This window comes from Adiantum capillus-veneris, chromosome 5, assembly GCF_014529385.1.
Source record: "Adiantum capillus-veneris isolate H3 chromosome 5, ASM1452938v2, whole genome shotgun sequence".
Taxonomy (NCBI): domain Eukaryota; kingdom Viridiplantae; phylum Streptophyta; class Polypodiopsida; order Polypodiales; family Pteridaceae; genus Adiantum; species Adiantum capillus-veneris.
This window is the reverse complement of record NC_140935.1, coordinates 129,214,958-129,354,419: the sequence shown is the minus strand read 5'-3', so window position 1 is coordinate 129,354,419 and position 139,462 is coordinate 129,214,958. Positions and strand designations below refer to the sequence as shown.

At 42.8% G+C, this 139,462-nt stretch overlaps 2 protein-coding genes across 5 annotated transcripts; both read right to left on the bottom strand.

Annotated features, from left to right (window-relative positions):
- Window positions 1-13,473: 13,473 nt before the first annotated feature.
- Window positions 13,474-17,186, bottom strand: LOC147458099 (voltage-dependent chloride channel 1, chloroplastic-like). The gene is made up of 4 exons (XM_086512837.1): window positions 15,964-17,186; window positions 15,622-15,789; window positions 15,232-15,438; window positions 13,474-13,949 (listed from the first exon to the last, which is right to left on the bottom strand). The coding sequence occupies exons 1-4, from the start codon at window positions 16,876-16,878 to the stop codon at window positions 13,782-13,784; spliced, it is 1,458 nt and encodes a 485-aa protein (XP_086368963.1). The 5' UTR covers window positions 16,879-17,186; the 3' UTR covers window positions 13,474-13,781.
- A 1,637-nt stretch (window positions 17,187-18,823) lies between these two features.
- Window positions 18,824-98,633, bottom strand: LOC147458098 (Peptidase S41 family protein). Of its 4 annotated transcripts, none has more exons than XM_086512835.1 (14): window positions 98,352-98,633; window positions 93,436-93,482; window positions 92,708-93,050; window positions 92,460-92,609; window positions 91,801-91,883; window positions 88,029-88,231; window positions 87,551-87,625; window positions 87,357-87,475; window positions 61,780-61,855; window positions 59,831-59,872; window positions 59,473-59,581; window positions 59,280-59,377; window positions 59,060-59,153; window positions 18,824-19,025 (listed from the first exon to the last, which is right to left on the bottom strand). In XM_086512835.1, exons 1-14 carry the CDS (start codon window positions 98,524-98,526, stop codon window positions 19,014-19,016), a joined length of 1,626 nt encoding a protein of 541 aa, XP_086368961.1. In that variant the 5' UTR covers window positions 98,527-98,633; the 3' UTR covers window positions 18,824-19,013. The 4 variants fall into 4 exon arrangements, with proteins under 4 accessions (XP_086368961.1, XP_086368959.1, XP_086368962.1 ...); XM_086512833.1 differs by lacking the exon at window positions 18,824-19,025 and adding an exon at window positions 19,200-19,684 and having other exon boundaries at window positions 98,352-98,632; XM_086512836.1 differs by lacking the exons at window positions 18,824-19,025; window positions 93,436-93,482 and adding an exon at window positions 19,200-19,684 and having other exon boundaries at window positions 98,352-98,489.
- Between the last annotated feature and the right edge of the window lie 40,829 nt (window positions 98,634-139,462).

The following is a 139,462-nucleotide window of genomic DNA, read 5'->3' as shown; positions in this document are numbered from 1 at the left end:
GATGTTTTGCATTCAGAGTAATGCCTTTTGGGCTCACCAATGCTCCTAGCACCTTCATGAGATTCACAATATTTGTATTTCAGCCATTCTTTGGAAAATCTATAAGAGTCTTTATGGATGATTTCTGTATTTATAGTTGTAGATCACTTCACTGCCAAAAGGTTGAAGAGGGGTTTGAGAGGCTCCATCAATTTGGGGGACAACTCAACCCAGAGAAGTGTCATATCGGTGAATCTCAGGTGGTTTTGCTAGGCCATGTGGTTTCTTCACAAGGAATTCAAGTGGATCCCTCTAAAGTAGAGGCCCTTTTGTCATTATCTCCACCAACAACAACTAAGGAGCTAATGACCTTCAACCACAAAGTGAGGTACATGTCTCGCTTCATGCATCTCCTAGCAGAAGCCATCACCCCTTTGCATAGGTTGGCAAACCAATCTACATTTGAATGGGGGAGGGAACATGCAAAATGTTTTGAGGAAGTGAAGGGCATTCTTAGCTTTCTCCCAATCCTAATGCCACTAGATCCAAAGGAGACCTACTATGTCACTCCAAGTGTAGGTTTCGAAGCAATTGGTGTTGTTTTGATGCAAAAAGATCCTAAAACATCATACATGAGGCCAATCTATTTTGCAAGCAAGGTGATGACTCCGGCCAAGAAGGGATACACTGAAATGGAGAAAGTGGTCTTTGCAATCTTGTTTGCAGTAAGGAAGTTTCAATCGTATCTTCTTCCTGTGCCATTTGTTTTTCTCACCTTAGAGCACAATCTACCATATGTAGTACAACACATGAGCTTCTCATCTAGAATAGAAAAGTGGGTGCTTGAACTCCAAGAATTTGAATACACTTTCCTTGTAGAAGATAGCACAAGAGCAGGACTTGCAGACATTCTCACCTACAAAGTGAGAGAAAGGGAAGGATCACAACTATAAAGAGAGGAAGGCTCAAAACAGTTCAAAGTGAAGGAGATTGATAATGCCCACACTTTATGCTTTGACGGAGCTTATCAACGCCAACAAGACAAAGCAGCAGGGGGGATCATCATTTTGAACCCACAAAAGGAGGTAATGGTTAGAAAAGGTATCACTCTACTCAATGTTCACTCTAACAATGAGGCTGAGTATGTTGCTCTAACCCTTGGTTTAGAAGAATGCAAAGAATTAGGCATACAAAGACTTATTATAAAAGGTGATTCTTTGCTAGTGGTCAGGCAAATCCAAGGGACTTGGAGGTGCAAGAATCGTACATTGTTTGAGTGGCTTAGTAGTGTAAGAGCTTTGATGAAGGGTTTTAAAGCAACACAGGTACAACACATTGTGAGAACTCATAACAAGGAAGCAGACTTACACGCAAATGAAAAGCTTCAAATGGTGGTAGGAGGTGTGAAACTATATGAACCCAAATATCAAGGTCAAGAGGAGCTAAAAGACATTATTTTCTTTCTACAAGCAGGTGAGTGTCCCAAACACTTAGACAAGGTGCAAAGACATATACTGATTAAGAAGGCCACACCTTACCAGTTGATCGGGGATGATTTATATCACAAACGGAAAGATTTGGTCTTGAGGAGAGTACCAGGTGTGCAAGAGATAGAGAAAATTCTTCTTTCATGTCATGATGATGTCTGTGGTGGTCACTTTTCTCAAGATATTACAAGTAGGAAGATTTTACAAGCAGGGTTTATTTGGCCGAGCTTACATTGTGATGTCCAATATTGGTGTAAGGCATGTAAGCAATGCAAAATTGTTGGGGATAGACGACTAACATATGAGCCTCGAGTCCCAATAATATCTTATGGCCTTTTGAAAAGTGGGGTGTGGATGCAATAGGTCCCCTACCTCGTACTTCTACAGGGAAGGTTTTCATCATCATGGGTGTTGACTACATGACACGATGGGCGGAAGCAACAAGCACAACCCGAATCACAGCTGAAGAGGTATCAAAGTTTATTTTTGATCATATTTGTAGTAGGTTTGGAACACCCCTAGAAATCTTATCAGATCGAGGCCCGGGTTTTAGGGCTGACCTTCTGAATGATCTCTTGAGGAGGTTAAAAGTGAAACACCTGCATTCCACACCCTACTATCCTCAATGCAATGGATTGGTGGAAAAAGTGAATGGAATGATATGTAAGATCATTTCTAAGCAGGTTGTGGACCGGCCTAATGATTGGGATCACCATTTGACGGCTTCTCTTTGGGCGTATAGGATATCTTTCAAGGTATCTACCCAATTCACCCCTTTTCATTTAGTTTATGGACAGGAGGCACTTCTCTCCATTGAGGTAGAGCTCTCAAGCTTGCGCATTCTTGCAAGAGTGGCAAAAAAACCAAAAGAGGTTCTACATGAAAGGATCTTAGATCTCCAACGACTTGAGCTAGATAGAGAAGAGTCCATTGATCACTACATCACCAAAGCGACAAGCCAAAGGGACAAAATCAACAAGAAGCTCAAGGGGAAAGGATTGAAGGAAGGTATGTTGGTTCTTCGCTATGATAACCGACTTGATACTCAACTTGACAAAAAGTTTTTGCAAAGATGGGAGGGACCTTTCATGAAAAAAACAAAGTTTGGGAATGGTAGTTATAGATTAGCAGATTTATCAGAAAAACTCCAAAAGACCAAAGTCAATGGATGGAGATTAAAGCCCTACTTTCAACGTATCAATCCGTTGATAGGAAGTCATCTACCTACATCGTCTAAGCTCCAAATTGGCATGGCTCCCTTCGGCTTGGCAAATGCTCCACCTATTTTTAAAGCTTTGATGTGCAAAGAAGAACCAGCCTTGGAATCTGAACATACCCAAGGCAACCCTCCCATCTCCGATTTATGGGATTGAGGTAATGAAAAACAGGTCTAATGGAGTAAAAGAGTGCATGTCGCTCCTCCTATTTTATTAAAAAAAAAAAGAGGAAAAGGAAAAAAAAAGAAGAAGAAGAAGAAGAGAAAGAAGCAACACCGTCCTCCTAAAGATATGAATATCTCTAGGCTTGGGGGAGGGCTAATATGAGTGGCATAAAATGGTAACCATCTTTTTGCAACATTTTTCAGCCTACTCAACGTCCTCTTCCTCATATGTAGATATTTTTCTACGCTATTAAGTTATCTAGAGTAAATTCCCCCTCTTCGTTTAACCTTTGTGGCGATACATACATTGTACTCTTCCCAAAAATGTTACCTTAGTCATATATTTATATTACCACCCTTTTCTTTTTTGCTTTGTAAATAAAATTAAGCATACAATAACCAACTATCTACCCCCAAACTTTCTTACCTCTTGTAAATTAGTAGTAGAAAAATAATATATCCATCTTTCATCCCATATAGATAAATTACCAAGGAAAATCAACTCTCCACTTGTCTTTACCAAAGATTATGGTCCATCTCTATAAGTCTTCTATGCCCCCTACATAGGTGGCCCAATATCTCTTAAGAATATACATATAGTTTTTCTCCTTTCAAAAAGACTCAAATTGTATATTATTTTCACAAGAAAATAATATTTGGCCCTCCTCTATTTGTTTAAGCATCATACCCTTTTGAAAAAAGCATGATTCCCCTTGGATGCATACAAGCAAAGGGCCCATACAAGAAGACTTGGAAGCAAAAGGTTCCCTAGCCTAGTGTGGACCTTCCAAACCGAATTCCTTGGTGCATGGGCGTGAAGAATAGTCCAAATTCATATCAAACATGTTGAGAAGGTCAAATTTGCCTTTTGAAGCATGTCATTCCGAGCTACAAGTAAAAAGTTATGGTCAAAATAGTGTAAATCTGTCAGATTCGTAGCAAAAAGGAACTGTAAATCAAGTAAATCAAGAGGGTGAGATCTTATTTTGCCCCTACTCATCTTCTAGAAGAGCAATGAGTGTTCAAGGTCACTTGCATGTGATGGGACCAACCTAAAGATGCTTTCTAAATGCCAAGACAGACAAGTTGAGATACCCCGCAGGAGCCACTCGTAGGGCCTCATGGTGGGTCCCACCTACATTATGCACCCCTATGGAGCCTTCACGGTCTAAAATGATATTTTTGATGAATAAATAGTCCATTTTATGTCCAATATTCAATGAGTGGTCAAAGGACACTTAATTAGGGCTAATCACTCACCCTAATTAAGTGTAGCATAATCCCACTCCTACACAACTATAAATAGCCCCCTTGGAGAGACTCAAAGACACACACCTATATTTTCAACTTCATGTTGTTCTTGATCAATAGTAGAGAAAACCCCAACTCTCCCTCTTTCACATCCTCGCTCCTAACCCTCCTCTTTGGAGGAAGTGCAACTCTATCCTCCACTCTTTCTATTCTACAATCTCTTACTCCATCAACCCAATAAATCGTTTGTAGCACCTCAATAACTTGTAAATACATCATGATCTCTCTCATGGTTATGTTAATGATCATTAAATCATCTTCAAAACATTCAAGTGTCGCAATTCGTGATGGTTAATCAGCGTCTGTCTTCCCCTTAAAAGGTGTGCGAGAAATCAAGTAAGTGTTCTATTATCAATTTACCATTGGTTTGTTTCTCCACACTTATTCAATTGGTCTAAAGAAATTTCTCACTCCAACTCTCTTTTGCTTCATTACATATGCATGTGGCTACCTCTCATGGTGATTTTATTTGTGTCATGGCATTGCATAGATGGAGGTGAGCTCTCTATGCAAAGTGTGTTAGTTCGATGTAGGTGATTCTCTTGTGTGTTTGAGAGGCAAGACTTGTGCGCATGATTTTTTGATGAGTGCTTGAGAGAGGAGGAGTTTGGATGTATCATGGGTATTCTTATGGGGAGAAGGTGAATGCTATTCCACGAATTGCATATTTCATTTGATGCACGGCATTGGGTTGCATAATCGTTGATGGTGTCAAGTGTCCAAAGTGTATATAGAGTAAGGGGTTTTCAAAGTGTGTTGCTTGAGTGGGTGAGTGCAAGTGTTATTTTGATTGGTTTCCTTCTCCACTCCCAAAAGAAGGTGGTGCCCCATGTAGTGTGCGTACCTCTTTACGAACATTTTGTGAGGGTAGGCCCATTGGTTTGGGTTTAAAGGCCCCATTTTCAAAAATCTTGCCTTCACCATATATGGACTCGGATTACAATATGTGAGTAGTCAATCTTAATTTCTTTGGGCCACATCTGACACATCAGATTTGTGTAATTGTGCAGTCATAATTTTTGCAGCAACGAGCTAGCTAATTCTACATGAAAACATAAAATGGTTTATGTTTCTTCAGATTTATAAGCTACACGTGTTCTTCCCCAACATTGCCTTCATCAATACACATGTTATACATGCAAGGTAGGCTAGAATGAGAGTATAGTGACATGCCTCCATATGCACTGTGTTCCCAGGGTGGTCAGTCATCAAAAGGTACCTATATCACGTGCATTCAAGGGATGATTAATAATACCAATATACATACATACATATATATATATATAAGAAAATCACTATCCCCCTCTAATGTATACATAAAAGTATACATTCTGGAGTATTAATAATCCTGTTCAAATAATTCACATGATATGATACACATTTTGAAAAGTGATAGTCCTATAGGAATGTGATTTGTAAGAAATTTAATGTGATTGATTGTGGGTCAATTATGGATGAGTGCATATGATTGGGGACAATAATTGAGGCCGTTTTTAGATTCAACATCTTATGGTATAGGTATGGTTATTGAAGAACGTCTCCGAGAAATTTGTGAGAGTCAAGCATGGTTTTTTGAAGCCTTGCCTCGAGCGATTTGGTACTTTGATGAGGTGGACTATGTAGTGGAGCATGCCTCTAATTAGCCTTAATGACCTCATATGCCATTTAGGGCTATGGGATGGAAAATATATCATTGTGTGTTATAGGAGGATAGAGTATTGATTGCAATGCAGGTAGACCCAAGTTGGACTTTTATACAATGATTTTTGATGCCCAATTTGAGTGAGATTTATGTTGGGAGTGTTGATAGTGATCACCCATTTTAGTGTGAGAGTGGTTTTATCAATTCTTGAGCAATTTAATTAGGTTTTTGGACACTTTTTACTGTCAATTTTTTTCCGCATGGCTTTCTATACATTGCAAGTTGCACAAGTTGTTGGAGAGATGTTAATTATAGTGTATGGTCTTTATAAAATGGATAATTCCATTATGGACAAAGGTTCATGGGATTATGTTATAGTTGCACAAGTCTGCATTGAAGTTGGAATGGGCTAGATAGAGATGATGTTCAAGCACACACGGAATGGAAAACAGCCGTTAAGTAGATGTGCACAATAATTGGATGGAGATTTTAAAGGAAGTGATGCATCAAATTTCATTATGTTTCAATGATTTTTTCATATCACACCTAAAGAAGGCTCAATCACTAAAGGAGCCATGTGAGATCTTGCAAGAGTGGATAGCACAACTACATAGCCATGGAAAGTACACTTAAAATAGAGGTTACATTGTGTTTGGTGTGAAAATTGGTCTCTTTTTTACTATGTGACAGAGGTAAAGCAGATTATTGAAGGTCTAGCAAGAATAAAATGGTGAATTTTATTCTTACTATGTGACAGAGGTAAAGCAAATTATTGAAGGTCTAGCAAGAATAAAATGGTGAATTTTGAGACTATGGCTTGGTTTGAGTTACCCTGAATGGTTTGGGCCTAGAGTACAGGTCCTTAAATACCACTAGTTTTGTGAGAGGAAACTATTCAATCTTTGACGAGTTGGTGATCATTTATTCTTAGGAAGGAGTGAAGCTCAACAAGGGAATAGTTGTAGAGATCGAGATTACTCTAGAGGCCATGCAAACAATAGAGGTGGAAGAGGAAATGATTGTTGTAGAAACTATGGTGTAAGAGGTGATAATAGGAATGTGCCAACTAAAGGTTATAGTGACTACAATCATAGAGGAAGGGGGATAACCACACCATGTGGACATGGAAGGTTTACACATCCTAACAAAGATGGCTATTGAAGTCAATGTGGCATCTATGGTCAATTTGAAACAAAATCTTTTACAACCTACATGATGTTAACTTATATAATTGCTTAGAGAAAGTGGTTATTTATTTCCTATGGACCATGTAGTAGGCAGTATGTCAAAGGTGCATAATACAAATGATTAATACTTGGACAATGGAGCTACAAATCATATGACTTATCATGGAGAGTGTTTTGAAAAAAAAAGAAGCAATACAAGAGGATGAGTTTGTGGCTACATGCAATGACACCATGCATAAAATCAATCATGATGTCTCCTTCCATTGTTAGACAAAGATGGGACATATAATCCACTTGAAGAAGTATCTACGTACCTACAATCGTAGAGAGTTAGCATCGGTTAATAGATCAAGGCTACAAGTGCGGTTCAATTGCTATGGATGCTTCATAGAAGAGTTCTAGAATGGAAGGCATGGAAAGTTACTCACACGAGGCCACAAGGAAGGTCACCTATTCTCTTTAGAGAATTAAGACAACAATTTCCTACATGAGGGATTTTGGGTGAGTTTGCCATGTTCTTGCGTTAGATGAGACAAAGAAAAAAATGAGTCGAAGGAAGTGAATTGCATATTTTTAGCATATCTAGCTAAGCAGAGATGCTACAAATGTTATAATCCTAACATGAGGCAAGTGTATGTGAGAAGAGCTGCCAAATTTAGTGAGAATATTGGATCCAAGGGCGTGTAAAATTGATGTTGAGCCAAAGTCAGAATCATTAGCAAGCTCCATTTTTTCTTTGCCCTTTTCTTTGCATGTGGCGTTGATAATAGTAGGAAGGTGATGGAGCTTGTGGTTGTGAAGATGTTGAGGCTACCATTGGCTCTACTTGTCCCACCAATGATCCTTCAATTCACAACTTTGTTTTTCTAGAGGAGACAAGAAGACTATGCAAATTCCTCTCAAGCATCACAAGGTGCCATCCAATGTTAACAAAGAAATACTTCTTACCACATCTTAGCTTGGTTTATCACTTTGAGTTCCACCTTCTTAGGGTGATTTTGTATGCTTAATGTAGTAGACATGACATGTGTCTTTCCTTGAAGCAAAGGCTTGCGAAGTATGCTCCAAATTTTGGCTACACATCATGTAGTACTTTGCTTTTCAATGACGTAGGTGGTACTATAGTAGGGTGAGGGGTTTGGAAGATAGCTTTACCTTTAGGCTTATCCACTAAAGTAGCTTCTTGTTGACTTTCATCTAGGATGATTGTTAGTGTAATTTCATGAACTGTTGAGGATTTGAAGTTTTTTAAATCACTTCTTTATTACTGCGTTTTTCTTTTGTAATTCTATATTGGATGCTTACATTTTACTTGCATTTTCTTTGATGAATCTTAAGGCAAAGAGGACTTAACCATGGGGGAAGCAACGACTTTGAGACATGACTTTCTCACTACTTGTAGTTGCCAACTTTAAACTTTGAGCTTTAAATGCTATACATCACCATCTTTAGCACTGTGATAAGTCACTTCTACTCAAACATCTTTTGGTCGGCTACTTGGACTTGATTGCATCGTTGGTTTGATACTCTTTGGGGAGGTTATGCAACATTGAGGTAGTGCTTATTTTGGACGTTGTTCCTATTTGTCCATTACACTAGGAGATTCAAGTGGCATTGGTAACTTTTGCTTCATTAGCTCATTTGGAAGTGGTTTAGAGAGAAGATTACAGAATCTTTCAAGAAGGCTCATGTGATCTTCTATCCAATGGCTTCCTAGATCATATCTTTTTGTAGACAACTTAGGGCTATAACAAAAAACCTCCACCTATATTGTGAAACCCAATGAAGATCTTCCAAGCTAATGATGGGCCATTCAAGCATAGAAGCTCTTTGCAATGGACACAAGCCCAACCAAGCTTTAAAAAATCTCGTATCAATTAAAGTACGCTTACGAGAGCTTGTGTGCGTACATGAGAGGAGATGAGAAAAAGAGAGAGGGAGAGACCTTGTTTTGTTGGAGTTCTTATGCCCTATCTTACGCACACACACACACACACACACACACACACACACACACACACACATTATACGCACAATGTAGTGGCCATGAACGAATCTGCATAGGGCAATGTGCATGCATCCATGTTGAGCTTTGTCATTATCATTATGTAGCGGATGCTTATGTGAGGTCGCCGTGTGCAATAGAGAATAATGGTGAGGATGAAGGGCATCATATGTTATGGGGTGGATATCGAGTTACCCACCATGTTTGCTACTTCTTTGAGGGCAGGACTTAGGACATCACTTGACATCCCACACAAGGAAGAGGAAGACCACACCAAAAGACAACCAAGACAAAATCTTTGAGAGTGTGCACCTCAAGAGAAACTTGTGTGCAATGTTGAGTTCAACCTTGTGTCTACAAGGTGTTGTGCCCACAGGCCCCCACTTTACGTTTTCCTTCAAAGCTCCTTGGCGACACACCTCCTTGCATGCATGCAAAGTTCCCTATTCTAGGAAAGCTCGCGTCCCCTTCTCTCTTAGATTTTCTTGGTTTCGATGCTCGTAGAGGGTATGACTATTCCATGCTCGCTTTAGGATGGATGATTGTGATCCTATCTCTACTACAATGGCTTTAAACATCAAGTTGCATGGTATGACTATTCAATGGTAGTTGATGTTGCCAATCCCAACAAATGCACCATACATAATCTACCTATATACAATGTGCATTCAAGTGGTCATTAGAAAACCCATTATCGATGAATTTCACGTGCATTAAAATTGACCTTTTCCTTAAAAAATATTTCCAAAACTAGATTTAAATACCCCTTAAAACATAATGTTTTGTACATTTTTCTCTTACTGATGAATTTCAAATGAATAATCTTGCGCCCTTTTCTTTATGACTTTTTCTCCGAACTAGATTTAAAATACCCCTCATGTAAATGAATTTCTATAAACTTATGTACCTTGTTTGTATTTAAATACCCCTCATGTAAATGAATTTCTATAAACTTATGTACTTTTTTAATATTGAAAACCCCATGCCGATGAAAACTAATGTACACAATTGGGTGGACTCAATGAGCTACCAAGCATAATAATTTGGTTATTGTATCGATGGTTTTGGCCTTTAATGTATCCAAACACCAAGTTATCACGGTATGCCCCTACAATAAAATGCTAAGGAAATGCTACCAAGTATCAAAAACTGTTTGATTCTCTCATTTATTCGCCACCATTTTGACCTTAATTTTTTTATGGGACTTTTTAGCTCCTTGTTGTAGAAGACCACAAAGTTATGCTCGAAAGAAATCTAGGTTTGGAAAAATCCAACCTATAAATTTAGAGATTGTCCTCTAAATAATAAATTTCTAGGTAAGAAAACCTATGAATGTTAGGGAAATTTAGGGTAAAAACCTTCGAATGAAGTCAATTCACCTCTATAATTTCTCATATGTAGGTTTTTCAAGTATTTGGGAATTTTCTTTTCTCAAGCATGGCGGGCAAAGATGTGTATGGTGCCAAGCTTGACGGATGTTTGCAATAGCCAATTTTACTGTCAAATTTATTGAGCTGTTAAGTATGGAGCCTGATTTACCCCTTGTAATTTTCTGTATTAAAAATGCACATTTGTAAAGCCCCCATTATGAGGAGAAGCCATCGTACGTGAAGGAAAATCACTCGTCGAAAACCAAAATTTTCATCGTCGAAATATTCTTTCTTGCCAGAATATTATGGCCAGACGGTGGTCGATCGCTTGGCCGGTTGGCCAGTGCATGGCCGGTAGCCAATGGCTGGTGGCCGATTTCAAAGGCGAACTTGTCTTGTCAAGGGCGGCCACACATGGGCGGATTGGAGGGTCCAATTTGGACTTGTCAACACATGGGCGGCTACACACGCCTACCTTTCATGAGAGAGGGTAACCCTTTTGGCCTATAAAAGGAGGCCTCTTCTACACACAAAAACGGATTTGAGGATTGTGAAGCATTGTGGTGCATTGTGAAGTTGATGTGAGGTGGTGAGAGTGAAGCAAAGCGGGAGCTCCAAAAGGGTATAATCCCTTTGTAATTTACTTATCGTTTTGAAGTACTAAAGCCATTGAGTGGCTGTTTTCCCATGGACGTAGCCCACATTCGGTGAACCACGTAAATTGTGTGCTCTCTCTCTCTCTCTCTCTCTCTATAATCTCTCGTGTGAAAATTCTCTCTCTGAACTACTCAATTATCTACTTAGCTACGTCATATTTCCTAGCATGAGCGACGTGTCATCAATAGTTATGACTTTTGAAAAGATAAGTAGGAGATCGGCTACGACTTCTTCAAGAAAGAGTCCATCCAACCTCCTTCAAGATAAAGGAATGGAAAATCAACAAGTGATCTCCACTTTGTCGATGCCACCCGGGCAATTGATCCTCAAACAAGAGGCTCCAAACTTGTGCATAATAATCACATTGACAACAAACCAACCCATCAACCTTCTCCTGCTCACACCAAGAAAACTCCAAAATACAAGCTCCAAGAATGCATACCCATTGGAGCTTTGATACCGTACCAAAAGAGGAAATGGAAGATGCAATGGTACTATTGCCAAAAATTGTAGCAATAAGTGCACAAAACCTGGTCTCTAATGGTGAAAAACACTATCATACTAAAAATTGGGCATCTAGCGAAGCTACCATCAAGTGCCACCATTATCATATGTGTATGTAAGTATCATTTATATCACGAGCATGTGCATGCAAGCACGCACACACATACACACACACCATTTATTTCAAGTGAAGCTTTGAGGATAGAAGAGAAATCTCTCACAAAAGCAAAATCAACCATGGAAAAGGCTATCCACTACGGAACTAAAAACGCAAAATATAAGGTCAAAAGTAATAGCAAGACTTATTTCAAACTAAGGATCATAAAACACAATCACGCATAAGGTGTATATTTTGTGGCAAATTGAAACAGACAAAAAGGAGTGCTTTTAAAAGAAAAGACCCAAAGCTCTTCTCACCCAAGAACATGAATAATAAGAGGAAAAATTAGCAATGGTTGAGTAGGACCTGGCCTCTATTGAAAATGAGTGGGCATTCTCTAAACTCGGGGATTTCACCGTTCAGTACCTTTATATATAACGTGTGTTCATGGGGTATTAAAAAAACTCTTCAATCTTTTGACATGTTGGAATGAATAAAACAGCCCTGTATTTTAAGAAATTCTTTCAAAATTGAATATCAAAACCCTTTATTTTAATGTATGTATGTTAAATTGTCTAATTTTTTTGCATTTTAAAACCTCTCCTTTTGAACTCACGTTATATATTAACATGATTGCATAGTGCCCCCCCCCCCCCCCCAAAAAAAAAAACATCAAAACAATTTAAAGGGTGATAGGCATATGACAACCACCATCCCCACATTCCAAAACCTAGAATATTTGTACTCAATGTAGTCTTTGCTTTGTGAAACATGCTTGATGTATCCACTCTGAACCAGGGTGATATTTGCAAATCTTGAGATTTTCCCAATTGAAATGCATATGAAGTCTATGATGAAGCCCATGGATAAAGACTTCAATTCAACAACCCTCTTTGTGTCATTTCTACCAAGCCTAGGATAAGGATTTCAATTCAACACAATCCTTTGTGGATTATGTTTACAAGCTATATGGGTTTCCAAGAAATTTCGTAAGTCATCAACGTTTACTAAGCATGGTTGGGGAGAAGTATTAAAAGGTTGAGTGCAAGGCTCAATTTGAGTACCACACATCCTCCCCACATGGGTGGCCTATTGGAGTTAAAATTTTAACTATAATATTTGATTAAAAAGAGGCTCAACACCATAATGATGCCGTTGCCCATTTGCCTATGTGACCACAATAAATTCTTTTATGGGTATTATCTATGGATTTCAACTAGGGTACTTGTAACTTGGGATATATAAGGTAATACATGAGTCTAAGGTGGGGACATGGCGCCGAGGAGGGGGGGAGGGGGGAGGTTGGTAAAGACGGTTTATATGAAGGGGTTATTGACTTGTTAAAACATGGCATAGAGGAGAAGGGAGAAAGGCATACAAATTTATTTTGTGCATTTATTTAGTTAGAGATGGGTAAACTTCATTAAAGGGCCATGTTGACTTCCTTTACACTTATTTTAGGGTTGTTTCCATATATTACACAAATATAGATAACATCCTCCTCTCCTCGGTACTACTAGTGAATCTCCTTGAGATCTGCTAGAAAATCCACAAAAAACAAGGATTTTGGAAAGATCATGTACATATATTCAAATTTACTTTCCAATAATTTCAACCACAAAATCTCCTTAGGAACTATTAGAAAATCCACAAAAAACACCGATTTTGGAAAGATCATTTACATATATCAAATTTACTTTCCAATATTTTCAACCAACTTAAGACTATAAAGCAAATAAGTGATATATGTTCACTCTTAAGGATATGATTAAGTTTACCTCCAGGTTTAACATAAAAACATTTCAGAATTCCTATATCTCATGAGTGTGGATCATTTAATCAGTGTTTAAATACCCAATTGAGCTTAATAGAGGTAATCACAACAATGTTTTTCTCAAGAGAAATTATTTCTCGCAGCAAGATGTTGATCTGTGCTTGAATTAAGAAGACAAGTTCTAAAAAGCATGTTCTACATCTTTTATCTGCAAGAGAGCCTTGGTATCCTTATATTCATATGCTTTATTCTCCTACATTAACATATGCCATGCTATTTACAATTTAAGAGCCTTTATAGACTTCACTCTTACCTATCAAAGCTTCTATTCTATCTCTAGAGCTTATAAACATGTGTCGCCTCTATTCTTTAACATTAACTAGCTTATCCTCTCCAAAATGAGACACTCCTATCCTTTGTTGTTCTTTTGTTACAAACATAATCCTTTGCTCTCTGATGTGATCTTAACATGTCCCATATGTTTTCTTGTACAAGGCCAATCATTTTATCCAAAGCAAGCATTGGAAATGGCTCTTCAATTATAACCCCAACCTGTACACAAAAATAAATCAATCAATCTTTAGATCAAAAACCTTAATCACATAAAACGTGTTTTTACCAAGTTGATCAATGCACTAGAAGGTTGCAAGAAATAGCTAGTTTGCATGTTTAATACCATGCTTGAAACAATTTAATCATCTACCACATCTAGTTCCATCTTTAGCTCAAAATTCTCTTTTAGAATGGTGCATAGATCAAAAGTTGTCAGTTCAAAAATGTATACCTCTCTAGCCACACCTTTTTTGTATGTCTATTGGTAGAAGAATGGAATGACCAGTATACCTAGCAACTAGCTGAAGATGATCTCTTGGTGAAATTAATGTGAACGAAGTGCTTCAATGCTAGGTGAAAAGGTAGGTATCCTAAAAGGAAGAAAATATGTATGTGGAGTAGGTGTAACCATGGGTCCATATCTCTTGGAGTTAGCTAGTAGCTTGTAGAAACATTGATAGATCTCAACAAAGTATATATTTACATTCAAAAGTATTGATAGGAAGGTGGGTAGAAGGATATATATGCAACTAGCTCGCTAGATAAGTAGACGCATACCATAAATAGATACATATGTGACTAAATAACTAGTAAATAAGTAGTTCAAAGATAGGCAACTACCTAAGCACATGCAGATGTAAGTGGATAAAGAAAATATACTAGTAGCAACAAATATAACATTAATCTACATGTTCAATATTAAGAAAAAGAAGCCTACAAATATACATGGACCCAATCTTAAACCCTAGTAAGTTCACTATATTTTTCCATTATAGAACTTACCCTTTCTCTAATCAATTGTGAATACTCCCTTTACAGGAGCACACCCTTGTGTATGTTAACAAAAGTATTGAAAAATAGGGCTGATAAATACACCTTGTCCTACTGTCTATAGTACCATAGGTAGTTAATTGCTGGATTGCGAAATCGTTTGTTTTGTAAATAGGACATTGTTGTATAAATAATTTGGATCCATACATAGACAACAGTTTGATCAATTTAGAGGAATAGATAAAAATATTGATAAGCAAATTTGAAAGACTTATCGGTGAGCAGATCAGGATTAAAGAAGGTCCAAGTTCACAAGAAAAAGATAAATAGAGAGCCATATCCTCTATTGTTCTGTTAATGTGTCTAATTTATGCCGTGCCGGGAATTTTCATGTTTGCAATATAATGTACCATATGCAAAAGTTTCCCTTTCCTCTTGAAAATTGCCTACATGCATTAGTTATATTGTGTTCATTTTAGTCCCAAAATCAAATTCAGATAAATTAGCTCACCTCCTCAATGCAGAACAATGTGGCTGCATTGAAAAATGTTGCTGGGACCACCAACCAGTCACAGGAATCCCACAGGATGATGGGCAGAGTTAAGTGCCACAATACGAGAAACCGTGAGGTGAGGCGGGTGTAAGACAACGGGATAGGAGTTCTGATGAGCCTCTCACAGATGCTGATGCTCGCTATGAATTGTGAGATGCTCTCATCCTGCCATCCACCCCATGCCCACATATCATACAGGTGTGAAACTTGTTGCACTAGTTAAGTGAAAATATATGTATGTATAGATGTCTTCACTTAACTCTATATACATACACATACATACATATTCTACATAAAGATAACATATCACCTGTTATTAATATTTAATGCTCCTCACTGCTTACTTACTAGTTGTTCTTTTTCTGTATAATCGAGCTTCAACAGGCACAACGTCTGAGACATGAGCTGAATCAAGCAATGCGGTCGGTGCTGTGATTCTAGGACGAATTTGAGATCATCCTCTCCAAGTAGATGCTGCAGGTCTTTCCTTTCGTCCGCACCATACGTGAGATGGCACTACTAGTTAAGGCACATGGAAGTGTCAAAAGAGATATTACTTCATACATGCAGCATTCATGTATGCATGGGGGGATCATGGTTACATGCATGTATATACAGATGTGAATGCCTAAATGCATGCTCATCATGTATGTTGTAAGCACATTTGCGCATGCAGGGAGAGAGAGGTACCTTGAGTGATACAGGAAAAGCCATAATGTAAGCAAGAAGTGAGACTTGCAGGTCCCTGTCTTGAGGGTTCTGGATGAACTGCAATGATAGTCGCACGAAGTCCTCTGTTGTACTCAGCACTTTGTTCCATGTCCTCCTTGCTTCATCGTACCGTGAGTATGAGGCATCGGTTCTGAAAACCAGCATCAAGGCGATGGCCGGGGCCGTAAGCTCATACGGTAGCGATGCTGCATGCAGAAGAGGAAAAATTGGCGGAAGAACGCTTAGGTTTACCGCTGTATTGTATGCCGCAATGACAACAGAGATGGCTGTAACTGTGAAAACCGGCGGTATGAGCGACAGGATAACCCTCGACGACCCGCTCGAGAGCAAGTGCCGTATGTGCCGCAATGAGCTGCGATGATGCAGCCAGTCTTGGTGTGAGTAGAAAGCCCTTTGCTGCCTCTGTGGCATGCCGCTTTCTTTCTGAGTGTCTGCCCATGAGGGGACCCTAGCTATGAACTCGATGAGGCTTTTGGATGAGAGGAGGTGGGATAATGCTGCCTCTTGCTCTTCCGAGACGAGCATAGTTTTGGCCATAGCTGTCATTGTTGGTGATGGTGATGATGATGGTGGGGATGATAATTGTGTTGAAGTTGATGTTGATAATGATGATGAGGACGAAGATGAGGATCGTTGCACTGATGGCCTTCCATTTTCACTGCTCTTCAGCATGGAAACCGTGAGTTGGTGGAGTTGGCAATCTGCATAATATTGCTGAAAGATGGAGCTTCTAGCAGATTTGAGTAGTATCTGCTCTTTGTCGAAATGCGGTGCACCTGTCGAAGGCAACTGCATTTTCTTCAAAGGGGAGGGATGGTCTCTGTGAAGCTTGGCATGTGGAGGGTGACGTCCAACATGAATGAAGCAATCCATGATTGGATTTTAAACCCTCAGCCATGGGAAGGAAGAAAGTGCCCATTAATAACAAGTACAAATTTTGTCTTATCAGAGAGAGAGAGAGAGAGAGAGTGTGTGTCTGTGTGTGTGTTTGAGAGAGAGAGAGAGAGAGAGAGAGAGAGAGAGCACGGGAAACCCAACCAACTATTAACGGCAGAAAGTGAAAGAGACCTTAGATTTCATCCTCACCACCCGCACAACTTAGAAGTGTGAAACACCCTCGTGACCCTTAAGCCAAATTAATCAATCAAAGTCGATTTTGTGACTAGTCCATAATGTATGTCGGTAGATTCCTCCATATGAGATAACTAATTACATGAAATTGGGTTGCCTTTCTTGTTGGCACTGCTTGCTTGCTTGCAGGTAGTGATATAAGCGTGGTACCTATCAAATCTTGCACACAATCTTTAGGCATTTTAAAGCCCATCTTTAGGCTTCCTAATAAAAATAGCACTTGCATAAAAAGGCTTTGTCAATAGCAACAACGCGAGGAGTGCAGAGACGAGAGCAAGCTGATTGACTCTCTCTCTCTCTCTCTCTCTCTCTCTCTCTCTCTTAGTAAGCAATGCCACCGTCTGCACGGTAGTGACGTCCCTTACTTTCCTTTATGTAGATGTCTAGAAGAAATGAGAAGGCGTACACGCCTCATGTGCAAGGTTGTTGCAATGTTTCCAAGTGTTTCAAAGGGACTATATGGTGCTAACTCAGATTGCTACATTGCTTGATACCCTAGAAGAGCTATGGTCCACATTCTCTTCTTCATGATGCAATTGGTTCTTCATCCTCCTTATTGCTAAGATCCTCATCATCATCCACTCCCTCCAACCCCATCCACTCCCAAAGGAAAAAAAAAAACTAAGACATGGTGTTGTTGCCAAGCAGTATTATGCTCCACGTTCCCCTCCTCTTCTCACCAGTGACCACATCAACAACTGAGTCATGTTGGTGCTTGTCTCCCTCATGCAAAATTTCCTCCCAGCAGTGAGCTCCACCAATGTCATTCCCCTTGTCTCGACTCCTCTAAATAATCCACATGGGCATATGGGGAGAGGATCAAAGGTTGGCGGCCCAAGGATGGTCTGATGCACTTGTGTAAGTTCTAAATTTGTGTTGCATGCACCCCTCAATCCTCCATGCCTTCGAATCAAGACCTTGCCCTTGGAAGCCTTGTGATCTAACCAGCTAGGGTTTTCTTTGTTAGAAATGAAGCAAGAGGGGTTCTTCAGGTAATTAACTATAATAGAAATAGATCCGGGGTAGTTTGAGGAGGAAATTAATTGGCCTTTAAATTTTGAGCTTTTAGTCTACTGAGAATCTAAAAAGGAAGAGTCGCCCTAAAGTTACAAGCCCACTCACCCCTCTTCCTTTCATTAGGGATACTGTTAGTACAAGGGATAGATTTATTATAAAGGATGCTTTTATTATTTTCATTTTAGTAAGAATTTCTTTGGGGGGACGAGAGCCATAAACTCTTCAATGGTGTGCCATTTTTTATTTTTATAGTTCTTATAATTACCATACCGAGTAATTTAAATTGAAGGAAGAAAACAATTCGAGCATGGACCACAACACTAGATCCATCCACCAAAATAAAAAGATGTATCGAATTGTGTTCTTCCTATTCTGCAAGAGAAGAGAGGAGAGCTTATGTTATAATAATACCCCCCTTTTAAGAGGTACCGCACTTTCTCTTCAATTACTAGCCATTGATCCAAGTCTCTCCAAAGGATGCAGAATGGATGAAGTGCTTAGCTTTCTATAAGAATTTATTGTGAGGCTTGGTCAATAGAGGTTTGCCCTACCATTCTTATTCTACAAGGAAAACAATAAAGAAAATCCCCTACACCAAACCACCATTTGGCACCAAACACTAGAATGTCTAAACCCCTATAGAAGAAAAACATAAAACAAAAGAAATATGACATGGAACTAATACATATCCTCGATAAGATTGAAAAAGGTAAAATACAAGGTAAAGAATGTTGTGTTCCAGCATACACATCTCTATATTTGGATCCTTGAATAAAAAAACATCACTAGAACAAGAATTGAGGTGCTACTTAGAATGCTAAAATTGGTAAAGTTTCCATATGCAATTGCTCTCACCAAAGTCATCTTCTTCCCTATGAATTAAAGGATAGACATAGGCATCAGTTTCCTCATTTAAAAAAACCACACCTCAAATAAACGCTTCTTCGACTACAAAACCACAAGCTCCCTCTTTTACTTCTATAATTGATGATGATATTGTTGAGGTTATGGTTGCAATCTTACATTCTTTCTTAAGAATATCTAGGTTGTGCTAACATACAATCTCATATTATACCTTGCAAGCCCATAGCCCTTACATAAGATGGGTAACTCAATAGGAAATGTTCCCAAGGTGGTTACAATTAGATCAACTATTTCAAGGAGTTTTCAATGGAAGGATGGGATGACAACATTGAACACAAGCTTGAGACGTATCTTCCATTTTTGGTACTTATTTCAAGGGCTTCCCCCATTCAAACCAAACTTTTGGGCAAGAATTGCTTTTGACCCTTCAAAAAGTCCACGAGGATTTAAAAGAACTACAACAACTATCTATATAGAAATTGGGCATTCTGCAAAAGAATGGATATAGACTAATTTTACAATCAACCTGTGTTCGTGGCAATTATTGAGAAAAAAATGCTGATGGTGGCATGTGACAAGGCAATGACACATCAGTCAAACACCGACAAAATTCATCTTTATCCAAAGGGGTAGAAGTAGGTAGCGAATGATCTGGTGTTATTCCAACCTGAAAATACTCTCTTTTAGTCCCATTACTAAAAACAGCCTGAGTCCTCTCTCTCTCTCTCTCTCTCTCTCTCTCTCTCTCTCTGAGCACGGGGCTGAGCGGTGGCGGGACAGGGCACCAGGGGTGACGACGCGCAGGGTTGAGCAGGTCAGCCAGTGGCGAGGTCGCGCTGTCACGAACAAGGCAGCGCTGGGTACGACTGGGGGTCAGCAGGCGAACATCGCGAACCAGGGGGTCAGCAGGCGCTGCGTGGGTGCTGATTAGGCGCTGCATAGAGCTGCAGTGCTCGCGGTGGCTAGGGTTCCACAGGCGTGGCTGCAGGATTCTCACGATAAGGCAAGAGAAGTCCTACACGTAGCATGTCCCAGCAACACTACGCGTAGCAAGTCCCAGCATACGCGCCGCATCACCCCCCCCCCGCCCTTCACCTACGCGTAGGAAGTCCCAGCCTTATGTTCAAATTTAGAGAAAATTTTTAAGCCTTAAGATAAAATCTTTTAAGTTTGCCCTATTCTCCCTAGTACCCTACCCCACATTTGGGGCTCGGGTTCGATGGATCCGCCTACCAAAGGGGAAGGGCTGGGTGTAGATAGCTACACCACCCCAAAAAAACAACAGCTACATTTAAGCGGAGCAACAGAGATACTGTACTATCACCAGGATCATTACGAGTGGGGAAAACGTCCAAGATACATGATGAACTAATGATGGAGAAGGTCCAGATGATGCTCAAATCAAAGCTAAACTACATGAGAGATGACATCAGGAAGGAAATGCACGCGAGCGCTGAGAGCTACAGGAACTCCATGTATGGAGACATGATGAAAGAACTAAGGAGAGAGATCCGGGGGATACAGAATGAGGAGATTCAGATCTTGAAAACGGAATTACGAAACCTTATCAAGGCCGAAGTAAATGTAACAGAATGCGTTATGCAAAAGAAACTCGATGAGGTAGTAGCAAGTTTTGAAGCATGGAGAACAAATATGGAAAATCACATGGGGGAAAAGGATGCAATAATCGCACAGCTAAAAGGAGAACTTGCAGCTTGCAAATCTGCAACTAAGGAGAAGGGAGACGACCAACCTTCGGTGCTGAAGGAGCTGGAGGACATGAAGGATCAGATGAAAGCTCTACGGGAAGGAGATGAACAAAAATCGAAAACAGCATCTTCATGTGCGGAACGTCTTGTGAAGACACAAGAAAAGGTTGATGAAGCAGAGAAATGGATTGAGGATGCGAAGAAAGGGAAGGCCCAGATGATCGAGACCACACCTACTTCTACCATCATTAATATGACCATTGAGGAAGAGCAGAAATGGAAGACTCGGGCTCTGCATGTGCGGGTCACAGGAGTCAAAGACAAAGAGAATGTAGATGAAGAAGTGAAGGAACTGCTACAACACATGGGCATCACAGAGCCTACTCACACAAGTGCATGGAGAGTGGGCAAGAAAGGAATCGATGAGAAGGGAAACGTAAAGGATAGGGCACTTATTCTCCGATTCCCGAATAAAGAAATAAGGAAAGAATTTCTAAAAAAGAGGCCACCTCTTAAGAAAACCGGTATTTTCTTGGGAGATGACCTTACATTGGCACAAGTGGCACACATGCAAGAGTTGATGCTAGAGATCAGGGCAGCAAGAGAAAAGGGGAAAATCGCCTTTTATAGAGGAGGGAAAGTAGTGGTTCTGGAAAAGCGCTCAGCATGACGGTGCGAGACCTATGGGGCGACGCTCCGGATAGCGGCATGGAATTGTAATGGATCATATAGGCTAGATGTAGGTGCCTTTGAAGACAGCTTTAGGGATAGAGACATAGTTTTCTACTCAGAGACACACCAGATACCGGGACAGCGTATGCCACATGTGAAGGGTTATTTATGGGAAACAGCTAGTCGACCAGACAAGAGATCTCTACAGGGTAGCCAGGGTTTAGGAGGAGTAGCAGTCTTATTTAAAGAGGAGCTGAAACCACTACTACAGATTATCAGGAAAGATGAGCAAGCAAGGTATATGTGGGTGAGAATGAGAGCCGAGACAGGTAGATTTCTATATATCGCTATATGCTACTTCCCTCCAAGTACCTTAGTCTACTCCTCACCTAAAGGACAATCCCCTTTCTCCATATTGAATAATGATATATGGGAGTTCTCTAGAGATGGAGACATCGTTCTCTTAGGAAACTTTAATGCCAGAACGGCCAACTCTCAAGCAGTATTCTATGATACTTCAGAGGAAATGCTCAGAGAAGTGAATTTATCACAGAGGGGGCTTACTAGAAACTCACAGGATAAAGAACACACTGAATATGGGAGACATCTCATGGAGATGGCAACTATACATGGTTTGGCCATACTTAATGGTCTAGAGAATTTCCCGTTATCTGGTGGATTCACATGCTTCCCGCACAGGCATGGGGCCAGTACAGTGGATTATGTCATGACTTCACCAAGCTTTGTTTCTAGTATCAAGGACTTTAAGGTGGGACCCAAACCGGTTGGGATTGCAGTGGATCATGCTCTCTTGACCTTATCAATCTCCTTCCAATACAATGCCTCTCAAGTACAAAGGAAGAAGACACACACAAGATATACTCACACGTCAGAAACTGATTCAGTCTATGTGGAAAAGATCTATAATAGGATGTGGGCAGCCGATCCAGTATATACTGTAGAGGAGATTACTTCTCAGTTAACAGAGATACTACATGGAGCAGCACAAGAGGCATACCCACATACTCAACCTGATTAGAAGAGAGGAGCTGGGAACATGCCTCAAAACAGTTGGTATGACGAGGAATGCAGAGAGACGAGAACCCAGGTCCAGAAAGAGCTTACACTTGGGATCATCACATATAAGCAGTCTCGGATTGCTCTTCGGCGTATAGTACGTTGCAAGAAAAGGGCATTTTTAGCCAAACTGGAGAAGGATTTATATCAGCTCTTCTTGAGTCAGGACTCACATGAGGCATGGCGCTTATTTCAAGAGCACTCACCGCCTCCGACGATTACTTCTCCTGAGATCTGGGGTCAATATGTAACATCATTATATATGGTATCTGGACAGCCTCCATTACCAGATCCGCTAGAGCCATGCCCTGCTACTAGTACTTTCTTTACTACGGAAATGGTGGAAAAAGCCATTGATAAGATAAAGACAAGAAGAGCATATGATCATGATGGTTTAGTAGCAGAACATCTGATCCATGCCAGGGATCTACTTTCAGAAGTCCTTGCTCGTCTGTTTAATCGGGTCATGTGTGAAGGATTACCTGAATCTTGGAAATTATCTACTATCGTACCTATTTTCAAGTCAAGGGATCCTATGATACCCGGGAACTACCATACCATTATGGTAGGTCACACTTTGACCCGACTGTACGCATCCATTCTTGAACAAAAATTGAGTAGATGGGCAGAGAATGAGGGCATAAGAGCAACAGGACAAGTTGGATTCAGAAGGGGTTATTCCACTTTAGATCATATTCTTACGCTCAGAGCCATTATTGAGGAAGGAAGAGCAAATGGGAGAAGGATGTATTGTTGCTTTGTGGATTTTCGGAAAGCTTTTGATACAGTACCAAGGGCCAGATTGATGCGTAGGATGCAAGAGTTAGGGGTCCCCAAAGAGATTATTTGGGGGATCGTGGCCTTATGCGGGTCAGTAACTGGTTATGTACGTACTCCATAAGGGGATTCCGACATTGTTCATTCCACCGTTGGAGTGAAGCAGGGATGCCCACTGTCCCCTACTTTATTTGGTATGTACATAGATGAGGTATCAGATTACATTGATAGAGAGGGTGACAGAGGGGCTCAACTTGCAGGGTCATGGATCCCTTTGTTGTTGTATGCAGATGATATTGTATTGATAGCAGAATCACCAGATGGAATGCAGCGGCAACTAGATGCATTACATAAATTCGCGGAGGACAGTGGACTGCCGGTAAACTTGGGTAAAACCAAAGTTATGGTGTTTAACACCACACCGCAGTGGGTTAGGAGATCGGCACCTACATTTGCATATGGCCAGGATACAGTAGAGTACACAGATGCATACACATACCTTGGGGTGGTATTTGCAGGACCGAAGTTTACTCTTAAGAAAGCAGCGGATGCTAGATTATCCAGAGTCTCTGCGGCCCTGGGAGGGTTGGAGAGGATGTGTTCACAAGTGCAGTTTCAGGAACCACGAACAAAACTTTGGCTCTTTGATACTGTGGTGTCTTCGGCTATGCTTTATGGGGTCCAGATTTGGGGACCATCTGTGGATCAGGATAATTGGAAGTCAATGGAGAGACCTTTGGTATCTATGATTTCCCGAATGATTAGAGCCGAGGCCTCCGTACCACACGCGATTACCTGAGCGGAACTAGCGGCCCCTCCGATAGAAATTGAAGCTCTTACCAGATCAGTGTCCTTTATACATGGTTTGTGGGATACATATAATGGTCGATATACTAGACTGGCCCTCGAATCCTCTTGACAATTGGCAATGAAAATGGATACATCATGCTGGTATGCGCAACTGTCCTCGTGGTTTCAGAGACACGGGTTCAGTATGGAAAGATTACCCCCCTTCCAATACTCTCTTGACGCTCCATCACTGGCAATTACACGAACGAAGATTAAAAAAATCATCCGACAGGATCTTATACAGTTGGATACTAAGAGGACATGGGTAGACCCTACACAAGAATTGGGCACGAAGATGGCCAACTACAAAGCAAACTTCCTACAACTATCTGAAGATGGATTTGTGATTCGCCCGAGTTACATGGATACCCACCTGTCTCATGGTTTGAGATGTGCTATTGGTCAGATTCGTACATCCTCACAATAGTTGGAAATTGAATTTGGCAGATTTAGGCGAATCCCACCTGAGAGCAGAATTTGCAAGTTATGCGGAATGGATCCGGAGACAGAATTACACTATATATGCCACTGCACAGTATACTATGAGATACGTGGGCGTTTTCATTGCCTCTTTAAAGAAGGCTTTGGACCTCTAGATAGAATCATGCAATACCAAGATCAAAGATGCTTAGGCTTGTACCTACTGGAACTACATCGGCACATGGATAATATAATGAGAAGACAAAGAGCACTACAGCCTCAGAGGCAGATCACAGATTTCTTCGGATCGAGAGAAGCAGGAGTGGAAGGGGAAGCAAGAGGCCAGCAGCCAACACAAAGGAGTACCCACATTCATACCAAAGGCACCCTAATTGACAGAGCGATTGAGCTTAGGAAATCGAGACGACCATGACCAAGATGCAAAAGCACACTTCACCGGAGGAGACTACAACAAAGGATTAGAAGCATTCTAGCCAGACACCCAGAATGCTCCTAAGAAGTTTATTTAATACTTTGTATTTAGTTTTTCACATTTACTTTCACACTTTCACACTTTTCACACTTAGTACTTTAGTACTAAGGTACCCAGACATTGTAACAGATTCGCCACTTTTGTATCAGTTTGGTCTCATAGGTCATTCTGGCCTTTTGAAGACGTTAATATAACATTTCATTTCATTTTATCTCTCTCTCTCTCTCTCTCTCTCTCTCTCTCTCTCTCTCTCTCTCTCTCTCTCTCTCTCTCTCTCTCTCTCTCTCTCTCTTCCATTACTCACTTGACACTAGAAGAGGAGCAAAGGAGACGGGTGCATGCCTTACATGTGAGAATGCCTTAAAACAAAGATAATGTGGACGAAGAGGTAAAATAACTCTTGACTATGATGGCGGTTAATGAGCCGACGCATACAAGAACTTGGAGAGTGGGCAATAAGAAAAATGGAAGCAATGGGGAAACCTCTAAGGAAAGGGCACTTATCCTTCGTTTCCCCCCTATGGAAGCGAAGGACTTTTTGAAGAAGAGATCATTTTCAAGAAGCCGGGCATCTTAGATGATCTCAACCTCTCGCAGATTGCTCATATGCAGAGGTAATGCCGGATATTAGAGCGGCAAGGGAAAAAGGTAAGATTGCTTTTTACCAAGATGAAAGGGTGGTGATATTGGAGTGACGCTCCGCATGACGGTGTGAGACCCGTGGGACCACACTAAAGATGGCAGCATTGAGCTATAATAACAGGTCACTTAGTCTTGATATAGGGGCCTTTGAGGACAGCTATATCGGGAGAGACATCGTCTTTTACTCAGAGACACACTAGGCACCGGGACGGCTTATGCCACATGTGACTGGATATAGGTGGGAGAGCTTGTCAAGCAGACAAGAGATCAAAGCAGAGGGGCAGAAGGTGAGGAGTAGGAGTCCTATTTAGAGAGGAGTTACGGCCGCTTGTGCACATTGTTTGGACAAATGATTAGGCTAGATACATGTGGGAAAGCTAAGATAAACATATTCTTGTACATTGCTATATGTACTCTGCCCCTAGCACATCAGTGTATAGATGAGGACATATGGGATTTTTGTAGAGATGGCGACATCATTCTCTCGGGTGACGACTTTAATGCTCCCACGAGAAATCATCAGACAATTTTCTATGATACTTCGGACGAGATACTGAGAGAGCTTAATACCAGTGACATGGGGCTGAACAGATGTTCACAGGATGAGTACACTGAGTACGGGAGATATTTGATGGAAATGGGGGCCTCGCATGGATTGGCCATACTTAATGGCCTACAACAAATTTCCCGCAGCAGGTGGTTCTACTTGCTTTCCACATAGGCTGGGGCCAACACAGTGGACTATGTCATGGCACAGCCGAGCTTCATCCCCTGCATTCATGATTTCACAGTAGGACCCAGATGTGTGGGTGTAGTAGTGGATCATGCTCTTTTACCATTTTCAGTCTCCTCTCTCTCTCTCTCTCTCTCTCTCTCTCTCTCTCTCTCTCTCTCTCTCATGCTCTATTTAAGGTTTCGTCACAGTTTTTTGTTGTTTTTTAGGGTTTCGAAATTGTTTTTTGCTGTTTTTTAGGGTTTCATCACTTTTTTTCCTGTTTTCAAGGTTTCGAAACTATTTTTTTCTGTCTTTTAGGGTTTCATCTCTGTTCTTTACTGTCTTTTAGGGATTCGAAACTGTTTTTTGATTTTTCCTAGGGTTTGACACTGTTTTTTATTGTTTTTCAGGGTTTCAAAAAATTTTCCGCTGTTTTACAAGGTTTCATTACTGATTTTTTCTGTTTTTTCGGGTTTCATGAGTGTTTCTTGCTATTTTTTAGGGTTCTTTTTTGTTTTAGAGTCTCTCTCTCTCTCTCTCTCTCTCTCTCTCTCTCTCTCTCTCATGCAAGAAGGAAGTAACTTCAATCGAACATTCCTATGAAATCAAGCAAGAAGATAGTGAAGGACGACAATATGACGAGTAATGAGGTGGAGGCGGCCATCAAGCCATGGTAACAGAGAACGGGCAAAACAGACCCTAAACGTTCCTAAACAGCGTTCCGAATGGATCTGGCTCCCGAAACGGAGTCGAAAACGGAATGCTGTAACTGGAACGGGGAGAACGGCACGCGGAACGGCGGAACAGGAATCCGAAACAGTCAACCAAAAAAGTCAAACATTTTTTTAACTAGCCATTTGGGGGCATGTTTGGGGCTGTTTGGGAGCAGATTTGGAGCTATTTAGGGACAAGTTTGGGGCTATTTGGAGGGTTGATTTGGGGCTATTTAGAGGGTCGACTCACCTCCTCCTCAAGCTCTCAACATCTCTACTGAGCTACTCTTCTTGCTAGAGCTTTAAGCTTGGACATGGAACTCTAGCTTCTACATGTTCTTTTTTTGGCGGAAAGCACAACACCCTCAAAGAACAAATGTGGTTTCTACCTCTCTTTCTCAAGCTCCATCCCTCCCTCTCGTGTCTCAAGCTCCAATCCCCCCACACCCCCGTCTCTCTCTCTCTCTCTCTCTCTCTCTCTCTCTCTCTCTCTCTCTCTCTCTCTCTCTCTCTCTCTCTCTCTCTCTCTCAAGAGTCAAACTCTATCCTTGTCTCAAGCTCCGTCATCGTAAAACATGTTTAAATATGGCTCTATAATTAGGATGGTCAAATTCAAAAGCTTAGCTTATAGTCTTTCACTAACATATGAGCCTATCATACATATAATAAATAGTTTCTTACGTTGTCTCAACTAGCACAAATGAAAGAACGCATGCCCGAGATCCTTGCTGCCAGAGAGGAGGGAAAACTGGCCTTCTATAGAGGAGGCAAAGTGATAGTACTTGACAAGCGTACCGCATGACAGCGGTCGACCTATGGGACCAACCTAAAGCTTGCAGTATGGAATTGCAATGGCTCGTTACAATTAAATGTTGGAGCCTTCAACGATTCCTTTAGAGGGAGGGACATCATTTTCTATTCAGAGATGCATCAGAGCCCAGAGAGCACACTCTTGAGGGTGACTGGATATAGATGGGAGAGCACATGTAGACAAGTGGCTCGTAATGAGCACAATAGCAAAGGTTTAGGAGGAGTAGCAATGTTATTTAGGGAGGAGTTACGTCCTATCATCCAGGTGGTTCGCAGAGATGAGAGTGCCCGTTATATGTGGGTCAGAGTTAGAGCGAAGGAGGGCAAAGCTCTTTACATTGCCATATATTGCTTCCCTCCTAGCACATCCCATTATGCTTCGCCAAGGGGCAGTCACCATACATGATACTAGATGAGGATATTCGGGAGTTCTCAAAGGATGGAAATGTCATCCTACTTGGGGATTTCAACGCTAGGAAAGCGTGTCATCAAGAATCTTTCTTTGACACTTCCAAGGAGATGTTGAGAGAGCTAGACTCTAGAGAGATGGGACTCTCTAGGACCTCAAAGGATGCTGCGAAGTTTATAGAGTATGAGAGATATCTGATTGAGATGGGCACATCACATGGATAGGCTATTTTGAATGGCCTTGATAGATACTCCGGTTCAAGCAACTTCACTTGCTTCCCTCACAGAAATGGTGCTAGCACTCTAGATTATGTTCTTGCTCCCACATCACTTATACCATGCATTCGGGACTTATCAGTCTCGCCTAAACTTGTTGAGGTGGTGGTAGATCATGCTCAAATATCTTTTGAAGTAAATTTTGCTTACACTATTGGTGGTTTTCATCATGCAGCACATAGCCATTCGAGATATCACTTCTGTAGAGAGACAGATGGAGTGTATATAGAAGAGTTGTATAGTCTTCTAGCAAGGGAGTATCCCCATAGACCCTTGTCAGAGCTCATCCAGATAATGACAGAGATGATACACACAACAACAGTCACAACTTTTTCCCACTCTCACCCAAATGGGAGACCACCGTCTAGGAGCACGGCTCTAAATAGTTGGTATGGCAATGAATATCGAAGACTAGAGCTTGACTACACAGAGAGGTGGCTTTAGGAGAGATCACACTTGGGCAGTCACCTATACTCTTCCGCTGCCCTATACGGCGAAAGAGAGATCTTTCTTAGCTCAGCTTGAGAGAGAGATTTATCAGATACTCTTGAGCCAGGACTCTAGGGACTCGGGAGGCTTGACGACTCTTTAGAGAGCACTCACCCTCTCCAGTCATTACTCTTACAGAGACATGGACACAATATGCATCCTCACTATACACAATAGTGGAGCAGTTACCATTACCAGACCCACCGAAGCCATGTCCTCCCACTTCTACTTTCTTCACGACACAAATGGTGAGGTGAGCCATTGGCAGATTGCACAGGATCATGACGGTATAGTGGCAGAGCATTTCATACATGCTAGGGATCATATTGATGGTTTGTTGGCCTTCATGTTCAACAGGGCCATGTGCGAGGGGTCCTGAGACTTCGAGTATATCTACAATTGTACCACTACTCAAGTCTAGAGATCCAACCCTGCCAACTAACTATCACACTATCATGATCGGCCACTCATTGGCGAAGCTATATGCATCTATACTTGAGCATGAGTTGAGCAGATGGGCAGAGAGAGAGAGAGAGAGAGAGAGAGAGAGAGAGAGAGAGAGAGAGAGAGAGAGAGAGGGTGTATGAGCTTCAGGGCACGCTGGATTTAGGAGGGGATTCTATACACTTGATCGTATCTTCACGCTTAGAGCGATCATTGAAGAGGGCATAGCACATGGGAGAAGGATTTATTGTAGCTTTGTGAATTTCCGCAAAGCCTTTCATACAATCCCAAGAGCCAGGTCGATACAACGACTACAAGACTTGGGAGTCCCACAGGAGCTTGTATGGGATATCATGGCACTATATGAGAATGTTATAAGGAGAGGACGGACAACAGAGGGTCTTTCACACCCTGTTCACTCTACTATTGGGGTGAAGTAGCGATGCCCACTTTCTCCGACTTTGTTTGGATTGTATATTGATGAGATTGTCGACTATATTGAGATTGCAGGGGATAGAGAAGCACAACTGTCAAGTACCTGGATACCTTATTGCTTATTTCAGACTTTTCAAGGGATATGCAAAGAGATATAGATGCGTTATATGCTTATGCACATGACAATGGGCTCTCCATCAACCTTGGCAAGACCAAGGTGATGGTATTCAATACTACAACGTAGTGGGTCAGGAGATCGACACCTATTTCTACATATGGACAGGAGATAGTAGAGTATGCAAACTCTTGTACACATCTTGGTGTTGTATTTAGTGGACCTACTTTCTCTATGAGAGGTGTTGCAGAGGAGAGATTGACGAGGGGATATGCAGCATTAGGAGGACCAGAGAGGATAAGTTCACAGGTACAGTTTCAGGAGCCACACACTAAGTTGTGGCTATTTGACACATTGGTCACTTCCACCATGCTTTATGGAGTGCAGATATGGGGTCCTAGGAGGATCATCATAGTAGATCAGGGCGCATATATAATGGATGGAGATCCATGGAGAGACCACTTTTATCCATGATCTCCAAGCTGATCCGGGTTAAAGCCTCAATGCCACGTGAGATTATCATAGCTGAGATGAGTGCACCACCAATTGTAGTGGAGGCTCTTGCTAGATCAATGGCTTTCATTCATAGCACATGGAAGCTACCACGCAACAGATATGCACGACTAGCGCTTGAGTCATCGCGACAACTAGTGTGTGATGGTGATACTTCATGTAAGCATCATCTTGGTTTGAGCTTCATGGATTTAGTATGGACAGGCTGCCCCTTTTCAATATTCCCTAGATGCACCCTCCCTCAACCTCACATTCAGAGATTAGCCACATTATCAACCATGATCTCATTCAGCTGGATACTAGGACTCGATTGTCTATGTCGCAAGAGTTGGGGATAAAGATGGCTTATGAATAACTGCGAAAAGCTCTTTCTCATAAATCTGTGCAACCCGTTCAAGACGTGAAAACATCTGCTCTCGTAAGCTATAGCATGGCCCTCTTGCATCAAGACTGCTCCCAAACTGCAACCACAAGCATCACAGTAAACCTCAAAGGGCTTTTGCAAGTCTGGCAAAGCCAACAATAAACCCGTTGTCAACTTTTCCTTGAGAGTCCGAAAGGCTGCAATTTTCGACAGTCCCCAAGTAATAGGAACTCCTTTCTGAGTCAACACATGCAATGGAGAAGCTATCTTTGCAAACTTTCGAATGAACCGCAGATAATAAGAGCAAAAAACTTCGAACTTCATGAACATTTTGCCAATCATGAACGGTCTCAACTTTAGCCGGGTCCATCTTGACACCTTCCGCTGAGACGATGTGTCCCAAGAAGTGTATCTCTGGCAAGAAAAAATTGCTCTTTTTTCCATTTACTACCAATCGATGTTGCCGCAGTGCCTGGAAGACCTGTACCGGATGGTGTTTGTACTCTGTCTCACTCTTGGAGAAGACGATGATGTCTTCGAAAAGGTGCCCACAAATGATCTATACTTTCTGAAAATTCTATCCATCATGCGGTTGAATGTAACGGGAGCATTCATGAGACCAAAAGGCATCACCAAATACTCGTACAAGCCAAAAGATGTCCTGAAAGCTGTCTTGTAGACATCCCCAGGAGCAATTCGGATCTGATGATGAATACTCTTCATTATCAATTTTGCTCAAGCAAGTAGAATCCTGAAGTCTATCTGGTATATCATCTATCCTCGGAATAGGGAATCTGTTCTTGACGGTGATTTTATTGAGAGCTCTATAGTCAATGCACATTCTGTTGCTAATTGGACTATTTTCTTATTTTTAATGATTAAATCTCTTTTTTAGGATATTTTATTTTGTGCACTAAGAACTGTTAAAAAGATTGTAGCTACAAGAACTGCCATCAAGAACGGACAACTCTGATGTGTCATTTGATGGGTGACGGTAAACATCGCGAAGGAGTTTCCGTAAGTTCGGTGGAAAGGGCCGGGTTACGAGTGCCTCTGATGCGTCACATGATGGGTGACAGGTGCATGGTAAGGGGGCATCCCGTAGGCTAAGGAGGAAATCCGAACTGAGTAAGAAAATACGCGTAAGAACGCAAGCACAAGAATAAAGATGGGTTCAATGAAGCTTTTTACGAAAAGCAGGAACAGTCGCGGGAGGACAGATGTTTTCCCGCGAGGAGTCTGTGTCTGCATTGCATCTGTGTCGTGTCCTGCACCCGGGGACGCCTGGAATGTGTCCGTGTAGCATTGTTTTCACTAACTGAGTGAGTTTTTAAAGTTTGAACAGGTTCACACTTTATTTTATAAAGTGACCGGCCCCTTTATTAATAAAATAAAGCAAGCAAGGCTCTTATAGAAAAAGCCAGCGCTAAAACCAACGCACGGGGGGCTGAATTGCGATCTCTCTCTCCTCTCTCTAGAAAACGCGATTTTCTCTCCTCTCTCTAAGAGCGCCAAGCTCTGCTTTTGGACCCCTATTCCTGCCAGGTGTCAGACCCTATAAAAGGGTAGCCAGCGTTTCAGTTTGGAGAAGCCGGAAGCAGCAGGAAGTGCAAGCGCTGGGATTCTGGAGCAGAGGTTGGCGACGAAATTTGCAAGTGCTCGCGTGACGACTGAGTACGGAGGTTGATTCTCCGAGCAAGGAGCGACAGGTATAAGGTGTTGATACGCACTGAGAATTGCTGCTTTGTGTGGTTTGTTTTGCAGGAATCTCCCGTCTCACGGGAAGTACGCCTTCACGCCTAAGTCCCTTACGGGAAAGTCCGGCTTCACGCCTAAGTCCCTCATGGGAAGGAACGGCCTTGTGCCCAAGCCCTTTACGGGAAAGCATGACCTTCGGGTCTAAGACTACAGAACGGAGGGGTTTCCTCGGGTGCTCGTGCTTGTATAAGAATTCTCCCTGAATAAAAGAATACTCTTAACGGGGGGGGGGGGGGGGACCAGCCCATCTTCAGGTCCCCAATACTGTGTCGATCTTCTCCCTTCTCTCATGTTTTCAAAGAATTATAATTTTCAGATTTTCTAAGTGGTCGTGTACGCTCCCGTTTTGTGACAGTGGTATCAGAGCTCGGACTCCTCTCTTTCTCTGCAAAGAAGGACGATTCCGGGAAGAACCATGTCGAGCCAAGGGAGAAGCGTTGAAGAGGAGCTTCAACAAGTGCAAGCTCAGCTTGCGGAGTTGCAACAAATCTTACTGTTGCCAGACGTCCAAAAGCTTTTGGGCGGAATGAAGAAAACGAATGGAACTGATGCAGTCAAGCATCCAGACAACACTGTTGGCTTGAGACCACAGGAGGCAAGAGAAGAAGAACGTGCCGAGGTGCACAAATGATCTTCAGATCGGAATGAACGGCCTACTTCAAGGAAAGGCCAGGAAAAAGCGCTCTCTCTGCTAGACAAGAGCAAGGACATCTCTATCTCATCTCCATCTTACTCTCCTGATTATACCTCTACTTCTCGATCATCTCGTCAGAAGAAGGAAGCCGCTACTACTGCCACTACCCTACATCAACCTAAAGATAAGCCTCGATTCAAGAAGCATGGTCGCAAGTCTCAACATCGCATGAGAGTCTTCAAATCAGGCGACAAGGACATCAAGTTCGAAACCTACAACGGACGGAGAGACATCTCCAAAGCACTGTCCTTCATCAGACGGTTTGAAGTTGCCTTTACCAATGGGCACTTCACTGAAAAATCCAAATTACGCCATGTGGGGATGCACCTCAAGGAAACGGCAAGTAATTGGTGGTTAGCCAAGATTCTGGAAGGTTCTCAGGCCAGAACTTGGGAGAGCTTCAAATCTGAATTTTATGAACAATTTCTTCCACCTGACTTCGAACAGGACATACGGAAGGAATGGGACTGGCTTGCCCAGAAGGAACATGAAAGAGTAACGACTTATGTGGACAAGTATTGGTCGGTTCTTCTGAAGGTCACTCCCTTCATGAAGATTGCCGACGAGGAAAAGAAAAGAAAGTTCGAAGCGGGTCTCCAACCGCAGCTTCGAAAGAGTATGAAGGTGTATCCGCATGATACTCTTCAGAGGATGATGGAGTCAGCAATCATTGCTGAGGATTTGCACTCAACTGGGACGCCCAAAAAGATGGAGCATGGCACTTACCGTGCAAGACAAAGAGGGGTCTACGATGACCAAGGGGGCCAAGGAAGAAAACGTCCTCCATCTAGAGACGATGATCATTCTAAGAAGCCAGAGGGCACTGGCAAGCGAACTAAGTACCTTTCTCCTACTCAACTTCAAACTTTCAGAGAGGAAGGAAGATGCTTCTACTGTGGCGAGAAAGGACATATGAAACCGGACTGCCCGCTAAAGCAGCAACGGCAAGAGCAAGCCTCTACGAGGCAAGAGAAAGCAAGGAAGGAACCCGCACCACCAAGCTCGAACTCAATTCCAGATGTTCAAGGAAACATAGAAATGGAGAAAGGAAAGCGTCAACTTCTGTGGGCTGGGGGTCTTTGAACAACCAGCGAGTACTGATTCTTTATGATCCAGGATCCACGGATAACTTCATCTCCCTGGATACTGCGGAACGTTTGTGCCTCACACCGACTCAGCTTGGCACACCGGTTACATCCGGATCGGCATTCGAGGGGTTGACAACCAATGCAACTCCCGTGCAAGGACAGCTCAATCTTCGGATAAGCGAGTACAAGGACCGCGAATCATTTTTGATGGCACCCATCGAGGGATGTGATATCATCTTGGGTATGCCATGGCACTTTCACATGACACCTATTCCCGATTATGTGGAAAAGACCCTCACTTTTGATCATGGGGGTAAGAAAATAAAGATTCATGCTGATGCAAGAGATCCGCAGTTCCCAATTGTAAGCCATATCTCCATCAACAAAGAAATGAAGAAGTGTGTTTCTGCTTACTTGATCAGAATTCTCCCTGAATAAAACAATACTCTTAACGGGGGGGGGGACCAGCCCATCTTCTGGTCCCCAATACTGTGTCGATCTTCTCCCTTCTCTCATGTTTTCAAAGAATTATAATTTTCAGAATTTCTAAGTGCTCGTGTACACTCCCGTTTTGTGACACATTCTCCAAGATCCATCTTTCTCTAGAGCCAATAACACAGGCAAACAGAATGGCGAAGTATTGGGCTGGATGAGACCCTTCTCAAGAAGCTCTTTCACCTGGTTCATTGTTTCTTCATTTTACGCTCGGCTAGCTCGGTAAGCTTGCCGAGTTTGGTGGTGTACTCCCTGGAATCAAATCAATCGTGTGATCTTCAGGACTTGAAGGAGGTAACTCTCCTGGTAAGCCTTTAGAGAAGCAATTAGCCTAAGCTTGCAAAAAATATTGTTCCTTTTCTAAATCGGACATATTTGACCTTTGATTGTCATTCAGTTCTTTCAAGAAGATCCAGTAAACAAAAAGACTGGATTTCATTAATCTGGAAACAGCTGAAGGCAATACAAGTGGGACGGACTCGCCCTTTATTTTTACATTAAGTACAATCTCTTTACCCTTCTCATTCTTCAGGATAGCTTTTCTTGCCCTATAATCGACCACTCTACTGTTCTTGTGGAACCAAGGGATCCCTAAGAGAATGTCACACCCTTCCAAAGGCATGATGTAAAAGTCCTTGTGCCCTAAATACCCCTCACAATGCATTCGTAGTTTGCCAATGACAGATGTAATGGCAACATCCAATCAGGGTGCCGTTGGAATTGCCTGTGCCAATGGTCTCATTTCCTCGGGCGTAATTCCAAGTCAAGCCGCAAAGTCGATTGAGATGAAGTTGGCCTTGGCTCCTCTGGCGAAGAAAATAAGTGCTTCTTGGTCTCTCACTTTGCCCCATGCTCTGCAAAATTCGGTACTTTCGTTCATTTGATCAGAGCCGGTCCCCACAAAATCTGGGACAAGTCCTGTTTTCGTCTTCCCTTTTCGTGCACGCTCTTCTACTGCTCTAGCACTCTTTGGCTTATCCTCTAGCTATTCTCTAGGTGCCTTGTGTGGGCACCAAGCCAACACATGCCCGAGCTCTCCACAACCGAAACACTTCCCCTCCTTGAAATATTCAGCTCGTTGTTCTGCTGACATCTAAGGGCCTAAACTCTTCTTATGTTACCATTGTTCGAATATTGTCCGGTCCTTGTTGTCAAGAGCTGATCAATGGGGTATGTAAGAGTACCCGTGTGCATTGCAAACCCTTGTTTGGCATGCCCCATTAGTTGTTGTATGAACTCGGACTTCTGCAGTGAACAATAGTCTCGTATCTCTTTAGGTAGACCACAACAAAATCGCTCAATCTGTTGCTTAGAGGTGATCTTTTTGAAAGAAGAGGTTGGTAGAAAAGTATCCCAAAATCTCTGGCGATAAATTTGTAATGTATTTTTCTTGGTCATCCGAAGATGATTCCAAGCGGTCATCACGTCATGTTCGTACTCCTGAGTGAGCCAAGAGGAGGTAAAAATTCGCTTGAACTGTAGCCAGTTCGTCAGTGCTTCCCTTCGTAACAGTAGGGTAGACCACCATGTTTGCCGTTTCCCTTAAGATAAGATGTTGCGCTCCTAACCTTCGAGTGCATTGAGTAGTGTTCTCCAAAGTAGGCTATCTCGAACTCTTGGATGAAAGCAAGGGCCTTATGGGTATCTCAAAAACCCAAAAAAGTATCAAATTTTAATGCTTGCCCACCCCCCTGGAAATCATTCCGCTTCTTGCCCTTATCTTCGACAACATCCTAATGGTTGGTTCTGTAAAAACACTTCCTCTTGGTAAAAAACGTATGCTCATCGAAGTCCGAACTTGCAGAGGAAGATGAGTCCTCATCCGAACTGTCAGAATACTTCCAAGATCTCCGATGAAATCTGATCTTCTTTGCCTTTCTCTTGCTCTTGCTGTGCCTTTGAGTCTTTCTCCTTTTCTTGCTCTTTCTGTTCTCGTCACTAGAGTCAAAGGAGAAAGAATTGTCTGAATTGTCAGAAGAGGATGAGGATGAACTGGAAACACCCTCAAAGCCCACACGCTTCTTTGTCTTTCGTGCATTCCCAAAAGTAGATTTCCCATCCAAGTAGCCAGGATAGTCTGCTGCTCGACTTTGTCTCTTTAGCTGCTTCTTCTTCTTCAGGAGACGATTGACTCGCCTTTCTACTACTACATCAAATGCATCCTCCGAGTAAACCCCTAAGTAGGTGTGGCCAACGTAGATGTTTTCTTCAGAGTTGACTTCAAAGGTGAATTGATGGCCGTACGCCATCGAGAATGCATTTCATCAATCAGGTGCTTGATGAAAAATTTCGCATACTGGGGATCCTTTGAATATTGGAGCATCTACTAGGCGCAGGCATCAACCTGCTGTTGATGCTACATCTCCATTCGTTCATACTCCGTAGGTAGAAGAGGTATGTACTCCCCTTCCGAGTCTACAGAAGGTGGCCCTCCTCCATTTGAATCTTACATGTTTTCACCCGAACCTGAGTAGTCACGTGCAAAAGTTTCCTCCTCGCAAGTTTCGTCGATTGGATCCATGTGCCCCGCGATAAAAGGGATCGGATTCTTTGTAGAAGGAAAAATCGACTGAGCTTTGATACCACTGTTACAAGCTTGGACACTCCATGCGAGAAATCACTAGCAACACATGAACAAAAACTTCAAAATCACTGAACTTTAAGAGAGAGAGAGAGAGAGAGAGAGAGAGAGAGAGAGAGAGAGAGAGAGAGAGAGAGAGAGAGAGAGAGAGTTGACACGGCACGGCGAAGTTCAGCGCCCAGAAGCACTAGAGCCAAAGACTGGCGCCCCTTTCGATATTTCTTTATTATTGATCACATCAAGGTACAACTCCGAGGGTCCTCTGCTCTCAGACTCTACATCTAGATGCTCTGCAAAGTGAGGCCCCAGGGGCTCTTATAGAGAGTACAAGGGATGCCCAAAAAGTAGAGCCCAAAAGCATTAGTTCAAAAGCACTGAACTGCAAAAATATATGCTCCCAAACGCTAGCGCAAATCAAGGAATTCCGTATAGCCTACCATGTGGCACAGCCAACACAAAACGCGGAAAATCCGTACAGCCCTACTAGGTCAACATTTGTACGATCCGCCACGTCAGCATGCAACCGTGATCTACAAAAATCTCTCCCATAGTTTAAGCTTTTGGTCTTTAGGGTTTTAGGCCCCAAGGCCGGTGCATCATAAGTTCTTTCAACTAGTCGGTTCAATCTCTCTTGTCCACTCGGCCATTTCTCTTCCAGTTGGGCATGACACATCATCACTTTGTGACAATAAGGGGGAGACTTGGAGTACATCTACGAGTGTACCATTACTTAAGTTTGGAGATCCTACCTTGCCAGCTAACTGTCACACTATCATAATTCGCCACTCATTGGTCAAGCTATATGCATCTATACTTGGGCATAAGTTGAGCATATGGGCAGAGAGAGAGGGTGTACAAGCTTTAGAGCAGGCTGAATTCATGAGGGGATTGTCTACACTTGATCATATCTTCACGCTTAGAGCGATCATTGAGGAGGGCAGAGCACATGGGAGAAGGAGTTATTGTAGTTTTGTGGATTTCCGCAAAGCCTTTGACATGGCCCCGGGAGCCAAGTTGATACAGCGACTACATGACTTGGGAGTCCCATGAGAGTTTGTATGGGGTATCATGGCATTGTATGACATAGTTATAGGGAGAGTACGAACAGTAGAGGGGTAGACCCTAATCACTATACTATTGGGGTGAAGTGGGGATGCCCACTTTCTCCGACTTTGTTTGGATTGTATATCGATGAGATTGCTGACTATTTTGAGACTGCAGAGGATAGAGAACCACAATTCTCAAGTACATGGAAGCCTCTATTGCTTTATGTCGATGATATTGTGCTTATTTCAGACTTTTCAAGGGGTATGCAAAGAGATCTAGATGCGTTATATTCTTATGCACATGACAATGGGCCCTCCATCAACCTTGGCACAACCAAGGTGATGGTATTCGCGCAGTGGGTCAGGAGATCGACACCTATTTCTACATATGGACAAGAAATAGTAGAGTATGTAAACTCTTGTACATATCTTGGTGTTGTATTTAGTGGACCTACTTTCTCTCTGAGAGGTGTTGCAAAGGTAATATTGATGACCGGATTAGTAGGACTAGAGAGGAGATGTCCATAGGTGCAGTTTCAGGAGCCACGTACTACGCTTTGGCTATTTGACGCATTGGTCACTTCCATCATGCTTTATGGAGTGCAGATATGGGGGCCTAGCTTAGACCATCATAGTAGATCAGGGCGCACATAAGATGATGGATGGAGATCCATGGAGAGACCACTTCTATCCATGATCTCCAGGCTGATTCGGGTGAAAGCCTCAGTGCCATATGAGATTATCATAGCTGAGATGAGCGCATTAGTAATTGTAGTAGAGGCTCTTGCTAGATCAATGTCTTTCAATCATAGCACATGGGAGCTACCATGCAGCAGATTTGCACGACTAGCGCTTGAGTCATTGCGACAACTGGCCAGTGAGGGTGATACTTCCTGTTGGTTTGCACAGATATCAGCTTGGTTTGAGCTATATGGATTTAGGATGGACAGGCTACCCCCTTTTCAGTATTCTCTGGATGCACCATCCCTCACCCTCACACATTCGGAGATTAGCAAGATGATCAGACATGATCTAATTCAGCTGGATACTAGGAGGACTTGGCTGTCTCCATCACATAAGCTGGGGACAAATGTAAGGTGCAGCGGAATGAATGTTGTATTTTCTCAAGATTAATGATCTATATTTGCTCAAGGTTCCTTTTAGTTCTTAGGGAAGGAGAGAGCCTTCCGTCCTTATGGAGAGTGCTATGATCACGAACAAAGTGAGTGGATATTGTGAGTGCAAGTGTGTGTATGAGACTGAGAGAAGGAGAGAAAAGAGATATGACACCCGAGAGGTTGTAAAACCCTCCTCCGAAGGCCCCACTCTCGTCGGCGACAGTGGTCTACTTTTGATTGCACAAAGGTGTACAATGATGATACATGGACTGATGCAAACGGGGACTATGTCGATGAAGACGATGATGACTTTAGGGCTGAATTTGGTTCTCTTCTATCTGCTGTTCACAAGAGCTTAATGGCTGAGAATTTGGGTGATCTTGGGGCTGATTCGTATGGCTGAAAATCCCCGTTTTACTGCTGTTTTGATGGCTGAAATTCTCTGATTTGTAGAGGCTTGTAGGGATGGTAAAAACGCTGAGGATAAGCAAGACAATGCTGCGTTTTTTTGGCTTGAAGTCGGAGGCTGAAAACGCTAACTGGATCAGGCCTTAGTCTACGTTTTTGTGGCTGAAACGCCAAGGGACGGTGAGAGGATGGCGATGATCAAACGCTAGGGCTGATGGTGCAGTGGCCTCACCAAGATGGCTTGGGGAGGATCTTGCTGAGAGAGGGAGGGAACACCTGTTGCTTGGAAGCCTGCTGTGCTCCTTGCTCATCTGCCCTATTGTGCTAACTTGGGTTTGCTTATATATTAACTTACCCAATTTGCCCTACTGAGTTCCCAACAAAAGTCACTTAATAAATAAGTGAAAAATGTTAAAAATAGGGAAAAATAGGATAAAGCCACTTGAAAAATTCCCAAACTGACTTTGATGGAATCTGATGGAAATGCTTATACTTATGCGGTGTGCAACCAGAGGATATGCATCTACACTAAGTGACTGGGCATGCACGGTTTACGAATAGACTCACAAAAGTGCCAGATCATTTCTAATCTAAACCGACTGGACTTGACGAAAACCCTGTTATGGTGTAGCTTGTCCACGGACACTTAGGGTTGGATGTGTCACGTGACATCCCCTCATTTTCAAAGTGAGGTATTGGTACCGAACTGTATGGCGTCGAGAGAGATCGCCAACAACATCCGGAATCCTGGAAGGGACTCTTCGTCGGCCCACTCTGATATGTGGGTCGTGCGATACTTAAACTTCATAAAGGTCTGCAACGCTTGCTTCTTTGGGCCGCGCCGAAAGCGACACAAAGTCTTTTGTGGCTCCTTCGATGCTTCAACTTCGTCTAGAGACCTGCTTCTTTCGTCTTGAAGAATCTCCATGGCTGAAAATTCCTGAAACCATTTCCAACACAAAACCATGAACATACCTATTCCATGTAAAGTGAGTGGAAAAAATCTTGTGTTCCTTAAAGACTGTGCATGCAATGTAGATGAACATAGAGACGGAGTGACAAACCGTTCATCAAACACATGCAAACAATGAGATCGAATCTTTCTCTTATGAGCTAGAGAAATCAACTGTGGCAATTCACAACGGAAATGCCCATGCTTGGTGCTCATACTTTCATGTGCTCATTCGAAAACTGTGTCATGCCAAGGAAGAGACATGGAATGCGACTTCCTTACATACAAACTTTTCAGCTTTTCATGAACAATCCGCATACATTCGTGCTCATCCATGAGAGAAACGTGCTCAACATACAATATGTCATGCCTAGAAAAAGGGATCACATAACGATGTTGACTAAAATACAAGAAACGGTCACGAATGAAAGACTCGAACAATGCGTGCGTATCAATCATACGAACACATAATACTTCCTGTGATGGTTCTTTGAACCTAGGCTCGAGAACCAAGATCTGTTCTTCCTCAACAAGCAAAAAAAAATTACGTGGTTCTTGTGGTTCTTTCCTTGAGTGATATAGAACACTGCCAAAGCTTTGATACCAATGTTAGGTGCAACGGAATGAATGTTGTATTTTCTCAAGATTAATGATCTATATTTGCTCAAGGTTCCTTTTAGTTCTTAGGGAAGGAGAGAGCCTTCCGTCCTTATAGAGAGTGCTATGATCACGAACACACTGAGTGGATATTGTGCGTGCAAGTGTATGAGACTGAGAGAAGGAGAGAAAAGAGATAGGACACCCGAGAGGTTGTAAAACCCTTCTCCGAAGGCCCCACTCTCGTCGGCGACAGTGGTCTACTTTTGATTGCACAAAGGTGTACAATGATGATGCATGGATTAATGCAAACGGGGACTATGTCGATGAAGGCGATGATGACTTTAGGGCTGAATTTGGTTCTCTTCTATCTGCTGTCCACAAGAGCTTAATGGCTGAAAATCTGGGTGATCTTGAGGCTGATTCGTATGGCTGAAAATCCCTGTTTTACTGCTGTTTTGATGGCTGAAATTCTCTGATTTGTAGAGGCCTGTAGGGATGGTAAAAACGCTGAGGACAAGTAGGACAATGCTGCGTTTTTTTGGCTTGAAGTCGGAGGCTGAAAACGCTAACTGGATCAGGCCTTAGGCTGCGTTTTTTGTGGCTGAAACGCTGCTGCTTGAGAAACGCCAAGGGAGGGTGAGAGGATGGCGATGATCAAACGCTGGGGCTGATGGCGGAGTGGCCTCACCAAGATGGCTTGGGGAGGATCTTGCTGAGAGAGGGAGGGAACACCTGTTGCTTAGAAGCCTGTTGTGCTCCTTGCTCATCTGCCCTATTGTGCTAACTTGGGTTTGCTTATATATTAACTTACCCAATTTGCCCTACTGAGTTCCCAACAAAAGTCACTTAATAAATAAGTGAAAAATGTTAAAAATAGGGAAAAATAGGATAAAGCCACTTGAAAAATTCCCAAACTGACTTTGATGGAATCTGATGGAAATGCTTATGCTTATGCGGTGTGCAACCAGAGGATATGCATCTACACTAAGTGACTGGGCATGCACGGTCTACGAATAGACTCACAAAAGTGCCAGATCACTTCTAATCTAAACCGACAGGACTTGACAGAAACCCTGTTATGGTGTAGCTTGTCCACAGACACATAGGGTTGGATGTGTCACGTGACAACAAAGATGGCTTTTTATCGAGATCATCTTCTCCAAATGACAAATGATGGGTTTATCTCATGCCCCAAGTATATAGACACCCACCTATCTCATGGCATTAGATGTGTTATTGGTCACCTACACACCTCATCTCACCAGTTGGAGATAGAGACTGGCCGATACAAAGGTATACCCCCAAAGAAGAGATTATGCCACGTTTGTTAGAGAGAGCCAAAGACAGAGGAGCACTACATCTGCCAATGCACAGCATACTATGAGATCCGTGGGCGTTTTCATTGCTTATTCAAAGAGGGCTTTGGCCCCTTATCCGTCATCATGGATTACTATGATCAGAGATCCCTAGGTCTTTTGTTGCTGGAGATCGGTAGAGTCAGAGAGACTACCCTTAAGAGCAGAGGACCTACACATAGAGGATCCATACGGATCCAGATCACTACTTTTTAAAGAGGGACTACTCAAGATGGCCTACCATACATTAGCCACTCACACCCTCATCATGGCATTCTTCTTCATTGAGCCATCCAACTTGGCCACTCACGACGCCCGGGGATGCGAGGATCTTCACATCGTAGACATGGTCTACATCGGAGGCTATGGAGCGACATCAAGCGCGCCCCCCCAGAGAGCTAACCATGGAGGACATTGAGGCCATATTGAAGAGACCCATGAGAGAGCTCATGGGATGATCACCATTGTCTACTTCCCCAGCTGTACCTCTCTCGAAAAGTTTTGAGTTGATGTATTATGTGATGAGGACGTTGATGATGATGAGGATGAAGCTTAAGCCTACATACCTCCCACGCTAGGACCTAGGTACCCTCATTTATTTTATCTTTATGTTCCCTTGACATTGTACTTGAGTCACACATGGATGTAACCTTTTGGTCTCATAGGTCATTTTGGCCTTTCGAAGACGTTAATACAACATTTTATCTCATTTCATCTCTCTCTCTCTCTCTCTCTCTCTCTCTCTCTCTCTCTCTCTCTCTCTCTCTCTCTCTCTCTCTCTCTCTCTCTCTCTCTCTCTCTCTTCCCCACAGAGACAGCATGGGAGAGGGAGGAGAGACCATCCCCGTACACACGCTTGTCAGATGAGATTATGGAGTACTCTACACTAGGGAAAGTCTTCCTTATGGGAGACTTCAACGCCAGACATGTAGGAATCAGTGTGAGACATACAACACAAAGGCCCCGATGGCACTATTCACCATACAGGAGGATGCCACCATCAAAGAGTCAGTAGAGACAGCTCACACCGCATCATTTGCTTTGATCAGGATCCCAGCACTGCCTCGTTATTTATCACGGGATGGCACAATAGCCTACTTCAGGAGGACTGGCGTGCATACCACATGCAGTTGCAGACAGGGGGGAAAGCACCGTGGATTACATCATGGGACCCACAGAGGCTACCCACCTACTTAGCTCTTTTACCATCCCACCCATACCGATTGGAGCTGACCACACCTATCTTGCACTCTCCTTCACTGTTGACGCCACACCCCACACACCCATGACGGGTCCCTCTGGGGGGGGAGTGTGGCCTGTATGGGTGGTGTGTGGGAAAGAGCTGATGGCTGATGTCTGAAGAACAGATGTGATGTGAGAGGCAAGCATAGGTAGTGGTGTAGAGGGGTGGAGCAGGAGGAGTCCCTTCTCGACATTTGCCAAGTATAAGGGGGCTAGCTCATGTGTGAAATGGATCGTGGTGTGCACAATGGACTCTTGGAGAGACCACTGATCGAGAGGCAAGATGCCAAGTGAAAACACTCACACGCCGAAAGCGTCGAGCTTTCAAGGAGGCATAGAAGCTAGAGCTATATCACCTGTTCATGAGCACGGACAGAGCCACAGCATGGCGCACCTTCCAAGAGCCACGACCGACTACCCCCATTGAGGATCCACAGGTATGGCAGGACTATGCGAGAACTTCAAACACTTGAAAGAGAAACTGACTTCAGATCCGGTAATCATTTTGCTAGATCTTTTGAAACCTTTTGCAGTTCAGTGTGATGCATGTGGCCACAGTCTTTGTGCAGTCCTAATGCAGAATGGCCGAGTAGTCGCATGAGAGCAGAATTCTTTTGAAGACTGAAAGGAACTTGCAAGTTTATGAGAAAGAATTGCTGGCACGAATTCACGCTCTCACTAGTTGGAAACACTATCTGTTAGGGGCTGATTTTGTTGTCCAAATAAATCATCAAACCTTGCGATATTTTCTCACACAAACGAAGTTGTTTGAGAACACATGTGATGGGCAAACATCTTGTCAATGTTCCATTTTAAGATTATGCATGTGCAAGGGTAAAAGATTGTGGTGGCTTGCATTGTCACAAAAGCCCAAATTTCAGCAGTGTCAATTCCGTACCATTGTGAACTAGACAAAATGAAGACACAGTATCCTGAAAATCCGGATTTTGCAAGGTACTATGATCAGCTTGTTAATGTAACATCATGAGCACTGAATGACTTTCTCATGATGCATGGAAAGCTATGCATTACTAAACAATTACGGCCAAAGGTTTCGATGGAAAGTCATGCTCCACCATATGCTGGGCATCATGGAATTGATGGGACTGTGGAAGGGGTTGAGGCATTTTTCTATAACCAGCTTTACGTCAAGATGTTGACATATTTGTAAGATCATGCCTAGTATGTCAAAAAGTCAAATTTGACAAGCAAAAGCAACCAGGATTGTTGCAGCCATTGCCGATCCCTGATAGGCCATGGGAAAGCATAGCGATGGACTTTATCTTTAATCTTCCAAGAACGGAAACATGCAATGATGGGATTTGGACTATCATTTGTACGTTCAGTAAGCATGCCCATTACATTCCAGTTAGGAAGAAGATGAAGCCAAAACACGTGGTCAGGATATTCATGAGCAGTATCTTTAAATATCACGAGATGCCTCAATCAATTGCTAGCGATAGGGATCCACGTATGACAAGTCTTTTTTGGAAGGCATTATTGAGAATATGGGCACTACGCTAAAGTTCTTATCTTTGTTTCATCCACAAACTGATGGACAGTTAGAAGAGGCAAATTCCACTGTCCTAGATCTGCTCAAATGTTATGTGTCAGAGCACAAGGCAACTTGGGAACACCATCTCTCATTGGTTGAATATGCTTACAATAACATTGTGCATACGTCAATAGGTAAAGCACCATTTGAGATAGTGGAAGGAGGGAAGAAAGTCCCACCTATTTTGCAAACCAAGGATAAGATACTTGAGAAAAACAAGTATGGATGAAACTCAGGCTAAGCAAAAGAAAGCTGCTGATCGTCACCGTTGTGAACTTGTATTTTCACTTGGTGATTGGGTACTTTTGTGCTTTGAAAAGGCTAGGTTAAGGAAAGACAAGGAACGTTTGTTTCCAAAGCTCACCATGCGATATTATGGTCATCTTGAGATTTCTAAAAAGATCAGTGATGTAGCTTACAGGTTGAAGCTACCAGAAGACTGGAAAATACATAATGCTTTTCATGTCAGCCTTCGAAGGCCTTTTGTTGGTGATGTGCCGGAGAATATGCTTGATGAGGAACATCCCGAAATGGAAGAATTGGATGAGATTCTTGTTCCTGAACAGATAGGCACATAAGGAAAGGAAGGTTAGAAGAAAGGTTGCAAGACGCTATTTGGTGAAGTTCAAGAACTATCCATAGTAAAATGCCAAATGGATGGAAGAGTCTCAATTGGTTGATTCACCTCAGCTATTGCAACTATATCTTGAAGTCTTTCAGACGTAACCCACAGTGACTTGATGTAGCCCTTTGGAGCAAGGTAAGAGCATGGTTCATGATGCTCAAAGGAGTAGTTAAGCAATTGTATCTACTCTTTCCATATAGAATTTGGCCAGTGAAGTTTGTGCTTGAGAGTACGCCACAAGACTTGTTGGGTTAAAGGCCCTAAATGACCTCTTATTGTACATTTTTATACTTTGCCCAGGTTCACATTGAACCTGAACACATTTTTTTAAGTCACTTATAATAAAAGTGGGAAAACCCATAAACTCATTAAGTGAGTTTTCCCTAAATCGTACACTCTCTCTCTCTCTCTCTCTCTCTCTCTCTCTCTCTCTCTCTCTCTCTCTCTCTCTCTCTCTCTTTCGATCCCTAGCGCTTCTTCTCTGCTGCACTGTGCCTCCTGCTTCTTGCCCCAATCCTGCACTACATCGCGACACGCACCTACCGGTATCCTCTGCTTCACGCTTTCAACTGGTATCAGAGCCCTAGGGTTTCAAAACAGCCCTGCACAGTCTGCTGGACTGCAAGTTAAATTTGCTCTTCCGCGATCAATTTCGCTTCCATCGCGAAGCCCCTTACTTTCGGGGTCGAAAGGGTCGCCAAAACTGCCAAAATATGTTGTTTTTAGGTCAAAACAGGAGATTTACAGGTTATTACAGGTCAAAACAGCAATACGCAAGTGTACCAAGTTGCGGGATCACATGTATTGATGTTTGTCGCGACAAATTGAGTGAAAAGCTTAGTACAGTTGTTTGAAATTGCACATTTCAGCTGAAATTTCAGATTTGAAATGTTTCATGTAAAGAAACTGTGGCTCTTTGTATGCAAAGTCTTGTGGTTGCTACTATTTGCTGAAATTTTCAGCCTATTGCATCTCTCTTGTATACACACTTGTGGTTGAATTAAGATAGCTTCTTCCTCTTCCGCATCTGACACTAAAAGTTTGATGGAAATCAAACGGTTCGATGGTCAAGGATATATCTTTGGCAAGAACGCATGCAAGGTATCCTTTTCTTAAAGGATTGTGAAGATGCATTGGAACATTGGAACAGAATAAGCCACCAGGTTTGTCTGATGAAGAGTGGGCCAGGTTAAATAAGAAGGCTATGGACTACATCAAAATGGCTATCAATGATGACATTTTGACGGACATCAAGCGTTTGGACTCTGCTTATGCAATATGACAAAAGCTAAAGTCCAATTATGAAAACACGACACCTGTGAACCAGGTGCATTTGATGTGAAAGTTGGTGAATATGCAGCTTGATGACTCGAAGTCAGCTTCTGAGCATTTGAGTGCTTTTAGAGGTATGTTGAGTCAGTTGCAGGATAGTGGGCTTCAGCAATTTGATGATAAGCTGAAAGCTATTTTCTTGCTTATGACATTGCCAGATACTTGGGAAACCTTGGTTGTCTCCTTGAGCAGCAGTCCCACCCTCACGTATGACAGTGTGAGAGGGTCTATTCTCAATGAAGAGATTAGATGCAAGTCTAGTGGGGAAGGTAGCAGTTTTGTCTACACTACAAGAGGTAGAAATCAAAAGCGTGATGCGGGCAACATGACTCAAACTAGCAGTAAGAGCAAGACAAAGGATAAGGATATCACTTGTTATCAATGTGGCAGAAAGGGTCACAAGAAACCCGACTGCAGGTATTTCAAGAAAGAGCAGGAAAGAAAGAAGGAAAAGCAAGATAAGAAGAAGAAAGATGAAAAGAAAGGGGAAAAATCAGCATGTGATTCCTCCAGGGATGCTAAAAATGCAAATGTATCCTCTAGTGTAGTCATTGAGGAGTTGTCAAACATTGAGGAAATCTTGGTTGCGGCTTCATGCCCCTTAGATTTGGTGATAGGTAATGCAGACGACATGCTTATCTCGAAGAAAGATGTCATTGATGCATTGCTTAGTGCTAATGATGACCTATCTCAATCTTGGATAGTAGATTCCGATGCCTCTTTCCATGTGACTCCATCTTTGGAGTGTTTTGCTACATATGCTGTAGGCAATTATGGCAAGGTGTACCTTGGTGATTATTTTGCTTACAATATTGAGGGAATGGGTACTATGCGTTTGGCTCTTAACACTGTCAAGAGCTTGTACCACGCATTAAGAAAAGTTTGCTATCTGTTGGCTAGTTAGATACACATGATTATACTACCATCTTTGCAGGGGTTCATGGAAGTTGCTTAAGGGCTCTATGCTTGTTGCAAAAGGGTCTAAAAGAGGTACTTTGTACTATCTTCCATGCAAAGCTTTGCCTGGCAAGTTTCTTGCTGTTGCTAAAGTTGCTTCACACACGGAATTGTGGCATAAGAGACTTGGCCATATGAGCCAAAAGGGTATTGATGTGCTTTCCTCTCTGAAGAGGATTGATGTAAAAGGCAAAAACTTGGATTTTTGTAACGATTGTCTTTATGGAAAGCAAAGAAATCTTCTTATTACTCTGGTGTCTCTCGCAAAGCTAATCCTCTTGATCTTATTCACTCCGATATATGCACTATGCATGTTAAGTCTTTTATTGGTCCATTGTATTTTGTTACATTCATTGATGACTAAACTAGGAAAGGATGGGTGCATTGGGAACAAAGCTTGATATGAACTCCATTAAGGGAGTCTTCCTAGGTTATGGGAAAGCAGGTGAAATGGGCTATAGAGTGTGGTTACCACAGTTTAGAAAGGTAATGCATAGCCGAGATGTAGTGTTCAATGAGGCAAAATTGCTTAAGAATGCTACAAAATCTGATGCTGACAAGAAAATAGTCAGATTTCAGCCTTCTGTGCCACTTATCGATGTTGAAAAAGAGCCTCATGATGCAATACCGCAAGCTGAAATTGATAATCAGCCGGTTAACCTTGAGCCAGAAGAGGTAGGACATGATATTGATGCTCCTAATGAAGATGGACAGCCACCTGAATTGGATGAAAATGATTGTCACCAGCATGATAGAGCTGAAAATGAGTTGCCTTATGATGTGGAACCGTTGCCTGAGAATGTAGATCATTGGGTACACAGGTCAACTCGTTTGAGAAGGCAACCGCAGAGATTTAACCCCTCTTTGGATCATGTAATGTTGACAGATGAGGGTGAACCTCTTACATATAAAGAGGCCAAATCATGTAAGTCAAGCAGTAAGTGGGAGCTTGCAATGCAAGAGGAAATGAAATCCTTGTATGCAAATGATACTTGGGATCTTGTGCCATTGTCTAAATGGAGAAAGGCTCTTCCTAACAAACGGGTATACAAGATTAAGATTGTGGATGAAAAACCCAAGTACAAGGCAAGATTGGTTGTAAAGCATACAGCTTTATGTGTCCTTTTTGCTATCGTTGAGGTGCTTGATTTGGAATTGAATCAAATGGATGTAAAGACAACATTTTTGCATGGTGACATTGAAGAGGACATATACATGAAACAACCTGAAGGTTTTGTAGTTCCTACACGTGAGGACTCAGGAGCTTGTATGCAAACTGAAAAGGGCTCTGTATGGTTTGAAACAATCATCACGACATTGGTATAAGAAGTTTGACACTTTTATGCTGTCTCAAGGCTTTAAACGTAGCCATGCAGATCATTGTTTGTATACGAAAAGGGATGAAGATGGTAGTCCCATCATACTTGTTCTCTATGTTGATGACATGCTACTTGCCAGGAAACATAAGACTAGTCTTGATGCTCTGAAACGTAAGCTAAATTCAGCATTTGCTATGAAGGATTAGGGTGATGCAGAGCATATTTTGGGCATGCGTATTAAAAGAGATAGAAAGCTGAAATTGATGTTTTTATCTCAAGAAAGGTACATTGCAAAAGTACTTGACAGATTTAATATGGCTGATGCTAAGCCTCATGGAGTACCTTTACCTCCATACACTAAGCTTAGCAAAGCAAATTGCCCAAAGGATGAGGTGGCATTGAAAGCAATGAAGGGAATCCCTTATGCATCAGCTTGTGGTTCTCTTATGTATGTTGCCACTTGTCCCCACATTGCTTATGCAGTGGGAGTTGTTAGTCGATACATGTCGAATCCTCGCAAAGCGCATTGGAAAGCTGTCAAATGCATTCTGAGATATTTGAAAGGTACACAATCAAAGTGTTTGTTATGGCAAAAGTGACTTAAAGTTGCAAGGATATTGTGATGCAGACATGGCAGGTGACATGGATACCAGGAAATCTACCAATGGATATGTATTTGCTATTGCTGGTGGTGTAGTCTCTTGGTGTTCTAGGTTGCAGAAAATTGTGGCATTGAGTACTACTAAGGCTGAATATATTTCAACCACAGAGGCTTCAAAGGAGGCCATTTGGTTGAGCAAACTTGCAAAAGAACTTGGCATGCCTGCTCATACGCCCGTGTTGGGTTGTGATAGCCAGAGTGTTGTCTACTTAGCCAAAAATGCCATGTTTCATGCGCGTACCAAACACATAGATGTGCGGTACCACTTCATACGTCACGTATTGGACGATGGTCTAGTCACCTTGACTAAGATCCATACAAAGGATAACCCTGCAGATGTTCTCACCAAGAGTCTGGCTAAGACTCAACATGAGCATTGCATACAGCTGGTGGGAGTTGGTTAACTTAAAGGCGTCATTTATGCCTTTAAGTGGGAGGTTGTTGGGTTATAGGCCCTAAATGACCTCTTATTGTACATTTTTATACTTTGTCCAGGTTCACATTAAACTTGGACACATTTTTTAAAGTCACCTATAATAAAAATGGGAAAAACCCATAAACTCATTAAGTGAGTTTTCCCCAAATTGTACGAGCTCTCTCTCTCTCTCTCTCTCTCTCTCTCTCTCTCTCTCTCTCTCTCTCTCTCTACTTACTTCGATCCCTAGCGCTTCTTCTCTGCTGCACTGTGCCTCCTGCTTCTTGCCCCATTCCTACACTACAGCGTGACGCGCACCTACCGGTACCCTCTGCTTCGCGAATTCAAGGCTTCTATGCTTGATATATGTGTGGTAGCCAGGTTGGTGGGATTGTTTAATCGTCCAACGCGATGATCATGTACACTTCTGAGGATTTTATGTGCTTTTGCCAAGGCAATAGCCTTCTGAATAGGAACCGGATTAGCTAATTGCTAATCCCCCACAGGTACGCACAATTCCATCCCGAAAGATTGCGACTTTGGAGAGTTTTCTCGCGTGAAAACTCGTCCAATTTACAAAGGAACTATCTCATTGCTTGCGGGAGCCCTTGAGGCACGCGTAGACGTGTTCTCTCCGCTAAAAACGATCCAAAACAGAGAATTACAGGCTGCTGTGTTTTTCTGCAAGTTTAGGGTTTCGTACCTAAACTGCAAGGGAACACCAGGGGAGCCTCGCGAAGGCCTTGGCATGCTTAGACAGGGCTTTGGACACCTGGCAGTGGCAAAATAGGGAATTACAACACGCTGAATTTCTGTTACAGCTCACGAAAAAGCTTCTAAATTGCGAGGGACTCCGTCATAGACAGACACTTTTGACCTGCAGGGGTTCTCGCGTCGTTATGCTGCGGTGGGAAACCTGCGTTTTCAGCCCTCGCCGGGTTTGGACAGCTTTGTGAGAGTTTGATTTAAGTGTTCAGATCGTCTACTTTCAATTGAATAAAGAAATACCGAAAGGGACTTTGGGGGCCTACAGGGTGTCGGTCTCGTGTCCGCAATGACATTCTAGTCGCTGGACGGATCTGTGTTCTCTTTTATTCACAGTGTTCTGTGTAAACTTAACAGGTAATTGAAATAGTAACGCCCTCTACTGTATACGGGCCGGTTATAGTGACCACCTCTACTGGTCCTCCTGCTGCAGTAAATGTGGCTGCTCGTCGAACTACTCTGGAGGTGTGGAAGATCATGATCTTGGTTTTTCCAAGATTCACTATGAGTCCCTTGTCTGTGCAGAACTCATCCAAAGCTCTCAGATGACTCTGTAGGCCCACCGGTGATTGTGAAATCAGTAAAACGTCAACAACATATAATATAATGTGGATTGTGGTATCTAATAGGTCCGCTCATGCCCCTCTTGCTCGTAGGATGTAATTGGAGATCTCGTTGATGTAGAGTCCGAAGAGGGTTGGGGAGAGGGGGCATCCTTGCTTAACACCAATGGTGCTAGCAATAGACTCTAACATCCCGCCTGGGCAGTGAACTCTCCCCGTCACCCTATCATAGAGAGCGTAGATGGCCCATATCATCTGCAAAGGTATCCCCAAACTCTAGAGTCGTCGGTAGAGCCTCTCCCGTGGAACGGTGTCAAACACTTTGCGGAAATCCACAACGCAGTAGTAAAGCCTCTTCTTCCACACCTTTGCCCCATCAATGAGGCAACGTAGAACGAAGATGTGGTCGATAGTACAGAAGGTCCGCCTGAACCCTACCTGGCGAGGAGCCCGTAGGCCCTCAGCCTCCCCATAAGAGCTAAGCTCAGCCTCAAGAACTACCCCATATAGCTTTGGCCTTTGTATGGCCGATCATGATAGTCTTGTAGTTCCCCGGGTCCAAAATGTCTCCAGTCTTGTGGATCAGCACTGTGAGTGAGCGAATGCGGTGCGCGTGCGGAGAGTGAGAAGGGGAGAGAGAGAGAGAACACAGGATGTGGGTGGAGCAGCCTCTAGAAATAACTCAAGTGAGTGAGGTGGTGCTCCTTATTCTTACATGTAGAAAGAATAAGGAAGTGTGTATACAAAGTGGACAGGCAGCCAAACATCGGATGTTCGGCTCCGAGCATCGGCGTAGCGCCTTTACCCCAACAATCTCCCACTTAAAGGTGATGCGCCGATAAGTGAGACCTACTAGCTAAACTACTAGTATGTACAAGAAACTAGGTGAGAGACTCTCTCAACCTATGCCCACTGGCTCACTCTGTCGATCTACACGCAGTGGTATCGGCTCTGGTGGTAGGTGAGTGTGCGTACCCACGCTAGAGCCTGCATGTAAATCCCGCAGACAACTCTGTATGGTCTCCAAAGCTCCACGAAGCGTCATGCTAGTGCCAGTCACCGTACGACTGACTATCCCTGCTGCAAATGCTCCCATTGCAATTGCTAAGTCACGTCTCGACACAAGTAGGTCGTACATGAGTCGCCCGAACGCTGAAGAAATGTACGCAAACATGGTTGTCCTAGCCTCTCCTAAGCTATGTGCATGTACTGCATCATCATAACTACCCATCGCGTATGGATGTGCCAACACCGACATTGGGGAAGCTACGTCCCTCTAACCCATAGGCAAAACTGTGCATCCTGGTACCAACTCATCGCCTCTAACATGAGCATATCAAAGAACTCCAGATTTGTCAGCTCTGCCTGTGCCTCTAGGGAACAGATCTGCTCTACCTCTACATGCACAAAGTTTGACAACACCTATTGTGTCTCACTAGAGCACTGCTGCTCTATCTCTGTCTCTATAGAGTCTATTGGCTCGTCCTGCACAGCCAAATGCTCTGTCTCCTGAGCATGATGAAGATCACTAGCGAAAGAGACACGTCTCGTCTCTCGCTCAAAGCATGCCAGCAACAAAACCGAGACTACGCTGTCTCGAACCTCAGACACATGCATAGGATATACCAGGCCGCTGTGGGCTCCTTTGGCAATCACTAGTGAGCCACAATGCATCTCGAAAGACTGCTCTCTAAACAGTACCTGACAACTAAAAGCTGCCAACTGTCTCACTGAGATCAAGTTTTGTCTCAGCTAAGGAACACAGCGCACATGCCATAGCGTGTATGACGCACCACTAGGCAAAGACAAACAAACGTCTCATGCACCCTCTATGTCAAACGTCCAACCCTCGGCCAAGTGCACACAGCCAAGTCTCCCGCTAGAAAATGTGCTAAACCACTCACGACATGGTGTGACGTGGAAAGCAACATCGCTATCTATTAACCACTGTGAAGACAGTGTGCTAACCATAGAAAAATCTGCAAGAGGTACACTCGAGGCAAGCATGACATCACCGTCACTGGCATAGACTGCCACAGGAACCGCCTCTCTAACATCTGTCAAAGCCGTATCTGCATCTCGCATACATCTTCGGTGCTATCTCATACGTCTAAAACAACGGCGTCTAATGTGCACTGTGTGACCGCAATGCCAACAACGCAAGTATTGGCAAGAACGAGACCTCCGTCTCTCATGAGCCGTCACTATAGACTCAATTGTCACACATCATGTCAATGCATACGCGTCGAAAGTGGGAGATCACTCGACCACTGCGCTAATCAAGTATAAACCAACCAGTAGCTCAATAGTGAAAACCTATAACCTGCATGCTGTAGTCTCACGCTCAGAATATGCGTCGATGTGAGAACATGAAGCAAAATCAAAGGAAACCTGTAACCACTACCAGCATATCATGAATGTATGGCTAAGAACCAAAGCATGGCGAGAAATCAAGGAAAAATTTGACAAAATCTCCCCTGTAAACTGAGCAAAACCTCAAGTACAATCTCAACCATAAACGATGCCAAACTAACAACAATGTGGGAGGTAACTCGACCACTACACAATGCTCAAAAGCATGATCAATTGCATCAAAATCGATGCTCACATATGCATAAAACAACTCCACAATCTGCAAACTCTGCAAGCATAAACTGGGACAAACTGCTCAACTGAGCGTAAAGCGCATAACCATATACATGAATAGAGAGCAAACTAGCTCAAAACGCGTCCAACAAGAGAAACTGCCTGCCGAAAGCTGTGAAATCTCTCCGAATTCACCTGTACCTGTGGGGGATTGACAACTAGCTAATCCAGTACCTGTGCAAGAGGCTCTTGCCTCGGCAATCGCACATGAACCCACACAATTGTACGTACTGATGAAAATCCCTCAAACGGGGCATCACGTTTCTGTATTCAAAGGGGGAGAGAGATGCACAAGAGCGGAATCATCGCGCTACATAAGACAAGGGAGAAGGCAAGCTTTCCATTAAAGCTGTGATCACCTACACCCACTACTCACACACACTGTAGTTCACTTATCAAATCAACCTCCTCTCTCATTTTGGGTGCCCCCTCTTCATGCTGGACTTGGCAAACTGCTCTATAGCCGCCATGTGTCCACTTTGCCTCTTTTGAGTTAATTTCCTAGTACCCACCAACTTATAAGTGTAGTGAGGGGCCTAAATGACTTTGAATTGGGCCTAGACACCCTTTTTACCTCGTGGTGACCTGCCCTTCCTGACTGCGGGTGAAACTCTTGGCCGTCGGTCGTTTCACACTGGCCACACAATGTCTGGCCAATTGTGACTTCAAAAAGAGGATCCCAAAAATTAATGAAAAATCAAGGGAAAGAAACCAACAACTAAGGTTAGTGATTGCCACAGCCTCTTGACAAGAGGCCTCAAGTGGCATAATATGAAATTCTTCTACATCCACGTAACTCTAAATGTGCAGAGGAAGCTTCCCCAAAATGAGAGTAAGAGGCTCTGAATGACCTGGGCATGCCAAACCTGCTTCATCTGTCATACCAATCTCCTCTGCACGAATGCCCAACTTTGATGCCAATTGTGGTGATATGAAATTTGCACAGGCTCATGGATCGAAGAAAACTAGCATTGTCTGGTCTCTAAGTTTGCCCCAAGCTCTACACAGTTCCGGGGCATCTATGTTTGGCTGGTCACCAACCAAATCTGGGACAAGTCCTGCACTGGGCTTTGGCTTCTTCCCTTTATGCTCTAGCTTGTCATCCTTATCCTGTGACTTCTTTTGTGGGCATTCATTAGTAAAATGTCCCTCCTCTTCACAAATGTAGCATTTCTTGGCCTCTCTTAGAGCTTTCCTTTCTTCAAAAAATTGGCCACAAAAATGCCTTTTCTATCCTTGTCCTCGCCGAGAAGAAGATTTAGACTGCTTCTTGGACGTGTCAGCTTCATCAGTGGAGGGTTTCTTTGTGAGAGGCATAGAAGTCTTTGCTGTAGCATTGCCCTTGGCTGAAAATTGTTTACCCTGGGACCCTTTCATGTGGCTATTAAATCCATCGGAAACTCCCTTCGACAGATTGTTGGCCACTCGCATTCTCAATCAACTACGTCATATCTATGACAGTAGTCTTCGTGCAGTAGTCCCTGATTTTCTTGGGTAATCCGCAGTAATACTTCTCAATCTGTTCTAGCAATGGCACAAACCTGTAGGAGGTTACTAGCTAAAGTGCGGCCCAGAACTGTTTATTGTACTCCTCAAGACTCGCACACTGTTTAGCATTCAACTTGTGCCATTCTGTCATCACATCCACTTCACAAGTGTTTGTCAGCCATGCACGTGCAAAAAGCTGTTTAAATTGGACCCACGTTGTTGGGCCTTGACCATAATTCAACAATGAGGTCCACCATTGAAGCGTTCCCTTTCAAGAAAGTGGCAGCCTTGCGTATTTTCGAAGACCCTGTGAAGTTTCCTCCAACATAAGCTGCATCGAACTGCTGTATGAAGGTCAAAGCCTTCAATTGATCCTCAGTTCCTCTGAAAGTTTCAAACTTCACTTCTTGCCCACCTTCCTTGTAATCCTTTGGCTGACTCAGAGGCGCCACATTGTCATAAATAGGTGCCCGCAAAAGTGGTGCTCGAGGATTGACCATTTCAGCACTCGCATCAACTGTTTTACCTGTCATATCTACATTTTGGACATATGGCTGCGAAAAACCAGCCATACCAAATTGTGTTCCAAGCATTCGAAATTGACCATAGGCACCCTGAAAACCTGGTTGGACACCCATGTTCCCGTACATAGGGTTACCCATGCCTGTTTAAATTGTCCCGAACACATTCCCTTGCCTCTCTCTCACATGGACAGAGATCATTAGACTCATACACCGGGATCTGATTCAGCTAGATATCAAGAGCACATGGATACAGCCGACACAGGAGTTGGGCACGAAGATGGCCTTCTACAGAGAGCATCTTCTCCAACTCACGGAGGATGGTTTGTGACTAGGCCTACATACATGGATGCGCACTTATCTCATGAGATACGATGCGCTATTGGGCAGCTACACACATCCTCACATCAGCTCCAGATCGAGAATGGCCGATTTCAAGGGGTACCAGCAAGGGCCAGGATATGTCACCTATGTCACCTAGAGCCAGAGATAGAGTTGCATTACACATGTCATTGCCCGGCATACTATGAGATACACGGCCGCTTCCACTGTCTGTTCAGAGAGGGTTTCGGACCATTTTCTAGAGTCATGAGATATGAGGATCAGAGATGTCTCGGATTGTTCCTACTAGAGCTACGTAGACTTAGGGAGAGCTTGCTGAGGACATCAGGAGAGAGGCAGTCTCAAAGACGAATCACAAATTTCTTTACACCAGCCAAGGGAGAGACAGTCTCAGAGACGAATCACAGATTTCTTTACAATAGCCAAGGGAGAGCCAGAGGAGCAGTCATCACAGCAGATCTTAGAGCCCACCCACACTAGAGGTACGTTGATTGATCGAGCCATTGAGCTAGGCAGATCCAGATGCCCACGACCTCGAGGGGTCTCCCACCATCGAGGAAGGCTGCAGCAGAAGATGCAGATCACTCTAGCTCGACATGCAAGACGCCCAACCAGAGTACTGACCATGGAGGATGTTGATGAGATTCGACAGTGACCAATGAGAGATTTCATTTGAACCCACCAATCCCCCCCCCCCCCCTCTATCTCATTTCAATTCCGAATCAGCTTCAAATTCATTCCCTTAATGTCTTAGTGTTAGTTCTTGGTACTTTCCGTACTCAGACATGGTATCAGATTCATCAATTGTAACTTTTTGGTCTCATAGGTCATTTTGGCCTTTCGAAGACGTTAATATAGCATTTCATTTCATTTCATTTCTCTCTCTCTTTCTACCCATCAGCAAGTTTCCACTCACTACCCACAAAGGCTGATCCCCAACCCCTGGGGCAATGCCCAAGAACAGATAGTATGATTTGGAGTGTCGAGAGCTATACAGGTGCTTGCAGCCTCAAAGGCATTGGAGGAGATCACAGAGAGAGGCCCAACATCTGACAAAGGCCACCACATGCCGCAAGAGGCGCTCCTTCAAGGGGGCTAAGGAGATTGAGCTATACCACCTGCTCATAGGTAGAGATTGCATCACAACAAAAAGGACACTAAGAGAGCCTTACCTGACCATCCCTATTGAGTACCTTCCGTCCAAATTATGCTTTATGACGACGACATTGTCCAAATTTCTGAGTCACAAGAGGGCTTACAGAGCTACCTAAAGGCCTTCAATGAGTTACATGGACGGCTCACAGTGAACCTTGGCAAAACCAAGGTTATGATTTCCATAAATCCAGGACAGTCAAGAGCGGAGTATACTCACAGCAGCAGGACAGGTAATGGTGGTTGACTCATACGTGCACTTGGGGGTCACTTTTGCTATACCACTTTTAAGGTCTCTATGGCATGGGCAGCTAGAGATAAGACTCATGGGAATATATGTGGCTATAGCCATGCTACTATGCTAGAGCACAAATGCCACCAGGCACCAATCTTCACATTTTCAACAGCCTGAAATTAACAATTGCATCAGGTTTACGGTTTACCTTGTCTATATCAACATGCGCTGGAGTCTCATAACGTGCTATTGTTACTGCCATTCCTGAACCATCTGAGAGTTCAAATACAGATTGTATTTTCCTGCAATACAATAACGCACATAATTCAGTAAACTATCTTTGCAAAAACATTAAATCTCTAGAAAAGAACAATATTATTGTTAAATAAGGCTGATCAAGAATCGAAACTGCTAAAAAAAACAAATACCCTTTGCCAAACGTTGGCTCTCCTAAGATGGTAGCCCTTTTATTATCTTTCAAAGCCCCTGCTAATATTTCACTAGCACTTGCAGTGCCCTTATTAACCTACAAAACATTTCAATCAGCACTCATACACAACCAGCAACACAGTAAACAACCACTAGTAAACTCACAGCTAAGCACAGTTGTGATTTACATACCAGGACAGCCAGTGGTTCTTCTGTGGCTAATGTCCCAGTTCCATCTGCCTCATAAATATCTCTGACACCCATGCTGTCAGTGATGTACACAATAACGCCCTTCTCCAGCCTACTCTAAGCCGAAACCAATATCAGAAACTCCGGACTAACAGAGCACCCTAACAGTAAAGTTTCTCATGCAAACATCATTCAGCTCTCCTTCATTTATGCGAAAAGAAAAAATAACTTGAGAACCTTGCTTTCACCCCTTTTAGTCGCCGTAGAAGAAATAAGTCTACTTAAGGTGTGGACTAGATTTTCATCAATAACAATATTAATATCTATGAACATCATACAGAAGAAAGAAACAAGATGATACCACATCCTTGCAATCTCAACTCCAGCAGGAAAAAGCCCTCCACTGTAGATTTAAAAACAGAACAAATTACTACAGCGCACACAAAATATCATTCATGCATATGTCTCCAATAATAACCTTCTATTTCAATTTTCATCTCACCATTTGACGTCTTTCATGTAGTCCTAGAAAGAAAATCACGTAATTAAATACTTATTCATGCATCGTGCCCTAAACAAAGAGCAATGAAAGAAAGCAGAAAGGTGCTAGTTGACAGCTACAACAGCTCCAACAATTGGAATCTCTGTGTGGGTAGCTTGAGGAAATCAAGTGTCATGCTTGAAACTGAATACAGCCAGCTTTGAAGGCAAGAACCAGGGTTGCCAGGAGAACCTGGCATCCTTTCGGTCGGTAAAGCTGCAATTTTCAACACGTTCCTCTTTCAAAAAGAAGCAATTAAAAGCCAGGCAAGCCCTTTGTTGAGATCACCTCTATCCTAAGCTCTCTGGGAAATGTCAGAGGAGGTTCTTTACCTTCCACATGCCTCCCCGATTGCTCTTGGTTCTCTGTCTATAGCATGCACTGCTCTTGGTTTTGGGTTCAAAACCACCACTTGTGAGTGCTCGCCATGGAGAAACAACCTGTAGTGGCTGTGAAAGTAATCCCAAGGTACACATATAAGTCTACCACCTCTACTGGCCCTCTAGCTAGTGTGAATAAATCTCTACTCCTAATCTGCCTAGATGTATGAAAGATCACTATCTTGGTTTTTCCTAGATTCACATTGAGGCCTCTATTGTAATTTCAATACTTGATTAATAAAACAAGGAAATACCGCCTGGCGCGCCCAAGGTGACATGAACGTTATGAGGTTTCGACCATTTTTGGGTTTTGGGGTTTTGAAACATTTTGTTCAAGGGCATGGGAGAAGGAAACAAGTTTCAAATGAAAGATCAAAATCTTGGTTTTTGTTGACCCTAAATGGTTATGACGTTGTTCAATTGGCAGAAGACCAATACTGTGCAAGACTCAAGCTTGTTCACGTTCAATGTACAGGACAACTAGAACGTTCTATTCTGTACCATGAGCTAGTACATTTTTTTCTGAACTAATTCAATAGATTTTAGGTCAACGTTGACGGTTGGGGCCTCTGTTGACCGGTCAAAATGACCATTTTTTTAGTATTGTGTGGGGGCCTTTTTCCATGTGTTTGGGCTCTAGCCATTTTAGTCCTTTATGCCAGCAAGCTCTTTTCCTTCTTTAAAGACTAGACTCTAGGCTTAAATAAAAAGTCTTCTATTTTTTATCGTATGTAACATCCACAGTACATTATAATTTTTGTAGTTCGATTAGTACCGCACGTTTTCGTAAGTGTACTGATGGTACGTGACCATACGTGTCAGCCCTGGCTAGACTAGTGCTTAAGGGAATGTTAGTTTCTGTACATCCTGGTTGCATAATGTAGTGTCATGCATGAAACAAATTGCAATAAGAATCGAAAATAAATTCTGAAAGCTTTGGATAGATTTTGCGGACAAAAACCTTTTTGAAAGGGAGAAAAAATGTCTCTATGGCCATGGCAGAGTCTGTAGGAGTTTATCAATGTTATATTTTGCAGCAAGTGCAACTAGTTATCCCAATTTAATATGCTATGCACTCATAAAAAGGCAAATGAGCTTTAGGCTTTTGTCACTCAATCCTGTTTCTCCATAGCAAGAGGAGCCTTGGTAGAGAATGAGGAATACATGGAATGCGGCCTCTTGCTTATCCTCCTCTTTGCACTAACACAGAAAGTTGCAAAGGACTCTTTACAGCTTTCTTTAGGCTGGTTCCTTTTATGTATATACACAGATTATCAAAGGATACCTATATTAGGCTTGATTTTCTTGACCAAAACTTAGAAAGCGAGTCCACTGCTTCACTATACTCAAAAATCCATCTGTTAACTGACGAAAGCAAAAACACGATACCTATTGTTACGCATGTCGAGTATGAATGCTGTTGCCCCACTTTCCTTGAGTTTCTGAATGGCCTCCTTAATTGAACCTGCACAACAACCAAAGTAGTACACAGTTGTTAAAAAAAGTTATGCCTTTAAGGATTAGATTAACTTAAGGAGAAGGCAGAAAGAAAAAGGATGCCAAAATGAACTGACAGCTAAATTAAAGGCACGAAGTTCTAGATTGCCAAAAGTCACTTTTTGATTGAATAGTAAACATTGTTTTGCCGCTAGCCCTTCAATCAAGAACATTACACTTTTACAAACTCCTTCAAGATCTTAGAATCTTGTTTGTTAATGATGGCTCATGAGTTCCCCTCCCAAGAATCTTGAGAATCGATATTTCGAACTTCACAGCTTGAAATTGTTTGAGAGCCATCAAAATTTGAGATTTCCTAAGAAATGGTCTGTCTCTTTGTGTAGTGAATGACGAAATATGTGACAATGCCCACAAGGGGCCAAAATGACATATGAGACCAAAAGCTGCACTTAAACATGCCTTACGTGACTCGTCTCTGTAAAGACAAAATAGAGTAAAGTAGACAGTCTCGATGTAGTATCCAAACCTAGGACTGATGTAAGAAAAATATAGTGTGCCACAAAATGAAGCAGCCATACAAAATCACAAAGAAATATGAAAGGAACACCCACACATGGCACTCAATCTAAGCCTATAACTCCTCCCAACATAACTATCTAGGCACCCTACGCTCACATTTGTACTCTATTGAGAAAAAATAGCCCTAAGCCTTCAATGCCAACGAGATCATAATTGTGCTCTCTATGGATATGTGACGACTCATGCTAAATTCTATTGCTCGCTCTAAGGTATCAATTTAATTGTGGTTGTGAGCTCTCTGTAGGGCAGGGATACCCCCTTGTGAAAACATCTCAACTATGCACACCCCTTTGTTTGTGATACGTCATTATGTCCGTTTGCACTTTATTGCTATATCTAGATGAACCCAAGATAAGCACAGATTCACCTTTAGCACTAGATTTTGTACCAAACTAGGGCACTAAAGAGTTCTTTTTAGATTTAAATAGAATGTCTTTTTGCATCTACAAAAGAATCTCAAAAGACCCTTTTGAATTCCTTTTATACCCTAATGGTAGTATTTGTAAAAATTATCTTCACCCACTTTTGGGCCTACTGTGAAATAGATTTGAGCCTATAAAGAGTACTCGTACATAATTGCATGTGATGACTTTGAAGGATAGCTACTCTAACCTGAGAAAAACATTTTGAGGGCTAGGCAAAAATGTAAGCTTCTTATTTATACTATTGCTACATAGCTTTACCTAATAGAAATCTGCTTAAAGGTTGTACTAGATTATGTTAAGTTGTGTGGATCCCATATACAAAATCCATGCATTTGATTATACGTGACGTAACACCGGCTAGTTATGTAATTTCAAGTTGCACTACGTTGCATAGACACGTAAGCTATCTAAAGACTAAGCATACTGACATAAAAACCAGTCTCACAAGTTTGCAACCTTAAAACTTGCGAAACGTTTCGATGAAACCTTGCAAAACGCAAAGCCTTCTAGAAACAAGTTTTTAAAGTTTTTGTTTTTCAATGTATACTATCTAATTTGGAGTTCTGTGATGCTTTTGCTGTTTTTCGTAGATCAATCCACTCTCTTTCTCTCTCTCACTCACAAACAATCAGAAGCTGTTTTTCAAGTTTTGTTTCAAGAATCATCAACACCTCTGTCTCCATATCTTCATCTCTATCGCGAGCCTACTTCAGCTTTAAAATCTTACCTTGTTCCGTTTCTCATTAAAGCTTTGCTCTGTTTCATAGTTTAATTGTGAACAAATTGACATATACATAGTACCCTCCAAACTAAGAACCAAAGAATGATAATTTCAAATTGCCTTGATAATACATAAATGCGTTTCAATTTCTGTAGTTATGTACATGTGTGTGTGTGTGCGTGCGCACGTGCATATATATGTGTATCTATGTATACATACATGCAAGCTCATATACGTAGAGATTCCATACAGATATCCATATAAATACCTACATATCCATACATATTACAGTAAAAAACGAAGTCTCTGTTTCATTTTTTTCTTGCTTCGAAACCAAACGAGCATACATCAATACAAGATCTGTATACTGAGTTTTTGTCATAACTCTAGAGATGCAAGGCAAACTAAGCCATAGCATACATCAATACAAAGATCAGCGTACTAAGGTTTTGTTATAGCTCTAGAGATACCTGTTACAGCTTCATATTCCTGTCATGTCGTGGCTTTAGTACTCTCAAGAGAAAATTAGGGAGTGATGGCTGTGCCCCACCGTACCTGGGGTGAACGTACTTTCTCAATGGTGCAGTCCACTCTTGTGCCTACCTAGTAGGCTAGCATGAGGCGGGACCCTTGTTTGCAAGGTTTCCCTGTGTCAGAGACTCTTCTAGTGTTCTACAAATTTCTTGCTAAATGTGTGCAGTTATGTCACTTTCAATGACTTTCACATTTATTAGCAGTTTTGGCATATTTAGCAAGTCGTGGGGTTTTTACTATTGAGTAGGGCACATTTGTGGCTTCCCTATATATGCAAACCCCCCCCCCCCACCCCCACTTTTATGCATATCAGTGAGTGGCAGAGCTTGCCAATGTTTTGGGTCACACTCTCTCTAACGTTTGTGTGTTCTAAATCTCCTCTCTCAAGACGTTTTTGCCAACGATCTCTACTCTCTCTAACGCTCCACTTTTCTACTGCTCCCTCTCCCGTGTTTGCAGGTTGCATAGAAAAGAAGCTTACCACAATATTCGGTGTGCGGTATGCAACACGAGGACGATTCCGTGGAGATCTGTCACCATAGCTCCGAGATCCATTGGCTGCCCAGTCATGAGAGAAGGTTTGCTCACGGTGCAGATGAGATCATCACCCAATTCACCCTTTTCCTTGCACCTTTGACATGGTATCAAAGCGACAACATGCTCTTAAATCAGATTGGTAATATGTGCGAGTCTTTGGTGCTGAATTTTCACAATGAAAAGAGATGGTTTCCCCTTTTTGGAGCTGGTTTTGGCTGTAGTGGGCTGATTTGAAGGATTCCTTTCATCCATCTTGTTCTAGCCTCATCACACATACAATGCAAAGAGGGAATGATTCTGAATTTAACCCGGTCTATGATGAAGAAGTATAGCGAGAGAAATTCATGATGGAGCACATGACCATGAGTGGAGATATTGGTCCAAGTTCTACTCCGGCATGGGCGATCAACCAATCAACATACCTACCTTTCCCTCGAATTGGCAATTAAATGGCGACAACTATGGCATTGGGAAAGCGACCATGACGGCGACCTTTGACTCTTACGAGCTTGGAGGTTTTGTCAATGATAACTTTCGAAAGTCGGTGGCTCCGGTGGGAGCAAATCTTTGAGAGCATGTAAATGCTTGAATCCAATCATATATCAACCTCAACAGTAGACCATCAGTCCGACTGATGAAGGATGGCTTTCATCTTTATATGATCGAGTTTCTCCAATGAAGCGGATTGCTTTTGGAGGTACAGATGCGGACCCTCGGTGCCAAGAAATCATCTAGAGGGATCACATCAACAAGATGCACGAACACCAATAGGAGATACTTCATATGGGAAAGCTGACCAGTTAGAAGGACATGGCCATCCAACTTTTGGTCCAGCTTTCTCCTAGGTATTCCAATTCCTATTCTTCTCTGATTACGACTAGCAAATTGTATACTATTTCTTGAGACAAGATAATTCCAATGGTGTTGGGCCAGGAGGAGCGGTCCAATGAGGGGAAGAAGTCTGACTCCAAAGCCTTGGTCGGTTCTTCCAACAACAACAAGCAAAAGGGTAAGAAATAAGCAACAACACTATTTCTTGAGACAAGATAATTCCAATGGTGTTGGGCCAGGAGGAGCGGTCCAATGAGGAGAAGAAGTCCGACTCCAAAGCCTTGGTCGGTTCTTCCAACAACAACAAGCAAAAGGGTAAGAAATAAGCAACAACACTTGAAACAAGAGCCATGCTAAAGAGGATGCTTTGAAAACAGATTGGCATTGCAGTCATTGTGGGAGAAAAGGCCATTATTGGCGAGAGTGTCCAAAGTGAGTTTCTAATGCTTTGACCTCTATGGTGTGGTACAATCACGAGCCTTTGTTCATTTGAAGATGCTACCTTTAGAGGATTCTCTAGGGAAACCGGAGGTTGAGATGGCTTTTGCTGGTCGGAATTGGATTCTTGATAGTGGTGTTGCACAGCACACGAGACCTTTGAAGGATCTGTTATCCAACAAGCAGCAACACTGTGGTTCTATATTCATCGGCGACAAATCGGAGATTCCTATTCGCATCAAGGGTACCAAGGAGTTGATTCCAAATGGTAGAGGGGGTATGCATATCTCCAAGATTCTTTATGCTCCAAAGCTGGGTTTTTCATCTTACGTCTGTGCACAAGGTGTGCAAGTTAGGCATGGAGGTGATTTTTATTGAGGATGTGGTGTCCATTCTGTATTGAAACTCAGGTAGAAGGTGAGAGGGGACATGATGGAGCACGGTCTCTAGAGGATCTACGCTCTTTCTTCAATGACTAGTACTCCCATAAGTGATTTATGGCATTACACGTTTGACCATTTGAACATTGATGCTCTTTGTCATGCTTTTCGTAAACAGATGATTTAAGGCTTACTAGATGTTGGAAGTCACCATGGGAAATGCATTACTTGCACTCATGGGAAGCAACATAGAGAGGCTATCCAAAAGCACACTACATTCGTCATGCTTTTCGTAAACAGATGATTTAAGGCTTACTAGATGTTGGAAGTCACCATAGGAAATGCATTACTTGCACTCATGAGAAGCAACATAGAGAGGCTATCCAAAAGCACACTACACGCCGAGCTACTGCGTTTTTGGAGTTGGTTCACACCGACCTTTCTGGACCTATGCAAAGTCTGTCTTTGAGCAGAGCTCTTTCCTTCATAATGTTGGTGGATGATTACAACCGATTTACTTGGGTATATTTTCTACAACACAAGTCAGAGGCATTTGATCTTTTCAAGAATTGGCATGCGAATGGAGTTGTGGAGCGGAAGAATAGGACTGTGGTTGAGATGGCATGGACAATACTCAAGCCTTTGTGGACGGAGGCACTTGTGACGGCAGTTCACACTATAGACCGGTCTCCCACATCTTCAATCCCAGGAAAGACTCCCTTTGAGGCTTACTTTGGTAGAAATCCTAATGTCTCTCATTTTCTGATATTTGGGAGCGATGTAGGCATCCATGTACTAAAGAAGCATGGGGGGTTTTACCCCAAGTCCAACAGAATGTTCCTTGTCAACTACAATAGTCTTTCCGAGGGATATCAACTCTCTGACCCAATGAACGACGTTGTGCTAGGCCGCGATGTGGTCTTCAACCAGCATGTTCCTTCAAAGGGGCGTTCCGCTCCCAAGTCTTCCACGACAACCCCTGATTTGCTGATACTTGGGAGATCTCAACAATGATGTTCCTCTTGAGGTTGATGAACTCTCTTCTCCAGGTCTTGTCCCTCACACTCCGGAGGAGAACACCTATCTTGATCATGCAGATGACAACCGTTCTCACCATGGTGCTGATGTAGACGAGGATGTACCAGAAGCTCCCTCTTCAGGAGGCAAATCCGACAAATTACCGAAGTGGCTATTGGTGTGTGAGGTGCTACTTCAAATATTCCACCAGATTTGTGTGATACCAGTACAATGCAACGTCCTCCATGACTTCAGATTACTGAGATAGATGGGACTTTATTACAGGCGAACAATGCATTGAGGCCTACAGTAATCAAGTACCAATTGAGGAGACCCTTTCACAACCAAAATGGCAGTTGGCAATTCCAAAAGAAGTTGATTCCACATGGGAGTTGGTTCCAAAGCCTGCCAAGCGGAAGGTGATTGTAGAGCCATCCTTGGTCTCCTCATGAACATAACGGTAGTGTATCTCTATATGCTTGATCCGGGCATGGAAAACGCAATGACTATACAACTATGATTGTCAGAGTAGTTCTTGGTCATCAGATGTTCATGTCATTGAAATGTGGATCCAAGAACCCTAGAGGTTGATCCACATACACCTCCTTCTCTATGTGGTCGTTGAGAAAAGTAGAGACAACATCCATCTAAAACACAATCCAACCGAAAAAGGTAGCCAAGGCAAAAACTGTCCGAATTGTCACCATCCTTGCAGTCGGTGCAAAGGTCTCATCATAGTCTACACCATTTCCTTGGCAACCAATTGTGCCTTGTGCTTATCCAAGGAAATGTTCTTCACCAAACCTCTACCACAAGCGACATCCTCCTCCCATTCCAGCTCCCTTGGATTGATTCCCCGTCCAGGAGCTGGGGGGGGGGGGGGGGGGGGGGGGGGGGGTTGTTAAGAGTTTCACACTCCTGTTCGATGGTGGCTCGAGTATCTCCCAAGAGTAGATTAGGGAGCGAGGGTTGTTTTGTGGCTGTGCCCGGCCATACCCGAGGTGGACATACTCTCTCAGCGGTGCATTCCATTGTTGTGCCCACTTGGAAGGCTAGCATGAACCAAGACCCCTATTCCTAGAGTTTCCTGGGGTCAAAGTCTCTAGAGTTCTACAATTTTCCTTCTAAATGTGCGGAATTAAGTCACTTTCAATGACTCTCATTTATTAGGAGTTTTGGCATATTTAGGACACACACACCCCCCCACCCCTTTCCCTTGTATTTTCATGCATATGAGTGAGTAGCAAAGCTTGCCAGTGATTTGGGTCACTCTGTCTCTATTGTTTGTGTGTCTCTCTACCATTCTTCTCTCACCAACGTTTTCCTCTCGCTAGACATTTTTGAAAGCGATCTCAACTTATCTCTCTAGTGCTCCACCTCTCCACAATTCCCCCTCCCAAGTGTGTAGGTTGCATAGAAAATCGGCTACTCGTGTCTGTTCGGTGGGGCAATACACGATAGGATGACGATTTCGTGAAGATCTGTCATGATCGATCTGAGAACCATTGGTTGCCAAGTCCTGAGAGGGGGTTTGCTCGTGGTTGGAGACGAGATCGAAGCCACGACATGCTCTTGAGACTTAAATCCTTAGAAGAAGCATTAGATACGAAAAATTACACTTTATTGATAGCCTCTGTCACGAGGACGTCGCAGCTGTTAACTGTCACGGGGACGTGGCAACTGCTAACCTTAGTTGTTGGTTTCTTTCCAATGATTTTTGTTTTATTTTTGAGACCCTCTTTTTGAAGTAGCGAACCGTCGTACATTGTATGGCCAATGTGAACGGTAGTTTCACCCGCAGACGGAAAGTGGTCGGCACTGGAATTCGTATAGTAAGAGGATGTCTAGGCTCAGAGCAAGATCATGTAGGTCCCCCCGTCGCACTTAGCAAGTTGATAGATACTAGGAAGTGAACTCGATAAAGGCACAAAGTCAAGGTGGGACTACCAACAAAAAGTATCCAACAGTTAGGCCACATTGCACTTTTGGATGCGGTCCCAATGAGGATAGATGGTCAGATGACCTGTGGGAGCCCAATGATCATTTCCTAAAATTTAGGGAACTGCTATTTTGGGCCGTGAAATGTGTTCGCGTCATTACCTCCGGTATGACTAGGGGAACATTTTACAACCCTGCCGCGAAGTCAACTGAGCAACCAATCGGGAGATTTTTAGGCAGCAAACCCGAAACGGGGAAATGCTTGTAAATGCGCCAGGTGGCACATTTCTGTGAACTTGCCTCACAAAGGAAGAGGTAGCGTTGAATTATAAGCTGGGAGGCCTCATTTTTGAAGAACTGTGAAACCGGCCTGTTCAATCCAAAAAGGGCAGTAGACTTTAAACTTAAACCTTATTTGCTTTCGCCCATTTAATTTGTCGTCCACTTTACCTGTACTTTCAAGACACAACAAAGGGGAAAGGGATACAAGCTGCTAGATTGCACCTGTATGAGTAGACCGACACCAGATTGGCCCCTAACTTAGGCGCCCCTTTCGGTATTTCTTTATTGTTCAAAAGAGGGAATAAACGTTGTGGTTCCCTACAAGCTGCCCCGCACAAACTTGGCTGAATTTCAATTGTTCCGGTCCGATTTCGGCATCATAACTGTACTAGGACCCTTCACAGTCAGTATTCCCATGCATTGACTGACTTCCCCGATGCATACGGACACTTTGCAAAACCTGGCGAGAATCTGCAGCACACTGAATTCTCTGTTTTCAGCCCGGAAAATGCACCAGATCACCTGTACAGCGGTCCCCTCGCGTCCCTGAACCTCCTGGGGGTATTAGGGACCGTTTAGGGCCAAAACCCTAAACTTGCAAAAATACACAGCAGGCTGTAATTTACTGTTTCGGGCTCCGTTTCGCGTGCCGGTCGCATCCGTAGCAAGTCCTCAAGCTCCCGCACTTGTAGGGCTACTTGCCCTTTGAATCGGACGAGATTTCTGGCGTGAAACCTCTCCGAATTCACCTGTACCTGCGGGGGATTAGCCGCTAGCTAATCCAATACCTGTGCAAGAGGCTCTTGCCTCGGCAATCGCACATGAACCCACACAATTGTACATTGGTCAATTGAAAAGCCCACTAGTGGGGCATAACATACTGCCATAGGGGAGAGAGAGGGCAGTGCGTAGCGTGCAGGGCATCACTCCTGGCACCGCACTGTGCATAAGAGGGAAAGCAAGCACTCCATAGCTCTTAACCTGTGACAAAACTGAAAAATGAGCCTCTCCCGGCTTAAAATTCAGCGCCAACTCTTGTTGCATGAGGAAAGTGCACCAGAAGGTGCCACTTGGCACATTTACAAGCATTTTTTCCGTTTCGGGGTTGCCGCCTAAAAATCTCCCAACCGGCTGCCCAGTTGACTTCACGGCAGAGTAAGAAAATGTTCCCCTTGTCATTCCGGAGGTAATGACGCAAACACATTTTCAGGTCCCAAAATAGCAGTTCTCTAAATTTTAGGAGATGCTGCCATTGTATCTTTCTAGGTCATCCGACCCCCTTTGTACACTGCAGCCACACCCAAAACTGAAATGTAGCCTCTGTAGCAAAGGATTCCACTTTGGCTAGTCAATGACCCCCTTTGGCTAACCATAGTCCTTGTCCAACCTTAGTGCTCTCTCTTGCCCTTAGGCCTGGACTCCCTCTGGACAGTTCCACACTAGCTATGCAATGCAGGGCAGTTAGATTTCCCGAGGAGTGTTTCCAAAAAGTGAAAGTAAATAGATAATAAGAAAGAAATCAACAAAAAGGATAGATAGTAGTCACACGTTGGTGACATACCCCCCTCTTGAAATCTCAAACGTCCTCGTTTGCATCTATGTCGTACATGCTCACAGTCAACACTGATGTATTCAACACCTGTCGACACATGAACGACACATACATGCTCCTTGTCAATCCTGGTGTATTCAACACCTCGTCGACACATGTATTGCCTGCGTGTGAACCCTGTCCCAATGACATAGTGGTAGCTTCGCACTCTGCCATTGCTTTGAGTCACTAACTTTCCAATGACAAAATGGTAGCTTCACATTTTGCCATTGTCTTATAGTACACGTTGGATCCCGTAACACTTTCGAGCATACCCAAACCGACAGTTTAAGAATGCAGTTACACATGTACTCTTTAATAGAAGCAATTACTGTATTCTTGATAAACTGACAAGAAATACTCACTTCTATAGCACTTACCAAGGTTTTGGACATTCCATAAGAGCAATTGCCAAACTGACAATCTGTACAGCTCTAACATTCATGTAACATGTATTTGATTTGAGCTCACTTTAAATACCATGTACATCATTTGTTTCAAAATCCATTGTCACACTGACAATCCATGTAGCTCTGAAACTCAAGGGGTCAAGGTAGGTTGCAAATCGAAGGCTCCAGGTAAAGTGATAACACAGTTGGTGACTCTGCAAGTTCACCTTCTTCCATCCACTTAGCATCCATTGGTGGATAGTTTCTGAACTTTACCAAGTAATGCCTAGCAACCTTGCCTTTCACTTTCCTTTCTTTGTGTGCCAAAATCTGTTCCGGGACCAAGATCTCGTCAAGTTCCTCAACTTCCGGCTGATCTTCAACTGGCATATCTTCTGGCACATCACCCACATAGGGTCTGAGAAGACTCACATGAAACGCATTGTGAATCTTCCAACTATCAGGCAATTTCAGCCTATATACAACATCACTGATTATGTCGCACACTTGAAAAGGCCCATAGTAATGCATGCTAAGCTTTGGAAACAGTCTTTCCTTGCCCTTCATCTTCTTTAACCTTGCCTTTTCAAAGCGCAAAAGCACCCAATCACCAAGTGAATATATCACTTCACGACGGTGACGATCAGCTGCTTTCTTTTGCTTTGCCTGAGTCTTTTCTAAGGCCACTTTGACCTTCTTGTACATTTCATCCATGTCCTGAACATACTTATCTGCTTCAAATATCTTGTCCTTTGTATGTAGTATGGGAGGAACTTTCTTGCCACCTTCAACTATCTCAAAAGGTGCCTTGCCAGTTGATGAATGCACTGTATTATTGTATGCATACTCCACCAATGGCAAATACTGCTCCCACTTTCCTTTATGCTCTGACACATAACACTTCAGCAGATCTAGGACAGTAGAATTTGCCTCTTCTGACTGCCCATCTGTTTGAGGATGAAATGACGAAGAGAATTTGAACGTGGTGCCTATATTCTCAAACAAGCCTCTCCAGAACAAACTTGTCATGCGTGGATCACGATCGCTAACAATCGACTGTGGCATGCCATGATACTTGAAAATATTGCTCATAAACAAATGTGCCATCTGATCTGGCTTTATCTTCTTCCTGACAGGAATAAAATGAGCCTGCTTACTGAATCTGCAAATAATGGTCCAAATACCATCGTTTCCTGTCTGCGTTCTCGGAAGATCAAAGATAAAATCCATAGCAATACTTTCCCATGGTTTGTCTAGAATAGGTAGTGGTTGCAATAACCCTGGTACCTTTTGCCTGTCAAACTTGACCTTCTGGCAAATTAGGCATTCTCGCACAAAGGCATCCACATCTCTTCTCAATGTAGGCCAGTAGAAGAATGTCTCAACCGCTTTAACTGTAGCATCGATACCACGATGCCCTGCATACGGTGGGACATGACTCTCTTCCATAACTTTGCGTCGCAATGGCTTTGTGACACACAATCTGCCATGCATCATCATGAACCCATCTTTGAGAAGATAGTGTTCATGACGTTGTCCATGCATTAGCTACTCGAAGACCCTTGCAAAATCTTCATCATTTTCATACTGTTCTCTCATATCATCAAGTGCATGATGATAAGGAATCGACACAGCTGAAATTTGTGGCTTCCTTGACAAGGCATCAGCCACAACGTTCTTCTTGCCTTCCACATGCACAATCTGAAAATGGAACATGGACAAGATATTTGCCCATCGCATATGCTTCTCAGATAACTTTGTCTGTGTCAAGAAGTATCGCAAGGTCTGATGGTCCGTTTCGACAACGAAATCTGCACCTAGCAGGTAGTGTTTCCAACTTAAGAGCGCATGAATCACAGCCAGTAACTCTTTCTCATAGACCTCCATAGTCATCTCTGGCCCTTGCAAAATTCTGCTCTCATAGGCTACTACCCTGCCATCTTGCATTAGCACTGCACTAATGCTACTACCACAGGCGTCACACTCGACCACAAATGACTTCCTAAGATCTGGCAACACAATGACTGGATCTGAAGTCATCTTTTCCTTTAAGAGATTAAAAGCTGAAATCTCTTTCTGAGTCCATCTAAAGGTAACTGCCTTCTTTTGAAGAGCATGTAAAGGTGAAGCAATCTCAGCGAAATTTCAAATAAACCTTCTGTAATAAGAGCATAGTCCCAAGAAACTTCGGCCATCGTGCACCGTCTTCAAATCTGGCCATGACCTGATCACTTCAACTTTAGCAGGATCCATTCTGACACCATCCTTTGAGACAATGTGTCCCAGAAAGTGAATCTCTTCCAGAAAACTCACTTTTCTTTGCATTGATGAGCAATCTATGACTGCGTAGCTCTTTGAACACAATGGCCAAGTGATGCCTATGCTCCTTTTCATTCTTTGAGTAGACTATCATGTCATCAAAGAATGTACCAACAAACTGCTGGTGTGGACGAAAAATTATGTCCATCATCCGATTGAACGTAGCGGGAGCATTTGTGAGACCAAAGGGCAAACGTTGTTCTAAAAGCAGTCTTGTGCACATCCTCTGATCTAATGCGGATCTGATGGCACCCACTCTTTAGATCTATCCTGCTAAACATAGCTGCTCCTCCTAATTTGTCCATAATATCATCAATTCTAGGTATAGGGAACCTATTCTTGATGGTATTCTTGTTCAGTGCACGGTAGTCGATGCACATATGCCATGAGCCATCCTTTTTCTACACCAACAACACTGGAGAGCAGAATGGAGATGAACTCGGCTGAATCAGCCCCTTTTCTAACAGCTCCTGTACTTGGCCCATTATCTCTTTCTGCTGAGCCGCACTAACCCTGTACGGAGGCTTCTTTGGTGGGCTACTGCCTGGCACCAAATCTATCGCATGGTCCTCGGGTCTCTCTAGCGGTAATTGAGACGGTAATGAATCGAAAAAACAGTCACTATACTGTTGTAAAAACATTAACCTTTCTTTATCTAGCACAGATAAATTTGATTCATCACAATCTGACACTTCACGTGCAAAAACCAAGTACGCAGAAAGATGCTTTTTCATTTTACAGAAGTAATAGCAGAAGCTGATACAGTGGGAATAGACTCCCCTGTAAGCTTTACATCCAGAATGTGAGTCTTTCCCCTGCTCTGTACAGTGATCTTTTTGTTGTAGGCATCCATGATTCCCTGTACACGAAACAACCAAGGAATACCTAGCAAACACATCACATCCGTCCAGTGGCATGATGTAAAATTCTTCAGCATCTACATAGGACTGGATATGTAGGCGCAACTTTCCAATGATGGGTGTCACAGCCTCTGTATGGCCAGGACATGCCAAACCTGCCTCTGCTGTATACCCCATCTCTTCAGGTCTGATTCCCAACTTTGAAGCCAATTTTGGGGAAATGAAGTTGGCTTTGGCACCTGGATCAAAGAAGATAAGCATTGTTTGATCCCTGACCTTTCCCCATGCTCTGCAAAGCTCACTTGCATCTGAATTTGGCTTGTCGCCCACCATATTTGGCACTAGACCAGCCATAGGCTTCTTTCCTTTCCTGTCCTCCTTGTCTTTAGAAGCAGCTGGCCTTTTCTTTGTAGGACAATTGTAAGCAATGTGGCCAGGCTGCTCACAGATAAAGCATTTGTTCTCTGACCTCAGGACCTTCTTTTGCTCTTCCGACTTGCGAGAAAAACGTCTTTTCCATTTCTTCGCTGGTCCCTTTTCTGATTCAGCCGTAGCTTTGTCTTTCCCTGCGTTGGCTGACTCCTGAGTCCCTTTCGGAGCCTCCTTGGAACATACTTCTTCGCTGAATTTTTCTTGGCTGATCCTTCCTTGACGCCAGTATTGAATTCACAATCTTCTCCCTTGAGCAAACCATTGCCAGTGTTTGCTACCTCGATGAGCTGCGTCAAAGTAGTGACTTTGGTCTTCGTGCAGTACTTTCTCAATCCTTTGGGTAGGCCACAACAATATTTTTCAATCTGTTCTGTCAATGGCACAAACCTATAGGAAGTTACTGGAAGTAGAGCTTTCCAAAATTTCCGATTATAGTCATCCAGATTCTTGCAAGTGGCAGCATTAAGCTGGTGCCATTCTGTCATGACATCTGCTTCAAAATCATCAGATAACCATGCTGCTGCAAAAATCTGCTTGAAATAAATCCATGTGGACGGAGCTTGCCCTTGAAGCAATAAAGTTGTCCACCATTGTCCCGCATTCCCTGTCAAGAAAGTGGCTGCCTTGCGGACCTTTGAAGCCTCTGTAAAGTTTCCCCCTGCATAGGACTTGTCAAACTGCTGGAGGAATGAGAGAGCCTTTTTCCTGTCATCAAACCCTGTAAAGGTCGTGAATGTCACACCTTTGCCACCTTCTTTGTACGGAGTTGGCCTCTCCAGCGGCGTTAAATTGTCATATGGAAGTGACTGAAACATGGGAACACTGTTAGGGTTCATTTATGTTCCCTGACTGCAATTAAATTGACTTGGAAATACCATATTTGGCTGCTGATTTGTAATTCCAGCCATACCAAAATTTACCCGTGGCATCCCAAATTGGCCCTGAGTGCTTTGAAACCCTGGTAGCATGCCCGTGACACCATACATGGGGTTAGGCATCATCGTTTGAGCATCATCGTTTGAGCACCCCCGAACACTGTTCCTGGAGTGCAAAACTGATTTCCAGGTGAATGACCAGCCATGCTCTGGAATACCGATCCACCTCCAAAATAGCCAGGGTGTACTGACGGTGGTGGGAAGACTTGTTGCATAGCCTGTAGGTTGCTTCCCTGCCCATTAGAACCAGCTATAGGTTGCTAAAAGGTGACGGGCTGAACTGGTACAGCTTGAAAGACTGGCATCTCAGCCACCTGTTCTTGCACCTTAGGCACAGGTTGTGGAGACTGTATATTCTCCGTTAAGTGTACAGGTGTTTCCATTGACTGTGCAGTATGAATCACCTGTGCTCCAGCCTTAACAGGCTTTTGAATATGATCCAGTGACCCAACTTGCTGAAACGGAATAGGAGGTTGCAGAAAGGCTAAAAACCTCGGGTTCTACATTACTTGTGTGAACATAGCCACAGCAGTAGCCAACTGGGTCCTGAATATATCATCATCCGTCTGTGGTGGTCTTGAGGACTCACCCACTTCATGTGTCTGTTGACCCTGTGAAGAGGAAACCTCTTCAGTCACATCATCTGGTCCGTCAGCCATAATTGCAATTCCCTCTGTCTGGTCTACGATCCCCTGTGTCTTCAAGCCCAACCTGACCAAGGCTCACTTCTATGGGAAAAAGTGATTTAATCCCGCCGATGGAACCATGAAACCGGCCTGTTCAATCCAAAAAGGACGGTAAACTTTAAACTTAAACCTTATTTGCTTTCACCCATTTAATTTGTCGTCCACTTTACCTGTACTTTCAAGACACAACAAAGGGGAAAGGGATACAGGCTGCTAGATTGCACCTATATGAGTAGACCGACACCAGATTGGCCCCTAACTTAGGCGCCCCTTTCGGTATTTCTTTATTGTTCAAAAGAGGGAATAAACGTTGTGGTTCCCTACCAGCTGCCCCGCACAAACTTGGCTGAATTTCAAATGTTCCGGCCCGATTTCAGCAGGGTAATTGTACTAGAACCCTTCACAGTCAGTATTCCCACGCATTGAATGACTTTCCCGACGCATATAGGCACTTTGCAAAACCTGGCGAGAATCTGCACCACGCTGAATTCTCTGTTTTCAGCCCCGAATATGCGCCAGATCACCTGTACAGCGGTCCCCTCGCGTCCCCGAACCTCTTGGGGGTATTACGGACCGTTTAGGGCCATAACCCTAAAACTGCAAAAATACACAGCAAGCTGTAATTTACTGTTTCGGGCTCCGTTTCACGTGCCGGTCGCATCCGTAGCAAGTCCTCGAGCTCCCGCACCTGTAGGGCTACTTGCCCTTTGAATCGGACGTGAAACCTCTCCGAATTCACCTGTACCTGCGGGGGATTAGCCGCTAGCTAATCCAATACCTGTGCAAGAGGCTCTTGCCTCGGCAATCGCGCATGAACCCACACAACTGTACATTGGTCAATTGAAAAGCCCACTAGTGGGGCATAACATACTGCCATAGGGGAGAGAGAGGGCAGTGCGTAGCGTGCAGGCATCACTCCTGGCACCGCACTGTGCATAAGAGGGAAAGCAAGCACTCCATAGCTCTTAACCTGTGACAAATCTGAAAAATGAGCCTCTCCCAGCTTAAAAGTCAGCGCCAACTCTTGTTGCATGAGGAAAGTGCACCAGAAGGTGCCACTTGGCACATTTACAAGCATTTTTTCCGTTTCGGGGTTGCCGCCTAAAAATCTCCCAACCGGCTGCCCAGTTGACTTCACGACAGAGTAAGAAAATGTTCCCCTTGCCATTCCGGAGGTAATGACGCAAACACATTTTCAGGTCCCAAAATAGCAGTTCCCTAAATTTTAGGAGATGCTGCCATTGTATCTTTCTAGGTCATCCGACCCCCTTTGTACACTGCAGCCACACCCAAAACTGAAATGTAGCCTCTGTAGCAAAGGATTCCACTTTGGCCAGTCAATGATCCCCTTTGGCTAACCATAGTCCTTGTCCAACCTTAGTGCTCTCTCTTGCCCTTAGGCCTGGACTCCCTCTGGACAGTTCCACACTAGCTATGCAATGGAGGGCAGTTAGATTTCCCGAGGGGTGTTTCCAAAAAGTGAAAGTAAATAGATAATAAGAAAGAAATCAACAAAAAGGATAGATAGTAGTCACACGCTGGTGACAAACTACCACAGGTTAAGAGCTATGGAGTGCTTCCTTTCCCTCTATGTACAGTGTGGTGCCAGGAGTGATGCCCTGCATGCTACACACTGCTCTCTCCCTCCCCCTTACGTGCAGTTATGTGATGCCCCACAAGAGGGCTTTTCATTTGACTGATGTACAGTTGTGTGGGTTCATGCGCGATTCCCGAGGCAAGAGCCTCTTGCACAAGTACTGGGTTAGCTAGCGGTTAATCCCCCGCAGGCACAGGTGAATTCGGAGAGGTTTCACGTGAGAAATCTCGTCCGATTCAAAGGGCAAGTAGCCCTACAGGTGCGGGAGCTCGAGGTCTTGCTATAGATGCGACCGGCACGCGAAACGAAGCCCAAAACAGGGAATTACAGCCTGCTGTGTATTTTTGCAGGTTTAGGGTTTCGGCCCTAAACAGTCCCTAATACCCCAGAAGGTTCGGAGACACGAGGGGACCGTTGAAGAGGTGATCTGGCGCATTTTCAGGGCAGAAAACAGAGAATTCAGCGTTCTGCAGATTCTCGCCAGGTTTTGCAAAGTGTCCATATGCATCAGGAAAGTCATCTATTGCGTGGGGATACTAACTGTGAAGCGTCCTAGTACAGTTATGCTGCCGAAATCGGAGCAGAACAGGTGTTTCTCAGCCTGGATTATGCGGGGCAGCTCGTAGGAGATCACGGGTTTTATACCCTCTGTTAAAAAATAAAGAAATACCAAAAGGGGCGCCAATTTTGGGGCCTACAGGTTGTAGGTGTCTGCTCGAAGCACTCTAGCTTCCGAGCCATGTGTGTGCTTAAGTGTTAATTCCCGTCACAGGTTTCCTTTGCACGTTCTCTTTGTGTGTGTCTAAAGTAAAGAATTTCGGGTGAAAGCCAACGCCTACCGCCCCACGGGCCGGTTTCAAGGTTCCGTTGCCGGGACATCAATCACTTTTTCCCTCAAAGAGTGAGCCTCGGTTGTTTTGGGTAAAGACACAGAGTGCAGGAACGCGGGATTACACTATGGCCGACAAAGGGAAGAGGGTTCCTCTTCAAAGGACAGACAGGAAATCCCTATGGTTTTCGAGATTGGCGAGAGCTCACGGCCACGTCAGTCTGTACCTCCTGTTAATGTGAATGTCCCTCCAGTAGTACAAGGCTTTATGACTGGGCAACTTAAGGATGATGCATTCAGGACTCAGTTAGTTGCCACGGTGAATGTCTTTTCGCAGCTGGTGTAGAATCCAAGGTTTATGGAGTTCTTGCAAGCGCCACCAGTGCAACAGCAAAATAGGCAACCTACACTGCGTACGAAGCTTGTTGAGGCTCAAGCCCAAGTACTTTATGCGACTCAGCAGGAAAGGGAACACTCGCATGTTGTGTAAGGATTCTAGGTACTAATCCTCAATTAAGTACTTAAACTCATGATTAAGACTTAAGAAACTTGAACTGAACTCAAAAACAAGACTTAGAAGACTCTGTGTTGATTGATTGAATGACTGCTTGAAACTGAGTACAATAGGCTCCTTATATAGGAGACGAAGAGACACAAATGAAAAGACATATCTCTTGGTGAAGAAACATGACTTTAGACGTAATGACACATCCTTTCGGTGAAGAGCTACAACCATTGGGCGAAGAGTCGCACTCGTAGAGCGAAGGGGTGTGACCAGTCGTCGAAGGAGTGTGGCTTTTGGCGAAGAGGCACGTCTCTTGGGCGAAGGGGTGTGATCATCCAAGCGCAGGGGTCCTCCTTGGCATGGCACTTCGCGTATCTGCAACTAGGAGTAGAGGTATTGCTATTAACATAGTCACAATCGTGACATGTTGCGGAGTCGGGGGCTCCAAAACAGGTTCCTCCCGTGCTTGAGCAGGTGGCTGTTCCATAGGTTATGTCAGTTCAGCCCGCCACCTTTCAAAGCCCGCATGCTGTCTTGAATAGACATGGAACTGGATACCGGGCTATGCACCCAGTTTTCGGGGGTGGATCAGTGTTCCAAAGTATGGTTGGTTATGCGCCTGGTAGTCAGCCGTACATGCCAGGAACAGTGTTTGGGGGTATGCAAGGCATGATGCCAAACCCCATGTATGGTAGTATCGGCATGCAACAGGATTTTCAATGCAACTAGGGCCAGTTTGGGGTGCCACACGGTCATTTTGGCATGGCTGGTTTTTCTGTACAGCAGCCAGATATCGCACCTCTGATGCAAAATGTGAATGGCCAAAATGTGCCGATCATGCCTACTACAATGCCCATGTTGCAGACCATTCCTTATGACAACTTGGGGGCACTGAAGAAGCCGAAAGCTTACAAAGAAGGTGGTTTAGCTATAAAGTTCAATACTTTCAGTGGCTTTGAAGATAAAGCAAAGGCTCTTACCTTCCTCAAGCAATTTGATACAACTTATGCAGGAGGGAATTTTACAGAGACCTCGAAAGTCAAGAAAGCTGCCACTTTCTTAAAGGACAATGCGCTTACTTGGTGGATGACATTGTTAATGCAAGGACAGGCACCCGCCACTCGGGTTTACTTCAAGCAAATGTTTGCATCTGCTTTGCTGTCAAATGAATTTGAAGCCGACGTCATGACAGATTGGCACCAGCTTACTTCGGCTACATGCAAGAGCTTGCTGGAGTACAATCGGAGGTTCTGTCAAGCCTTACTCTCAGTGACCTCCTACAGATTTGTACCATTGACAGAGCAGATAGAGAAGAATTGTTGTGGGCTGCCTAAAGGCTTCGCGATTACTACACTAAGAACAGCGTGGCTATCCTCACTCGGCTTATGGAAGTTGCGAACACTGGTCTTGCCTTGTTGAAAGGAGAGGACGGTGGGTTTCCAAGCAATGAGAAAGGAGGGCAGCAAAAGAAAAATTTAGCGAAGAAGCCCTTTGTGAAAACGGCTCCTGATGCGTCACAGGGGGCGAAAAAGGCCACCAAAGACAAGGATTTAGCTGGGACTTCTAGAGCGCAGGCAAAGAAACAGAAAAGGAAGCCTTTTGTGCGCAAGTCGTTCGAGGAAAAGAAGGTCCTAATGACTGAAAACAAATGCTTTATATGCGAGCAGCCTGGTCACTTTGCTACCAATTGTCCACAAAGGAAAAGACCAGCTGACTCAGATGATAAAGAAGACCCAACTTTATCTCACCAGAGTTAGCTATGAAGCTGGGCATCAGAGCTGAACAGATGGGGTACACAGCACAGGCAGGGTTGGCATGTCCTGGCTACTCAGAGTGTGTTACTCCCATCATTGGAAAGCTGCGTCGGCATATTCAGTCGTATGAGGACACAGAAGAGTTCTACATCATGCCGCTGGAAGGATGTGACGCCTTGTTGGGAATCCCGTGGATGTTCCGAGTGCATGGAGTCTTGGATGCCTACAACAAAAAGATCACTGTACAGCATAGGGGCAAAACTCACATCTTGGATGTAAAGCTTAAAGGAGAGTCAGTCCCTATTGTATCTGCTTCTGCTATCACTTCTGTAATAAAGAATTGTCTTTCTGTGTACTTGATTTTTACACGTGATGCTCAGATAGTGATCAGTCAAATTTATCTGTGTTAGATAAAGAAACCTCAGCATTTTTGCAAAAGTTTAGTGACTGTTTTTCTGATTCATTACCATCCCAGAGAGACCTGAGGACCATCAGATAGATTTGGTGCCACGGTGTAGCCCACCAAATAGACCTCCCTACAAGGTTAGTGCGGCGCAGCAGAAAGAGATTATGAGCCAAGTTGAGTTATTAGAGAAGAGGCTGAGCTGATTCAGCCTAGTTCTTCATCCTTTTGCTCCCCAGTGCTCCTAGTGCAGAAGAAGGATGGCTCATGGCGCATGTGTATTGATTACCGTGCGTTGAATAAGAATACCATCAAGAATAGGTTTCCTATTCCTCGAATTGATGATATTCTCGAATGTTTAGAGAGTGCTGCAATTTTCAGCATGATAGACCTTAAGAGTGGGTATCATCAGATCCATATAAGGCCAGAGGATGTGCACAAGACTGCATTTAGAACGACATTTGGTCTTTATGAGTTTCTAGTGATGCCGTTTGGGCTAACAAATGCTCCTGCCACGTTCAACAGAATCATGGCGCATTTTCCGCTCGCATCAATAATTTGTTGGGACGTTCTTCGATGACATGATAGTGTATTCGAAGAATGAAGAGGAGCATAGGCGTCACTTGACCATTGTGTTCGAAGAATTGCGCAGTCACAGGATACTTGTCAATCCTAAGAAAAGTGAATTCTTCCTCGAAGAGATCCACTTTCTTGGCCATGTAGTCTCAAAGGATGGTGTCAGAATGGATCCCACAAAGGTCGAAGCTATTAAGACATGGCCAGACTTGAGGATTGTGCACGATGTCAGAAGCTTCTTGGGATTGTGTTCCTATAGAAGGTTTATCAGTAATTTTGCAGAGATAGCATCGCCTCTTCACGCTTTGCAAAAGAAAGAGATCAGTTTCAAATGGACCCAAAAAGAGATTTCAGCTTTTAGTCTCTTAAAGGAAAAGTTTACTTCAGGTCAAGTAATTGTTTTGCCAGATCTCAGGAAATCATTTGTGGTCCAGTGTGGCACGTGTGGCAGTAGCATCGGAGCAGTGCTAATGCAAGATGGATGGGTAGTAGCTTATGAAGGCCGAATTTTGCAAGGGCCAGAGAGAACTATGCAAGTCTATGAGAAAGAGCTCTTGGCCGTGATTCATGCGCTTTCTAGCTTTGAAGCACTACCTCTTAGGTGTTGATTTTGTTGTCCAAACAAACCATCAGACCTTGCAATACTTCTTGACACAGTCAAAGTTATCCGAAAAGCATATGCGATGGGCAAACATTCTTTCCATGTTCCACTTCAAGATTATGCATATGGAAGGCAAGAAGAATGTTGTGGCAGATGCGTTATCAAGGAAGCCACAAATTTCAGTTGTGTCAATTCCTTATCATCATGAGTTAGATGACATGAAGGAACAATATGCTACTGATGAAGATTTTGCAAGGATCTTTGAACAGTTGCAAGAGGGGCAACATCATGAGCACTACCTTCTCAGAGATGGTTTTATAATGATGCATGGCAAACTTTGTGTCACTAGGCCATTGCGACAAAAGGTCATGGAAGAGAGTCATGTCCCACCGTAAGCAGGGCATCGTGGTATTGATGCGACAGTTAAAGCGGTAGAGACATTCTTCTATTGGCCTAAGGAGAGATGTGGATGCCATTGTGCGAGCATGCATAATTTGCCAAAAGGTCAAGTTTGACAGGCAAAAGGCACCAGGGTTGTTACAACCACTGCCGGTTCCGGATAAGCCATGGGAAAGCATTGCTATGGACTTTATCTTTGATCTTCCAAGAACGCCAATAGGGAATGATGGTATATGGACCATTATCTGCAGGTTCAGCAAGCAGGCCCATTTTATCCCTGTCAGGAAGAAGATAAAATCTGATCAGATGGCACGCTTGTTCATATACAATGTGTTTAAGCACCATGGTATGCCACAATCGATTATCAGTCATCATGATCCTCGCATGACCAATGTGTTCTAGAGAGGATTGTTTGAGAACATGGGCACTACGCTCAAGTTCTCGTCTTCGTTTCATCCACAAACTGATGGACAGTCGAAAGAGGCTAATTCTACTGTCTTAGATTTCTGCTGAAATGTTATGTGTCAGATAATAACGGCAAGTGGGAACAGTATTTGCCTATGCTTGAGTATGCGTACAATAATACGGTGCATTCGTCAACTCGCAAAGCACCTTTCGAGATTGGTGAAGGCGGCAAAAAGGTTCCTTCCATTTTGCATACAAAGGACAAGATTTTTGAGGCACATCGATATGTTGAGAACATGGATGAAATGTACAAGAAAATTAAAGTTGCCTTGGAGAAGACTCAGGCAAAACAGAAAAAGGCTGCTGATCATCACCGTCGTGAATTGTTGTTATCACCTGGTGACTGGGTATTGTTAAGGCTCGAAAAGGCAAAGTTAAAGAAGATGAAGGGCAAGGAACGGTTGTTTCCTAAGCTCAGCATGCGTTACTATGGGCCTTTTCAAGTACTTGACAACATCAGCGATGTGGCTTACAGGCTGAAATTGCTTGATGCGTGGAAGATTCATAATGCGTTTCACGTGAGTCTTCGAAGACCCTTCGTGGGTGATGTGCCAGAAAATATGCCAAATGAGGATCAGCCAGAAGTTGAGGAACTTGATGAGATCCTGGTACCTGAGCAAGTTTTGGCACATAAGGACAGAAAAGTTAAAGGACAAGTTGCAAGACGTTATTTGGTGAAGTTCAAGAACTATCCACCTATGGATGCAAAGTGGATGGAAGAGCATGAACTGTCAGAGTCACCAAATGTATTGCAGCTTTACCTTAAAGCCTTTGGGTTACAACCTACCTATGCCCCAACCCAACGTGTGCAAAGGAGGGGTAACGATAGAGCTAGTACATCAAATGTACATATGAATTCACTGTAATAGATGTAAATGACAAAAGTATGAAGGTCTTATTAAGTCATTTGTATCTATGTGCTACGACCTTTCTTGCGGATACATGCGATGATAAAAGAGTGTTAATAGCACAAGATCATCAATGGTGTGTATTTATGGTATGCAATCGAGGACGTTTGCGATTTCAAGAGGGGGGTATGTCACGAGGACGTGGCAGCTATTGACTATGTCACGAGGACGCAGCAACTGCTAACCTTAGTTGTTGGTTTCTTTCCAATGATTTTTGTTTTATTTTTGAGACCCTCTTTTTGAAGTAGCAAACGGTCGGACATTGTATGGCCAATGTGAACGGTAGTTTCACCCGTAGACGGAAAGTGGTTGGCACTGGAATTCGTATAGTAAGAGGATGTCTAGGCTCAGAGCAAGATCATGTAGGTCCCCCCGTCGCACTTAGCAAGGTGGTGGATACTAGGAAGTGAACTCAATAAAGGCACAAAGTCAAGGTGGGACTACCAACAGAAAGTATCCAGCAGTTGGGCCACATTGCACTTTTGGATGCAGTTCCAATGAGGATAGATGGTCAGATGACCAGTGGGAGCCCAACGATCATTTTCTAAAATTTAGGGAATTGCTATTTTGGGCCGTGAAATGTACCTCCGGTATGACTAGGGGAACATTTTACAACTCTTACCGCGAAGTCAACTGAGCAACTTGTCGGGAGATTTTTAGGCGGCAAACCCGAAACGGGAAAATGCTTGTAAATGCGCCAAGTGGCACATTTTTGTGAACTTGCCTCACAAAGGAAGAGGAAGCGTTGAATTATAAGCTGGGAGGCCTCATTTTTGAAGAACTGCCATAGGTTAAGAGCCATGGAGTGCTTCCTTTCCCTCTATGTACAGTGTGGTGCCAGGAGTGATGCCCTGCACGCTACACACTGTTCTCTCTCCCCCTTACGTGCAGTTACGTGATGCCCCAGAAGAGGGCTTTTTGATTGATGTACAGTTGTGTGGATTCATGCGCGATTGCCGAGGCAAGAGCCTCTTGCACAGGTATTGGGTTAGCTAGTAGCTAATCCCCCGCAGGTACAGGTGAATTCGGAGAGGTTTCACGTGAGAAATCCCGTAAGATTCAAAGGGCAAGTAGCCCTACAGGTGCAGGAGCTCGAGGTCTTGATACAGATGCGACTGGCACGCGAAACGGAGCCCAAAACAGGGAATTACAGCCTGCTGTGTATTTTTGCAGGTTTAGGGTTTCGGCCCTAAACAGTCCCTAATACCCCCAGGAGATTCGGGGACGCGAGGGGACCGTTGTAGAGGTACCTCGATTTGGCGCATTTTCGGGGCAGAAAACAGAGAATTCAACGTGCTGCAGATTCTCGCCAGGTTTTGCAAAGTGTCCGTATGCGTCGGGAAAGTCATCTATTGCGTGGGGATACCGACTGTGAAGCGTCCTAGTACAGTTATGCTGCCGAAATCGGGCCAGAACAGGTGTTTCTCAGCCTGGATTATGCGGGGCAGCTCGTAGGAGATCGCAGGTTTTATTCCCTCTGTTAAAGAAAAAAGAAATACTGAAAGGGGCGCCAATTTTGGGGCCTACATGTTGTCGGCGTCTGCTCGGAGCATTCTAGCTTCCGAGCCGTGTGTGTGCTTAAGTGTTAATTCCCGTCACAAGTTTCCTTTGCACGTTCTCTGTGTGTGTGTCTAAAGTAAAGAATTTCGGGTGAAAGCCAACTCCACGGGCCGGTTTCAGCCTCTATGACAACAAGAAAGTTTTATGAGAAAAACCCGCAAGAACCCCTGGTCATTGCAGTCCTAGTCAAGGGTCAAAAACTTATGACCGAATGGTAAAACCATCCCTGTAATATGTATCCCATAGTGCACTGGTCATCAGCAAATGCCGTGCTCCTCTGTCTCAAGCTCAAGATGACACAACTCATAAATAGTTTCTCTAGGTCTAAATCCTCGAATCTACCGATCTCAACACAAAGCAAGTGAGATGAAGTAGCTAGCTAAATTTGCACCTATCTGCAACCAATGGGAGGGGTGTGAAGTTGTCTTATGACACATCGAAGCCTGTGTGTCAGGTATGAATCCATGCAACTGGACCGTAACATAAATCCATCTAAAATAATGTGAGCAAAATGCTCTTTGTAATTGCTCATGAGGAATCCCCCATGTCCTCTCTATGTCAATTTATGTGAGAGGACATTGTTCCTTTAAGCCTCAGGGATACAATCGTTAGCTAATGATGCTGGTTCATGGTTTAGTTGCCTAAGTGACTTCCTATTAATGTGGGATATTACCAATACATTGTTCAACTGCCTAAGTAATTTTTGAGTTTTTTACTGATTGAAACCTGTTTTGGTAATCCAACTTTTGAAAAAGGATTTCGTTTGCTGACTAAAATGCATACCTTTCCAAAGGTTATGTGCATGGGTATACACATATTACAAAGGTTATTTGTTTACTTATTTCAAGTCTTGAACAAATGAGTTTGCAAATTCCTGAAAAACAACCCCAGAATACCATTGTAATTTTCTTGGGAAAAGTCCACTATCTGAACCATATTATTAACACCATCAGTTGGATTGGGGAACACATGCAGTCACCCACTTAACACAAGTTATCAGCAAATGAAAGTACATACGGGAAGCGTTCTCATTGAAAGTGGCAAGACGGATATATCCAATTTGCTTGGCTTCCTTCCCTTCCTGTTCTACCTCGCAAAGCCTCCAAGAGACTGGATTAATCTTTATCCTTTCCCTCCTGACAAATTGTACAAAACCCTTTTCATCACTGCTCTTAAAGCTCCTGGTCAGATAATACACATCAAATACTTACACAAGTGAAAAAGTATTCGAAGATCCTGATTGCTTCTTCTGCACTGTCAATTTCACCTCTGAGCTCTCAGGACCCCTGATAAAAGCAGTAATCAGAAACTTATGACACTTAAAAATTAATCATCTAGAAGCCTAGAAGAGTATTTTCAAATTCATAAACTATACAATCTTGTAGTTTCAACACAACAATTGAATTTCACAGAAAGGACGGCAAAAGCCGTGTCCAATATAAATGTGTCAAAAAAAGGTTGGATTCAGCAATTTTAAACAAAAATGCATAAATTCTAGGTGGAGTGATGTTGTGATAAAAAACCTGACACTTGTGGGCATTCACACATAAAAAGCTTGAGTTTACAAGATTCGTGTCAAGCAACCAATATTAAAACGTGCCAAGAAAAAGAGGTATACGAACATTTATCCTTGAGTATAACAAGAATACTTAACATCTCAATGAGCTTCATATAATGTGTAAAACTTACTGTAATCGCTGAGCTGCGTCATATAGCCCCATTCCAGTCGTGGATACACCGTCAATTTTGCTAATTATATCACCTGGAACAATGCCAGCACGCTCGGCAGGACCACCAATAACAGGTGCAATGACTACAAGGTTCGCATCCACTCCACTAGAATCAAAGCCAACTTCTAATCCAACTCCCGTGACGGCCCCCCTGGTACCAGTCTGCAAAAAAGGAAAGCATACAATAAAACTCCAAAATTCTTTCTAAATGTAATCATTTCATAGTTTTTATCCAAAGTATGGAGAGAGAGAGAGAGAGAGAGAGAGAGAGAGAATGAAATGAAATGATATATTAACGTCTACAAAAGGCCAAAATGACCTATGAGACCAAACTGATTACAATGGTGAGTCTAGTACCGAGTCTGGGTACAAACAAAGAAAACTACAAACTGGAAACTGAGATAGGAGTGCTACCGACTCCTATGGGTGGCTGGTAAGCTGAGCAATGGTATAATGCCACAAAGGTGCAAAATGGGGATAAGTGTCACCATGATACAATATAGCAGTAGCATGAAGTCTATACTAATCGACACTCTGGGTGTCGTGCTAGAATACTGTGGATCCTCTGTCGCAATCTCCGTCAGTGCTGCGTGGCTCCCCTCCTCAGTCATGGTCGTCTCGATCTCCCCAACTCTATAGCTCGGTCAATGAGAGTACCACTGGTGTGTGTGTATGGGTGGGTACCGAGCAAATCCTGAAGAAGTGTCCTAAATCCTGAAGAAAATCTGCTTACTAACAAGGTAATAAAGCTGATGGGTAACTAGGATGCAGCCCCAATGATAACAAGTGATAAAATCACGAGGCCTGCCTTCAAAGAGATGCAATAGAATTGAAAAAGGTGACTATCGGCATAAAACAAAAACGGTGCCTAGTTTGATTCACATTGAGTTGAGGGTATAATCGGGACATCTTTCAGTGTGTTCAATAGTATCACGTGCAATACAGGTGTGTATGATGTGTATCTACCTAAAGGGGGAATGTAGTGAGCTGAAATGCCTGAATATAAAGTTTATTTACTCATTTCTAAGCTGATCAGCTTGCTATACATCTCATTCAATAAACCTACCTCCTTGTAACATGGTTGCTTAAATCACTAGACCAGATGCGCTACATAACTTAAAACCACCCATATTAGCTAGAGGTGAAGGAACTCGATATGCTGGTGATACTCCATAAAGCCCTCTGTGGTACTCTTTCATTCACAAGACGGACAATACTCCTAGGATGAATCTCCTACAAGGTGATTTGGTGTTGTGTATAACCTATTTCCAACCAAATGCTACAAACATATAAAAAACTTGACAATACCAAGTGCACTTCAATTCACACATGATTTCATCATAGGGGCATAATGATGCAAACAGTAGAAATGCATCAAAATCCTAAATCCTTTATTTCGCCAGACTCAAAATTGTGAGTGGATGTATTAAATTCACCATCAAAGAATGTGTAGCTCCTTTTTTTATCTTATGGCCAGTGCTTGAGGGGTACTTGGACATCAAAATCCAAACAAATGCTGGGATAGATGCAAGGGAAGATACAAGAGACAAACAAATGCAAACCATTTGCAATACATTCAACATATGTATGTGCAAGAAACCCACTTTGATAGATGGTATTTAATGTAAACATACGAATCATGCTTGCCACTAGAGAGCAACATCTACTGCAAGTGATTTTCCACTCTCAATAATTTTTTGAGAGGGTCTATGTTTATCGCTTAAACCACATGTTTAGGAGTGCAAAGCATCAAGTACCATTTGTTCCAATTGATCAGTGCATAGAACAAAGAGAGTTGGTGACAATGAACATCCTTGTTTAACCCAAATAGTGCTTGCAAAAATTTCTAAAATTCCTCTTCCCATGCGCGATTGACACATCACCATCTCATAGATTCGAGAAACCGCAAGCATAAACTCACTTGGCACTTGGAGTTCTTTCTTCCTTCTCCACAAATTGTTACGTGCAATCATATCAAAGGCTTTCTTGAAGTTCACAAAGCAACAATACAATCGTTTGCCTTTCAACCGATTTTCTTCCATGAGAACACAGAGTGGCAAGATGATCAATGGTGCTATGGCATCGACAAAAACCCGCTTTTCCTTTTGCACGTTTGTCATTCTCTTCAGCCCAATCACTCATTTTTATCTCCATTATGCACTCAAATAATTTTTCCATAAGAGACCCAATCATTATAGTCCGGTAGTTATTTACATTCTTCACATCCCCTCCTTTATGCAAAGGCTTAACCCAATTAATGTCCCAATCACGAGGCATACCATGTCGAAGTGCAAGGTTGAACATATCACACATCCACTCGTGTGTAAAATCTCCGGTCCATTTAATCATTTCCAGCTTGATACCTTGAAGGTCTCCCGCTTTGCAAGTGGCCAACTTTTCGATGCCGCCGCATACATCCTCAATATTAAATAAAAGAGAGCATACATAGGAGTGAACCATAAAATGGCATCTCTCCAGCATTTGATTGCTCATATAGTTGCCTCCAATGTGTGCACATATCCACGAGACTCAAGTTACCAAACCCTCAACCCACTTGCCCCTCAAGTTTCTCCAAAATCTTCCATATGCGTCTGCCTTTTCTTGGACTTGAAAAAATTAATGCTTGACTTCCATCTTCTTCTCTTCTTTTGAATCAATGCACAAATACACACACACACACAGACGTTTATTAGAGGCCCAAATCGGCCTATGACACAAATCAAATATACATGGATTTATGTCCTCCATCTATTGGTAAAAGGAAAAAAGGTACAAAATAACATAACCACATGATAATAGAAATCTTTGAGGGAGCCAGTGAACATGTGGAGAGCTATGAATCAGTGTCAAGGATCTTCTTGCCCATTTTCACATGAAACAGTGTCGTAAGGTACACTAAACCTGTTGATCAACACGAAACATGCCGAAACGGTCGCTTGAAACTCTATCCAACGCAAAGGTGAGGGATGTTATCCAGCCCACCATGCAAGAGACTAAGAGGTCCCCATCTTAGTATGTGTATCAATCCACATAAGAAAAGCAAGCATAAACTGCATGTGGCACAACTCAGAGAGATGCATCTAAATCTTTTGCTTTGGTGCCAGAAGCATAGCTGTGAGGGCAAAGACCACTCCTGGAGATAAGGGTGATGAACATGACAGACTTAGCCCATGCATATGTGTAGAATCTAGAAAGGCAATGTTCACCAAGGGTTGATTTTTGCTAGCAATGAGAAAAGAGCACCATGTGTTATTAAATGGCTTTGGAAGATATATGGAGAAGGATAGCCTGGTGGGATTGGTGAGTTGACTTCATAAAAGGCCGTCCCAAAGAGTCTGGCCCTTGTCCCAATAAGACTGGTCTAGGAGGCACCATTTATGCACATATCCAAGGATGTAAAACGAGGGGTTTGTACTTTCCTATCATTCCTACTCATTGCTACCTATATTTTTCACGCTCACGCCAGGTCACTCTCAAGCTTAAAGCTTGTTAAATCTTATCACTACTACATGCCGTTCATGTATTGAGATTATAAAAGATGTTATTTGCACTCCCTCTATGAAACGAACTTTACCACACAGAGTTATCAAAACCTTCCACAGAAAGTGGGTATAATATAGGTGATCTCTATTCATAGCATTATCATAAAACTTCACTATCCCATCATTGAAGCCAAAATCTCTAGTAACAAAAAAAGTAAAATTCGTGCTCATAGAGCCAACCATACTTACTCGCAGAGTTTTGAACTTCTCAGGCTCCAAGAAGCGTGTGAAAGGATCTTCCAACGTCAAAAGCATCTTCCGTATTGCAGCGTCTGAAGAGGAAATTTCCATCAACTCCTGATTATGGCTTGTTAGTGAGGTCACTGATGTGATAATCTGATCAGAAATCAACTCGTTTGTGATATAAATGTCCACAAACTCTCTTCAAACTTGAACTGGACATTAATAAACACAAAAGGTGATAATTGTACAAAGAATAGCAATCGGCATGCACAATGTTAAAAATTTGGCGAATTTGGAGGGCGTTGCAAATCATGTAGGTGAAATTGGAAGCATATTTTGCATCATTGAAGAGATTACCAAGTGAGGCCAACCTCTCAGAGTGTGCTAGCTAACCTTTTATGTCTATTTTGGTCACAGTTCCTGACTTGTGTATTAGCATGCTGGCTTGTTTAAGACAAACAGAAGGGAGCCTGATAAACAATATTTATTGCAGGAGAATCACATAAATATTCAATTGGCCATGACAAAAGAGCTCTATAGAATATGAAGACAAACAGGTGGTAATAAAACAACCGAGATTATTGAAGTTGGCATCGGGCATTCTTTGACACTCCATGTGAAATTAAGCTCTTCAGTGAACAAAAAAGGTTGATAAAAAGGCATACATGTTTGCTCTCTGTTGTTCATGGGTTCACGCCTTAATGCTTCTTCTCTATATCGAAACCAGCTTTTCCCATTGAATGTTTTGTCAATGTATGCTCGATCTATAGTGCGCCATGCTTCCAAGAAAATCAGATTTTCCTCTGTAAGAGCCCCTGCAAGCAGAACGCTTCGATTTCTAAACAATCTATCCCAAAATCAGCGAGGGTGATGCACATTGACATATCTTTACTGTTTAATACTGAATACTTACAAGTGACTGGGTTTGGAGCTGTCACTGGGGCTCCGACCATCAGTAGAACACCAGCCATCACCAACCCAAATATAAACGTCACAGTTTTTCTCTTCCAGTGAAGCTTTAATGAGGGGATAGACCTCAGCCAGTCATATGCAGCAGAAGTCTTTAGGAACTCATGTTCCTGCATATGTGACTGCAACTTGGCCTTGCAGCATAAGAGGAATTTATACAGAAGTTTGACCTGTAGAACATTGACAAGTAATAGATCCCCTTTGATGGTTTTCCTGATACAGCTTTGATGAAAGAAGACATGTATAGCCCACGACTTCTTGGCACCTTGCAGAATAGCTGGTTGAACCTGCAAAAAACCTGGCAGGTTAGTTAAAGTTCCATAAAGTAACTACGACATAAAATGAAATGCAGCCACCTTGCCTTCTGGCCCACCCAATGCGGAACTTAACAAATAATCGTCCTCATTGGTGAGTGACAAGTTCTATGTCTTCTCAATATAAAAGCACACTTGACATGAAAACTTCTGGAGTGTCAAGGCATGCATGTGGGTGCATGACATGTGTATGCACGACACATGCACACACCGGGGGGGGGGGGGGGGGGGGGGGGGGGGGGGGGGGGGGGGGCGGGCAGGTTTGTCTCTCAGCCCAACCCCCCCCCTCCTTTCCAAAAGAAATATAGAGAATTGAAGAGTATGCATCAATATTCAGCAGCTCACTTCAAAACCTTACTTGGTTCTTCAAGATCTGCCTCTGCTTTACCTTCCAATCTTCTTCCACTGTTCACAACAAAAGTTAACACCACCATAGGTACTCAGATTGATTAAATGACAGCTAGATAACAGCAGAGGAAAATGGTATAACCTTTCTATCATCCAAGTGTGGTAAATTGGTTATGCCATTTCCCTCTTGAATAACAAGTCTTGAGTTCAACTCTTATCAGATAGATCTTTGAGGTCTCTTGGGATAGTTTCCCACGATGTTAAAAATTCTATTCTTCTTCTTCTTCTTCTTCCTCTCTCTCTCTCTCTCTCTCTCTCTCTCTCTCTCTCTCTCTCTCTCTCATAGGTCATTTTGGCCTTTTGTAGACGTTAATATATCATATCATTTCATTTCATTCTCTCTCTCTCTCTCTCTCTCTCTCTCTCTCTCTCTCTCTCTCTCTCTCTCTCTCTCTCTCTCTCACACACACACACACACACACACACACATGATCATGATGGTCTAGTAGCATAGCACTTTATACATGCTAGAGATATGCTGGGAGAGGTTCTTGCAGTTCTATTCAACTCTATCATGTGTGAGGGTCTACATGAGACTTGGAGACTATCTACTTTTGTGCCTATCTTCAAAGTGGGTGATCCTACAAAGCCTGGAAACTACCGTACTATTATGATTGGACACACATTGGCACAGTTGTATGCATCTATCCTTGAGAAACAGTTGAGTAGATGGGCACAGAGTAAGGGCATATGGGCAGCGGGACAGGCCGGTTTCAGGAGAGGCCTCTCCACTCTTGACTATATTCTGACACTCAAAGCCATCATTGAGGAGGGCAGGGAACATGGGAGACGGATTTATTGTAGCTTTGTGGACTTTTGCAAAGCATTTGACATGGTGCCAAAGCCAAATTGATGCGCAAACTACAGGAGACGCACTATAAATATATGTACTCGGATGTCTCTAGTGAGAAAAACCCTCACATATAATTCCAATAATTCTTTTAGAATTATTTTTCCAGTTGTCTCAAGCGAAAGAACCCTCTCTATAAATCCAATAATTCATTCAGAATTATATTTCCTTCAAAGGAAGTTGATTTAGCAACTATGGTCCTAGATGCTAGGTTGCAAAATTGCGAGGGATTCTGATGGCTGACGCAAAGGGACTGAGGTACTGAACGGGTATTGAACTTATTTTGCAAATGGGGGCCAAGAGCTACTTATATAGCCCTTCAAAGCTAGGTCGAGAGTTGTAGCAAGGCCAAATGCACCCCATGACTTTGTAATTGCTGGGTAAATACCTAGTAGACACTGGTTGTGCTTATGTGCAGGGTATGCAACGACGCTAAAGTGCTTGCACGTGCACGTCTTGCATACAGGTTCTCAAGGGTGCCAAAACACTTCCTCGACTATCCTAAATCCATTTATTTTAATGGGAATTTATCAAGATACCATGAGTTAATTGAGTCGAAGAGGAAAATAAAAGAGGCAGGTGGTGGCCAAGTGGAAAAGGGCACATGGCGCTAGGCAAGAGTGCTTGTGAGCAGCTCTGCCAGGTGGGTGTGGTCGTGGGTGGAAAACTCACCATGTAGGTAGTGCAGGCGCTGGCCACAGTGGCTTAGCTCAAAGGTCTTTGAATCATATGCGAGTCGGCTATGTTGATCGTTCACCTTGGATTTGCTAGCCTGAAGTTTTACCCAAGAGATCCAAGTATGGGAATAGCCATCATCCCTCAAATCAACTCAATGGGCACTCCCATTCAAAGTAATGATAGGAGCACTGTGAATGGGAATATATATTCCCACCAAGAATGGATACTTCTCATGCATCACATCAGATGGGTGACACGGAGCATAGGGAAGAAGTATTTGACCATCTGGAACGAACATCTCTAATGCGTCATGGAATGGATGACATAGAGCATCGGGAAGGAGATTGTACCATAACTTCGATGAGAAAGGACTAGGTGATGGGTATTCCTAACACGTCACAAGGTGGGTGACTGGAGCATCGGAAAGAGAATATCCCATAGTCGGGAGAAAATTCCGAGCTGGGTTAGAATGTTAAAACGGCCCGTAGGGCGGTAGACTTTAGCTTTCACCCGAATCTTTACTTGATAAACATTACTTGAACTTTACGACACAGAGGAACTTCTCGATTAAACCTGTGACTCAAATTAGCACTTCAATCAAACCACGGCTTGGCAGCTAGAGTGCTACCAAGCAGAGAGTGACACCCTGTAGGCCCCAAAGACTCGCGCCCCTTTTGGTATTTCTTTATTCTTATAAACTTGGGATAAAACTTAGAAGTTCCTACGAGCTGTCCAACTTTTACCAGGCTGAAAATGGCCACCTCTAGCCCAATTTCGGCGGCATAACCGTAGTAGGAGCCTTCACAGATAAAATCCCCATGCAAAAGGTGCCTTCCCCAGTGCAATTGAATTGATTGATTCATCGAAACTGAGTACAATAGGCTCCTTATGTAGGAGACGAAGAGTCACAATTGAAAAGACACGTCTCTTGGTAAAGAGACATGACTTTCGACGTAAAGACACATTTTTTGGACAAAGAGCTGCAACCATTGGGTGAAAAGGTGTGACCAGTCGTCAAAGGAGTGTAGCTTTTGGCGCAAAGGCATGTCTCTAAAGCGAAGAGTCATGACCATCCAAGCGTAGGGTTCCTCCTTGGCATGTCACTTCTCGTCTCCGCAACTGAGACTAGATGTAATAATGTACCATAGTCACAATCATGACATAATCATCTGCTTCATTGCCGAGTGTTTTGATTTGATGAATCTCTGTCTCGAGCATTCTCTCTATTTTTGTTTTTCGCAAAAGAAGTGGGACTTAATATTTTTTCGTATTACGTAATCAAAACTATAGGCCTGAAAGCATTACGTTAGCGTATAGGCATACAAGGATAACCGATTTGATAGTGAAAAAAACCCCAAATCAATGATAACAAACCAAAGGGGAAAACTACCAATGATGCAAAGTTACAAAAGATGGGTGAAACGACAAAAGCTAGGAGCAGAGGAGTGAGGGAAGAAACTAGCATAGAGCTGAAGCAAAAACAGGCCATCCTAACGTCGAGAGGAAGCCGAAAACTCCACCAAAGAGTCTCCAATAGCCAAAACCAGACCTCCAAGGCTGTCCAAGTAGAAGAGACATCACCATCGCAAGAAAACTTTGCATCAAAAATCTGGGAAAGAGATAGCCCCTCGCCATCCTTGGCAATGATCAAGAGGACTATGACATTCTTCAACCTACAAGCAAAAGCAAATTGCAGTATATGGTGCAAATCTTAAAGGCGAGGCAGAAACCGCCCAACACACCTAACAAACAATTCCAAACCTAAATCACTTATCAAACAGAAAAAACATCAAAAAGAGAAGCAACAAACAGGTAGAACGAGAAAACATACACACACACCTCAACCACAAGCAAACATGCAAAACACGCTCACCCCATGCACATGCAAATCCACAAGCACAAACATCACACACAAAAGAAATAAGGCACATACAAGCAAGCAAGCTGACCAACCAGAAACGAGGAGAAACGAAGAAAAGTACCTGCGCAAAAATGGCAAACAAAAAGTAGGGAAAGAAACTGTCACAAGTAGCACAAGTGACATAAGAGGGGATAATACATTTGTTGAAGGCGGCCAAGTAGAGCAGCTACAGTTCTATAGATGCTAAGTAACCACCGTAGTCAGAAGTACGGTGGTTGCTTAAGGTGGAAAACAATTCATCACAGTGGAAAATCAATCCATTGCGTCCAAGGCCCACCACATGGAGGTCTCTCTCTATCTCTACGCTTTCGCATTGTCTACTTCGACAAAACATTCATGTAGAAAAGAGCAATGAGCATCCTCAAATATTGCTTGTAAGTTGCCATATATGGCTTACCTCAAGTATGGTTTGGCCAATGTGGCGATAGATGAGTGCACCCATGATCTCCTTTTCTCTTGCTCTTGCATCCATTACTCACAAGAAGTAGGTGCCAATAGCAGTGTAACAGGGAACGTGCACAACGCGGCCTAAACGTTCCGAAACGGCGTTCCAATGAAACTGGCTCCCAAAACGGGGTCGGGAACGGAACACCGTTCTAGAAACCCGGGGGGGGGGGAAGGCCATCTGGAACGGCAGAACGGGCAAATGGGGCTGTTTGGGGGCATATTTGGGGCTGTTTGGGGGCAGATTTGGGACTGTTTGAGGCCAGGTTCAGGGACACATTTAAAGGCCATTTTTGGGGTTGTTTGGGAGCAGATTTGGGACTAAGGTGAAGGGAGGCAATTCAAGTGTTTCCTTAGTCTACCGTTCCGGCCCCCCTCCTCCCCCCATTCCCGCCCGTTCCGGACCCTCCCATTCCCTTTCCCGTTCCAGGTAACTTTGGCCAATAGGACATGAGATATGAATGTTGATGATGCCCCTCTTCTTGCAGTCACTCCATTCATTAGAGAGAAACAAGAGATTTGTAAATTCGTGTCCTCTCTACATCAAGCTTCTTGGTGCTCCACGATTTCCACCATCTCATTTGACCGTAAATAACCTACGTTCCCCATCACATGACTTTGAGACGATGCAATAGAGTGAAAAGTAGTACTTACATAAACCTGAGAAAATCTATATCATGCTAGTGTAAAATCAGATCTTGAATAACAACCCAACAATTGCACCTCCAGAGGGACATTGAATACTAAATTCGACAAAGCTTGACAAGGAGCAGTCCAAAAAGACGTGAACAATTATCACTCTTATCTGCATATCTTAGACATAGTTGCAACATCACTACTTGGGTTCCCATCAGCAAAGTTGGAGCAGGTTTGACTACTTTGTAGACCCGAAGATATGATAACGAATTGTGAAGTCCAAGCAGACATACAAATACAATATAGAAATGCAAAAATAAATTAAGGAATCACACACCTGAAGTTTGACATGGCTTTGTCGCAACTCTTGTTTTGAGCTGGAGATGTACGGGCCACCTCACGTACGCTTGAGGATTGAGGGGAATCTTCATCACACCTCCGCTTGCAATACAAGTGTTTCCCTCCGCCTTCCCTTCCCAGAACGTCACCATGGGAGCACATTTCAGCGCCATTTCCACCCGGTCAATGCCCCTGGCTGCTCCTCAGCCTTCTCACCATTCTCGTCATTCAAAAGTTCGCTGCAGATAAGAATGGCAAAAATACATGGTTTTCGGCACGCTAAAGCCAGCTTGCATGAATATATTGAGGTACCTAAAATAAAATACATGCATTTCTTATTACTTCGTTAGCGTAGGAGGCATTTTCCTATCCCGGGCCTCTCGTTAACCCACGTGTTTGTTTTCTTTTACCCCTGACTCACTTCAATTCAATACAAATGCGGCTAACGAAGCACTCTAGTTTTATCTTACTATCTACTAAAGCCCCTTGCGTTGCCATGTGCCACGTGGCACAAGCTAACAGCGCTCGAGTATGTGTAGAGAGGAGTGACGACCAAGGGATTTCAATTTCCCACTCTTAGCCTGTGTACATGCAAGCTGTCGGCATCCTATTCCGATAGAAAAGCGTAGTGAGCCCACCACGCCCCTGTCTTAATCTATCGTTTCTTCACCTCCGGCAATCGGCATGGCACCAGCTCAGCGTTAACGTTCAGCGCCGGTGGTAGCCGTTTGAGTGGCGGGAGCCCTTCTGATTGAGTCAAGAACTTTGCACGTTGTCGACAGAGTCTCTCTCTTCGCTTCTCTCACTAAAACGGTAGGCATCCCAAGGCATGTGCGCATTCCTCTGGCCGATTGGCACTCGATCACCCTCACCGCACCTCTCTTTGTTGATGGTGCATGTGCGCACCCTATCTCTCTCTCTTTCTCTAGACACTCCCCCCCCCCCCCCCCCCCCCCCCCCCCCCCCCCCCCCCCCCCCCCCTCTCTCTCTCTCTCTCTCTCTCTCTCTCTCTCTCTCTCTCTCTCTCTCTCTCTCCCACCCACCCACATGTTCTCTCTCTCCCGCTCCCTATTGTCATGTTGCTTGCTATCCTTCGAGCTTTCAACCACCCTGCCCACTGCTGCAAGGGCACTACTTAGTACTAGCCATTTTGAAAGTTGACGCGGGTAAGCCCCTCAGCCCCCAATGGCTTTATATCAATCAATTTAAAGAACAAAGTAGCATGATAGTTCAATTGCGCTCTAAATTAGAGTAGAAAGTGTATGTGTTCAAGATGCCAACAATAGTGCGCTATTGCATTACAATGGTAGGCATGCATTTCCACATTGCCTACTTCAATATTGAAATCGCACTGCTCTACCCAAAAATGGTATCACAATAGAAACTTACAGAACGGCGTTGCCTTGCATACGAAGGGATCAAGCTAAAGAGGCGCCTTTGCTTCTAAATGCCGAGTGTCGAACCCGAAAGGATGGTGACCATGTTGAATGTTTGCCCTCTTTTAGACGAGGGTCGAAGGGTTAGCAAAATTTCTACAGTTAAACGACCAGGTAGCCATGGAATCTTCGAAAGGGTCGATCTTGAGCTAATCAAGTGGAAACAGCGGTGCTTTTTTTAAGGAAAGAAGAAGGCCTTGTTTGACCTGAAAGGTGCACAGAGAGAGAGAGAGAGAGAGAGAGAGAGAGAGAGAGAGAGAGAGAGAGAGAGAGAGAGAGAGAGAGAGAGAGAGAGAGAGAGAGAGAGAGAGAGAGAGAGAGAGAATATGCCCGCAATAAGCTTAGCAAGCAAGCACACTGGCTATTTTTTGCAAATAAGGAGTGATGGTTTCTTTCTAGATACAATTACCTATGCTTGCATTGACGTGTATGCAAAGTGGACTCTATTCATGACAAACGTCATGTCTTGGATGTCGTCTCTTGGAGTGCATGGAATGTAGGATGTACTGACAGTAGGGTGGCAAGCAAGCACTCTAGCTGCTTTTAGCTGGTTTTTGTCTTGCATAGTGCCACACGCCTTCAATATGCAAGCATAGGTGATTGCAATTGAGAGATGCCCTCATTTCGCATTTGCTGAAAACAATCAAGAACTTCATGGCCTTGCCCCTCTTGGGCACATCCGAAAATCAGTGCACTCCAAAAGACAAACATCCCAGGAAGGCAACTCCTTAATCGCTTTTTGTGCGTTCTAAAATAGACCATATTTGGCATATATGTCGACTAAGGTGCCAAGCACCACGTATTCTTTCAACAACCCCTGACTAACAATATCATCATAAATTCTTTTGTCTGTATCAACATCTTGAGTGGTGCCACACACCTTCAAGATGCAAGTGTAAGTTGTTGCATCTAGAGAGATGCCCTTGCTTTGCATTTGCTGAAAACAGCAGAAAGCTTCCTAGCCTTGCCCCTATTCGTCATGTCCTAAAATTAATGAAGTCCAAGAGACAACATTTCGGACAAGTAGCTCCTCAAACACTTTGGATGTGCTTTCTAAAGTACACCACATTTGGCATACATGTTGGCCAAGGCACTACCAAGTGCAACATTGTCATTCAACAGCCCCTGACTAACAATGTTATCGTGAATTCTTTTGCCCATATCGTTGTCTTTCGTATTGTCACATGCTTCAAAATGCAACTGTAGGTTATTGCATCAAGAGAGATGCCCTCACTTTGCATCCTCTATAAACAGACCTGAGTTTCGTGGCTCTGCCCTTGTTGGGCATATCCCACAATTAGAACACTCCAAGAGACAACATCTCGGACAGGCAGTTCCTCAAGCAACTTTTGTGCTTTCTGAAGTGCACCACATTTGTCATACATGTTGACCAAGTCATTGCCAAGCATGATGTTTTTTCTCAATAGCCCTTGATTAACAGTATCATCTTGAATTCTTTTGCACATATAATTGCCTTGCATAGTGCCACATGTCTTCATGACAAAAGCCTAGGTAGCTTTATCTAGAGAGAGTGTCAAAATTCCAAGTAAGTGCTCCTCGAGCACTTACCGTGCTTTTTGAAGTACACCACATTTGGTATATTATCTTTATAAATAACCTATTTTCCCTATCAACAAAACCATTTTGTGATTGGTATATGGCACTAAATGTTGGCATTATATCCCATGGATGAACCAAACATGCATTAAATCTTTGGGTATATATTGATCATGCTTAACACTCAAGGCATCTGCTATGGAATATGTAAGATAGTACATGTGTTCAACGGAAGGGTATTAAATTTGTTGAAGCCTTACATAATTTATTATACATTAGGTGCATAAATAACCAATAGAGGTAAATCTAATGAAAAGGGTTTTAAAAATCCAAAACATCAAGAAGCATAAATACATTTGTTTATGCTCACCTAGCTAACATAGTTGCAATATTGCTTTACCTCCTATACATATAAAGAAATTTTTGATAGCATACACAATCCTTACCTAAACTTTTGGTGCCTTTGTCAATCCTTCATAATAAGGACTAAGAGACCATTTTCCACCTATAATTAAGATGATGCATCCCCTTTGCTAAAACTAGTGACATGCCACAACACCACAAAAAATCAGTGAGAAGTATGTCTAAGCCTATCCTTGAGCCCGCTGGTACAAGCAAAGGAGGAAAGCATAGCTCAAAAGGTATATAGGTGCATGCCAATGGGATTAAGCAAGTATGAAGGTCAAGGTTGCACATGTGTATGCACTTCGGGATTTTCTTTGAAAAAGGAATATGCAATGGGTGATTTTTAAAGGTGATTTCTTGGAAAGTTTTAAATGCAAAAATGGAAGTGCATATAGGTGTTCTTCAAAGTGTTTTACACGTGCCTATCAATCGGAGGTGTATAGCTCAAAATATGGCACTTTGAAGAAAGGAATGCTTGCAGATCCCCACCGGATAGGACGGATGCAGCATAATGTTCAAAGAATATGTGAGACAATAGATCTAAAGTGCTCAATGTATGAAGCATGTTGGTCTTTTCAGATTGGCAATCTGAGTTTGGATGGTCACGATATGGGAAATTGAAGTTTTGCCGAGGGCTACTTCTGTACCATGTTGACCACTTCGGTAAATGTGCCCTCATATGTTTTTTCAAGCTTGTCAAGGTTTGCAAAGGTGGTATGAAGCATTTAAAGTGAGAAGGAAGCGACGGCTTGTCTGTTTGCAGATGTCAAGATATTGAAGTTGGAAGTTGGCAATTTGAAGGGGAGATGCAGTTGTAGATGATTTTTCCCCATTTTGGGGCCGATCGTTAGGTTATCAAAATGCGGCGGGTCTTGGGGGTTCAAAGTCGACAAGGTGGACTTCCAATGGGGCTTTACAGGTTGACCATTTGACACTCTAGCAAGAAATGATGCACTGTAAAGGTACTTCAAAAAATAACAATTTTTTTTGGAGTTTCATAAGTTTTTTTCAACTCTTGAGGTGCAGCCCGTGAGGAGTTGCCATTTGGCAACGTTAAAACCCCACATGGGGAAGCTGCAGGCAAGAGCTTGGGGTATATATAGTAGAATTTGGCCATTGTTGGGGTATCCAAGAGGTAGAGAGAGAGAGAGAGAGAGAGAGAGAGAGAGAGAGAGAGAGAGAGAGAGAGAGAGAGAGAGAGAGAGAGAGATGCCTCCCCCCCTACCATGGGGGGTTGTTGTGGTGATGTTGTGGGTGCAACTATCTCGCACGCTGGCATCGTGCACTGTAGGTGTTGGCATTTTCTAATGGTGTTGTGCTTGTCGCTAGTGGTGGTGGTTGACTCTGTTGCGCCTGATAGGGGTGGTTCACAAGACGAGGGCCCAAGGGGTCCCCCCTTTTGTTGAGGATACAAGTGATTTGCCATGGTTTCTTGTGTTGTGCAGAGAGAGAGAGAGAGAGAGAGAGAGAGAGAGAGAGAGAGAGAGAGAGAGAGAGAGAGAGAGAGAGAGAGAGAGAGAGAGAGAGAGAGAGAGAGAGAGAGAGAGAGAGAAGTCAAGTGCATGGAAGTGGAAAGGTGAGTATGTTTATGGGAGTGTGTTAAGTTGCATTCCTAACTAGCATGTTGTGTGTGTTAAGCTATGTACAAGCGTGAATTTGCTAGTGAGATTGTGTGCTTGTGAAGGTATTTTTTGAGGGGAACGGGGTGTTGTGGGTACCTTGGGTTATATAGGGGCTATTATTTGTGTTATAGGTGTGTCTCTCTTCCCCCTTTCCATATTGTGGTGGCCCCATGGAAGACCTCACTGATTGCTCCTTGGTTGAAGGGCACGAGCAATTTTGTGGTGTTGGTTGACATGGCCACACGAAGCTACGGGCCAATTTTCACTAGAGAAGAAGATCCCAATGAATGCATTGCAGATTTCAAGTTGTACATGATGCCACTGCGGATGTCGAAGAAAGCAAGATGCAAACTTTTCCATTTGTGATATGCGCGTGGCAAAGCTAAGGTATGGTTTGATGCCTTGGAAGGGGAGCCAAGGTAGGCGTGACTGGCTCCACGGATGTGGTTTTTGCACGACTTTCACAAGGAGGTGTTTTTGATCGATATGGATGAGAAGTTAAAGGAAGCCAATGTGGATGAGGTGGAGGAGGTAAAGGTTGGGACGTATGAGAAGAGGACAGTGCGAGTGAACAAACTACTACCAAATTATTTCAAAAGAGCACTCTTGATACTATTCCTGGAATTTAAAGATGTTCGCCTGGGATCACACTGAATAGAAAGGCATTGATCCAAGGGTCTACCAACACAAAATTTGACTCAAAATGGATGCCAGGGTAGTAAGGATGCAAAGATATATAATGAATCCTAACTATGCAACAAAAGTGAAGGGAGAGATAGATGCGTTAGTGAAGGTTGGATTCATTACTGACATGAAAAGCAATGATTGGTTGTTTCCCATAGTGGTGGTCCCCAAAGAAGAACGAGAAGGTGAGGATTTTTGTGAACTTTGGGAAACTAAATGAGCAGACCATCAAGGATCCATTTTCCCTACCATTTATGGATATTATGCTAGATAAGGTAGTGGGATTTGAGATGTAGAGCTCTGTGGATGGTTATAGTGGATACAACCGAATTAGACTAGCTATTGAAGACAGGGGAAAAACTGCATTCATAATTGAATGTGGGCATTTGTGTATTTGGTAAATCCATTTGGATTATGCAATGCACCAGGAACATTCTAGAGGGCAATGGTGGCTAAATTTTCAGAGTACTTGGGCAAAAAATCATGGCCATCTTTGTTGATGAGTTCACTGTATGTTCAAGTGCAGTTGAACATCTAGAATGCATGCAGCTCATGTTTGAGAAATACAGAGAGAAAAGGGTTTGCCTGAATCCGTATGAATGTATGTTTGGAGCGTATAGAGGGACAACTACTAGGTCATGTAGTGTCATAAAATCTAATATCTGACCAACCCAAATGATTTTCTCATATTAAATTGATCACTTAATGTGGGAGAATAAACGGGAACAAGTGTTAAGATATAGATATGTGCTTATAGATCTATCTCAACACGGGGCCAATGGTAAAGGGGCCCAAATGGGAGATGGTCTATCAAAGAGCAAGGCTAACCAATGGATCATAAGACCTTAGGGTTAGCTTCATTGAAGACCTCCAATAATGTGTGTAAAAGTCCTTTGACCTTAGGTAAGCTAGGGCTGAGCTTGAGGTGGGAACCCGGCCCAAGCTCGAGGTGCTTGTCGTGCTTGAGGTGCTTGTCCTACTTGAGGTGCTTCAGGTGCTTGACTTGCTCCATGCTTGAGGTGCTTGACTTGCCGCTTGATTAAGGTGCTTGAGGTGCCTTGACATGCTTGTCTGAGATGCTTGTGGGAATACCCCCTAGTTCAAGTGCTTTGTCATGCTTGGTGAGTAAGGTGCTTGAACACCTAAAGTCAAAAGCATCCCTACAAGAGTGGGGGCGAGCCCTTTTCCTAGGGATTAGATAGAGAACACACACTCACACACACAAGGGAAGCCCCAACTTGAAGAGGCAGCAAGGACACATGTCAGGTCCCTACCCATGTTACCTCCATGTGTTGCTTGAAGCCTATTGGCTAAGCTTCAAAGGGGTCCAATGATAAATTACTTGAATTATCTAATTGTTTTTGCATTTATCAAGTCCTCTCTCTCAAAGGGGAAAGGGGGACACTTGTCCCAAGCCTACACCTAATGCTAGAAATGGCCCAAGCTTGTGATTGGCTAGGCTTGGCAAGAGCCAATGAGCTTCAATTATGAGCTAGAAGGAGGGGTCGACCTAGCAAGGAGGGGGCTTGCTTGAGGGGTATACTCACCCACACACACTCACAAGCACTCACATTGTGTGCTATGCAAAGTGCAAGAGCTCCCTCTCCTTCTCCAAGCAAGTAGAGGTTGAGAGCCTACACCAACACTCTTGGCTATGGAGTGCAAATCCAACCAAGAGCCATGCTTCAATGCTTAAGCTTGCCATCTCCTTCTTCTTCATTACTATGCTATTATGTATGCTAGCAACAAGAGTATGATAAGTGAGGAACTAATTCTTTCTCCTACGAAATGTTTCTTCTTCCTCTTCCCTACCCTCATTCCCTGCTAGCTCTCTCCACCTTCGAAGGTGTTTGAGGTCTTGGGACTGAGGCTTGGGATAGTTAAAGCTTTCTTCAAGTTCATGTTATGCTATGATTGTGATGCATGAAGCTTTCCATCTTCATTGCATCACCTAGGTCACAAGGAACACAAAGTATGTATTGTAACAAGTCTCTCTTACTGGGAGAAATCATAATACAAATGCCTATTGGAGGGGGGACCGGCTCCACATAAATCCGGTCCTCAACTGTTGTCATGTTCTCTAAATTCTCTCTCTTGCAAAAGTATTGTTCATGCCAAGTTAACTAATTGCTATGATTATGTTGCTATCTTCAAATATGTCTACCCGCTATGCTCACAAAGTTATTTCTCGAAAGTATTCTCATTAATTTCCGCTACTCTCAAGTTGAATAGGCTAATTTCACTACATTGGTATCAGAGCATTTGGTTTCTCTTTTCTTGCTTAAGAAGAGAGGTCCTTAAGTAGCCTATAAATGGTTGATGTTGTTAATTATAATAGGGTAAGTGGAACTGGGATCTAATATCGGTTTTGTTAAGCCCACTATGTGGGGGATGGTGCACACCTCGAGAGCTTTGGACTTAATAATGGAGTCTTTTTAGACTTGCCTACGGCTTTACCATTATTGAGCCATAAGAAGTCCGAAAGGAGCTAGCCCTTGGCAACTCTGCTATGTTAGACCTACTCCTCTACTCTCTATAATTAACCACTTTGAGCCGTGGGTGTAGATACTTAAGAGCCGATTTTCAAAGGCTAAGAGGAGTGGCAACTAAGGTTTTGAATTGCCAAAGCATACACTAAGTATATACATAAATTTTGTTAACATGGCTGACAATAATCAAGAGAGTAGAATGAACATAGATAGCTTTGATTTTGCACATGAAGGTGCTAATAATGATGCTCCCATGTTTGTGAATTATGTCGTCACTAGGTTGCAGCAAGCTATGGGCAACCCTGCTTTGCAAGCCGAAGTTACTCAACAACTTCGTGCTTATGGAATTTCCCTTCCTCTCCAAGAGGAGAGAGAGCTTAGGAGGCCTCTTGAAGAGACCCCCAAAAGAAGACTCTCTCCCATTTGAGAGGAGGAATCCAAAGAGAAAGAAAGCAATGAAAGTCTAAGTTCTTATGAAGATGTGGCTCCACAAAGATGGCGGTCTAGACGATCGCCTACTCCTCCCAAGAGGAAAAGAGCAACCCATAGTCCTTCTCCTCATCGCTCTGAAAGGCAAGAGAGGAAACAAAGGAAGAAAAGGGCTAGGAAGAGGTCACCCTCTTCTCCTTCTTCTTCACCTTCCTCCTCTTCCGATGAAAGTTATGGCTATTCTCCTAGAGAATACAAGAGGGGAGGACATCGCAAATCATTTCCTGCATGGCGAAGGTCACAAAAGCTAAAGAAGTTCAAGGAGGGAGGAAAGAGTATCTCTTTTCTCACCTACGATGGCACCTTTGGTGCTACCGATAAAGTGTTGGCCTTCATCCAGCAATTTGATGCGGCCTTTGGGGACGAGGGCTTCACAGAGTCCTCCAAGCTACGCCATGTAGCTATGCACTTCCAAAAATCAGCTCGTCAATGGTGGGCTAGCCTTCGTGGCAATGGAGAAGCGCCAAAGACATGGAAAACTCTACGAGTTTCCATCATGAAGCAATATCTTCCAAGCAATACTAAAGATAAAGTTCTTACCGAATGGCGCGGCTTGAAGCTTCTCTCTCATGAGTCTATCAACAAGTATGTAGACAAGTTTTGGGATTTACATCTCAAAGCTGCCGTCTTTCAAAAGATAGACTTTGCCGAGCAAAGACAACAATTCTGTGCGGGATTACCTTAAGAGATGGCCGAATACATCAACTCTGAACGGCCCGGTACTATTACCGAAGTAATCCACCACACCATGGTTGCTTCACGCATCAATTTCCATCAAGGGGCTAGATGTAATGTCAAGCCCATGGAAAACAAAGATAAAAATGATGCAAAGGGGAAAACCAATGCTCAAAACAATTCCCAAGTCACTTCCAACAACAACAACAACAATCGGTCCAAGGAGAAGGGAGTTTACAAAGGTAAAAAATAACTCTCTCCTGAAGAGCTTGAGGCTTTTCGCAAGGACCATAAGTGTTTCAAGTGTGGGGAGTAAGGACATGGCTATCGTTCTTGCCCCAAGAAGAATACTCGCAATGAGACTCCTAGGGCTTCCACCATCGAAGCTCCAAAAGAGGATGCTCATTGCAAAGGATCATCACTCTCCTATGCTTGGGGAAAGGTAAGAGAGCATGATGCCTTCATCTTGTTTGACCCTGGCTCTACTCTCAACTTCATATCAATAGAGTTGGCCACCAAGTTGGGCATTCAAGCTTTTGAGATGGGAGATATAGTAGTGGTTGATGCAGCTTTCAAGGGACAACAAGCCTCCGTTACTCCCTTGATTGGGAAGTTGAGGCTTCATGTCCAAAGCTATGTCGACAAAGAAGACTTCTTCATCTCTCCTCTCCAACATCAAGATGTTATCCTAGGGGCACCATGGTTTGATCGCATGGCTGCCAACATGAAGTTCCCTGAAAGGAGAATTTACTTCACCTACAGGGGAAAGAACATGTATATAGATGCTAGTGAGCGTGGTCGCACTATTCCACTTGTAAATCCTCTTGCTTTTGATAAGTCAATGAAGAGCTCAGTTTCTGCGTACATGATTTTTGTCAAAGAGTCTCTAAAAGATACTAATGTTTCATCAAATGTAAATGATAGGAATCAAGAAGAGTTAGACTTGTCTAATTTTCTAAAAGGATTCCAAGATGTGTTCATCGATGATATCCCTATGGACTTACCTCCAAAACGAGGGGATGATGACCATCGCATTGAGCTCCTTCCTGGAAGCCCCGGGGGATTCACCATGGAAAACTTATCGCACCAGGTAAGTGCAAGGAAAGGGGGTTTTTCTACAAGTTACATAAGCGTATAAGTTAGGGGCAAGCCCCCAATACTTTTTCTCCCAAGCTTAAAAATAAGGGAGGGGGTATCATATTTATTGGTTTGGGGGGGGGGGGGGGGGGGGAAGAAGTGAGAAAAGGAAAAAATGAGAGGAAGTTTTTGTGATTCAAAATCATGGCTTCCCAAAAGAGTCTACCCTTGAACTTATGAGTCAATAGCTACAAAGATCCATGCAAGAACCTCGACAAGAACTAACATTGCTTTGTATCAATTGCTTGTTTTGTGATTATAGTTCATTTGTTGAGGGATGAAAGCTATAAAGAGTCTGTATAGATGCAAATTTACACAAAGAACCTAGCACAGCTTTATGACCATGTTTTTTGAGTCATTTAGATGGGGCAGAATTGGACGAGTAGCTAGAGTGTAAGTTGAGCGGGTACATAGTTTGAAATTCAAACTAAGACACAATGACGGTACATCTAGTTATCAACATAAGCGGTTCTTAAGTACGTTGTCAGTCTCACTATGCTAAACGCTCATTGACTAGTTTTACTCAGTTTCTAGTTTTACTCGGTTAGATCATGTGAGACCCAAATTTTATATGTAAGATAGGGGTATGATAATTTTCTGCATTGATTGTCGTATAAGCGTGAAAGTTAGAGGTAATAAAAGCATGGCCTAACCCAAGAAATCTACATGAGCTAAGAAGCTTTATTGGTATGTGTGCATACTATAGACGCTTCATAGCAAAATTTTCTCAAGTAGCAGGACCACTACACGACTTAACTAAGAAGAACGTTAAGTTTGTATGGACTGCTAAAGAGCAAAATGCTTTTGAAAAACTCAAAGAGAAGCTTACTTCCCAACCAGTCCTCGTGCTTCCGGATCTCTCAAAGCCATTTGAGGTCCAATGTGACGCTTGTGGTGATTGCCTTGGAGCGGTTTTGCTTCAAGAAGGGCATGCCATAGCATATGAGAGCCGAAGGCTCAATAGTGATGAGCGAGTCTTGGGCATTTATGAGAAAGAGCTTTTAGCTGTTCTACATGCCCTAGACACATGGAAGCACTACCTATTGGGGACTCCATTTATCCTACGAACCGACAACATGTCATAAATAAAATGTGATATAGGAGCTTGACATAGTTCACCGTTATTTGCATGAGGTAGGGTAGATGGTATATGAGTCCACATGCAATCTGGTAGTCACTGCTCCAGACATGGAAACAATGTCCACAAATTGGACATGGTCCAATAGAATCTACAATGTGAATTGGGGGAGGTTGATGGGTGTTGGGATGCTTGAGCATCTTCATAGCGCATTGCAGGTGTGGCTACGCATCTCCATGTCATGTAACTCACACCTTAGTAGTTTGATATCTCTTTGAAGCTCCCTCATCTGCATACGAGCATTGGCTTGATGCATTAGCCTTGCCTACCGGGGTCTCTTCACAGGAGGATCGGACGTTTTGGTATGCAAAGTTGTGTGCACCACACTGACAATGGCACCCAATCCGAAAAGGGGCAAGGTAGTCATGGCAATGGTCTGCAGAGCATAGATGATGCCATTCACTCAAGGCCTCAATGAGATTCCACCTCAAAGTTTCTACCAAATTCAAGCTTCAAGTGTGGATTGCCTTTGCAAACATAGCATAAGTGGTCCTTGAGATATTGTGCAATTTTGCCATCAGCAAAACTGCCTTCAAACTCCAACTAGGACACTCCTAGATATCCATATCCTTCACTACGGATAGCTTAAATTCATTGTGCACTGCCTCTTCATAACATTCTGCCATCTCACACAAAAGCCCATAGTGGTGAAGAATCGGCTTGATTGTAAGCTAATGTGACTAGCCCTGAATATGGACAACACTAGCAACAAGATCTTGCATCAATGACAACGTGTGGAGATATGGCTACATGCAAGAATAGCAGAAGGCGAGTGGAGATAGCACAACACAAAGATGGTGCACACACAAAGCAATAGCGTATGGCGATCAACAAATAAGTGAGCAAAAAAGCAACACAGGCTCAATATGGTAAGACAAATGTTAGTGGCCCCCCTCAGGACTAAGAAACACAGGGTATTGAAGGATGTGGGAGCGGTTGGGATCGATGAGCAAGAAGCGAGACACAAAAATAAAAAAGGCACTCAACCATTCAATGTGTTTATGTCCTAGTTTACTTTTCAACATTTTTGTTTACCTTATATATATATATATATTTTCCCCACTTCGACAACCAAATGCATGTGTGCCTGTGGTTAGGGCGCCGGCCTCTCTTGATGATCACTTGGGTTCAAATCCCATTTTGTGCACCCGACATTGACCTATTAGTTGACATTTATCGCCCTTGAGATTCCCCCCCTTCAACGACGTCGGTTGATCCACTGCTTGGGGGTCATCAAAGACCCCATGCAACTTAGACATGTGGAGTGGCCCCTACATGGGATTGCATCACATGCAATCTATAGTTATTTCTAGAATATTTTCAAGATATTTGAAATCTAGGTGTAATTATGAGGAGGGTATATGATGCCTTTAACAAGGTAGTCCACACCAGCAGGTGGCTTGACTTCAATGCTTGCAATCACTGGCCCATCGTGGTTGTCCTTTAAGTTGGCCGTCATAAACCTTTGATGTGATTGGTCCCAAATCAATGTGCAATTTGAATCCCTTCACCACAAGCCATCCACGTTTTGTAACCAAAACGCATTCTTTGGTGGAGACATGTAAAGCATTCCTTTTTTCAAGTTGCCATATCTTGAGCTATACACCTCTAGTTGACATGCTGTTTGGACCAATCTGTAGAACACTTTGAAGACCACCTATTGCACTTCCATTTTTACTTTTTTTTTTTGAGAAATAACATTCGAAAATCCCCCATTGCAAAGTCCTTTGGCCAAGAAACCCCAAAAAGCATACGCATTTGGGACCACCCGTGCGACCTGACCTTCATACTTGCTTAATGCCATTGGCATGCACCTATATATCTTTTGAGATCCGCTTTCTTGTTTTTCTTGCTCTTACTTCATTTAGTTGCGCCATCATTTCCCAACCCCCTTGTTGAACATTTATGTTCAACCATAGAAGGTGTTTATTGAACAATTAACAGAAAACATAAAACAACTACGAACATATGTATAAGGTCTTATTTGTGTGTCTTGCAGTTGCTTCTCAAGTGGGTTGCCCAACCCCCTAGATCATAACTTGATGCATATCTAGCATCAACTCCCTTTCAAAGTATAATTTAAGCTGCACTCCATTAAGTCCATGACAAAGATGTGTACCATTTGCTCGTATCAATTGATAGGTACCATTGGAGAACATGCCCACTTCTTTTTAAATTTCTTCTGAAAAGTGAAATCAAGGTAGCTTTCATACCTCATGACCAACTCTCCCTCCTGGATCTTCTTCTTCGGTAAGCTTTGGTTGAGTGAACTTCATAACTCGCTTCTCCCTTTGCTTTACATAAAAATATGTCGTTGCTTCTCTATCCATCTAAAAGGTTTTGAGACGAGATTTTGTCATGCAAAAACCTTATTTTGACTCGTATTGACTCGCCCACATCCCCTTCAATGCACACACTAGTAACTACTTCCTTGCCATAAATCAACTCGAACAGAGTAAAGGTAGTGGAAACTTTAAAAGATGTCCTAGAAGCCCACAAACACTTCCCAAGATTTACCTCCCATGCTTCTACCTACTTGTATACATAGTTGGTAAGCATCTTGATAATTTGTCCATTGGCACTTTCAACTAAACCATTACACTAGAGATGGTAAGGTGAAGAGAACCTGTGCTGGATGCACAATTTTTCAACTAATGAATGCACTAGTTTGCTTCAAAAACCTTGTCCTCCATAAAAAATAAAAACCCATGGAATCCAAAATGGCAACATATGTTATCAAATACAAATTCCAAACTCCACTTCTCAATGCTTTTGCAGTTATGATAGCCCCTTGTGACTCTACCCCCAACCGTCATTCCCCCATGGTTTGACATTCATGGCAAGTTTCACACCAGTAATCGACATCACACACAATAGAAGGCCACCATAAAACCTGATCTAAGAATTCAAAAAAGTACATGATCTTTGCCTTGATGCCTGCTTTCATCATGACATTGCTCTAGAACCATTCCAATCTCCTCTTTGTAGAGGATTTGTCTTAGTAAGCCACCTTGACCATAGTCATAAGCTTCTTGTGCATCTTTTGTCCATTGGAAACCATGAACCTGTTGGCCCATCTTCTCAGGAGGATACACCTATTGTGATAGTATCCAAAAAACATGGATAAATATTTCAACTTGTGTACAAACGAAGCCAAACTTTGAACACTCGTTGGAGGTTCCATTAACACTAAAGCCTTCACCTTCCGAGGATCGGCCTCTATTTCATTATGTGAAACTACATGACCTAACAACTAGACTCGAGGTTATACCAACTTACATTTCTTGGGATTCATTGGGCCGCCTTCTTTATCAAGCCTTTGAAAACACAGCTTCAGCTTTGACAGATGCTCCACCCCGAGACTGTAACACCCAATGTCATCAATAAAAACTCTAATGCACTTACCCAAATACATTCCAAAAATATTGTTCATCCACTCTTGAAAAGTCACATAAGCATTAACCAAACCGAATGGCATCCTGCAATAGGCAAAGCATCCCCATGGTGAGATAAATGTCATCTTTGTTATCATATATATGTGGTAGTGATAAGTGTGAACACACTTAGGACTGCCAGGGCATTTTTTCCCTCCCTAAGAAGTTTTTCCCCTAGTTCATTGTATATACGTCCATCACTCTAGGTCTATCTTATCTTCTTCCATTGCACACTAAGTAATACTACTCTCTATTGTGTGCCTTGAGCTTCCTTCATCTTCTCCAAGCTGTGTGTGTTTCCCTGCAACCCTATTTCCAACAATTGGTATCATAGCAGGCTCTGTCCTCCCGGGCATAGTTGCCAGCATTGCTAGGACATGCCTATTCACTTTCTTTGACTTCAGTGAGATTTGGTGATCATCAACAGGTCAAAAAATACTTTAGGAGAGATTGTAGAGCATAGTCTGCTCAAAATTTTCATTTGGGCTCATTTTGGCCTCCGTTTTCCACTACAAGTAGTGCTACGTAGACAATTTCGTCATTTTGAGCAGAATTTTTGTCACCTTCGTTCTGCGCATAACAAGTCTATTACAGTCTTGTTTGGGTTTTGCTATATAGCACGCGCTAGTCCCCCTTTGTTTCTCCTCTTTTTAGGAAGTTTTCACATCAGCTGCAAGCATTCGCTATGGTTGACAATAAAACAGATGTATTTAAAATGTTTGTTGTTGAGGATAGATTGGATGGGGACTATTACCCAATGGAGGGCATTGATGTATGTCTTGGTTCTATGGATACGGGCGATGTTGAGGATGTTTCAGGTTTTGGTGGTAGGATTGTTGCTACTAGAGATGTGTTGCCTATAGCTGAGCAGGCTCGTTGGGATGTAAGAGATGTGCAGGCTCATGCATTGATTGCATTATCTGTGAAGCACATTATTACTCCTCACATTCGTTCAGCTAAATCTGCAAAACAGGCTTGGGATATTTTGGCTGGTCTTTGTGCAAGTCACAAGAGGAAAAAATTGCATTGCTGCGTAAAAAGCTAGAGTTGTTGCACATTGTTGTTGCAAGAGTCACTTTCTAAAAAAAACAGGGCTAAACATTGTGCAGTTGAGAAGGCTTTTATTGCTGCTTAAAGAAAAGGTGATAGCAGCAATGTAGTCACTTCTCATGGTTCTTCTACAAGCGGTAAATCACCTGTTCCTAATGCTTCCACTAGTAGCACTACATTTGGGAATTTTGGTGACAAAGGCAAAAAGAAGACATGTTGCCATTATTGTAAATCTAATGATCACTTGATCAAGCAGTGACTGTAATTGAAGGCAAAAGATCCTAAAAGGAAAATGGCTGGCTACTACAAGTGTAGCAACTATAGAGTCTTCTGTGAAAGGAGACTGTGATGCTGATGTAGATATAGAATGGGCCTTTAGTCAGAGTGCACTTATGATCCTTCTGTCCATGATGCATGCATGTCGATTGATGCAAATTCTCAAGTGTAGTACTTTGACAATGGTGCTACAAAGCACATTACCTCTCATTATGACTTGTTTATCTCTCTCGAGGATATCCCTCATGGGAATTCAGCCACTTGTGCCAACAATGCCTCTTATCCGGTCAAGGGAGTTGGAAAGATTATGTTGATTGCTTCGAATGGTACTTGTTGATGCACTTTATGACCTACAATAAAAAAGAACCTTTTGTCTATATCTACACTTGCTAGACTTGGTCTTGTTGTCAAATTTGTGGATGATAGATGTACAGTTCATGATGTCAGTTTTGGTGATGAAATTGTTGCATCATGCATTTTATGTTGTGGGCTGTATAAGCTCACTTTGTATGATAAGTTTGGGCGGAATTTTGCAAATGCAGTTGTGGATTCTAAGAATGACTTGTGTGAAAAAAAAGTACAGGTGGCACTTCAAGTGTTGGGTTGGTGTGTGACAAAGGCTAAAACTCTACCTCTTGCTCTTATCGTTTGTAAAGTTGTAGTGGTGGTGAGAAGCTATATAAACTTCTTCTTTCTTGGGAAAGGGTCTACCTTGCATCAGTGTATCTCTAGTGTGCATTGTCTCTCTTGAGCGCACATAGAGTGTATCCTAGGATATGCCGTTGATATTGAGCACACAAAAGACCTTGTAAAGATGTATATACATGTAAACACTTTCATAATCATGGGTTTTTCTTTTAATTTGTGTATGCCCTTCAGTTTCTCGTGACATAGCTTGTCAACTTGCAATCTCTCACAACAAGAATCTCGTTGCTTCATCGACTCCCATCCTAAATTGCTTAATCCCCAACAATGGCCTTGCCAAGAAGGCATCAAGTCTCTAGCTGTGAGATTTTGTGTGTGGAAATTTCAAGGCTAATTGATGGAGTTATGCCTTAAATGCAATGAAAGCTTAGAGTTTGATAAATTGTCTTCTTAAACAAACACACACATAGAAAGAACACAAAAGGAAACTCAAAACAACACAAAAACAAAAAAATCAAGGCTTTGCTCATATCTTATCATGGGTAGGATGAAAGGACCAACTAACAAATTGATGGCATCCAACCTTTTTCGATCAAACAGGCTACAAATTCCTATTTCAAATCATAGTTTTGTGCTTACTAGACTGTACATGTTTAACCTAGTGATTGGAATTAATGTGTAGAAATTTTCTTGGTTCATAATTCCATCAATCTTTAAAGTATTAACTCCCAAAGAAAAACAACTATATTTACATCAAAAGAAATATTATAGTCTATAAGGGCTAGAATTGTTGGAATTAGGGTTGCAAGATAACACACATAGCTTCAAGAAGATGAAGGAAGCTCAAGGCACACAACAGAGAGTATAGTACTTAGTGTGCAATGGAAAAATAGATAGCCCTAGAATGGTGGGCGCATATACAATGCACGAGAGAAAAACCTCCTAGTGAGGGAAAAAATGCCCCGGCGGTCCTAAGTGTGTTCACACACATCACTACCACATGTATATGGTAACAAATCCCCCCTGGAGTGATGCGGTGAACGAAAGATGTCGGCAAAGGAGAGTAAGCCCAAAGCTTTGCAAAAAGCTTCGAACTTCTCACGAGACAATGCCTTTGTAGTCATAAGGCATCTGAGCCATACACACTCAATCGTAGCTGTGAAGACTGCCCTTTACTCAGCCTCACAACTAGAAGTGTCCACAGTAGGTTGCTTCTTGCTCAACCATGATATACATGAACTGCCAAGCACAAAACAAAAACCAATTGTGGACACTCGCGTGTCAAAACAACCAGCCCAAAGTGAGTCCGAAAAAGCATGTAAGTCTGGCTGCAATGATCCCACCTTGGGATAAAATAAGCCAATATGTAAAGTACCACTCAAGTAGCAAAAAATCCTCTTGACTGCCTATGAATGCTTAGACCCTGGGCTATGCATAAATCTGTTGGCTTGTGAGACTGCAAACTGAATATCCGGCCTCGTGTTGCACACATAAATGAGGCAGCCAATAACAGTTTGGTAAAGAGTGACATTAGCAAGATCACCAACATCATGCAGAACAACTTCAAACTTGTTTCCCTGGGAGTGGCAATAGGTTTGCAATCCTCAAGTCCAAACTTACATAGCAATGTCTCTATGTAAATTTTTTGACACAAGACAATACCACCATCACACTGCTTAAATTGTATACCCAAGTAATGATGCAACAACCCCAAAATCTTTCATCTTGAAAGTAGCATTCAAATCATTCTTAAATTCAGCAATATGTGCCTCATTGGAACCAGTGATCAACAAATCATTCACATAAAGAACAACAATGAGAAGTACATACCCTCACGCTTGACATATAATGTTCTTTCTGTTGGAATGTTATGAAAGCCCCATTTGACCAAATGAGTGTCAGCCTTCTCATACCAAGCACGAGGAGATTGCTTCAACCCGTAGCTTTGTCACATTTGCACACCTTATCCTCTTGTCCTTTATTGAAAAAACCGCGAGGGTGCATTACATAAACTTCCTCAAATATGTCACTATTCAAGAAAGCAGTAACAATGTCTGATTGATGTACATCCCAACCAAAATGAGCTGCCAATGCACACAGAAAAATGCATAGTAGCCATACGACAAGTGGGAGCAAGAGTCTCTTCATAATCTATGCCTTTTTGCTATGCATAACCCTTTGCAACAAGTCGAGCCTTATAACAAGTAAAGCCACTGTAAAGACACTTCGTACAATTGGCGTTTTTTCCAGGAGGCAAATCACATAAAGTCCATGTGTCATTTTCTATAAGTGCATCATATTCTTATTGCATGGTAGCCATCTACTTATCAAAATTCTGTGCTTCATCAAAAGACAGAGGTTCCTCAACATCATGTAAGCTAGACACAGCCAAAGCATAATACTCTAATGCATAAGATGCATGGCAAGAGCCTGAACAAGTACAACTAGACAAAGGTGCATCCAATTTACTGTCACGCAATGTATGCATCAGTCATTTTGGCATACCTCTAGCCTGCTCATTTTTAGGCCTTTCCTCATCAAGTACATCATGTACATCTACATAATTAGTAGGCTGATCTGTAACATTTTCAGAAACCCCCATAGGCTGTACATTTGCCTCATTGGAATTTACGTTCGAACTTCCACCACTGAAAAGAGGCAACAAAGTGTCATAAATGTCCTATGAGATGACATTACTATCTCTAGTACATGACAACAAGGACATAATCTTCCACAAACACAACATCTCGTGAGACCAAGATACACTTTGTTTGTGGGTGATACAACCTGTAACCTTCGCTTTCAACACTATAACCAACAAAAATGTGTTTGACAACCTTATCATCCAATTTTTTGCACTGTGTTTGTGGCACCAAAGTGTATGCCAAACAACCAAAAACATGCATGTGCTCAGTAGAAGGCTTTCTATCATGCCATGCTTCATATGGAGTAATAGACTGCAACGCTTTTGTAGGACACCTGTTAAGTACAAAAGTGGAACACATGATGGCCTCAAGCCAAACCAAATGCGGCAAAGCTTGAATTTTGACCGTACATCGTGCCATTTTCGTAAGTGACCTAGTTTTCCTCTCAGCAACACCATTTTGGTGAGGCGTATAAGGCACTGTACATTGGTGTTTTATCCCACAATTATCCATAAATACATTAAATTCATGAGACATATACTCCCCCCCCGATCAGAACGGAGGGTGCCCATAGTACATTTTGAGATATTTTCAACCCATAGCCAAAAATTGTTTGAAGCACATAAAAACTTTGGACTTCGCTTTAAGCAAAAATACCCATGCATACCTGGAGTAATCATCAGTGAAAGTCATAAGTAAAGGTAATTTCCCAAGGACGGATTTTGCATGGGCCCACAAACATCACTATGCACAAGCTACAACCTGCATGTGGCCCTAATTGAACCATCCTCTAGAAACTTAGAACGTTGCATCTTACCGAGAATACAGCCTTCACAAACATGTTCGACAGATGCTTCAAGAGGCGGAAAAGAAGCAACCATATCAGATTTTTGCAAGCGTAGCAAACTAGTAAAATTGAGATGAACAAAACATGCATGCCAAAGTTTCTCATCTGAAATAGCCTTTGAACCCACAACTGCATTTGCCAAAATTTTCCCACACTTGTCATACAAAGTGAGCTTATATAGCCCACAACATAAAATTCCATATGCAACAATTTCATCATGGAACCTGAGATCATGTATAATACATATGTCATCCACAAATTTAACTACAAGACCAAGTCTAGCAAGTGCAGATACAGACAAAAGATTCTTCTTGATCCCAGGTACATAAAGTGCATCAACAAGTGTGAAAGAACTTCCATTTGCAGCACTAATCACAATCTTTCCAACTCCTTGAACTAGATAAGAGGCATTGTTGGCACAAGTGAGTGAATTCCCATGAGGGACAGACTCGAGAGAGGTGAACAAATCACGATGTGAGGTAATATGCTTTGTAGCACCACTATCAAAATGCCACACATGTGAATCTGCGGCAAATGACATGCACGCATCATGGACAACAAGATTATAGGTACACTCTGCACTAAAAGCCCATTCCGCATCAACATCAGCATCACAGTCTCCTTTCACAAAAGACTCAACAATAGCTGCATTTGTAGTGGATCCAGCTGGCATTTGCAGTGGAACCACCCTCTTTCTTCTTAGCCTCTTTGACCTTCAATTTAGGACACTACTTGATCAAGTGATCATTAGCTTTACAATAATGGCAACGCATCTTCTTTTTGCCCTTATCACCAGAATTACCAGACGAATTGCTGCCAACAGAAGCATTAGGAATAGGTGATTTTTCACTCACAGAAGAACCATAAAAAGTGGTTGCATTGCTGTTACCACCCTTTCTTTGAGCAACAATAAAAGCCTGTTCAACTGCACATTGTCTAGTGCCTTTTTTTTTGGACAGTGACTCTTACCACAACAATGTGCATAATGCATCAAACTTGATAACTTCAGGATTTACTTGGGTCATAATCTCCAAGTACTAGCAAAAGTCTGGTAAGAATATTGCAAGGCATCAAGAACAGTCTGCTGTCTGAAATGACTTCACCTGTAGAAATAAGTTGCTCATTGATATCCTTGACACTAGCAAGGAAAGTGTCCATATCATCTTTCTCATGCATAATCTTTGATTCTAGCTCTTTACACAGCAATGCAATTTTTGCCTCATTGCGACTTGCATAAAAATTAGCCAGATTATCCCAAGCCTGTTTGGCAGATTTTGCCAAACTAATGTGGGGAGTAATAGTGTGCTTCATAGGCAATGCAATCAATGCATGAGCCTGCGTATCTTTTACATCCCAACAAGCTTGCTCAGCTATAGGCAAAACAACTCTAACAACAGCAATCCTTGCAGCAAGTCTTGCAACATCCTCAACATCACCTACATCCTCAGATCCAGGACGTACATCAATGCCCCGCACAATATTCTAGATGCCCTTCGACACAAGAACATGTTGCATCATATGAGCCCACATAGGGTAGTTGTCCCCATCCAATCTGTCCTCATCAACAAACATGTTGAACACATCTATGTTGTTGTCGACCATGGTAGATGCTACACCTGATGTGAAAACTTCCCAAAGAAAGGAGGAACGAAGGGGGAACAACACGTGCTATATAGCACAAATTGTAGAAGATTGTAAGGGACCTACTATGCAACAAACGGCAGTGACAGAAATTCTGCACAAAATGACAAAATAGTATGTGTAGTACCGCATGTAGTGGAAACAAAGGCCAAAATGAGCCCGAATCAAAAATCCAAATTTTTTGTCGACTTGCGAACACTCACCAAAGCTCACTAAAATCAGAGAAAGTGAGCAAGCGTGTATTGGAGCTGCTGGAGACCTGCAACCTGCTTTGATACCAGTTGTTGGAATTAGGGTTGCAGGAAAACACACACAGCTTGGAGAAGACGAAGGAAGCTCAAGGCACACAACAGAGAGTATATTACTTGGTGTGCAATGGAAAGATAGATAGCCCTAGAATGATGGGCGTATATACAATGCACGGATAGAAAAACCTCATAGTGAGGGAAAAAATGTCCCGGCGATCCCAAGTGTGTTCACACACATCACTACCACATGTATATGGTAACAAGAATAATGGGATCCAACAAAGTATTTTTGCCTTTTGGGATCAAAGAGAAATACCATGCATTGCTGAAAATGTATCTTATGGCTAATAAAAATCTTAATTCTAAGAGAATGCATGGCATTAGGAGAAATTTGGACTCACTTTTGGGCCTTGTAAGTTCCATGTCATCTTAGAGAGAGAAAATGAAATGTTAAATAGTACATTCTAGGTGAGGCTTTTTTGAGCCAACAAAAAGCCAAAATGAAATATTCTTTGTTAGATAGCTGCCATCTTTGTTTTCTTATCCTTCATTCTCTTGTCAAGAATCCAACTAGCCGTGTGAATAATGATTTGAAATGCCAACTTACAAGCATTCTCTCCAAAAGAATGATTCTCGAACTATCATATCTAAACATGGGACTACATTGATTTCAAATGGGAACCTACAGTCTCAAGTGTATGTCTCTCTATCAACTCTAGGCATGGAGAACGCTTCTTTTTCTAATGAAAACACCAATTTGAACTTGTAATCCTCAACCCCTTCATCTTCAACACTTACCCAAAGAAAGAAGAACACACATTATCTTCACTGTGATATGTTGCAAGAGTACGCACCATTGCAGAAATGTAGGAGGGAGTCTTTCTTGTCTCAAAGGGAGAAAGAACATAGAAGGATGAACAAGGAATATCATTTGAATTTATAGACCAATGGGTATGTTTACCCAAAGGATCCTATAGTAAATGTGCCACATCCCTTTGGTAATATCATTAACCTTTTACATTTCATAGGCAATGGCAAGGATGGGCTATTGGGTTGAACTCAACATTTGGAAATGTGAGGATTAAATGAAAAAAAGAAAAGATACTTTTGAGCGATAGAGAACATGCAGCTAAAGAAAGTGAATGCGGCATGCACTTAGAAGGTTTTAATAAACAATGAGACAATCAAAATTCTTGAGAAAAAGATCACAAGTTTGAGTGAGAAAACACCATGCTTGGGCATTGGAAAAGAAAATGAGATCTATGAAACATAGAGAATATGAAGGTTGGTAGTGAAGGGCTTAAAAAATGAATACGAGCTTTAAGGTAACTCTTTGTTTCTGCTTTTATATCCTATATATGCTTTACACTTTCTTTCTTTTTTATCATGATGCATTGTGCTATCATTGCAGATCTTTGCTAAATCCAAACTTGAATGCAGTAGGTTCCAATGTCGAAGATGAAGAGATGACAACTCAAAAAAAATTTCATAAATTGAAAAGGAGGCTCCTTACCTCCTTCATGAAGGAGAACCTGCTAGAACGAATGGAAGTGCAAACAATACTTGATAAGAGTGGCATATCACAGATGGGCTACATGGCACTCTTCAAAGCATTAGCTAAAAAGTCTCAAAATAAGTTGCAGAGAGGATTATTGATTCCAAAGCCATCATATGTAAAGAATACACATCGACACGTTGATGATGAGGAGTTTGAGAAACTTGGCTCACCATTCCATATTAAAGCAACATTCTTGTGAAAGGGGGGTAGAGAGGTACACTATAACGAGCATAACAATCTCTTTGTTAATCTTGAAGCATTGTGAAGTTATGCAGTCCACTTTTTTGATATGACTCAAGAGGAGTGCAATTTGGTTCTCAAGTTTTCTTTGAAGCTCAATGAATGTGAGGTCATGAAGAGTAGGAAGCTAGAAAGAGTCACAATGACCCTCATGAACAGAGCTTTGGATCCATCAATAACCAAACAAGACCCACGATACTTCGCCATACAATCCAAAAACAACATTTAACACTAGGATCATTTGAGGTATACTTAGTTCAATCTATAATAACAAGAATATTGCATATTTGGTTCTTGTCAATACTAGAAGGTTTCTTGGGTTTAGCCTCAAAGACTCTGATAGAGAGGAGAGGATAAATCTGTATAACAAATGGAAACAGCTACACTGAGTGGTTAAGACAATGTTGGTGGTGGGAAATCCAAAATCACAAGGCAATCGTGTGGAAATCACTTGATAAAATCTTCCACTATGTAGATCAGCATTCTTGGGACAAAAGCAAACTCACATCATTTCAAGCAACCTTGCTAGATTGGGAGAAGGCATACCTAGCAGGGTGGGATGGTAACATATCATTTATTACATGGTGAGTTAGCATGCTCCATATACAAATAACATTTAAAAATCTACTCACCATTTTGTTTTATTCTAATGCATAAAATATTGTTCAATCATGGTCCATATTTTGCCAAGACATATGGTTTATTGTGAATATGGTCCACACAAGGCATGGAAAAGACCCACTACATGGCACACCAAACATGGGGGAGGCAAGAATAGAGCCAATAGTCTATTAAAGTTACATGAATGGACTATGAATTATCCATAGACCAAGGTAGAAGGAGCTTCTTAAGAGCTCAATTTACATGTTTTTAGAACACATTTACAAAGAAAAAAAGCAAAGGGAAAGTTAAATGTGAGGGAGCACCATGTGAGGTGGTGACAATCACGAGTTTGGAGCGGGAAAAGATAGGCATGAGCCCGTCAGTTTCATCCTCTTTGAGGCACGTCCTTCTTCTGCAATGTGTACATCTTCGACGTGAAACCCCCTCAAACGAACTCAAATAGCCTATCAAAGTTACATTAATGGACTTATCTCAAATGCGGGGGAGCGCCATGTGAGGTGGTGCAATCACGAGTTTGGAGCAGATAAAGATGGGCATGAGCCCGCCACTTTTATCCTCTTCGCCGCGCGTCATTCTTTTGCAATATGTACATATTCGACATGCAACCCCCTTAGATGAACTCTTTCCTCTGTTGATAGCAGCATCCCCGTGGGCATCAAGTGTCTTCTTTTCCTCAAAGATAGCCTTTTGTTGTATGGATCTAGGCTCTCTGGGTCTTCAACTCCTGCTGCAAGATAGTGTGCTATGTAGGATAAGGAATAGGGGGCTCTGAGTGCTTGGCACCTGTACTACCTGGTGCCAAAGATGCGTAGCGCAAATTGTTTCTATATCAGAATTAGCCTTTTTGTGTGCAGTGGTGGCAAGGGATACCCACCACACAATCTTCTAATGATTTTCATGCAAACAATGTAAACTTTGCATATCCTTATTCCTTGTGGTAGATTATGATCAGCAAAACAATATTAAAACATTCATGGCTCATAAATGAGGTGCGTACAATGAAGTCAAGTCCTTGAATTGTTTCTACAAACCTTTTTGTGGTTGAAACATCCGACGTAGTGAGACGCCGCATCATTGCCTTGAACTCCAATGACAAGGCCTTGCCTTGAGCCTCCTCCTCTTCTTCTAACGAAGCTATTGTCATACACAAGCACCTGTCAACAAGCAGATTGATTTCAATATTGCATCATTACCACAAACATCAAAATGCCTAAAAAAATAATTGCCATATGATTCTCGTTCATTTCCAGCATGGATCTTCCCCACAAGTGAATAGAGCGACTATTCGCCCTAAGCTATAGGTGCCACATGGATGCCCATGTTTTCCAAGCCAAGTTGTAGTGTGGTCGATTGAAACTGCTCCTCTGTTGGCAATTCGACTTCTCTGAACTTTGCTTTTTTTAATGTATCTTTGAGCAATTGTCCACCCTGAAGTGGACTGTGTGTTGTGGATAGTTGTGTCAACAAGGAGATGTTGGTCTACTCCATCCTCCAAAAATTCCATGTCCGCCTCGCAAAAATGTGTGACTGTAGCTAGCCAGTAGTCCTCATGTATATTTAGCTCATGCATAATATCCATGAGAAATGTAGCGAATGTTGTCTACCATAGCAAAGCTGGGAACACAATTTAGAGGCAAAGATCCTTCCTTATTTGGGCTATCTTGCTTGCTTCCTATTGTTGCATTCGCAAGAGTTAAGCTTGCATCAAATGTTTTCTTCAATACTTCTACCCGCTCTTCTTCTGGATCAAATTGTATCTCCACATCCACTACCTCTTCCTCTGGCGTCAATTGGTAACTACCAAAATTTGATGACTAGGAAGCCTCTCACTCACCATCCGTCAACAAGTGCAAGTAATACACAAACCCATGCTTGAATTCCACTAAGTGAAACTTTTTAGAGTGCCTTGGGTATCTGTCTTGGACATGCAGTGCATTGGAGAGACACCTTACTAGATAGCGATTCAATCTCTTTGTTGCACTCTTCTCACGGGGGTCAAGATCGGTTGGGTGCACATCTCGCTTGCCATCAATTTTTAGGGAGTTCTTGCAAATAACTACTTCATACTATTGTAAATCCATTTATAGGTACTCAATTGAGCAATCAATGATCCACTGGATATAAAATTCTGCATCAAACATTCTTGATAGCTTTGGTGCATGGTGATGAGCATGGGCACTGTATAAGAACGTGTAAAGTTTTTCTTCATAGGTTTTCTCCTCGTCATCGTTCGACTCCAGGACTATGTTCTTCATGTCTGAAAGAAACATCAAGCCAAACTACTCTTATATATTGAACGGTAATAGGTATCAGAACCAAGTGAATAGGGAGCTTGGAGCATCCCCCAAGGTCCATATTCACTTGATTCTGACTTGTGTTGATGTCATTAGAGGTCATGTGATGGGGGTAAGAACTAGGCGAATAGGAGACCTAGGAAATCCCCTAAGGTCTCTATTCTCTTGGTTCTGACCTATGTGTTAATTTCATTAACAAGTCATGTTGTACCCATGTCCTTGCAAGACAAAGGGTTAACCAAGGGAATAGGGAGCATGGTGCATCCCCAACGTCTGTATTTGCTTGATTTTGTCCCATGTGATGATGTCATTACAGGTCAAATGATGGCAGTCAGAACCAAGTGAATAGGGGAATCCCCCAAGGCCCCTATTCATTTGGTTCTGACCTTTGTGTTAATGTCATTACAAGTCATGTTGTATCCATGTCTTTGCCGCATAGAGGGTCAAAACCAAGCTAATAGTGAGCATTCAGCATTACCCAAGGTCCATATTTGCTTGATTTTGAGTGTGTTGATGTCATTACAGGTCACATGATGGGGGTATGAACGAGGTGAATAGGGGCCTAGAGAATCCCCCAATGCCCTTGTGCGCTAGGTTCTGACCAATGTGTTAATGTCATTACAAGTCGTGTTGTACCCATGTCTTTGCAGCACAGAGGGTCAGAACTAAGCAAATAGGGAGCTTGTGGAATCCCCCAACACCCGTGCTCACTTGGTTTTGACTTATGTGTTAATATCATTACAAGTCACGTTGTACCCATGTCTGTGTGGCATAGAGGGTCAGAACCAAGCGAACAATGAGCATTGAACATCCCCCAAGGTCCATAATCGCTTGATTTTGACCCATGTGTTGATGTCATTACAGGTTACATGATGGGGGTTAGAACTAGGCAAATAGGGGGACCTAGACAATCGTCCAAGGTCCCTATTCGCCTTGTTGTGACCCATGGGCACCAAACATTTGTTACGAGTTTTCCTTTACTTAAGCTATGTTCACAAAAGACTTAGTTATCAGTAGTAGATAATTAAGCCCACTCTTTCCAAACATAGCATTAAATGAATAACCATACCCTTGCACAATCATGCAAGAAGGCATTGAACTTCCCAACTATGCCTTGAACCTCACAACTATGCCTTGAACTTCCCAACTATGCCTTGAGCTTTCCAACTATGCCTTGAACCTCACAACTATATATGCTTGGAGAATCTCCCTATTTGTCTTATATGCAACCATGCAAGGCCATTTGTAACTATGGCGATTTTGGAATAGTAGCATCAGTAACATCTTATTGATTACTATGCATTGCATGACCACAACATCACCCGACTGCTCAAACCTTTAATGACTACAGTAACATGTTATTGATACTTATACTTGAGTGACAACATTATCCTCACCCCGTGATGCAAAGGCGTTCGTGCGCACAGAGGTGAAACACACAGAGAGAGAGAGAGAGAGAGAGAGAGAGAGAGAGAGAGAGAGAGAGAGAGAGAGAGAGAGAGAGAGAGAGAGAGAGAGAGAGAGAGAGAGAGAGAGAGAGAGAGAGAGAGAGAGAGAGAGAGAGAGAGAGAGAGAGAGAGAGAGAGTTTGTGGGGGCAATATCCAATGGCACCGAGGTGGATGGCGATGCGGTAGGTAATAGACTCAAAGCTTTGGAGGTGACTGAGAGCAAGATCACAAGAGCTGATTGAGAGCAAGATCGCCAAAAGGCGAAGGCAAGGGCAATCGATTTTGCTTGCAATGTTAATTGATTTGTAATATTCCTCTCTCCCTTCTCAGTCCAAGTGGCCACACCAAACAATAACTCAAAAAAGGCATGTGGCTTGTACTCACAAGGACAACCAATGTAAAACGCAATACACGGACTCTGATTCTCATGCAGTACGCCCGATCAATTGCCATCAAATTAGAAATGTGGCTCATTAAGAGGCAAAGTTTAGTCTCTTTTATGCCGCAACCCCTAAGACTTTGAATGCAACTACTCCCACCTGCAGCACTTGTACTCCCAACCCTCTTTGTGCATCCTCTTTTGTGTCTCTAGTTTCCTCATCCCTCTTTCTGTGTCCTCTTCTGCCTCGCTTCGTCAACAAAGAACTACACACAGTGCAGAAGTATGAATTTATACTTTGTGCAGTGCTGATTTTTGAGGTCAGTACCAAGCATAAAAGGGCAAAAGAATAGTGTTTGGAGCTCCTCTTTGCGTGGTACTGACCATCCTCCTTGCAATTGTGTTTTTCACTTAGAGCCCCTTTTGTGATAGGGACTGTTAGGGCGGTTACGCCGCTAGCGGAAGCTAAATAGCGAGAACTCAACCAACAACAGAATTTGTCAGACGAGGATGGAGCTTGACCCGCAGGCGCATGGAAACAACTAGGTGGGTGTCAAATCACCTACTCGACCTTCTAATGACAATCACTACTAAGGAAATCAAATCTAAGTTCTAAAATACGCAAGTGACTGAAATCCGTACTACGAACGAATGCTATACGAAACAGGATCTAGAATCATCGAATCGATCTCAAACTCAAGGGGAAGTCTATACACTAGGTAAGAACAACACCCTAAAGACTTGAACTGCAAAATCAACCTATAACCACTCCGTGCGGTAAATGCGTATGAAGATAGGCCGAAAAATACAGGTGACCGAAACTTGACCCCGATGGTACTAATGTGTAGCTCTACTCGTTGTGGTTCTATAGATATGCTGCACACTCTATTCCGACACACGAGTTCGAAGAAAACTCACACCGAAGCTCGTAGGAACTTACCACACGTAGAAGCCGATAGCGCGCACTCTTGGTATCTGTGCGTAGCTCTCACCGTTGCTAACACAATGGCGGTGTCGCTTCTCCAATGGCGGCCCCGTAGCTCGCGTAGCAGGAAGATAAGACTCTCTCTCTCTCTCTCTCAGACACAGTCACGGCGCTCAAAAACTCCCTCTGATTAATAATTGAATCCTCCCTTTAGGTTACAAAACTTTGGCTTATATACCTCAGCCTTGGAGGTGAGAACATCTCTAATTATTTACATCAGCAGGTGAAATTACGTCGGGATTACAAGCTGGAAACTCAATTGAGTCCTGTTACTTAATGAATGGCTCAAATCAAAATTAATGTCGGAAAGACAATTATTACAATCAATGGTTACAAAATGATGGGTGTGAGAAAAAATGTGGGTGTGATCCTCTGCTGGCTCAACACTCCCCCCCTCCGCGTTCATGTCGTCCCTGACATGACTTTTAGGCTTGATCAATAGAGTCCTGTTGTCTTGAGCATCTGCAAATGTGATTCGTAGCGTAGGTTGCCGATGGTCAAGGTTGGGCCGAATATTTTGCTTTCGTGAGTGAAAAAGCCGGTGTAGAAAGCTTCTTCGAATGTTTGCATGTGGAAGCTAGGCAAAAACATAATTCTTTGGTATAAGAGATGTAACACCTTTGGTGATGGCTGCAAAGAAAGATCATACATCATATCTGTCACTGTGTCGGCTGTCGATAGTAGACTCGAGGTCGTGGCTTTATCTGGCGCGAACACTTCAATGCATGCTAAGAGAGTCCTGCAGATTTTCTTTAGCATCTGACACGAAAGGTCAGGAGAGCCAGTAAAGAGTTTGATGGTGCCCGTTAGGGTTTTCACCATGTAGGCTTTACCTATTCTCTCTCCTTCCTTTGGTCCTGGCATCCTGGGATAATTAAGCCAATTTGGCTTCTTTTCTGCAATCCTGCCATGCTCTTTCCAGTTTCTGACTCTTGGCACCGGGCAGAAGGTTGCATCCTCCCGAATCTCCTTTGGAGCCTCTACCAAGTAGATGAGGTAGGCTGGGTATTTGTTCAGCCAACCTTTCCTCCATCTAGGTTGAGAATCTACAATCTTCTTTGATTGTTCATCCTTTGTGATGTCGCCTTCATAAAGAGCGACATACTGTTCCTCCTCTATTCTCTTTTTCGTCTTTATCACTTCAAATTTCATCAGAGGGAAAGGCAGGCTGGGTTGCATCCACTCTTCGTGGAGCACTTTTGTGTCTAAACCTTGAAGTCTAATGGAGATGAGGAGTCTCCTTTCCCATTCCATTTCCGCCTTGGCACTTTCCTCTGTTGACTTTTCTATTTGGTCCTGGAGCCTTTGTTCTTCTCCTTCAGAGATTCCTGAAGTCGAGGCCACTTCTTGAACTGGGGCTGGATCTTCGATTGTGGTTGCCTCTCCAGTTTCTGGTAGCTCTATGGCTGCTCCCCCTGCTTCTTCTTGTGGTGTCTCTGTTTCTCTTCTTTGTTGCTCTTGGAGGTCTTGGAGCTGTTTGCGGAGGGCCTCATTTTCTGTCCTTAGTGTTTGGTTTTCTGATGTGAGCCTCTCCTCTGCAGCTAATGATCCCTCCGCCATGTGCAATCTTTGTACTTGTTCTAACCTCAGCTCTCTTTGCAAACTTCTGACCTGCTCTTCCAGAGCTGGTACGAGGGCTCCCTCTTGTTCTGTTCCTGCTCTGCTAGCTCTAGGGGTGGTCCTGAGTCTCATGATTGTCCTTTCTTGAAGTTCGACTCTTTCCCTTAGCTCAATGAGCTCATCCTTGGCTGCCTCCAGCTCATCTTCTATTCGCTCCTTTGCTTCCTGTGAGCTTGTTACCTCTCTTGAAGCTTCAGCTAGTTGGAGTATCAAGCCGTCCCTCTCGTTTTCTGCGTCGTAGAGTGATGCTTTATGACTTTCAGATTCAGTCATAGCATTCTCTAACTTCTTCTGCAACTCTGCTTCCTTTTGTTTTGCTGTCTCAAGTGCTACTTCCTTTGCTCTGGATCTTTCTTTAATCTTGCTGAGCAGTTCATGCACCATGTGCATGTCTTTTTCATCTTCATCTGTCAACTTGACAGCTCTTTCTGCCACCACCTCCAATGGCTTCGGCTCGTCCATTTTTTCTTCACTCTCCATTGTACCCTTTGTCTTTTCTTTCGTCCCTTTCCGATCATCTTGTTTCCGTAGGGATATCCCATAAACTGCCTCCAGGGCCTCTTCTTCACTGTATCCGATCGCTACCAGATCCTCATAATCATCTTTCTTTTGCTGAACTGGATCTATCTCCTTTTCCTTGGTCCTGGCCTCCGGTTTTTCCATAATTTCTGTTTCCATTTCTATTGTGGTTTCCTCCACAATAATTTCCATTTTCTTCGGGCTCGGTACAACAATAAAAGAGGGCTGATTGTCCTCAGTCATCTTGGCTTTCCCTTTGTTTGCTTGCCCATCTTTCTCTTGAAGTTCAGTAGACTCATCTACTTTCTTCTTCCCCTTGTCGTCCTTTTGCAGCTCAGCTTTTAAAAGCTGCACTTCCTCTTCAGTATAAGGCTCGACAGGTTGCTGCTCCAGTATGGCCTCCGACTCCTCATAAGCTCTAATATATTGATCATATTGATCAACATGTGGCCTGGCTGAGCTGGTTCCGACTTTACTGGGGTCTGGCACCCACATTTCTTCGAAGTCCCCCTTTAGAGCTCTTTCCGCTCTAAACTGCTCCACCAGCCTTTCCATTCTTGCGGCTTTTTGACTTTTGGTTTGCTTGGGATCGGCCTTCTTCTTCACTTTCTTCTTGAGCGGCTCGTCCACGGCCTCCGGTTTTGAAACTATTTCTAGTTTTCGGCGTGCTCTTGTGGACGCCCTCTTGGATACTTCTTGCTGTTCTTCCTCCTCATCGGCTTCTCTAAGCCACTCATTTTGGGAGGGAACCTGTGGCCCTTGATCCCTAGCTCCAATAGCTTCATAAGCTATTCTTGTTAGGATTTCTCCTCCTCCTATGTACTTTGGTTTCTGGTTGTGCATGGCGATTACTTGCTCGTGGATGTATTGAGCATAATTCACCTCCTTTGGCATGTTGCTCTTCAGTGCCCATGTGATGGTTGTCGCAATGGCATGGGGTGGTGTAGTATACTTCTGCGGTCTTTTACTGCACACATGGAAAAACTGGTTGTATAATCGGCAAAGGGTTGCCGCTCGTTGATCTGCCATATCCGCGTAGGTTGTATTTTGTTTCTTTGATCCATAGACCTCTATGGCCTCTCTTCTTTCCCTGACAGAACTTCCTTTGTTGTGCAGCTTCAGTGCATCTGCAATGAGCTGTGGAGTGATCTGTACTTCTACTGTTTCTCCATCCATGGCTGTCAACGTGGCTTTCCCATCCTTCTGAATGGATGTTGCCAACTCATGCACTCTTCTTGTGTCTACACCTGATGGTCTCGAGGTGAAGAACCTGTGTAAGTCAGCCTTTTCCAGGTATCTGCTTATGTTCTCTGATCTGCTATAATCCACTAATTCTCGTGGGATCATAGGTACATCGACCGATTGCCCTTGAGGATCTCTGAAAGTCCCCTGGTAGATCTTTATTCCCTCTTTTTCTAGTACTGCTTCCTCCACCCAAGTCTTGGTTGGCTTGAGGGTTTCTGTTGGAATATCAAAAGGTTCCGCCTCTGCAAGAGCATCCTTGATGGTTGGTCTTTTTCTCTTAGTTGCCGATGACTTAGCGGAATCCATGGATCCTGTAACTCCAATTACAGAAGTTAGCGTCTTTTTAGTACTGAAAGCCGAAATGAAGCTTTTAACTATTCAAATGACTTGAAAATTGAAACATGAGCTATTCAGGGCCTAAGGATGCAATGTAGGTGAAAAAATATGCAAACAGGGCTCAAAACATGCTTGAGACATCATACGCGTATGATGTCTTTTGTGTCAGAATGACTTCATATTGGTTGTGCTTGTAGCTGATAGTGTATACATGAGTGTCATATTCTTGGATTTGAGTTTGGATACCATTTGGTCAAGTTTTGGCCAGTTTAGTCCAATTCAGGCTCTTGGGCAAAATTTTGAAAGGGAAATGGATTTTATGATCCAAATTGGATAAAACTTGGTGGATTACTTTCAAATGACATGTAGAACACTTCTGTTTGGTGGTTGAAGCCCTGAGGTGCCAAAATCACATAGTGAGACATCATACGCGTATGATGTCTTTTAGTGCATCTTTGGATCAATTTTCTCTATAAGCTTGGTTTTGGCTTTAGATAGGCTTATTCAGTGGATTTATCAAGTTTGGATAGAATTTGGACTAAAAATGGCTCTGGGGACATCATACGCGTATGATGTCTTTTTCATCAATTTTTCATGGGATTGGTTCTGTGGACTCTCCATGTGCTAGTGAAGGACTGCTTATACTCAAATCTTGGTTTGGACTTGAATATGTTGGATTTGGGACAAAAATAGGCTTTGTATGAAGGATTTTCTCTTAATTGGGCTAATGGGGTGATCCACTTGACCAAATGGTTCCCAACTTCATATGTAGCATGTATTAGATATATATAATGGATGTATGATGACAAATGAGCATTTTTGGCTCTGTAAGTGCAAATAGACATTATACGCGTATGATGTCTTTTGTGTCAAAATGGTGCTTTTTGATTCCAGATAGCTTGTAGATGTGTTAAACAACAATCCTACAAAGTTTCAATGAGTTTGGAGTTATTTTGACAAAATTAGGACCAAAAATCAATTTTATGGCCTACTTTGCGTCTTTTTGGTTTTCCTTGGGTTTTCTAACTCCAATTCTCATGATACTTGGTTCATAGGATGTGATTAACATGTGGAATGAGGCTATGCACTCAAATGTTGAAATGGATGTGAAAATCATGCTGTGAGACATCATACGCGTATGATGTCTTTTCTTGAAATGTTGGTCTTTTTGTGCAAAGAATGCTTTGTGCTAGTGCCCTAAGCCTGCTAACTAGTTTTAACTTAAAAAGTCATCAGTTTAGCTAAAAAGCCCCCTTATAGGCATTTCAGTCTCCGAAGTCGTCTTTTTGCCTTGGAGTTGAATTTCTTCAACTTTTCTTCTTGAGAGTTGCATTTCCAGCTCATTGGATATGTTGTGAAGCCACCTATTCGGTTGAACTTGACTTTGGCTCCCCGTTCTCCATCTTTCTCCATTTGGTTGCCCGAAAGCGTCTTTTTCACCATCGGTAAGTGAATCAGCTTTCTTTTGGGTTTTGCTTGCAAACATAAGTCATCCATGTATAGTTGAAACTGCTTGTGAAGTTTCATGTCATTTGGTCGTCAATTTTAGCCGTTATGCCAAAATGACGCTTTGTGTGTCCACAGCCGAATCGGTTGTTCCGACCTACTTTTGGTGATCCAAACCCGGAGATACTCCATGGTTGTATTGCCCTCAATGTTGTTAAGCTCCCTGAGAAGTTTTGTGTCGTTCCGACAACTTTTTTTTGTTTGCCTCTTGCAGGCTCTGTTGACCTAGGGTTTTTCCATTCGTTCTTTCTCGAGCTTTGAGTGCTAGAAACTCATCTTCTATGTTAGGGTAACCCACCTCTAAGTTCTTGCAAAGTTTGGTTAGGCGGTTGTGCCCCTACCTAGCGTTCTTCCCCATTCCCCGTCTGCTCTTGTTTCTTGGTTTTGGTGAGTTTTCGCGACAAAAGTTAACGATAAGCATCAAAAGCTTATGGCAACGAGTCTACCTCTCATGTCTGGTGTCCTCTGAGCTCTCGTAGTAGTCGTAGAAGGCGGTAGAAGATCGGATGCTCCTGTGTGCTCTTTGCTCTCTCCAAGAAGGTAATACTGGAAATGAGCTTGATAGTGAAGTGAAAAATACTTAACTTCGGGCTTCCCGGATCACTTGTTACCAAATTTGACATGTGCTCCTATCTCGTCGTGAAATGCACTTTAGGATTTGAAATTCTCAATTTGGACTCCGTTTGACCTGTTTCTGAGAAATCTGTCCACTTTGCCAAAATTCTGTCATTTCGGGCTTTCCGCAACTTTTTCAGAATTGTACCCAATTTTTACCTGGGTTGCCCTTGTCATTAGGATCATCACCGTCTATTCTTTTCTTTTTTCCGATCTCATTTCACCTGCTTTTTTATTTTTCTTTTATTTTTATTAAGAAAATCATAAAAAATAAAGGAAAATAGCAAATTGAAGCCAAAAAATTCCAAACATACACGATAAATATCTGGTAACCCTGTGTATATGAATATACACTTCTTTGTGATTTTTGGACTTGGATTACCACTTTTTTCCACTTTTTAGCTCCAAAAACACTCTTATTTAGTGATATTTACACATCTAGAGACCCAAATTCATCATTTGATCTCTTCTTGTTGCAAAACAAGGTATATAAGGGCATAAATATTATCAATATCCGCAATCAAACATAAAAAATTACAAAATCATGTAAGACACTGCCCTTGTAATATAATTTTTGTTTTTCTTTGTTTTTTTTCGCTCGTAGCTGCTTTGTAGCTCCTGTATACCTCCCCCCCTCCTAGTCTGAGTCCTCCCGGACGACTATGAAGTGTCTGTGGGTGAAGCATTGTAGTTGTTTTGGTCATAAGTTCCCAATGCAATTGTAGAGCGATGATACAACAGTCTTTCCAATAAAGCTGCTCTTTGTTTGATTGATGGATTGGTGGTCGGGTTTTGGGTTGGTTTTGGCAATTTGGTAGTAGAATCAGTAGATGGATTCTTCGTTACCTTGTTGTCTTTTTTCACAATCCAAATCTGCTTCCGCTTTGCTTGTGCTTGCCACAAACTCTTTGCGACCCAAACCTGCTTTGTTCTGTGTGTTGATTTCCTCGCTTGAAATACCTAGGAGTTTCCGTTGATTGTATTGAAGGGAGTTCCTTTTTACAAATCTTTGGGATCCAAATTTGCTTGCTATAGCTTTGTGCCGTCATGAACTGCTTTGGAATCCAGATCTGTTTCACTGTCCTTGATTGTCGGGGATCACTCTGTTGTCTGGTATTGAAGACTCTGTTTGTGTTTTCTGGCACAGCCTTTTTTGGTCTCCATACCAATGTTGACTCCGTTTTATCCCAAGGTTGAGCTGTTATATTATTGCTTGTCTTCCTTATCCAATGTTGAGAGTTCCTCGTCGACGAGCAATCCAGTTGTGTAGAAACTTTTGCTTGCCATTGCTTCTTCTTTTTCTCTGTTTGTTGTTTGACCTTGTCTGTGGATTCTTCCTTTGGAGTTGGCTTTGCTCCTTTGGTGAACTTAACTGATTGACTTTCACCTTCGTATTTGATAAGCACTGATTTAGAACTCCAGTCAATCATTGCATTGTATTGCTTCTGCCATGGTTGTCCTAGCAATAATGGATGTTGTGTAGCTTGGTCTTCAACCACGTAAAACATATGAGGATACACATTTTGGTTAATCTGTATATGTAAAACTGTGCATCCGACAGTTTTGATTGAATTCTCAGAGTAACTCTTTAACTCTTGCTTGGCAGTTTGTAGTTTAGTGTCATTTGTCAATTGTCTATACAAACTGAGTGAAAGTAGGTTAGCTTGAGCTCCTGAATCCAATAGTGCTCTGGCTTTGATTTGGTTGGTTCCTACTTTGCATTCAATGATGGGTTCTTCTTTGTCATTCCCCATTTCTGTTATACTAACTGCGTTTATTCGTATTGCTCCTTCATTGCGCTGTTTCTGACGCAGTAGTCTTCTTTTCTCCATTCTTTCCTTCGCCTCGGCTTGCGCTTCCTCCTCAATCTTTTTCTTTTTCTGGACACGCAGCTTTTCTTGATGTATTTTGAGAAGCATGTCTTGGGTTAGCGGCAAAAGATACTTTTTCACTCTGCATCCACTAATCCAATTGGGCATTTCTTCTCCGTCTAATGTAGCAAGCTTGACGGCTCCACTTGGTGATAGATCTTTAATCACCAGAGGTCCCATCCCTCGCTTTTTAAGCTTTTTAGCATGCTGTTTCAGAGTGTAAACTAGGACATAGTCCCCAACTTTAAACTCTTTAGTCCGCACATGCTTATCAAAAAATTCCTTTTGTCGCCTTTTTTGAGCGTAGATGGAAGCTACTGCTTTTAGGCGAAGCTCATCTAGCTTTTCCAGGTCATCTATTCTATCAGAGAGCTCGTGCCCTGTCCACTCTAGATCCTTAGCCACCCTTAAGGTTGAAATCAAGAATTCTATTGGTAAGATAGCATTTAGCCCAAAAACCATGTTATATGGGGTCGTTCCTATTGATGTTTTATATGCTACCCTATATGCCCATAATGTTGAATGCAACTTCTGGTCCCAGTCAGTTCTCGACTCAGATACAATCTTCGTAAGGACCGTGCATATGGTTTTGTTTGTTGCTTCAGCTTGTCCGTTTGCTTGTGGATGATACGGGGCTGATTTCCTATGGATTACCATGAATTCATCTAGAAGGATCTCTATCACTTCATTTATGAAATGTGTGCCTCGATCACTCACAATTTCTATTGGCAATCCATATCGTACAAAGACGTATTCATATAGAAATTGTGCCGTGGTCCTGGCATCTGCTTTTTGAGTTGCCTTTGCTTCGACCCACTTTGTTAGATAGTCTGTAGCCACAATGATGTATTGTGCATGAGTCTTATATGCAGGAGGTGAAATGGGTCCGACATAATCAATCCCCCATTTTGCAAAAGCTCTTGCCCCCATCATTGGTCTAAGCGGCATATCATCTCTTTTAAGTGGTACTTTGGTCCGCTGACAGTCATCACACCGTTTAACGTATTCCTCAGCGTCCATATGTAATGTTGGCCACCATATTCCTGCGGCTAAGACAAGTTTTGCTGTCTTATCACCTGAGAAATGGCCTCCACCTACTCCTCCATGAGCTTGCTCTAGGATTATCACATACTCAGACTCTGATGCGCAAATCCTAAGCTGGTTGTCTTTACCTCTCTTATAGAGTTGATCTCCTATTAAAGCGTAATCTCTAGCTTCTGTCTCTACAGATTTCTGACGAGCTTTTGACGTTCCTTCTGGGAAAGTTCTATTTGTGAGATATTCAACAATATACTGACTCCATTCTGGAGCGATCATTATCTGATATAATGTCGAATACTCGGCTGGCGGTTTTGATGAACATACAATACATACAGTGACATATTCATGTACGCTTTCTTTCATTCCTGGCCAATAGACTCCCAATTGTAACAAATTCCTATATGTGTTCCTTCTTGAACAATGAAATGCACATTCCTGAACATGTGCTTCGCGCAGATATATACTATATTCCTCAGGATTGATGCATAGTCGTAAAACATGATCATTTCCCAATTGATACAACCTTCCTGCAATCAATTGAAGATTCTTGGATTGCTGAATAGCAATATGTTTCAGGTTGTATTTCTTCTATCGAACTCTCCTCCATAGGTTAATAGGTCAACGACATTTTGAGACCACTTAGGTATCATTTCTATGTTGAACAAGTACGCGTCTGGCATGTCGTCATCTACTCCTATAGGGTCTTCTCCATTCGTCAATCGCGAAAGATGATCAGCTCTAAGATGTGTTTTTCCTTTCTTTACTACTACCGTGAAGTCGAATTCCAGTAAGATAATGAACCATCTCACTATTCTCCCGGTATTGCATGGTTTATTCACTAGGTAGAGCAAGGCTTGGTGATCCGTAAAAAACACAAACTTGTTGGCTAGAAGATAATGCCGAAATTTCTTCACAGCATATATCATTCCTAATCCTTCTCGCTCTGTTGTGGTGTAATTCTTCTCTGCATGGTTGAGCTGTCGACTGGCGTAACAGATAGGAAAATCCATGTTTCCTTCTTCTGGCTGAGCCAGAATGCATCCTATTGCATATGCCGAAGCATCTATGTGCACATGGAATATCTTCTCCCAATCTGGTGATTTCAAGACTGGAGCAGTAATGAGTGCCTCTTTCAATTTCTTGAATGATTCCTCACATTCCTCTGTCCATTCAAAGTTCACTATTAGCCTGTAAAGTGGTTGGCCTATTATAGCGTACATGTAAATGAATCGTCTATAATATCCACAATGTCCCATAAAGCTCTGTACTTGTTTCGCATTGGTTGGTCTAGGCATATCCACTATAACTTTTATCTTCTCTAAATCCGTGGATATTCCGTTTTGTGAGACAATATGTCCCAGAATTCTGCCCTGTCGGACCATAAACACACATTTCTCAGGATTGAGACAAATGCGATATGTCCTACATTTCTCAAATACTTTTCTTAGGTGTTCTAGATGCTCATCTCTCAGTAGAGAATGTACACATAAGTCATCCATGTATATTTCGAGAAACAACCTTAAGTATTCTTTGAAAGCATGCGTCATCAGCCTCTGGAAGGTTGCGGGAGCATTGGTTAGACCAAAAGGCATAACCCGATAAGCATAAATTCCCCACTCCGTTGCAAAAGCTGTTTTATGTTGATCTTCCAGTGCTATGGCTAGCTGGTTATATCCTGAAAAACCATCAAGAAAGGAGTATGCTGTTTTCCCTGATACACGCTCTAGAACATGATCAGTTATCGGCAGGGGATAATTGTCCCTGATTGTTGCAGCATTCACTTTCTTTAGTTGACACACACTCGGAGTTTTCCGTTCTTCTTAGGTACTACCACAATCGGAGATACCCAATCAGTGTGTTCAATCTCGTATATGAATTCAGCTTCCATTAGCTTATCTATCTCTTCTTTGATTCGCTTAGCAAACGTATCATTATATGTGTATGGTCTCTGTCTGCTAGGCTTTGCGTCTTGTTTCAGTGGGATTGTGTGTTGGCATATCGATGGGTCAACTCCCTTTAAGTCCTTATAAGACCATGCAAACACATCCCTATACTCTCTGAGAAGACTCAAAAGTCTCTCTTCCTCGCCTGGAGACAAATCTGTGGCTATGTATACACCGGTCTAGGCGTCTCACCTGGAGCTGCTAAATCAACTTTTTTTGCATCCTCCGGTCCGTCATAAGATTCGTTCTCCTTCCTCTCTCGAATAGGTGGGGTTAATATCACCTTCCTATCCTCTATTGTGAATTTCCTATAGTGAGAGGGAACATCCATGTTTTCCTTGATTTTGGCGTTTTTGTCCTCTCCACTCTCAATTTCTGTCGTCCAAACTTCTTTCAGAGTTTTCTTGAGCTCTCTGTACTTGTTTCTACGTTCTAGCTTGGACTCCGTGTGTTCTCTGTTGCGCTT

Coding starts and splice junctions, on each gene's coding strand:
- LOC147458099 (XM_086512837.1), bottom strand. CDS start 16,878: ATGGATTGCTTCATTCATGTTGGACGTCACCCTCCACATGCCAAGCTT. Junction 15,439..15,621: donor ATACAGAAAAAGAACAACTA/GTAAGTAAGCAG, acceptor GGTGGATGGCAG/GATGAGAGCATCTCACAATT. Junction 13,950..15,231: donor CATTGTTCTGCATTGAGGAG/GTGAGCTAATTT, acceptor TTTTGTGTACAG/GTTGGGGTTATAATTGAAGA.
- LOC147458098 (XM_086512833.1), bottom strand. CDS start 98,526: ATGGCGCTGAAATGTGCTCCCATGGTGACGTTCTGGGAAGGGAAGGCG. Junction 59,582..59,830: donor GTTGAGATTGCAAGGATGTG/GTATCATCTTGT, acceptor GGCTTAGAGTAG/GCTGGAGAAGGGCGTTATTG. Junction 59,154..59,279: donor GAGCCAACGTTTGGCAAAGG/GTATTTGTTTTT, acceptor ATTGTATTGCAG/GAAAATACAATCTGTATTTG.